This window comes from Amblyraja radiata, chromosome 3, assembly GCF_010909765.2.
Source record: "Amblyraja radiata isolate CabotCenter1 chromosome 3, sAmbRad1.1.pri, whole genome shotgun sequence".
Classification (NCBI taxonomy): Eukaryota; Metazoa; Chordata; class Chondrichthyes; order Rajiformes; family Rajidae; genus Amblyraja; species Amblyraja radiata.
This window is the reverse complement of record NC_045958.1, coordinates 19,552,974-19,697,152: the sequence shown is the minus strand read 5'-3', so window position 1 is coordinate 19,697,152 and position 144,179 is coordinate 19,552,974. Positions and strand designations below refer to the sequence as shown.

Genomic DNA, 144,179 nt, shown 5'->3' with positions numbered 1-144,179 from the left:
TATAAAGTGTTGTTCTATCAGTTCAACGTAATCCCACCAACAATTACTTCTTCCCGTCCCCACCCCTTTCTACTTTTCTTGTGGAGAGAGACCACTCCCTCTACAACTCTTTGGTTTGTTTAACTGTTCCAACCAAAACCTGCTTTTTCCGATCAGAGCCTCATTTAACCCAGTTCTCTGAAGGGCCTGTCCCACTTGGCGATTTTTTTCGCCGACTGCAGGCGTCATTGGCTGACGTATCAGGGTCGCCGAAAGATTTTGAACATTTCAAAATCTAGCGGCGACAAAAAGTTGCGACACTCGAGGAACACTGCGCGTCATGACGCCATCACCCTGTGTCACCGGTGCAACGTTTTCGGTGACCTGAAATGTCAGTCAATGATGCCGACAGTCGCCGAAAAAAATCGGCAAGTGGGACAGGCCCTTAATCCTACCAGCCTAGACCTTATATTTATCAGGAACATTTTAGGCCTAAACTCTTCCTATCTCACATTTAAAAACCTTCCACATGACTAACAGGCTCTCCCAATTAACAGTTGCAAGTTTAGGCTAATGTTATCTATATTAGTCTTGCCCCAATTTAGGGTTTTAACCTGTGGACCATTCCTTTAATTTTCTATAACTACTTTAAAACTAGTAGAATTATGGTCACTGGCTCCAAAGTGCTCCCCCACTGACACTTCGGCCATTTGTCTAACATCCTTATCCAAGAGTAGGTTGAATGCTGCCCTCTCTCTAGTAGAGCAATCTTCATTCCCTTGTCTCAAAGTTACTATGAGCTTATGCATGATTTTAATGGGAATATGTGTGACCATGAGTGATTTGTGGATTGTTTGTTAAGTACAACAGCAATACAGGAGTTGCCATCAGTCATGGAAAAGAGATTGTGGTGTCAAAAGTGGGCTGTCGAACGTTTATTAGTGCATGTACTTTATCAAAAATGTAAAACATAGATTTATATTTCTTTATTCGTGTATGTAAAGCCAATTGTTGCCCATATTTTCTTTATTTCTTGCTGAATTCTCCTTTTATAAGAAAAAATCTCCAAGTACCTCGATTGATCCATTTATCCAAACAGCTGGTAGATCCCATCATAAACAGTTGCTCCAGTAATTATTTCAAAATATCTCAGGTAAGAGGTTTATATTTCCCACAACCAAATTCCACTTCTACACAAGGGATGAGGAACATATTTCTGTTTCCCATTTCTCAATGAAATTGAGATGATACATATAAATGCACTTTCTATAACTCCTGAACTGATTTTTGAATTTAATTGAAGATTTTTGTTACCTTTCTTCAACATTGCCATCGTGTATTTCAACTGGAGGTATTCTCCAAGGACAGCTAATTTTGCCTCCAGGAAGACGTTTGAAGTCAAATTGGCAGCAAATTTTAGGATCAGGCCCGCAAGTATGAGGAACATCATAACTATAAAATGGCATCATATGGCAAAGGATGTCAGTGCTGTCACTCGAATCTGAAATTACAATGAACAGGAAATGTGAAAAGACACAAAGTTAATATATTAATTTAATGATTTAAAGGAATAATATTTCATCAATTGAGAGTAAACATATTTATGATTGATAAAACATAGAAAGAGAGGAGAAGCCTGTTAAGAGTTTGGGGTTTATAAGCAGGGCAGTTTACCGTGACACATTTCAAGACCCACTGGATTACAGTCGGTTTGCACAGTACATCTTAACTGTGCCAGCATGAAGGTACAATGCAAATTAAGTAGAATGTGGATGTTGGCCAGAAAACAGGTTTCATGCAGCAGAGCAGAATTGATTATGAGTTGAGGATTCATTAAAAAATAAAAAACTACAAACATCCACATTGTGTATGTGGCACTGCTATGGTGCAAAATTGGATAAAGCAGGTGTGGTACCTCAAAATTTGACATCTATAAGGTGCTGTATTCATTTATAATAAAATTTCATTATAATCAGAAATAAATCCTCCTTTAGTCAGTCACTACTGCAGATCGCTTTGATGTCCAAAGATAAGCTCCAGGTTATTTTCTTATTACCAATTACTTTTTTTTAAATGACACCATTCCCTTCTTCATACTCTGCAACAACATGCGGGTAGATTCTTTTCTTCAGAGTTGTCTATCTCTGTTCTCCCTGTTGCTGAAAGAATAAGCATCATACTTGCCATACTTTATTTTCAAAGACAAGGATGCAGTAATAAATAACTATTGTGCAACTTTGACAGCAACACACCAAAGCTGAACTGTGCAATTGCTTTTGACATATATTGCATCAAGGGACAATAAAATATATATTGATCTCATCTGGTTCTGAACAATGAGTTCTTGCACCAAAATAATTGGTGCTTAAATGTACACCGATAATGACAACTATTGCAGTGGTACTAAAAACAATGAAACAATACAATTGTGCACTAAGCATTACACAATCAATTAGAATGCTTTTAGATGAATTATACCAATTTCACCTACCCCAGTTCTGACGCCAGTAGAATTCCAGGCTCTTTTGAGCTGCAAAATATTTCTTGACAGAATAGTGAACCCTCTGAATTAGCATGTGGGAAATACCAGTCTGTTTTAACAGATATGCCATAGTAGACGTGTGGCCAAATGGATCAATTGCCCATCCTGACCTTGGTTTTACTCCTGTTGAAATGAACAAAAACACATTATATAAAATATTACCCTGGTAGCATTAGAGGGAAAAAGGTTTACAATTTTATATGAAAGCGTATATAAAATAAAAATCAACATTATCAGAAACAAGTTCTACAGAAAGCTCCTTCTTTCGAGCACAAATGCACAGAACAACTAAATGGGGTTGTATTTCTGAATATGAGATCCAAATCTCTCCGCATCTCTTGCATGTGCAGCACAGGAAAGAGTGGTGAGAAAAAGGATATAGATTTGGATTGTTATCTAAAATTGGAGAATTCAACATTTGGTTGGGTTGTTACCCAAGTGGAATGTGAGGTGCTCTTCTTGGTTCTGCAATGGTGGGTGGCTAAGAAGGGCAGCAAGGACAAGCATGAGAATTACAGGCTGTCATAAAAGGGATTCTTAGGGAAGGATCGCTCAGCATGTGGATAGGCACAAACTGATTAGGGATAGTTACCATGGCTTTGTGCATGGGAAATTGCGTCTCACAAATCTGATAAGAGTTTTTTTGGAAGAGGTCAACAAGAGGATTGATGAAGGTTGGGCAGGAATTTGGGACACGCCAAAAATCCCAACTTGAACATGATGAACAAGATAAACCAAAGGGCTTACTTCTGTGCTATATAACTTTGTGACTCTATTCGAAATACAAGTTAATAAATATTTTGTCAGGAAACTTCCACTGTTAGGTCTCAAGATGTGAAAAGATCAAAGGACAAGTGTTTTATCTCCAGTGATTGCACCGTGGTGTAAAAATGGAAGTGGTAGATTGCGATGGAAGAAGGAAATCATGATGGGGTGATCCTTTCAAAATGCTTGAAGGGGAGAACATAGTGGTAAAGACAACCCAGAACAGAAGAGACAGTAAAGCCTGGGACAGAACCGACATGATCCTATTGTTTAGTAAATGGCGGGACAGGATCGTGGGGTCGAGTGACCTATACCTGCTCCTATTTTCTTCTGTTCCTCTGTTCACACCTTTTAAATTAGCAACACATAACATAGACAAATGAGTAAAATCATACTCAAACTGTCCATGTAAATGAATTCGACTAGAGTGCTGATCCCGAGGAAATCTCTTATATCATCCTTTGCCCTATCCAAACATCCCACTATCTTCTCTGCAACTAACATTTTTTCATCGTTTTCCAGTTCTGCTGAAGAGTCTTTGACCTGAAGCTTTAATAACAAAGCACAGGTGTAGCAGCGCCTGCTGGTGCATGCAGGTATCGAACCCGGCGTTCGGAAGCCGCGGTCACGTGACTCGGGAGGGGCTGCTGGTTTTTCGCATGGTTTTGCTTTCGCGCAGCAGTTGAGTGCTGACCACCGTTGTGGCCAGATGTGTTGTAAGAACCTGTGAGCTAAGAAGCTATTTTGAGAATAAAATAAGTTACAAAACTTAGTTGTCGTTCTTGTAACCGCCAAACAGGTTTCTTAAAAACTTAATAATGAAGTGGTATTGCAAGATGGAAGATTCAATTCTGAATTTGAAGGGATATAAACCAAACAACAGTAAAAGGAAGCTTAAGAAGTCAAAGTAGCCAGGCAGATGAAACAAGAAATAATCTCATGCTGTCTGCTTGGCAAACAGTATTATGGATGGTTATTTTTGGTTAAATTTCTGTTGTATAAGTAAACATTTCCATATATTGAAGTAAAACGCCTGAGATGTAATATTAATACAATAAGAAAACTGATGGCAATTACATAATTATTTCCTTCAACCGATCTATTTACTGATGTTGGACAAAAATGCTGGAGAAACTCAGCGGGTGAGGCAGCATCTATGGAGCGAAGGAATAGGCGACGTTTCGGGTCGAGGCGCTTCTTCAGACTGATTTACTGATGTTGTTATTTACTGATGTTGTTAACCTTATTTAATCCAAAAGCACAAATACTGTTACCCTGGCTATTGAATTGAATTGGGATTCGCCAAGAATAGCTTTTGGAAAGGAATTGTTCAAAAGCAGAAGTTCCCTATCTATTAGAACATTGCAAAGAACATTTAAAATACATTAGAATGCATACAGAACGTTTGCCTTAATGGGAATTATAATACAAGTACTGTACAAGGAAACCCTACTAGGCTATAAAACACTAGTGAGGCCTCAGCTAGACTACTGGGTACACAGTTCAACAATGGATCAGCCATGTCTCAATGTTGAGAGGCTGTAAGGGCTGGTGTTGAGCGAGCAGTAATGTAGCTGCCCAGCACTTGGATGTCAAAAATTGCTGTGCATCAGCAGTGGCTGCTCCATCTGTTAATAGATCGCTGGATTTTATGGTCCTGTAGGATATAATGGAAGCTGCTGCCTCCCCCTGATTTGTGGCTGTTACTATAGAGATGTTTCGAAGTTGGGGACAACCATGTAGCCAAACAAAGAGAGAACACAGCAACTTCCATCACATCCAACAATTTGTGTGAACAACCTGAAAAGAGCCTTTATGTACAAGGACAGTCACTAAGAGATGGAAAGGAAGAGCAATCCAAGTAGCTCCATTGTTGACTGGGGTGTTTAGCCGCTTACTGTGCTACAAGGTTTGATGATGGTAGCAGTTTTAAAAAGTAATGGGGCAGAATCGAAGGAGAGTGAACAGTTTAAACATTAGCTAACATTGGACCTAAGAAGAGAATGCTTTGCGGACAAAATGAGGCTCCAAGAGGATTTAAAGGATGATTGGTTAAGAAACTAGAGAAACACATATTAAGGGTGTGAGGGTGGCCAAAACATTGGGAAGATGTTTCCAAATATATAAATAACATCTTAACTCTTCTATTCTGAATTAAGTTACACTTGAGTTATTTTAATAAAAAATTTAATTGTAAAATAAAACACAAATTAACTTTACATAAGAATTAAGATAATTATATTATTTATGGTTTCATTGATGTTGAACATCATATAGAGCCAACAAATAAAACAACAGGATTAATAGATAATTTGTTCAAAACAAATAATCAAACTCTACGCCAGATTAATACTGTATTAAGGAGTGGTAAAAGAGGTTTGTAATTTGAACGAGAGGATGCAAAAATAATGTTTAAACGATTCCCACCTAGGTTCCTTTCAAGCCACTGATGTCCTTCAATCAGCTGGTCAATCATTGCATAGTAATGTGTACTGGCCTCGTCAGTCATGACCCAGCCTCCTGTTGTTATTTCAAACTGACCCTGTTCATATAGTCTAGAAAAGAAAATAAGCACCACATTAAAAAATGTCATGTCAAGATAGCAAAATGTTAAGTTTCAATGATTCTTCAATAGTCATGATTTAAAAAACAACTGGGTGAAGGATTAAGAAATCTATTGTTTTTGACAATGTGAAAAGAAAACAAAATCTAAAAGCAACAAAATAGTAAGGTTAAACGAGAACTTACCAGTTTGAAGTTTGATCTGTATTTTATGAGGAGTTACGATGAGGGATTACGTGAAGAACCCGCTCAGCACGCATGCGCGGCATACTTCAAAGCAGCGGTGTGGAATCACAGATAGACACAGTTATTGAAGTAAACATAGTAAAGACAAGGAGACATCAGTTTATGAATTTGACCCATATTATTGAGGGTGGGAGCGGAGGGCACGTAATCCCTCATCGTAACTCCTCATAAAATACAGATCAAACTTCAAACTGGTAAGTTCTCGTTTAATCTTACTATTTTACTTCGGAGTCACGTGAGTGATTCCGTGAAGATTTCAAAGCTCTGTGATTTCAAACCGTGTAACAGTTATTACTACATCACTGCCGAAGTCTTTGAGGGAGGAAGTGTGTTATCGTAATCAACCAATGAATCTGTTTGTAGAAAAACACAATGGTATTTTTTAACAATAACAACAAAGAAATTAAATTGCTCCCCTGGGCTTAAATTAAATATTTGCAGTCTGTAAAATATTTCCTGCAACTAAAACAGGTTTTGCCAACGGCTTATTATAAAATTTTCTGAACGGTCTTTCCCCCCACCATCCTGCTGTAGCCAGGATGTGGTCTATAGGCAATTCCATTCTTTTAGCCGTCGACGTGGATGCTGCCCTGGTGGAATGAAATTTGTACATGTTAGTTTTTATCCCAGCAGCTTTTAGCACCTGCTTGAGCCATCTCGAAATGGTTTGGCTCGTCACCCGACCATAAGGTTTTTTATGACTGACCCACAAGGCTTTTCATCTCCCTCGAATATTTTGGTTGTGTCTATGTAGGATAGTAGGGTCATGGCACATAACCGTGTTTCTGGCTGGTAAGCCCGGAATTCCACGACTGGATTAGGTGTTCCTGGTCTGCTCTGTTTGATCATTCCCTGGATAACGACAGAGATCTGGTCTGGAGCTGTGAGCATGGTGTCCAGTCGCAATAGGTGTAGTCACTGGACCCTCTGTGCAGATACAAGTGCCATCAATATGAGTGTTTTGAGCATAGATTGTTCCAGGTTGAGGGATCTGGCTGGTGGCCATCCCCTGAGGTATGTCAGGACCACACTGACATCCCATGTATGGGTGTACCTTGGTCTAGGGGGTTAGAGTTGTAAATACCCTTGATTAGTTTGACCACCAGCGAGTGGGACCCCTTGGCCTGTTGTCCTGGAGCTGGTTTTAAATAGACAGGCAGGGCACTTCTAGCTGTGTTGATGGCTCTGTAGCTGAGCCCTTCATCATGGTGAAGGTTCGCCAGGAATTCCAGTACGTTGGTAACTGTAGCGGTTGAGTAGGTGATCCCTGTATTCAAGCAGTACTTCTCCCATTTTTTGATGCTGGACAAGTGCTGTTTTTTAGTGGATGTTCGGAGGGATGCTGACATGGTGTCGACGGTTTGTTCTGATAATCCCAGTCCCAGATGTGGTTTGTGCAGAATCTGCAACCCAGGAATTTGATTTTTTCATGACACGGGTGGCTTGTGCCCGACACTGGGTGTTAATAACTCTGGGTCACTGGGGAATACCATCGGAGTTTCAACAACCATGTCATGGAGTATTGGGAACCATGGCTGCGTAGGCCAGTCGGGTACTATCAAAATACCTGAAGCAGAGTCCATTTGTATTGTGCGTAGTCCCCGACTGATGAGGCAGAAGGGAGGAAATGCATAGAAGAAGAATTTCCCCAATCCAGCGTGAACGCATCTACCGCTGCTGCCTCAGGTCTGGTTCCCAAGCGACATACATAGGTACCTGGTGATTTAGCCTGGATGCAAATAAATCGATATCTGGCGTGCCATATTGCTTGATAACTTTTGTGAAACTTTTTTTGTTTTTTTTGTTTTTTGGGGGTTTTAACATCCATTCGATGTTGTCATTAACCATATAACCATATAACAATTACAGCACGGAAACAGGCCATCTCGACCCTTCTAGTCCGTGCCGAACACGTATTCTCCCCTAGTCCCATATACCTGCGCTCAGACCATAACCCTCCATAACCGTCTGGGGTCCTTGCGCCCTTATGGCATCAACATTGAATTCCCCCAATTTGGCTAGCCTGTGCTGTCCCCTCCCCCTCCTTCACCCTCTAGCTGTCTCCTCCCACCCTCCCATCCGCCCGCCCTCGGGCTCCTCCTCCTCCCTTTTTCCTTCTTTCTTTCCCCACCCCCCATCAGTCTGAAGAAGGGTTTCGGCCCGAAACGTCGCCTATTTCCTTCGCTCCATAGATGCTGCTGCACCCGCTGAGTTCCTCCAGCAATTTTGTGTACCCTCCATTCCTTTCCCGTCCATATAACTATCCAATTTATTTTTAAATTATAAAAACGAACCTGCCTCCACCACCTTCACTGGAAGCTCATTCCACACAGCCACCACTCTCTGAGTAAAGAAGTTCCCCCTCATGTTACCCCTAAACTTCTGTCCCTTAATTCTCAAGTCATGTCCCCTTGTTTGAAGCTTCCCTACTCTCAGTGGGAAAAGCTTATCCACGTCAACTCTGTCTATCCCTCTCATCATTTTAAAGACCTCTATCAAGTCCCCCCTTAACCTTCTGCACTCCGAAGAATAAAGCCCTAACTTGTTCAACCATTTACGTGGCCTGGTGTCTGCCACTGCATTTAGCTTACCTGGCAGGTAAGTTGTTGATAGCCAAATATGTCTTTCGACACACCATTGCCAAATTGTGACCAACTTGTCGCATGATACCGATTTTATGCCGTCCATATGGTTAATGTAGGCCACCACCGTAGTATTTATCTATTTGTAACCGTACATGCAAGTGATGCATATTTGTGCATATGCTTTAAACCATAAAAGTCACCCATCTCTAGATAATTAATGCCCAGTGTAAGTGGTAATGATGACTCCGGGTTAGTCCATCTATTACCTGTGCTAGATATAGAGTTAGTTGCTCCCCAGCCTTGAGCACTGGCATATGTTTGGATAACTAACATAGGGTTGTGATGACAATAGGGCTGTAAACTATGCCAAATGTTTTTTCCCACCACTGTAGTTCTGATATTGCTTCAGTGGGTAACTTCATGACACGATCATAATGACCTGTATGTTGTTTTTGGTGCAAAGGTCCGAATTATGTAGCTGGAAAATGCTGCTACCATTTTTCCAATTACTCTGTTACTTGTTGAGTAGTTGGTAGTTTGTTGACCATTAAATTGTTGCATGATTGTGCCAATTCAACTATTTTGTCTCTTGGCAATGTTACAGTCACGTAGACTGAATTAATTGTGAAGCCCAAGTAGTCCATGATTGTGGATGCTTAAACTTAGATTTATCTGGATGTAAGACAATCCCAGGGTTTTGAACAACTGTTTTGTAGCTGACACAGCTAACATAGTCAATTCCATGGTCTTGCCTACCAGACGACATCGCTTTAAACTGCTATAGCTGCCCCATCCAGGTAAATTTCAGGTATCTGCGATGATCCTTGTAAATGGTACTAAATAGTAAACATCTTTAAGATCAATGGTTGCCATGAAGTATCCTTTGGAATGTAGTTGTTTGGCAGTAACAACTGTTTCCATTTTGAAATGTATATACTTAACAAACATATTTAGTGAAGTTAAGTCAATGATGATGCGACATCCACCATCTTGTTTGGGTTTAGTGAATATATTGCAAGGGTTCAGGTTTTCCCATGATACCCTTTGTAATTAGTCTCACCAGTTCAGCTTGTCCCCCTCGTTTCTTTAACGGAGAGGGGAAAATGCCCTCTGGGGTGAATGTTGACCTGGTGGCAATTTTTCTAGCATGAATTGTATTTGTATCCACTAATGCCATTGAGTATATACTGATCACTCGTAATAGACTCCCGTGTGTTAGTATTACTCTATATGCTGGTAGGAACCAGACCCACCTACCTCCACGGTTATGGGTATTCTTCTGTTTCCTGCCGGTCCAAAGAGTGTTGCTCGTCGTCTGACGTGGCGGTGACGTTGGGGGGTGGCACATTTTCCATGGGGTCCGCTCTGGGCCCTGGTCTAAAGAAGACTTTCGGTGATAGAATGCGGACCCCGAGCTTTCATCAGTCCCATATGTAGACGTCGACTGATGGACGCGATTGGGTGCTGCTGCTTATTGTTTTTGGTTTTGCTCGTCCCGGGGCCTGCCCTCATGAGACCGAAAGCTTGTTAAGGCCTCTCTATATCCTTCATATGCTTTGTGAGATTTTTGCCAGAGAGCAGTGGGTCTGGCTCAGTGGCTGGGGTTTTGCACAACCCCGCAAATTTAGGATTTTATGGCAGGTCTTATGATTTGTTTACGAAGGTTGTGGTCATCTCCATATTGGTCCACGGAACGAGCAGACGATGTGATGGCGGACGTCAGGAGCCTGAGGACCGCTGCAGTTTTAGCTCCTGGTTCCGAATGTTTGCCCCAACGTGCCCCCACTTTTGGCTGTTTACAGCCGGCACTTTAAGGGACTCACAGTTCTCTGGAGCTGTATACCTCATTGACCACCTCTCCTGTAGGGCCTTGAACGGCCTCCTGCACGTGGGGTTGCCACGTAGCGGTCCACCACACTTAGCAGCTCTTCCTGTTCCTGCACCCCTTGCATACTCCCGAGATCTTCAGCCATCGTCCCCTCTTCTTGACCAGCCCAGTCCTGGTCACCAAATCTACCCTCGGGTAAGGAGGAAGCAATGGACAGTGCAGAAGGCACTGTGGAGGGAGTGCCTGAACTCCCCCCTGCGAGAGCGCCCCTCACGAAGCGTGTCTCGCTGGAGCTCCTGCTCCAGGAGCCTTCCAGCGGCTCAGGCGGCTGTCTCTCCCCCGGGCGGGTGGAGAGACGTCCCCGGAGTCCAAGGGGGGGCCGCATGCGTCTGGACTGGCACCGGCGCAGCACCCTGTCTGTGGACCGCAGCGCGTGCGGTCCTGGTGGCGTCTCTCCCCCTTCCGTGAACGGAACGTTCCTTGCCTGGAGTCCAACGGGGGCCGCTTGCGTCTGCTGCTTTGCTCCACCTGGAGCAACAAACAGACGCGAGTCGCTGGTTAAACTGAAGGTAAGTACTTCCCTAAAGCTTCCTCTTTCAGGCTTGTAGCGGGAGCGCCTGACTCCCGCCTGCCGCTGTTGGCTGCTGAAACGTAATGCCGCGCATGCGTGCTGAGCGGGTTCTTCATGGAATCACTCACGTGACTCCGAAGTAAAATCTAAAACCGGCATACTGCTGATGCTGGAAATTAGTAATAAAACAGAAAATGCTCAAAGTACACGGCCAGTTAGGTTGAAAATTAGGAAATAGTTAACTTCCTTGCTAAGTTTTTATCAGAATGGTGACCTGCTTACTGTGCTACAAGGTTTGATGATGATAGCATTTTCTAGTATTTTCAGTTGTCTTTTGAAAAATAGGTAGAGAATGTAATTTCACCTTTAAGCAGACAAAGGAAATATATTAACTACTTGTAAGTAAAATCGTGTAATGGGTTATAATGTAAAGAACATAGATGTTTTTAGAGCTTGAAACATTAAAATTACAGGAACTTATAAATACAGGACTAAGTGAACTTCTAAAAGCGTTAACTATATCTACTAGGTTTAAAAAGGAACTGAAGATGGTGGAAAATCGAAGGTAGACAAAAATACTGGAGAAACTCAGCGGGGTGAGGCAGCATCTATGGAGCAAAGGAAATAGGCAACGTTTCGGGTCAACCTGAAACGTTGCCTATTTCCTACGCTCCATAGATGCTGCCTCACCCCGCTGAGTTTCTCCAGCAACCATATCTACTAACTGGAATTCCAAACTTTTGTGGTCGTACATAAAATAAACTGAGTGCAACCCATTCATTTTAATCATTTATGGACAAGTGAAGTAAAATAGAGGTAAATCGGGTTGAAATAAATAAAGTTGCATACACCAAAATCTGTAAATCATGTTACCATGTCTGATGATGGCTGCAAAATGAACTGCTTGCAAATATTTAATTTAGTTTTCCTATTAGTGCAAGTCAGGATTTCTTTCACTATTCAAGACATAATTAATACAGTATAAGTTGCCATCCGAATTGACTTCACACTTAAACTTTTTAACAATGATTTGTGTTCCCACATAAATTATTTTAATATTAATTTTTAAATGGAAACTAAATGTGAACTAATGCTAAAATATCATTGCAAGGCAGATTAATTGAATTTTCAAAAGTGTCTGTATGATCAAAATATTCTAGAACTGCTCCCAATAAATGGGATTATTGTGTTCAGTTGTGCAAAGGCACACATTTCCCTGGTCCAGCAAATGAATTGACGCTGTGTAACATCTCACAAATACTTGCATCTAATTTGCGAATGTGTCTTTTTGAAACAGCCCTAAAAGCCTTTGCACTGCACGATGAAGAATGTAGCAGTGAAGAAAGGGGAAGAAATGCACTTTAAAGATCCACAGCAATGGATTTAGAGAATCTGGTAGAAAAATGTCTGCGGAAGAGATCTGCAATATGATCTCGTACGGCCTCACTAATATTTTGTATAACTGTAAAATGACATCTCATAATAAATACCTGAGCCGAAGAAGGCAAACATGCCATACACATTCTTCACCACCCTGTATTCCCGTGTTACCACCCTATTTTCCTGCATATTATTGCACCATCGAGTCCATCTGAACTTTTTATTGCCTCGGGAAAGCAGCCAACATAAGTCCTTCCGCAACCTGGTCATTCCCTCGTCTGGCCTCTCCCATCAGACAGAAGCTACAAAAGCTTGTATGGACATACCATCACATTCAAGAATAGGTTCTTCCCGCTGTAATCAGATTACAGAACATTCCTCCCATAAACTACGATGTAGACATGATCTTCCAACATTATGACTACAACATTAGCACTTTTTCAGTCACTTTATTGCTAGAATACTGTAACACTATTTTGCACTCTAGTATTCTCTTTAACTACCTGATGTACTTGTGTATGGCTTGATTGTACCCATGTATAGTGTTATTTGATTTTACTGGATAATGTGCAAACAAAGCTTTTCATAGTATCTTGTTACAGATGACAATAATAAACTAATGCTGCGTTTAAATTTTACCATGGTAGCTGTGGAATTCAATTTCAGTAAACATGAAATTATTTAATAAAACCAATCATTGGTAATAGCGACCACAAATCTGCCATCTTGTTACAAGAAGCCATTTAGTTCACTGTTACAGCCTTCCGAGAGGAATTTCACCATCCCTATCCTAACTCCAGACTCGCCAACGTGGTTTACTTTTAAATACCCTCTTTCATCCTCCAAAATGGATCAATGAGCAGCTCAATATTGGGCAATTAGGAATGAGAAATAAATGCTGGCCTTGTCAGCAATGCCTACTGTGAAACATTGATTTCCTGGGTGTCAGTGTCAACCAGATCAGATCTGTCTCTTAACCACCCATGGCCACTGCAGCCCACCAGGAACCTAGTATTCTGCAAAAAAACTGCACATAATTCATGCACCTTTTGCATGGGGTAAAATGGGCATAAAGCATGTTGAAATATTCGCTTGCCTGAATAAATATATTTCCATTAAGATGCTCAACAATAACCAGGGCAATAAAGCATATAAATAAGATACTGATAGATGATGACTACGATCAGAACCAAGTAATTTAATAATAAAATATATAAATATTAAAGAAATTAACATATTGCTTAAAGTAGAATTAAGATTATGAAAATAGATCAACCTGTAGGCCAGAATAATTTTCATGCAATGTCCATATTGACATGACAAATACTGTGTTAGCTTGAGCTCATGTTTGATAATTGGTTGTCCGATGGAAACTAAAATAAACTGGTGGAGTGGTGCAAATTATAAAATGGTGAAATGTTTTGATATCGGTAAACGGGGAAAACTCTTAACATTTTACATTTACTTTAACCACATTATAGAATTCAATGTAATTTTTTTTAGCTGCAAACCTTTTCACAGCATCTTTCTTCTGTCCGTCAATGTTATTCCACCATTTTGAGAAGTACGAAATCTCCGACCAAATAAATTTCCTACGAACATCTCCTTGTAGCTTAATTACCATGTTGTTCAGAATATGCTGAGTCTGATCTCTATAATAATCATCAAATGTTTTCAGCCAACCTAAAAATAATATTTAACAGTATAAATAAAAATGTTAAATTCTAATCAACATTGTAACAGTTTACACATCTACTCTTATATTTAAGTTTATGAATTTTACAAATGGATTCACATTAGTGACTAATTTGTGCCTTATTGCACATGAAACATAATTTCTTGTGTTCTATCAAAATCAAATTATTTTATTTAAGTATAATCTCATTTTACTGCACATCTAGGTTTCCACAATGGATATTTACATCTGCAAAGCTCGAACAGGGTGATAATTTTAACTCCATCCTCCAGGATAGATGGAGAGATTAAAAATGCAATATTTGGAAATTGATGAACCCTTGCTTAGCAACTGCCTCCAAAACATTCCTAACGATGTAACTGCTTCCAGTTTTAAAGGTGAGGTGGAATGATTGCAAATGTACTCCAAAGAGGCAGATCACTATTTTAAAGGCATTAATGTTTGATCCTGTTTGACTCAAAATGTAACTACTTCACATCCAATATCCACTGTAGGAATATCTCAGGGCTTGGAAGCCGAAACTGACTTTGGACAAAACAGTTAAATAAAACTGGTTGAGGGCAAAGATAAATTTCCCTTCAGCCCTTTCCCACCATTCATGGTTGGACACAATCTCCACAAACTCGCCTGAGGCAGTAATTTACATACATTTTTCTACTGACGATACATTTGTAACTGCTTGAAACAAATACAGCAAACATAGAAAAATAGGTACAGGAGTAGGCCATTTGACCCTTCGAGCCAGTGCCGCCATTCAATATAATCATGGCTGATCATCTAAAATCGGTACCCCATCCCTACTTTTTCCCCATATCCCTTGATTCCCTTAGCCCTGAGAGCTAAATCTAACTTGAAAACATCCAATGAATTGGCCTCCACTGCCTTCTGTGGCAGAGAATTCCACAGATTTACAACTCTCTGGAAGAAAACGTTTTTTCTCATCTCAATCCTAAATGGCCTACCCCTTATTCTTAAACTGTGACTCCTGCTACTGGACTCCCCCAACATTGGGAACATTTTTCCTGCAGCTAGCCTGTCTAATTCTTTAAGAATTTTATATGTTTCTATAAATTCCCTTCTTATCCTTCTAAATTCCAGTGAATACAAGCCCAGTTGACCCATTCTTTCATCATACGTCAGTGCCGCCATCCTGGAAATTAATCAGCTGCACACCCTAAATAGCAATAATGTCCTTCCTCAAATTAGGAGAACAAAATTGCACACAATGCTCCGGGTGCAGTCTCATCAGGGCCCTGTACAACTGCAGTAGGACCTCCTTGCTCCTAAACTCAAATCCTCTCACAATCAAGGCCATCATGCCATTAGCTTTCTTCACTGCCTGCATGCTTACTTTCAGTGACTGATGTATAAACACACCCCAGTTGCACCTCCCCTTTTCCTAATCTGACACCATTCAGATAATAATCTGCCTTCCTATTCTTGCCACCCAAGTGGATAAACTCACATTTATCCCCATTATACTGCATTTGTGTGCTTAAGCAAAGCAAGAATTTCATTGTCCTACACAGGGACACATGACAATAAACTAACTTGAACTTGAACTTGAACTTGTTCATCTGCTATTCATGAATAGGTCATTGTCATGCAATCGGCAAACATTTCTAACAATTTGCATAAAGGACTATGCATGGCCTACATAAGATTGTTTTGTTTTATGGAAATAAACTCAAACATTGAATTTTATTTCAGGTGGTAAGCAAAACAAGTATGTAAAGACATTTTTATTTATTGCCATTTATATCCAAGAGCAACAGTTGTGGGGGATAGCAGGAACACCTTCATTAAAGATTTGCCATTTCAAGTGATGGTGAATACCATCTTTCATTTGATTTACTTTTGCTGTATTTTATTATACTGTTTAACCTTAAAATATAGAATTGCAGTGTAAAACACTGATTTAAAAGGCTCTGTAGATGACATAGTTCTATTTTTATTAAGGCACATGCATAGAATACTCATCTTATATACAATATTTTGTTGAACAATTCAGTGCAATTGGCATAATCATGTAACTAGTAATCCCTTTATGATTTGGTTGCTGGATGGCTGAGAGTATACTGAACTTGAATTTCCACAGAACCTTCAGAGCCTCAATGACCAAGCTCTTTCAGGCACTTTACAATTATTTAGTGGGGTGGAAGATTGCAACCTTCACATGGTCCACCCTGTTTCGACGAAAACAATCAACCCGGCGTGCACAATCAAATAAGATCAAATAGAATAAGTTGGCTTTTAATTTTAGGCTGTGCACGCCATAAGCAAGAAGAAGACAATTATTTAGTAAGGGATATTTAAAGCACATTTGTTGCCATTATGGGGGAAACAAAGAAGTCAATGTGTGTAATACGTGCCTACAATCATCTGGTGCCCATCCCCGTAAATAGCAATCTTCTTTCTTTGTGGCTATATGATCTCATGCATAACAATTCTTCTTTTTCCAACGTACTTACAAAATATTTGTTTTCTCAAATATATCTCAAAAGTTTTACTCTTTTGTTATTATGCTCTTAATCTCATATTTTACTATGGCAAATGTCTTTACTTTGAAAATCTGCTTGAAATTGTTCCATGCCTAAAATTTGGCCAGACATTTACTCATAGCTTCTGAATCAATTGATGTTTCTCTTTCAAATTTGACAATCCCTTGTAAACAGAAAAGAATCCCCAATGAACAGGACTAGCTGCATTAGCACATGGGTAAAAAAGCAAAGGCATCAAGTAAATCAATATGTTTGTGCAAATTTCTCAGAAACCTTTTTCATTTGCTGTTTTCATTATTATTGCTTCTAGAAGGTAACTTAATTCAGCCACGTGAGATAACTTTTTTTTCAGTTCATATAACTTTTTTAAATAAATCAAAGGTTTGTATTATTGTGTCATTTAGATTTGTCTTGAACAATAATTGAATAGATTAATAGATCCACTCAAAACATAACGGAATTATATCATTCAAATAAAAGTACACTCCCTGTGAATACCAACATCTACTAATTCACAATATATTTTTGGTGATGAGTCAGAAACACAAGGATGTTTGCTTTGATATTGATGAGGAAGAGAATTAATGTCACAGGTGGATGATATTCTGTCAGAATTGGTCAGTTCTGAAACAAACTGAAGACTGATTTTCTGAAATTACTGTATCCAATACTTAGCCCAAATAGCTTAATATGCCCATTCAGAAGATGAGATGCTATTGTTAGGACCTACGTTGGGCATCACTGAAGTATAAGAGGTGAAAGACAAAGAACAAAGGGTGGAGAATTAAAATGACTGAAAGCTCAAAGTCACCCTTGAAGACTGAAGAATGTTTTACAAAATGTTCATCCAAACTATCTTTAATTTCTCCACTGCAGAGGAGACCAGATTGTGAGCACTGTTTAGTTCCTCCTCATAGAAAAAATATGCTATCCCAGGAATGAATCTGGTGCACCCTTGTAGGACTCCCAATAAATCAATACAAGCAAATCATTGCTTTTCGTGGAAGGAGTGTTTAGATGCATGGATGTTGGGAAGCAGGAACGGAAATCGCTGTCAAAACATGGGGGGGGACACAATTTCCTGGCGGCCGCGAGCGCATGTGCGCACTCACGCGAGGCTTCGGCCGTGGGCCCTGTCTAGTATCTTTCTTGTGGACGGTAACATCGGGAGCTGACCTGGTTGGTGACCAACTCCGAACTCCAGCAACAGCAGGTTCGTCTGCCCGAATCGTGGGACTTGAATCGGCCCGTTCACAGGGCCTTCCAACCACCGGCGGGAACTTCAACATCGGGAGCCTCGATCGCCTCGACGCAGCAATTTGACCGCAGGGCGATGGAAAATCCTGGCTGCATCGGGCCGGGCGGTGAAAAGCCCCGCGAACGGGCCAATTCAAGCTCCGCTCTATGATCTTTGCTCCACGGACTTCTCCCTGCTCCAATCACCGCACTCTATCCTCAGTCCCACCCCCCTACTTCCGACTCTGACCAACACCTCCCTCCTCCAATCATTGCGCTGAATCTTCATGCCCCCCCCCCCTTCCAACTGCCTGCTGACCGACGTCTTTCTCACCCAATCGGTGCAATTGATCATCAGTCCCACCCCCGCGGAAAGCAGAAATTTCACCGAGTTTTAAAATCCGGATTACAAAAAATGGGGGGGGGGGGGGGGGGGGAATTTCCCCCCCCTCTCAAAACAGGGGGGGGTGAACATGTCCCTGCTGTCCCTCCCGGGATTTCCGCCCTGTTGGGAAGAGAAGGGATACAAGTTGCATCCCTGTTGCACGGGATACAAACACAAAAATGGGAGTGAGCATTAGTCAGAATGGAAGAGCAAAAGACCCATGGAGTAAATAGAAAGCTGACAGAAGAAGGAAGTGAAAGATTTGTCTGATAAATACGTCATGTTGCAGGTAGCAGAAATTATGGAGAATGATCTGTTAGACATGGTAGGGTGGAAGGTGAGGTAAAGGAAACTATATTCTTAGTGTGCAGAGGGATCTGAATTTCCTTCTACATAGACATAGAAACATAGAAACTAGGTGCAGGAGTAGGCCATTCGGCCCTTCGAGCCTGCACCGCCATTCAATATGATCATGGCTGATCATCCAACTCAGTATCCCGTACCTGCCTTCTCTCCATACCCTCTGATCCCCTTAGCCACAAGGGCCACATCTAACTCCCTCTTAAATATAGCCAATGAAGTGGCCTCGACTACCCTCTGTGGCAGAGAGTTCCAGAGATTCACCACTCTCTGTGTGAATTTGTTAAAAAATTAACATGCAAGTGCAACAACGAATTAGAAAGGCAAACAATGTGCTGATCATTATTTCAAGGAGATTTGAGTACTCGAGTAAAGATATTTTTTTCAAAATATAAGAACCCCGGCAGGACTGCATCTTAATATTATGCAGAGGTCTGGGTTTCTTACCTAAAACATGGGTATTATAGTGAGTGCATCACGAGTTCAGCAGATTGATTTCTGGGATAGTATGTTTGTTCTATGAGAAGAAAAATAAACAGGCTCGGTTTGCCTTGAAGTTAGAATAAATGAAAAACATTTAGCAAGTTAACCTCTTCACATTCTTGCATTTCTGTGTATTGGAATTGTTGTACCAGGCCATGATACGACCAGTCAGGATACTTTCTACAGTGCATCTGCAGATGTTTGTAACATGCCGAACATCGTTAAACTTCATAAAAAAGAGGCCTTCGTCGTGCATACATTTACGTGCTGGGCCCAGGACAGGTCATCCAAGATATTAACAGGAATTTATAGGTGTTAACTCTCTCCACTACTGACCCATCAATGAAAGTTGGCATATGGTTTCCCGACTTCCTCTTTTTGTCCTTCGTTTTGTTGACATTGAGCGAAAGTTGTTGTCATGACAGCACTCAACCATGTGTTCCATCTCATTCCTGTATTCATCACCACTCGTGATTTAGGCAACAATAGTGGGCAAATTTGAAGATGGCATTGAAGATAAAGCAAGGGGCTAAGTTTGCAACCCTGAAGTGCATCTGTGTTGATAAGCCAGTGAGATGAGAGTGGTTACACTTGATATCAAGGCAGTCACCAAGTATGTCATCAAGGTGCTTCAATAAATCTGAACCCTCGGGGCATCAAGAGGAAGACACTTGAGTGATTGGAGTCATACAAGAGACGATGGTGGCATTTGTTGGAGGTCAATCATACAAGCCACTGTACATGACTGCAGTAGCTCCTCTGGACAATTCCATTGGCCTAACCATCTCAGCTGTGTCATTAATTACCTTTTTGTATATCATAAGATTAGACATGGTGATTTCGCAGATGATTTCAGAATGTTCAATGCCATTCATATCTGTTTAGAAAAAGAAGCATTTCATGCTGGCATAACACATAAATGTGACAGCCACCATTACCAACAAAAGAGGGTCTAACCTTGATATCCATTGGGATTATCATCATCTAGTCCTCCACCATCAACACATTGGGGATCGTTATTACCTAGAAATTCTTCTGAATCCAGTCACATAAATCTGTTGCCAGAAGACCAGGACAAAGGCAGTGTATCATTCAGCGAGTGACTACTTGTCTGACCCCATCTATAAGTGATCACTTTATAGATGCTTAAATACATTCTGCTTGCTTGTGATATGTGACTCGCCTCCAAACACTCCAATACCATGTTCAAGACACCTCATAAATTTGATAAAATACCCTTCACTTGCCTGTGCAATTCCAACAACACTCAAGAAACTTAATACGATCCAGAACAATGCACTCCACTCGACTGGTGCCAACTATACTAAAGGTGTTATGATGTTTCATTTAGTGTTAATCAAATTGAAAGTTTAACATTTATTCAAAGACCTGGAACTTTACCATATTACATGGCATATTCTGAAAATCTACTGGAAATCATTAGTTTAATAACTTACTGAAGAATTCCAATAAGCTTCTAAAAATAGGTAATTTTGTTCTAAAATAATTCTAATTGATGGATACCCTACCTCTGTCCTGGACCTCTGTCCTGATTGATGATATTCATGTTTTTTAAATATTAAGTTAGATTAGAAAAAAGTATTGTCCTGTAAGAAATCATAAAAATTGTCAAAAGCTTTAATAGCAAAAGCATTATTACACTACTCCCCAGATGTCTGTAGCAATAGCATAATAACCTGCATATATTAAGCTAGCCTTCACCACTAAATCTTTTCTTTTGAGAATCTAACACAATTTAAAAATTAAATGACTGATAATTAACTCGGTGAAATGCATATTCTAGAATTGTACTGCATGTCCCTTGAAATACCCATTCCTCACCAGGATCATTGTGCGAATGGGGCACAACAAATATCTGCAATGGGTCATTATCCCACTCATGTTCATTGTATGTGATGTCAAAACCCTGTTTCCAATCTCCACCATCTGGGTTGTCAAAAGGTAGAAGTTTATAGATATCCAACATCTATAAGAGATAAGAAATAATTAGAAGCTGATTAGCAAAGGCATTTCACTGTACATCCCTGCTGAAGATGTCGTTTCAGGATTCTGTATGACAAAATGACATTTCATTTTAGAAAGCAGATCTTGTACAAACTAAAGTCTACATATTATTTCACAATAACTACAGCTGATAAAAACAATGAAGAAATTTGCATCTTCAAAATATATACACGCATTCAGTAAATTGCTATGTAGGGATCAAAGTAGCTTTCTTCTGCTGCATATAGAAAAATGCAGAAACCATGAAAACCATAAAACCATAACCATAAAAACCATAAACAGGGTAAATTTTATTCTAATAAATTAAAGGATCTGCAGATGCTAGAAATTTGAAACAAAAGTAGAAAATGCTGGAAACAATCAGTGGATCACACAAAGTCAGTAGAATGAGAAACAGAGAATATTTCAGGTCAGAGACCCTTCAGAACTGAGCAAGTTTTTCATAAATTCATAGATGCTACCTAATGTGCGGTTCCAGATATTCTGATTTAAAATATCGTCTTTTTAGCACAAATGTTTTAATAAGAACCAATATGTTATTTTTCCAACAAAACACTGGATTATAAAAAAAGAGAATATATAATAAAATGAAAAATATGTATGTTCAAGATATTCAGCTTGACTTTTAATCAGAAATTTACCAACAACTTTGAGACAATGGGGAAACATGCTATATTTTCCTATTTAGTTTCAAAATATGGTTATCTTTGCAAGGCAAACAATTATTGCTCTTCCTGTATACCCATGAGCATAATTTTTGAACCATTGTTGTCCTTCAGGTAAAGGTAATTCTACACAGTTGTTGGACAGGTGATTTCAATACCACGACAATGAAGGATTGGCGATATATTTCTAAGTCAATAAGGTGTGGATTTTGGAGGGGAACTGGCAGGTAGTGTATTCACATTTATTGGCTGCCCTTTCCTTCTTTAAGGTAGAGGTTTTGGATTTGTGAGACTGCATAAGCTTATTGGTTTAATGTTGTATGAACTACACCACCAGGGAAGTGAAGAGTGCTACTTAATGCCCTGAACTTAGCCAAAAGGTTTTGCGTGTCAAGAGATGAGTCATTTGCCACAGGATAGCCATTCTTATCATCACAGTGTTTATCTCACTGGTTTAGGTGGGGTTTTGTCATCGATGACCGGTTGATAGAAACATAGAGACATAGAAAATAGGTGCAGGAGTAGGCCATTCGGCCCTTCGAGCCTGCACCGCCATTCAATATGATCATGGCTGATCATCGAACTCAGTATCCCATCCCTGCCTTCTCTCCATACCCCCTGATCCCTTTAGCCACAAGGGCCACATCTAACTCCCTCTTAAATATAGCCAATGAACTGGCCTCAACTACCTTCTGTGGCAGAGAATTCCACAGATTCACCACTCTCTATGTAAAAAATGATTTTTTCATCTCGGTCCTGAAAGACTTCCCTCTTATCCTTAAACTGTGACCCCTAGTTCTGGACTTCCCCAACATCGGGAATAATCTTCCTGCATCTAGCCTGTCCAACCCCTTAAGAATTTTGTGATCCCCCCTCAATCTTCTAAATTCTAGCGAGTACAAGCCGAGTGATAGTGAACAAACAATGCTTGGAGGTAGACATTGCTGGAGAAACTCAGCGGGTGAGGCAGCATCTATAGAGCAAACGAATGGGTGACGTTTCAGGTCGAGACTGATGTAGGGGTGGGCGGGAAGAAGAAAGGAAGAGGCAGAGCCAGTAGGCTGTGGGAGAGCTGGGAAGGGGAGGGGAAGGAGGGAGAAAGCAAGGACTTCCTGAAATTGGAGAAGTCAATGTTCATACCGCTGGGGTGTAAACTACCCAAGCGAAATATGAGGTGCTGCTCCTCAAGCGCAGGCTTGGCGATCGCTTCGCCCAACACCTCCGCTCAGTTTGCATTAACCAACATCAGTCTGAAGAAGGGTCTCGTCCTGAAACGTCACCTATTCCTTCATTACATAGATGCTGCCTCACCCGATGAGTTTCTCCAGCATTTTTGTCTACCTTCGATTTTTCCAGCATCTGCTGTACTTTCTTAAACAATGCTTGGAGATCAAAGTAAGTGCATCAATTCTCACTAAATGGTAATGGTCAGTTTAGTAGCATGAATGGTACTTGCCATTTATTGGCACATGCCTGAAAGTTGTCTAGACTTCATTTTCTAAATAGTTGCAAATAGAATTGAACATTGCACAATTAGTGAATATCCACACAAATTTACACATTCTCCCAATGACCATGTGGATTCTTCTGGGTTCTCTGAGATATATGGGCTGGTAGGTCAATTGCCCAATCAGCCTAGTGGGGAAGGAGAAATGCAGGAATGTGGGGCGAATAAAATGGGAATGTGGGGAGAATAAAATAGGATTGCAATAGATGGGTGCTCAGTGGTTGGCAAAATATAAATTTCGGCAAATCAAGTGCCAACGTTTATTCATCCTTCTTGAAAAGACCATGGTTCTTAAATTTACAAGGACCCCAATGACAGCTTTTGTAATACTATGAAGTTCCTTTGTCAAAACAGCACGGTATTAGCTGCAGACACATTTTAGACACCTGAAGCTTTCCTTAGGTTATACTATTGAACCAGCACATGATATTTCCTCCACTTCAAAGGGAAGATATATTTCCCCGACTTCAAACGTTTTCAAGCCATTTCTGTAAAATAATTTATGAAGCATAACATGCCATTACTAATGGCATTATATTATGATCTCAAATTCTGCTGGATTTTATGTTTTGCAATGCCCACACATTTTTCCTAGAAAGGCTTTCCTTGAAAGACAAACATTAAAATGATGAAATTCCAGTATCAATAAAATCCTTGAATGTTATTCCTTTATCTAATCAGCTTGCTGGGTTCACATTAGACATAATTATTTTGCTGTTAGTTAAGGCAGACACTTATTTGGCTCGGAAGCACTTGAAATATTTAATTTCTTGTTCCACAATCCACTTACTTGTATTTTTGACGCTTCTGTGTAAACCTTTGAAGCAAACTGACAATCTTCTGGTTCAATGGAAATAATTAAAGGTGCTCCAAAGAATTCAGAGCCTAATCTTTGACTTGAGTTTGAGCCTTCAATGCCTTGACCATCTTTCACAGATTTACTCAAACTAATAACCGAGTCCCTGATATTTGAAATTATCTCGTTGTTTTCAGCTAATAGATGTTCCAGGTGATCAATTTTTTCATGCAAAATTGAAAGTTGCCCCTGCAACAAATAAAATGAAAAGACAGTCATCCAGTAAATCCTTCATATTGTAACGGTAGAAAGTATCACTTTATACAATTGAGATAAAAACCAAGTCATAGAGCCTTGCAGTGTGAAAGGAAGCCTGCGGCCCCCTTTGCCCATACCAACCTAGATGCCCAATCCAAGCTAGTCCCATTTGCCATGCCTGGCCCATATCACTCCAATCATTTCCTATCCATGTACCAGTCCAAATGACTGGTGAAACTTGTTGTCATACCTGTCTCAACTACATTCTCTGGCAGCTTCAATATACCCTCCGTCCTCTGAGTGAAAAAAATACCCCTCATGTTTCTTTTAAAATGTTACCTTCTCACTTTAAATCTATACCCTTTGGTTCTTAAAATCATAGAAAAACAGGTGCAGGAGTAGGCCCTTCGGCCCTTCAATGCCAGCACTGCCATTCAATATGATCATGGCTGATCATCTAAAATCAGTACCCCGTTCCTGCTTTTTCCCCATATCCATTGATTCCTTTATCCTTAAGAGCTAAATCTAACTCTCTCTTGAAAACATCCTGTAAATTCACCTCCACTGCCCTCTGTGGCAGAGAATTCTGCAGATTCACAACTCTCTGGATGAAGAGGTTTTCCTCAGTCCTAAATGGCCTACCCCTTATTTTTAAACTGTGACCCCTAATTGATTCCCCTACCCTGGGAAAGATACTGTGCATACACCCTATCTATTCCCCTTCGGATTGTATACACCTCTATGAGATCACCCCTCAACCTCCTGCACTCCAAGGATTAAAGTTCTAGCCTGCCCAACCTTTTCCTATAGCTCAAGCCCTCGAGTCCTGGCAGCATCCTCATAAATCTTCTCTGCACTCTTTCCAACTTAGTAGCATCCTTCCTATAACAGGGTGATAGGACAGGTTTTGTGGGCAACTTTGCGGATGATACGAAGATAGGTGATGGTTTGCAAGTTGAGTCAGTAGTAAGGGAGACAAATGCAATATTAACATTCATTTCTAGAGGAATAGAATATAAAAGGAAGCATGTAATGTTGAGGCTTTAAGACACTGGTGAGGACACTTGGAATATTGTGAGCAATTTTGGGACCCATATCTGAGGAAAGATGTGCTGGTGTTGGGGAGGGTCCAGAGGAGGTTTATGAAAATGATTTAGGGGATGATTGGGTTAATGAATGGGGAGCATTTAATGACTCAGGGCCTGGGCTCGCTCGAGTTCAGCAGGATGATGTGGCATTTCATTGAAACCTACCGAATAATGAAAGGCCCAGATAGAGTGCATGTGAATGTTTCCAGTAGTGGAGAATCTACGACTAGAGGCCACAATCTTAGAATAATAGGACGTATCTTTAGAATGGAGATGAAGAGGAATTTCTTTAGCAAGAGGGTGATAGAAACATAGAAAATAGGTGCAGGAGTAGGCCATGCGGCCCTTCGAGCCTGCACCGCCATTCAATATGATCATGGCTGATCATCCAACTCAGTATCCTGAACCTGTTTTCTCTCCATACCCCCTGATCCCTTTAGCCACAAGGGCCAATATAGCCAATGAACTGGCCTCAACTACATTATGTGGCAGAGAATTCCAGAGATTCACCACTCTCTGTGTAAAATATGTTTTTCTCATCTCAGTCCTAAAAGATTTCACCTTTATCCATAAACTGTGACCCCCTTGTTCTGGACTTCCCCAACATCGGGAACAATCTTCCTGCATCTAGCCTGTCCAACCCCTTAAGAATTTTGTAAGTTTCTATAAGATCCCCCCTCAATCTTCTAAATTCTAGCGAGTACAAGCCGAGTCTATCCACTCTTTCTTCATATGAAAGTCCTGACATCCCAGGAATCAGTCTGGTGAACCTTCTCAGTATTCCCTCTATGGCAAGAATGTCCTTCCGCAGATTAGGAGACCAAAACTGTACGCAATACTCCAGGTGTGGTCTCACCAAGACCCTGTACAACTGCAGTAGAACCTCCCTGCTCCTATACTCAAATCCTTTCGCTATGAATGCTAACATACCATTTGCTTTCTTCACTGCCTGCTGCACCTGCATTCCTACTTTCAATGACTGGTGTACCATGACACCCAGGTCTCGTTGATGAATCTGTGGAATTCATTGCCACAGACACGGTGGATGCCAAATCATCAGGTATATTTAAGGAGGAGATTTATAGGTTCTTCTTAGTAAGGATGATAAAACATTATGGTGAGAAGGCAGGTGATTAGAATGTATTGGCAAAATAGATCAGCCAAGATGGAATAGTAGAGCAGATTCGACCTGTCTCCTACTTTGACATGTCCCTCTGTGACCTCCTGCAAGGCCCAATTTAATTATCAGGAACAACAATTTTACCGTCTCTGGAAATACTGAAACTTATGGATTCAATATTGAATTCAACAACTTCTGATAGCTTGCTTTATTTGTTTGTATAAGAACTGTCCAGTTCCGTAATATTGGTTCGGAATATAGGAGGAGGATTGATAATCTGATTAAATTATGCCAGAACAATAACCTTGCTCTCATCATCAGCAAGACCAAAAAACGGATTGACTTTAGAAGAGGGAAGCTGAAGATCTATAAACATGTCTTCATCGACAGGTCAATGGTGGAGAGTCAATAACTCTTAAGTTCTTATGCATGCACATCTCTGAAGTTCTGTCCTGGGCCCAGGACATTGATGCAATCTTAAAGAAAGCCCTTCAATTCCTCTACTTCCTTAGAGATTCGGTATATTGACAAATACTATCTTGAACTACTATAGGTGTACGGTAGATAACATATTGGTTGGTTGGCTATTAATTTATTGATTTTAATTTTGTTTATAATGTTATCTATGAGTATTGCGATTACAGGCTTGTTATGCTGCTGCAGATACAAATTTAATTGTTCCATTGCTGGTACATATGACATTCTTGACTCCCTTCACAAATGCTTCCTGACCTGCTGAGTTCCATCAGGGGTTTGTTTTTGTCTTTAAACTAAGTTTACAAGTCCCACAAAGCAAGTGCTCGTTTCATTCATAAAGAAGAGCATTTAGGCATTTTTGATTTTCATCCCAGCAAAATAAAAATATTATGTAGACTGGGAAAAATGTCCTTTTCCCTTTCTTAAAATCGTTGGAGTTGGAAACGTACAAAAATGATTAACATTAAGAGCCGTGGCCACATAGTTCATGAAAGTCGTTTGAATTTCTATTCCTGAGCAATGCCATGCGAGATCAGATTGAATCAATTGATAGTGTGAATATATGCCGCGACCTGTCGCAGTCTTTAGATCATAGTGAAAAACCGCGACAATTCAACAACGCTTACCTTGGGAAAAGTCGTTTCTTTCCTGACATTCTTTGGCTGATCGAACTGGACATGGTCGAGCATTAAGTACAAGGAAAAGATCACCACGCAGAATATGGCACTTCCAAATATAGTGAATTGCCTGCTGAGTTTCATTTTTACCAAGAGTGTTTAAAACACTGTTAAAAACATAAACGCACTGGTGATATTTGCATATTGTTTTAAATGTTCCGAAAAGTGTACAAAGTTCCTTCGAAAAGCGTCTTGAAATGCAACATTAAACTAAATGGCAAACACGAAAATTAGACGTTTTCCTGTCACATGCATCTAGTGGCAGAACTGTGCGGAAATCCCAAATCGTTTACCAAACACGTCTTCCTATTAAAAAGTCACGAGATAAAACTGTTGCCAAAATCTTCTTGTCGTAGGTCAGTGGTATCAGTTTGAATATATATTCCAGTGAAATACAATTTATTTGAAAAGAAGTCCAAGCAATGTAGTTGAACAACTTGCGTTATTTTATAAATGCTTTTCTACCAGATGAGGAACAACCCGTACTTCGCAACGCGTTGTCGAGGTAGACAGTGTAAACACGGGTTGATCAAAGGTTATTACTGTTTAACATATTTCTTGTTTACTCAGCCTTGCGTAACTCTTCAAATGTAAGCTTAATTTCACCACACTGATATTCAAAATTGCCAAACCATAAACCAGTTTTATAAAGTCTTCCGTAAAGTACGAATCTGTTGTTTCAATCTTGTCATTCCGAAAGTATCGTCTTGATATCGCCAACACGCTCCACATTTGTTTCTATGCTCTTTTAGCCAATCTCTCAAGAGTTCGTTGCATTTCCTGGTTGTTTGGGTAAATTAACATGAACGCGTAGAACTGTGTTGAACGGGTGACTTCTCTCTCACAGTTCTATGTTACACTCTACAAGAGAGAATGATCTTTCACCCAAGTAATCTTCTTCCTGATCAACCGAAGGCCCCTTTCAACCCTCAGCAGGACACAATTTCTTGCCAAAAGATGCATTAAGCGTTCGCACACTTGTACGCTATTTAAAGATACAGTATACGTCGGGTGCATGACAGTGTATGTGTAGCTTTATTTGATCATTGTTTGGTCCCCTTGCAGATTGGCATGTATATCATTTCGACACAAAACCTCCACGCCTTCAGCCGATTCTAAGGCACGGAGACGTCAAACGCTGCAGCTTCCGCCATTCGGAACCCAGGGTTTCATTCCCTTCACTCCATCTCATCTGCAGTGCAGGCTGGAGCTCACCGCCGAGCCTCGCTGCTCCTCAGACCTGGATTGCAATTTCTTTGGGGAGGAGGGGGGTTCGGATAACGTCAATTAGATCTTCGAGTACATCTTTCAATGCGTACGTGCTGCAAATATGCTCCGCAAAACGCTCCAATCACCCCCAGCCACGACCTGTTTGGAAAGCAAAACATCCGCATCGGCCGGAGCCGTTGGCGAGAGCGACACCGCGCGCTAACGTCATCGTGCGCTGTTGACGTGGCCTCCAGCGGAGCGGTGCGCGCGGCGGGCGGGAAGGCGGGAAGGCGGGAAGGCGGGCAACCGCCCGACGTTCTTGGCTCGTGTCGGGATGAACTGCAGTTGCTGAAGACCAAAGATTATAGAGACCAAAGACACAAAACCCTGGAGTCACTCTCTCAGCGGGACAGGCGGCATCTCTGGGGAGAAGGAATGGGTGACGTCCCGGGTTGAGTCCCTTCTTCAGACTTGAGAGTCAGAGATAAGGAAGTGTGAAAACGAGACATCAAACTCAAAGGGGAAATGTGCATCAGGGAAAATGTTGAATAGATCACTAGGAGAGAAAGTGACGGCGAGGCATACAGATATGACATTTAATCTAGGAGAACATTCACACTGGTCGGAGAAGCTACATACCTAGAACATGTTAAAACGGTTTAAGGTTCGTTAACACATGTGAGAATACATTACATGCAAGTATCGGAGAAGTATTTCAAGTTCAAGTGAGTTTATTGTCATGTGTCCCTGATAGGACAATGAAATTCTTGCTTTGCTTCAGCACACAGAACATAGTAGGCATTTACTACAAAACAGATCAGTGTGTCCATATACCATTGTATAAATATATACACACATGAATATATAGACTGATAAAGTGCAAATAACGGTTATTAATGATCAGAGTTTTGTCCGAGCCAGGTTTAATAGCCTGATGGCTGTGGGGAAGTAGCTATTCCTGAACCTGTTGTTGCAGTCTTCAGGCTCCTGTACCTTCTACCTGAAGGTAGCAGGGAGATGAGTGTGTGGCCAGGATGGTGTGGGTCTTTGATGATACTGCCAGCCTTTTTAAGGCAGCGACTGATAAATCCCCTCGATGGAAGGAAGGTCAGAGCCGATGACGAGTATTTTAGCCATTTGTGTCATATGGCGCTGTTATCTATTGAGAACAGTTCAATCTGCTTGTCATTTTTAGACCTATTTTTCTACACGTCAAGTTTTGGATGAACTGCAATTCAGTGCAGCTGAATTTTACGATAAAGTAATTGCCCTCATGTATCACAAACATTTTAGATTTGTCATCAGGTCCATTGCCCTCCCCATATATTATCCCTGGATATTCACGACATTAAATGAAAATAGAAAGTGCTGGAAATACCCGACAGGTCAAGCAACAAAATAGATATTGTTGCAGCTATTTGAAATTCACTCCCCACAGATACGACCAGAGTTACTGAACTTTCCAGCATTTCTTGGTTACATTTAAGATTTCCAGCATTTGCTTTTCAATTTATTTTGCAACCATGTTTCCTTATGAAGACCAGAAATAATTTTACAACCTTATGTATCGTTGGCTTTAGTTTCTTTCCCTGGTTCCCAGTTCCCTAACTCTGACTTTTGGCCCTCCTATCACTATAGTTTGTTCCAACCTCAAGATCTCTCTGTCCTAAACAACCTTTCCTCACTCTTATACGCTTTTCTCCCTTTTCCATCCAACAATTATCTGTCTTGCCGGTAGAGCTTTCTGAAATATTCCCCTTTCCTATCTCTCCATTGTCTTGTCTACCTTATCTTTGTAATTTAATCCAGTCATAGACTGTAGAAACAGGCCCTTCAGCCCAACTTGCCCTTTCCAACCCATATGCCCATCTACACTAGTTCCACCTGCCTACATTTGGCCCATATCCTTCTAAACCAATCCTATACATGTACCTGTCCAAATGTTTTTTTTAAACATTGTGATAGTACCCGTCTCCATTACCTCTGGCAGTTCATTCCCTACACCTACCATCCATTTTGTTTCCAAAATCTTACCCCCCCCTCACCATACACCTATGTCCTTTGGTTCTTGATTCCCCTATGTGGGTAAAAGACTGTGCATTTATCCTACCTAATCCCATCATGATTTTATACACCTCTATAAGATCACACCGCAGTCTTCTGTGCTCCAAGGAATAAAGTCTTAGCCTGTTCAACCTCTCCCTATAACTTAGGCCTTTTGAGTCCTGGGCATCCTTGAAAATCGTCTCTGCACCCTTTCCAACTTAACAACATATTTCCTATAACAGGGTGACCAAAACTGAACACAGTACTCTAATCTTTCAAGTATGTTTAAGAAGGAACTGCAGATGCTGGAAAATCTAATCCTTCAAGTTTGCAGTCATTTTTTAAATTGGTATTGGTTTATTATTGTCAACCCTACCGAGATACAGTGAAAAGCTTTGTTTGTGTGTTATCCAATTAAATCGTACTATATACGAGTACAATTAAGCCATACCCAAGTACAACAGGCAGTGCAAAAATAAAACTACCAGGGTTCAGAATACCGTGTGATAGCATTATATTAGAGTTACAGAGAAAAGGATCAAGGTCTGCAATGAGGTAAATTGGAAGATCAGGATTATACCCTACCTTCCAGGAGGACCATTCCGTAGTTTGATAACAGTGAGGAAGAATCTAACTGGGGTTACATGTTTTCAAGCTTTTGTATCTTCTGCCCAATGGGAGACGGGAGAAAGGGGAATGACCAGGATGAGAAAGTTCCTTGATTACGTTAACTGCTTTCTTGAGGGAGCGTAAAGTATATATGGAGTCGATGATGTGGAGGCTGGTCTGTGTGATGACTGAGCGACATACACAACTCTGCAATTTGAGGTCTTGGGCAGAGCTGTCGCTAAACCAAGCTATGATACACCCTGATAGGATGCTTTCTACAGTGCATCTGTAGAGGTTGTAAGAGTTGGTGGAGACACGCTGAATTTCCTTTCTGAGTTTTCTGAGGAAGTAGAGATGTTGGTGTGTTTTCTTGGCCATAACTTCAATGTGATTGGTCCACGACACATTGATAATATATATACCTCTATATATGCCTCGAAGTTGAAGTTCTTGACCATCTCCACTTTGATGCCATTGATACTGATTTGGGTGTGTACTCTCCTCTCTTCCTGAAATCAACAACTAGCTCCTTCATTTTTGCTGATGTTGCGGTTGTCTTGACAACCATATTACCAACCTATTTATCTTCCTGTACGCCACTTCATCATTTTTTGTGAATTTCCCTGTGAATCTTCTTGGGATGTTCTATAATATGAATTGACAACAACACTTCCTCCTTGATGCCCACCAACACAGGAGCACCTCAAGCTTGTGTGCTTGCTACCATGCTCTGCTCTTTCTATATCCATGACTGTGTAGCCAGATATAGCTTCAATACTATCTTTATATTTGTCGACAATGCCACCATATTTGAATGAATATCAGTAATGATGAGTCAGTGTTGTGGAGGGATATTAATAATCTGATTGAATGGTGCCAGGACAACAACCTTGCTCTTAACGTTAGGAAGACCAAGGAACTCATTGTAGATCCATGAATCTGTATTCTCAATCGGATGGTGCTGGAGAGGGTCAATAGCTTCAATTTCATGGACGTGCATATCTCTGAAGATCTGAGCAAGACCTAGCACATGGATGCAATCACACAGAAAGCTCATCAACACATTTACTTGCTCAGAAAATTTAAGATATTCAGTATGCCACTGAAGTCTGCAGAAGACACCACGATTACTGGGGTTGTGGACTTTGAGGAAGGCTCTCAAAGTACACAGCAAGATATAGATCAGTTAATACCCAGTCTGAAGAAAGTTCTCGACCTGAAACGTCGCCCATTTCCTTCGCTCCAAAGATGCTGCCTCACCCGCTGAGTTTCTCCAGCATTTTTGTCTTCCTTTGATTTTCCAGCATCTGCAGTTCCTTCTAAAACAAAAGAGCTGGTCATTGACTTCAAGAAACTGGGTAGTTCACAAGCCCCTATCTGTATCAATGGTGCTGAAGTGAAGATAGTTTTGCCTCAGGTCCATCGGTGTAAACATCACTAAAATTCTGTCCTGGTCTTACCATATTGACAATATGGTTCAGAAAGCACGCCACTGCATCAAGTTCCACAGAAGACCAAATAAACTCAGCATCTCTCCATTGAGTCTTATCAATTTCTATGATCGGAGGAGGAGCCATCTTGGGGAACGGCTGCTAACCAGCAGCCGTCCGTTTAATTCTTTTTTTTTTCAGTTTTTAGTTAGTTTTGTTCGTCGTTTTTTCGGAGAAATGGACTTCTTATTGTGGGGGGAAGGAGGTAACCTTACTTCTAGGTCCCTACCTGGCCGGTGAGGCAGCTTTTTCTCTGGGCTGCCCGTCGACCCGTCCTCGTGGCCTACCAGCGGGCTTGGAGTGCTGTTTCCTGGTGGGGACCGCCCAGCACCTCGGCTTCGGTGGCGGCACAGCGCTGGAGCGCCATCGCGGAGCGGAGCGGGCGATGCCTTGCCTGGATCGACGCGCTGGAGCTCCGGTGAGCTGGACCGCCGAACGCAACACCTCCGGGTTGCGGGTCTGCGGAGCGGAGCGGGCGGCGCCGACATTAACATCGGGAGCCTGGGAGCTCCAACTCGGTGGGTCCTTGTCGGCTTCGGAAGCCGACAATCCCCTGCTAGGAAGCGGCCGTTCCAGGTGGCCCAGCCGCTGTGAGGACTCTCCCGACGCCGGGGCAAGTCCACCCGGCTAGAACGGCCAGGAACATCGGGCCTCCGTTGAGGCAACAGCGGTGGCCTTAATAGGCCTGACTTTTGGGAGAACGGGTTGGGGACTGGACTTTTGTGCCTTCCCCCACAGTGGTAACCACTGTGGAGAGATGATTTTTCTGTGTGTAAGGTACTTTGTTAGTCTGTGTCCAAGATGGCTGTCGGAAGAGAGAGTGGACGCTGGCGCGCTTTAGCTGCCGCTGCTCTCCCTTCACATTGTGTTTTTTTTGATTTTGTGTCTTTGGAGCGATTTCTATCTTTAATTTGTGTATTGATGATGTCCTTATTATTTATTTTTCTCCGACTATATGTTTTTTTTCTCTTCTGTTTAATCTTTGTAAGGTGACCGTGAGATTTTAAAGGCGCCCGAAAATAAAATTTATTATTATTATTATTATTGATGCATCCTATGCGGATGCATCACAGCTTGATATGGCAACTGTTATGCCCAAGGGTGCAATAACTTAAATAGAATTGAACGCAGTCTAGTCCATTACGCAATCCCTGCCCCCCAGATCAACTCCATTCACATTACGTTGGGAAAGAAGCATAAATGACTACTTACACCCCAGTCCTAAATGAATATGAGTAAAATACATTTGTTAAAAGCTTAGTTATTTAATTAATAAAAGATTATTTATAGCCATTGACTAAGTACCATCGGCATCATATTTCTAGCATTCTCTGTTCTACCCTGTCACGCCAGGCAGAAGATACAAAAACCTGAAGGCACAAAGGGGAGGTCATTTAAGACTGAGGTGAGAAAAAACTTTTTCTCCCAAAGAGTTGTGAATTTATGGAATTCCCTGCCACAGAGGGCAGTGGAGGCCAAATCACTGGATGGATTTAAGAGAGAGTTAGATAGAGCTCTAGGGGCTACTGGAGTCAAGGGATATGGGGAGAAGGCAGGCACGGGTTATTGATAGGGGACGATCAGCCATGATCACAATGAATGGCGGTGCTGGCTCGAAGGGCCGAATGGCCTCCTCCTGCACCTATTTTCTATGTTTCTAAAGCATCAGATTCAAGAACAGCTTCTATCCCACTGTATTTGTACTTGAATGGATCTCTCATTTTCTGAGGAGGATTTCCCGATCTACCTGGATGCATTCCTTGCAAATTTTAATTGTATTTTCTCTGTAACTCAAGCACTATATTCTGCATTCTGTTTCTATTTCTCTCGTGCACTACCTTGATGTACTTATGTTTTGTATGATTTGCCGAGATGGCACACAAACAAAGCTTGTCACTATATCTCGGTACAAGAGACAATAATAAACCAATAACCAAAATAATAAGGCAGTCCCATTGATTTACCAAAGATTAGCAAATGAACATACTCTGGTGAGAACTTACCCATTTCCATAATAATAATAATAATAAATTTTATTTAATGGGCGCCTTTCAGACATCTCAAGGACACCTTACATAGTAATCGGAATAACATATAATCGGAATATAACAAGTAGTAAAGACATCACAGAGACACAAATTAAAAACAGAATTCAATCCAAAAACAGAAAATCAAAAACACAGTGTGAAGAGAGAGCAGCGGCAGCCAAAGCGCGCCAGTGTCCACTCTCTCTTCACGGCAGCCATCTTGGACACAGACCTACAGGACTACAATTAGACAAAAAAATCATCCCCCCCCAATCATTTCCATGACGCAAGGCCTTAATATCTAGGGATTCTCATCGGCATTCACCTCTCGCTTCAGATTAAACATAATCATAAAAGAATACCGCTCATTTAAAAAAAAATTTAACTTGCAAAAAGTTGAGAAAAAGGGTGCTTTCCCAATGTCTGCTTTTTTAAAATAACCTTTTGCTTTTGTTTTTCTTCCAAGTTGCAGAAAATCTAGATATTCTAGTTTTGCAGTAACAACCATACATTGTCTATATTATATACGAGTTAGTTAAAGATTCATTTCAGAATTAGCATTGATGGTATAAAGAATTAATCATTACATTCAACCGTATGCACAAGTCTGAGCAACGTGAATCCCTGGAGAGTTTGTGAGAAAAGACAGCAATCCCTATTTTTTTGGCTGTACATGGTGACACCAGAAGCCGGAGCTAAAACGGATATGATTATATCAATTACAGCTGAAGATGCCAAAAGTTTTAATAATTGGCATTTATTTTATTCACATGGACTGTATTGCATAACTATTTTTTCAAAAGCAGCATTTAGCCCAAGAAATAACCATGATGTAATGTGGAGATTTGAATTGCTTTTGGTTAAACCATTAGTTTGGTGACTCTGAAGGTAAAGGGATATTGCAGTTTGAGTGAATTTCTCCTGTTGACTCCTTGCTGGTACTGTCAATAATTAGTGATTTTCCTTGAAATGCCTTCAGTAATTATTTAAGCAAAAGATCAACTGATATTAAGTAAATACTGAAAATGCTGGAAATACTGAGCTAATAGTATTTAGTCGATGGTTATAAATACATTTCTATGTACACATTCATTTATTTTTGTTGACTGAATAATAAAGTTTTTAGTTCTTAAACAGTCTTTGTTTCAATACTGTTTAAAAAAAAATGGCATACTTGGTTTTTATACTTGACTTTATCCTAGGTTAGTTTGTTGACTTTTACCAGATGGCCTTTTTTGTGATATAAAACAATTTATGTAGCATTGCTAGAATTTCATTGAAAGATTGTGACAGGGAAGCATCGTTTCTGGTTTGTTGTGAAGGGGAAACGAGAGCAGAACTACGGGACACGGGAGACACGTGTGAGGGATCCATCTATGACATCAGTGGGGGAAACCACATTTACTAAAGAAAGACGACATCTTGGTTTTCCTAGAAAGGAAAGCCTTATCTTGGGAGCAGATGTGGCAGAGACGGAGAAATTGCGAGTAGTGGATAGCGTTTATGCAAGAGTCAGGGTGAGGGGAGGTATAGTCTAGATAACTACAGTGCATTCAGAAAGTATTCAGACCCCTTCACTTTTTACACATTTTGTCACGTTACAGCCTTACTCTAAAATGGATTAAATTCTACTCAACAGCCAAAAATCTGTAGCCTCCCTTTGATCTCGTATTTTGTTGGTTCACATGCTTGATCAATGGCGTTTTATCATTAATGTTTTATTATTATTATTAATGCTTAGTGTTTTCTGAGTCATTCGTAACTGTCACTGTATGTCATGTTGTTACTTGTGGACGGAGCACCAAGGCAAATTCCTTGTATGTGAATACTTGGCCAATAAACTAACTTACTTCATTTATTTTATCATCAATCTACACACAATACCCCATAATAAAAAAAAGCAAAAACAGGTGATTAGAAATTTTTGCAAAGTAATTAAAAAGAAATAACTGAAATATCACATTTACATAAGTATTCAGACCCTTTGCTCAGTACTTTGTTGAGGCACCTTTGGCAGCGATTACAGCCTCAAGTCTTCTTGGATATGACACTACAAGCTTGGCACACCTGTATTTGGGTAATTTCTCCCATTCTTCACTACAGATCCTCTCAAGCTCTGTCAGGTTGGATGGGGAGCATCGATGCGCAGCTCTTTTCAGGTCCCTCCAGAGATGTCCGATCGGGTTCAAGTCCAGGCTCTGACTGGGCCACTCAAGGACATTCACAGACTTCTCATGAAACCACTCCTGTGTTGTCTTGGCTGTGTGCTTAGGGTCGTTGTCCTGTTGGACCCTGGTTTGAGGTCCAGAACGCTCTGGAGCAGGTTTTCATCAAGGATTTCTCTGCACTTTGCTCCGTTCATCTTTCCCTCGAACCTGACTAGTCTCCCAGTTCCTGCCGCTGAAAAACATTCCCACAGCATTATGCTGCCACCAACATGCTTCACCATAGGTGTGGTATTGGCTAGGCCTGGTTTCCTCCAGACGTGATGCTTGGCATTCAGGCCAAAGAGTTCAATCTTGGTTTCATCAGACCAGAGAATTTTGTTTCTCATGCATTTTGGCAAACTACAAGTGGGCTGTCAAGTGCCCTTTAATGAGGAGTAATAGAAACATAGAAAATAGGTGCAGGAGTAGGCCATTCGGCACTTCGAGCCTGCTCCGCCATGCAATATGATCATGGCTGATCATTCAACTCAGTATCCTGTACCTGCCTTCTCTCCATACCCCCTGATACCTTTAGCCACAAGGGCCACATCTAACTCCCTCTTAAATATAGCCAATGAACTGGCTTCAACTACCTTCTGTGGCAGAGAATTCCAGACATTCACCACTCTGTGTGAAAAATGTTTTTCTCATCTCGGTCCTAAAAGATTTTCTCCTTATCCTTAAACTGTGACCCCTAATTCGGGACTTTCCCAACATCGGGAACAATCTTCCTGCATCTAGCCTGTCCAACCCCTTAAGAATTTTGTAAGTTTCTATAAGATCCCCCCTCAATCTTCTACATTCTAGCGAGTACAAGCCGAGTCTATCCAGTCTTTCTTCATATGAAAGTCCTAACATCCCAGGAATCATTCTGGTGAACCTTCCCTGTACTTCTATGACAAGAATGTCTTTCCTCAGATTAGGAGACCAAAACTGTACGCAATACTCCAGGTGTGGTCTCACCAAGACCCTGTACAACTGCAGTAGAACCTCCCTGCTCCTATACTCAAATCCTATTGCTATGAATGCTAACATACCATTCGTTTTCTTCACTGCCTGCTGCACCTGCATGCCTACTTTCAATGACTGGTGTACCATGACACCCAGGTCTCGTTGCATCTCCCCTTTTCCTAATCGGCCACCATTCAGATAATAGTCTACTTTGTTGTTTTTGCCAACAAAGTGGATAACCTCACATTTATCCACATTATACTGCATCTGCCATGCATTTGCTCACTCACCCAGCCTATCCAAGTCACCTTGCAGCCTCCTAGCATCCTCCTCATAGCTAACACTGCCCCCCAGCTTCGTGTCATCCGCAAACTTAGAGATGTTGCATTCAATTCCCTTGTCCAAATCATTAATATATATATATTATAAATAGCTGGGGTCCCAGCACTGAGCCTTGCGGTACCCCATTAGTCACTGCCTGCCATTCTGAAAAGGACCCGTTTACTCCTACTCTTTGCTTCCTGTCTGCCAGCCAGTTCTCTATCCACATCAATACTGAACCCCCAATACCGTGTGCTTTATGTTTGTATACTAATCTCATATGTGGGACCTTGTCGAAAGCCTTCTGAAAGTCCAGATATAACACATCCACTGGTTCTCCCTTATCCACTCTACTAGTTACATCCTCGAAAAATTCTATAAGATTCGTCAGACATGATTTACCTTTCATAAATCCATGCTGACTTTATCCAATGATTTCACCACTTTCCAAATGTGCTGCTATCCCATCTTTAATAACTGACTCTAGCAGTTTCCCCACTACCAATGTTAGACTAACTGGTCTGTCATTCCCTGTTTTCTCTCTCCCTCCCTTTTTAAAAAGTGGGGTTACATTAGCTACCCTCCAATCCTCAGGAACTACTCCAGAATCTAAAGAGTTTTGAAAAATTATCACTAATGCATCCACTATTTCTGGGGCTACTTCCTTAAGTATTCTGGGATGCAGCCTATCTGACCCTGGGGATTTATCGGCCTTTAATCCATTCAATTTACCTAACACCACTTCCCGGCTAACCTGGATTTCACTCAGTTCCTCCATCTCATTTCACCCCCGGTCCCCTGCTATTTCCGGCAGATTATTTATGTCTTCCTTAGTGAAAACAGAACCAAAGTAGTTATTCAATTGGTCTGCCATGTCCTTGTTCCCCATGATCAATTCACCTGTTTCTGACTGCAAGGGACCTACATTTGTTTTAACTAATATTTTTCTCTTCACATATCTATAAAAACTTTTGCAGTCAGTTTTTATGTTCCCTGACAGTTTTCTTTCATAATCTATTTTCCCTTTCCTAATTAAGCCCTTTGTCCTCCTCTGCTGGACTGAATTTCTCCCAGTCCTCTGGTAGGCTGCTTTTTATGGCTAATTTGTATGCTTCATCTTTTGTTTTGATACTATCCCTGATTTCCCTTGTTATCCACGGATGCACTGCCTTCCCTGATTTATTCTTTTGCCAAACTGGGATGAACAGAGTAGCTTCCATCTGGCCACTCTACCATAAAGGCCTGATTGGTGGAGTTCTGCAAATATAGTTGTCCTTCTGGAAGGTTCTCCCATCTCCACAGAGGAACTCTGGAGCTCTGTCAGTGACCATCGAGTTCTTGGTCACCTCCCTGTCCAATTCCCTTCTCCCCCGATTGCTCAGTTTGGCTGGGCGGCCAGCTCTATGAAGAGTCCTGGTGGTTCCAAAGTTCTTCCATTTAAGAATGACAGAGGCCACTGTGCTCTTCGGGACCTGCAATGCTGCAGAAGTTGTTTTATACCGTTTCCCAGATCTGTGTCTCGACACAAACCTGTCTCGGAAGTCTATGGACAATTCCTTCGACTTCATAGCTTGGTTTTTTCTCTGACATGCACTGCCAATAGACAATAGGTGCAGGAGTAGGCCATTCCGCCCTTCGAGCCATTTAATGTGATCATGGCTGATCATCCCCAATCTGTACCCCATTCCTGCCTTCTCCCCATATCCCCTGACTCCGCTATCTTTAAGAACCCTATCTAGCTCTCTCTTGAAAGGATCCAGAGAACCGGCCTCCACCGCCCTCTGAGGCAGAGAATTCCACACTCACAACTCTCTGTAAGAAAAAGTGTTTCCTCGTCTCTTCTAAATGGCTTACCCCTTATTCGTAAACTGTGGCCCTTGGTTCTGGACTCCCCCAACAACAGGAACATGTTTCCTGTCTCTAGCGTGTCCAAACCCTTAATAATCTTATATGTTTCACTAAGATTCCCTCTCATCCTTCTAAACTCCAGAGTATACAAGCCCAGCCACTCCATTCTATCAGCATATGACAGTCTCGCCATCCCGGGAATTAACCTTGTAAACCTACGCTGCACTCCCTCAATAGCAAGAATGTCCTTCCTCAAATTAGAGGACCAAAACTGCACACAATACTCCAGGTGTGGTCTCATTAGGGCCCTATACAACTGCAGAAGGACCTCTTTGCACCTATAGTCAACTCCTCTTGTTATAAAGGCCAACGTGCCATTCGCTTTCTTTACTGCCTGCTGTACCTGCATGTTTACTTTCATTGACTGATGAACAAGGACCCACAGATCCCGTTGTACTTCCCCTTTTCCCAACTTGACACCATTTAGATAGTAATCTGCCTTCCTGTTTTTGCTACCAAAGTGGATAACCTCACATTTGTCCACATTAAACTGCATCTGTTGTGCATCTGCCCACTCACCCAACCTGTCCAAGTTACCCTGCATTCTCATAGCATCAACTGTGGGACCTTGTATAGCAATGTTACAACATTTTGAGATTTTAAAAATCAAGACAAAATAGAGAGAGTACAGAGGAGATTTACTAGAATGTTGCCTGGATTTCAGCAACTAAGTTACAGAGAAAGGTTGAACAAGTTAGGGCTTTATTCTTTGGAGCGCAGAAGGTTAAGGGGGGACTTGATAGAGGTTTTTAAAATGATGAGAGGGATAGACAGAGTTGACGTGGAAAAGCTTTTCCCACTGAGAGTAGGGAAGATTCAAACAAGGGGACATGACTTGAGAATTAAGGGACTGAAGTTTAGGGGTAACATGAGGGGGAACTTCTTTACTCAGAGAGTGGTAGCTGTGTGGAATGAGCTTCCAGTGAAGGTGGTGGAGGCAGGTTCGTTTTTATAATTTAAAAATAAATTGGATAGTTATATGGATGGGAAAGGAATGGAGGGTTATGGTCTGAGCGCAGGTATATGGGACTAGGGGAGATTATGTGTTCGGCACGGACTAGAAGGGTCGAGATGGCCTGTTTCCGTGCTGTAATTGTTATATGGTTATATGGTTATGGTTAAGTCTGCAATTTATCCCATCAGACAAAGCATAAAAAGAAGTTTAATTTGACACCTAATTCACTTTCATATCTTCAGTATTAAAAACGTTATGGCCATTTTCATACTCGGAAATTAGCATCTTGTTCTCTATTGCTTTTCCATTGATTTAACACAAAAGCTGTGATGAAGGACAGTCTAAAGCCCATAACTTTCTTAAAAATTAAGAGAACTGAAATAAATTTTCAGTTATTATAGATTGAAGCATTCTGAAACAAATATGAAACAATCTTACTTGGATGACCTGAAATTAAAGCATATGATTAGTTAGTTACCCAATTATAGCTAATTCAATTCAATTACTAGATTTATTTATTTATTTATTTTATTATTTATTTCGAACAGAATAAACGAATAAAAAGCAAGTGTGAAACAGCATACAAAAAACAAAACAAGAATATTTATAAAGTGTCATAAACAATATCTATAAATAAATGAAATCGTATGTGTCCGAAAAGGAGCAGGAAGAAGCCAAAGCTTATTAATTCCCACCCCTTATTCAACTGCTTGTAATTATCTTATACAAATTTAGCAGCTATATGTACACCAGCAGCTATATTTACACCAAATTATTTCCATTTATACACTAACCAAATAAACATCTATCCATTTCTTAAGAAAAGATTAACATTTTTAAATAGCCTAAGTGTCCAAATAACATTCACACAAGAATTCACAATATAACATGATTTTTTAATCTTATTGTCATGGATTTATAGGCCAAATGGAAAGAATTTAGTGTTTAATTCCCATAAATTAATGGCCATTTTAATCATCTTGCGAGTGGGTTTTTGAGGAACGCGATCGTTTGGAACATTGCAGTGAATTTAAACCCCATATCGGCAGGAAAAATACTTCCGGTTCGTATGGGTCCTAAATCACCGTTTCGCAACGTAAAATGTGGATTAAAGGCATCCTAAGAAGCACGTTTATATGTAAAATAAACGGCTTTCCTTTACCTGTCCTGTACGTGAAATCCGTCCCCGTTGTTGGCGTTGACGGCTTTAGAAGCTGATTTTTAAATTACTCCAGCGCTGAAATGGTCGTGCGATTTTTTAAAAAAAATTCACAGAACGGCCGTCCGAACAATTCTTCAGCAAAAGCTTGCACTCCGAGAAAATATATCCAGGACAGGTTGAAGAAAAAACGCATTTTAACCCCTCCCCCTCTCCCTCTCAAAGGCGCCAAAGTCGCGCACACGGCCAGTGGCAGAACTGCAGCATCGCTGAAGGTAAGTTTTGTAACATACCTACCTTGTATAGACAGGTATGTGCCTTTCTAAATCATGTCCAATCAATTTAATTTACCACTGGTGGACTCCAATCAAGTTGTATAAACATCTCAAGGATAATTAATGGAAACAGGATGAACCCAAGCTCAATTATGAGTGTTATAGGAAAGGGTGTGAATACTTATGTAAATGTGATATTTCAGTTATTTATTTTTAATTACTTTGCAAAAATTTCTAAACATCTGTTTTTGCATCTTCATTCTGGGGTATTGTGTGTAGATTAATGATTAAAAAATAATAATTTAATCCATTTTAAAATGAGGCTGTAACGTAACAAAATGTGGAAAAAGTGAAGGGGTCTGAATACTTTCTGAATGCACTGTATGGGAGTCGGTGGGTTTGTAGTTGACGTCAGTCAATAGTTCGTCCCCTATCATACAGACAGAGAGATCAAGAGAAGGAAGAGAGGTGCCAGAGATAGTCCAAGTGAATTTGAGGGCAGGGTGGACGTTAATGGCAAAGTTAATGAAATCAACAATTTCTGCATGGGTGCAGGAAGGAGTCCTGATGCAGTCATCAATGTAGCAGAGAAAGAGTTGAGGGATGGTGCCAGTGTGTGTTTTGGAACAAGGACTGGTTGATGTAACCAACAATAAGGCAAGTATAGTTGGGGCCCATGTGAGCGCTTATGGCTACAACTTTAACGATGAAAGTGAGAGGAGTCAAAAGAGAAGTTGTTGAAGATGAGGACAAGTTCCGCCAGGTGGAGGAGAGTGTTAATAGGGGGAAATTGATTGGGTCTCTGTTCAAGAAAGAACCGGAGGGCTTTGAGACCTTCCTGATGGGGGTTGGAGGTGTAAAGGAACTGGACTACCATGGTAAAGATGAAGTAATGGGGGCCTAGCAATTGGAAATTATTGAAGCGTTGAAGGGCGTGTGAGGTGTCTCAGATATAGGTCAGAAGGGACTGGACAAGAGGGAATAGGATGGAATCTAGTTATTTGGAGTTGAGCTCTATGGGGCAGGAGCAGGTAGAAACAATGGGTCTGCCAGGGCAATACTATTTGTGGATTTTGGAAAGGAGATAGATGCGGTGAGTGTGACATTAGGGAACGGTAAGGTTGAAGGATTGAAAGATTACCAGAGGTGATGAGAAACAGTCTGGGAGATGATGGCCTGGTTTTCATCTGTGGGGAGTCATGGTCAAGAGGTAGGTATGATGAAGTGTCTGGGATTTGGAAACTGGCCTCGGCATGGTGGAGGTTAGCCATTTTAGTGCATTTTAAAATGAACTGTTATACAGATTATTGTGAAAGTTTAAAACTTTAAATGCCATGGTCTAATTTTTGAAGATGGAAAATCATATGGTAAGCAGTTGTACGGTAGCAGGATTTTCTAATTAACTACTATATATTTGAAAAACCATTGGACAGTGACATGGCGAGGAAAGGTTTAGATGATAAGATGGATATGGGCTAAACATGGGCAGGTAGGACCAATGTCGATGGGGCATCTTGTGCGGCACTAGTATTGGCATGTTGGGCCGAAACCCATAAGTACCAATTTTATTCAGTTAGGCTTAAGATTAACATTAACGTGGGGTGGGAGATTGCAACCTTCAAGTGGTCCACCCTGTTTCTACTAATGCAATCAACCCAACATGCACAAGATAGGATAGGGGGCGCTGCTCTGGCTTGTCAGCAGCGCGTCAGTTTCTTTCAACTTTTTCTTATTTTTTAGTGTGTTTTAGAGTATGTATTTTGTGTTTCTCGGTGTGTTTTGTGCGGGGGGTAGTGTGGGGGGGTGAGGGGGAAACCGCTTTGGTCGCCTCCTCCATGGAGAGGCGACTTTTTCCAGGTCGCCTCCCCCGTGGCCTAACATCAAGGATCGGCGCGGCCTTTCCCGGAGACGTGCCCGGGGCTTCAGCGGCGGGCGCAGCGTGGACTCTCGGCGTGGAGTGGGCGAGCCCTCGCTGGGGCTCGCTGGAGGGAAGCGCTCCGTTTCGCTGGCCCGGGGCAGCCGGCAGCCTGAAGCAGCGGTCTGCACAGCTCCAGCTGGCGCGGCGTCTACAGCCCGGGATCCCTCGTGGGGGACCCGGGGGAAGAAGTAGCCATCACTGCCGGCCCGCGGCCAACTTTTACCGCGGGGCCAGCATGGACTTACCATCACCCCTGGAGGGGAGCTTCGACCGCCGGCCCTGCAGTCTACGGTGCTTCTGGCTGCGGCGGGGACTTTAAATCTTGACCGCCGGCCTGCGGCCTATAACAACTTAAAGCCGCGGTCTCCGGTGAGGAAGAGCCGATCCTGGACTGACTCTGGACTCGGGTCTGGTCCACGGGGGGGAAGTGGAGGAGGACTGGCCAAATTTTTGTGCCTTCCACCACAGTGATGAATGCTGTGGTGGATGTTTGTGTTGCATTTTGTGTGTTCTTTATTATTGTATCGCTGCTGACAACCCAAGGGGCGGGGCGCTACTCTGTGAGCGACTCGCGGCGCGTCTAACAATACAGATCCATAACTAAAAAGGGTAAAAAGGAAAAAAAAAATATATATATATATATATATATACATAGCAATGTTACAAAATTATGAGATTTTAAAAATCAAGTCTGTAATTTATCCCATCAGATAGCATAAAAAGAAGTTTAATTTGACACCTAATTCACTTTCATATCTTCAGTATTAAAATAGTTATGGCCATTTTCATACTCGGAAATTAGCATCTTGTTCCCTATTGCTATTTCATTGTCAACACAAAAGCTGTGATCGAGAATAGTCAAAAGCCCATAACTTTCTTTAAAATTAAGAGAACTGAAATAAATTTTCAGTTATTATAGATTGACGCATTCTAAAACAAATATGAAACAATCTTACTTAGATGACTTGAAATTAAAGCATATAATTAGTTAGTTACCTAATTGTAGCTAATTACAAAATTCAATTATAGATCTAAACATCTATCCATTTCTTAAGAATAGATTAACATTTTTAAATAGCCTAAGTGTCCAAATAATATTCACACAAGAATTCACAATATAACATAATTTTTAAATCTCATTGTCATGGGTTTATAGGCCAAATGGAAGGAATTTAATGTTTAATACCTGTAAATTAATGGCCATTTAAATCAACTTGCGAGTGGGTTTTTCTGGAACGCGACCATTTGGAACGTTGCGACTGCGGTGATTTTAGTCCCCCATATCGGCAGCAAATACACTGCCAGTTCGTTCGGGGGGGAAAATCACCATTTCGCTACTTAAAATGTGAATTAAATGCATCTTAAGAAACACTTTTATACATAAAAATAAACTACTTTCTTTTACCTGTCCACTACGTAAAATTCGGCCCCATTGTCGGCGTTGACGGCTTCAGAAGCTGATTTTAAAATCACTCCAGCGATTAACTTGTCAAGCAAATTTTTTTTAAAAGCACACAGAACGCCCATCGGAACGATTCTTCGGCAAAATCTTGCACTCCAACAAAATATAATACAGGACAAGGTAGGGAAAAAAAAGGCGTTTTAACCCCGCACCCCCCCTCAAACGCGCCAAAATCGCGCACACGGCCAGTGGCAGAATTGCAGTGCCGCTGAAGGTAAGTATTGTAACATACCTAATATACAACCCTCTTCATGAAGAATTTTCTTATCTCAAAGCCCAAAGCTTATCTCATAGTTAGCCAATTGATATCAAATTAGCTGACACAAGCCATTTGTTGTTATTGAATTCTCAACAACAATATTTTGCCCTTTGGACGTTATTTGTAAGGTCCAACTTTCAGATATCCTGCTAGTTTTTATTTACTGTTTGAATCAGGTAATCAATGCTGACGGCTCCATTTAGTGTCTGAGCAAGATATTCTAAAAAGGTGGAATTCGACCTGTGCCTTCAAACAATGTGGAACAAAAGTATACCAAGGAGGGATTGAATTGAAGTGTATAAAATTAGGAGTGGGTGAACAGAAAAGGATCACTTCCCTTAGAAAATATAACAAGACAAAAGACACAAGAAAATATAACAAGACAAAAGGATTATAGGGATTTTTAAGAAATAAAATAAGATCTGCGGTTTCCTCCCACACTCCAAAGACGTACAGGTATGTAGGTTAATTGGCTTGGTAAATGTAAAAAATTGTCCCTAGTGGGTGTTGGATAGTGTTAATGTGCGGGGATCGCTGGTCAGTGCAGACCAGGTGGGCCGAAGGGCCTGTTTCCGCACTGAATCTCTAAACTAAACTAAGGGAGAGATAGATCAACCATGATTGAATGGTGGAGTAAACTTGATGGGCCGAATGGCCTAATTTTTCTCCTATCACATGATCATATGATCTTATGACCCTCGGGACAATTTACAATATTACCGAAGCCTATTAACCTACAAATGTGTACGTCTTTGGAGTGTGGGTGGAAATCGAAGTACCCGGAGAAAACGGGAGCGTGTGACGTCATTTGAAGATGGACACAAAGCTGGAGTAACTCAGCGGGACCGGCAGCATCTCTGGAGAGAAGCAATGGGTGACGTTTCGTGTCAGTGACTCTTCTTCAGTCTGAAAAGAAGGGTCTTGACCCGAAATGTCACCCATTGCTTCTCTCCAGAGATGCAGCTGGTCCCGCTGAGTTACTCCAGCATTTTGTGTCTACCTTTAATTTTGTTGACCCCGCTCTGGGAGTAGAAGTGGGGGCGGATCCGGACCACAACGGCCGTGAGCCCCAGGCTGAGTTCGGCAATCGTTTGCCTGCTTCTGCTGCTGTTGAAGGTGAGACGTTGCGTCGCGCCAGGGTTTGGGCCTGTTCCACTTTGGACGTCAGTTCCGCGACAGGCCGTTGTCGTGCGAAGATTTCGTTCACTGCAAGAATTTCGGAGCCCCACGCGATGTTCGGGACCGGCCCCGCACAACTCCATACCCCTCCGCGTTCTAAGTGGGACCGGCCCCGCGCGGCCATACGGTGCCCGCACGCTTCAAGCGACCACGAGGTCGCGTAATTTGCGAGCCAAGGGCGTGTAAGTGGGACAGGCCCTTAAGACTGCAGATGAGGAGTTGGGACATAGGATTTGCCCAAATCACCTTTTGTTTAATGCCAACGAGAACAGTGCTAAATAATATCTTCTTATGCTGCAAATTTCTCTGTTCCATAACAGAATATTTCTGATTCCCAATTGGCCACAATTTTTTAACATATGTACATCCTGTTTACAAATATGAGTAATCCAGTTTTTGCATATTAAGTAATATCAGTCGCTTATTACCACAATAAATATTAAAAATCCAATTTTCTCATTATATATGTATGTGTGTGTGTATGTATATTATACTAGACTAAGTGTCTAAAGAAGGGTTTTAACATATGTAAAATTAAAGGTAGACACAAAATGCTGGAGTAACTCAGCGGGACCAGCTGCATCTCTGGAGAGAAGCAATGGGTGACATTTCGGGTCAAGACCCTTCTTTTCAGACTGAAGAAGAGTCACGACACGAAACGTCACCCATTGCTTCTCTCCAGAGATGCTGTCGGTCCCGCTGAGTTACTCCAGCTTTGTGTCCATCTTCAAATGACGTCACACGCTCCCGTTTTCTCCGGGTACTTCGATTTCCACCCACACTCCAAAGACGTACACATTTGTAGGTTAATAGGCTTCGGTAATATTGTAAATTGTCCCGAGGGTCATAAGATCATATGATCATATGATAGGAGAAAAATTATCATGTTCACACGGGAGGGCTGGCCCCCCGACGCAATATTCCACCTCTCCACCAATTCCAATATTGGTGGCCAGTGGGGGGGCTTTCTGGAGCTCTGGTATGGGTTCTTGGGGTGACAGCTCAGTCCCTGAAGCCTGATGTGCTGGCAGCTCACTCACGGCTGGTGGGCTGGCAGTTGACTCATGGCTATTCCTTGAAATTCCATTTCAAGCAGGGTGCAAGGCCACCAAATTCAAATCCATTTTCCTACCATTTCAAGCAGGGTGCAAGGCCACCAAATTCAAGTGCAGTTTCTTACCACTTCGAGCAGGGTGCAAGGCCACCAAATTCAAGTGCAGTTTCCTACCACTTCAAGCAGGGTGCAAGGCCACCGAATTCAAGTGCAGTTTCCTACCACTTCAAGCAGGGTGCAAGGCCACCGAATTCAAGTGCAGTTTCCAACCACTTCAAGCAGGGTGCAAGGCCACTGAATTAATGTGCAGTTTCATACCACTTCAAGCTGGATCCAAGGCCACCAAATTCAGTGCAGTTTCATACCACTTTCAGCAGGGTGCAAGGCCACCAAATTCAGTGCAGTTTCATTCCACTTCAAGCAGGGTGCAAGGCCACCAAATTCAAGTGCAGTTTCATACCATTTGAAGCAGGGTGCAAGGCCACCACATTCAAATGCAGTTTCATACAATTTCAAGCAGGGTGAAACCACCATAAAACCCACACAAAACACCAAACTCACAGTTCAGTAGACATTCAGTGTGTTCAGTTGATTCACAGCTCAGACAGTCGTGACCTCCCTCCCCCATCATGCAGAGATTGAGCCACACCCACACATCCGGGTTTGATAACCCCTCCCCCTCCCACAGGAAAAGGTGTTGATGGGAAGAATCCTCTGCACCTGCTGAGCGGAGGGGGACTGAGTAAGATAGCCAAAAATCACAGCCGTAAGTGGTAGCGTTTTATCTAAAATCAATATACAATGCAAACAGGAAGTTACCCAAAGCACCCAAACCACCATTTGCAGTAGTGCCTTTTAACTTCAAGCCAAAGCACCCAAACCACCATTTGCAGTAGTGCCTTTTAACTTCAAGCCAAAGCACCCAAACAACCATTTGCAGTAGTGCCTTTTAACTTCAACCCAAACAACCATTTGCAGGCAGTGCCTTTTTACTTCAACCCAAACAACCATTTGCAGGCAATGCCTTTTTACTTCAAACCAACCATATTTTTATTTTCAAACCATATTAAGGGGACTCACAGTTGAGTAGACATGTGTTCAGTGTTATTCAGAGCTCAGAGAAACGTGACCCTCTGCCTTCCTCCATCTTGCAGAGACTGAGTGAGGCACACCACTTCCGGGTCTTATAGTCCCTCCCCCCTCCCACCAGCAGGGGCAGCAGAGAGAATGGCAAATTAAAAAAAAATATTTTAAATTTAATATTTAAAAAAAAAAAAAAAAAAAAAAAAATTAAGACTTCCGGTGGCGCTATGGAGGCTTGAGTCCAGCGCCAACTAGCTCCGTGCCGAAGAATCTAAAAACGGGAGAAAATCGGGTCTTACCTGCAGCGATCGCGATCTGAACGGCTGCCTGCGTGACGTCATCAGGCGCGCGACTTTATGGTATGTCGCTACAACGTACCCCCCCCCGTGTGACACCAAAAAAAATCCATTAAAGGGAAACCGCAGATGGAAGAGGAAGGCCCTACAGAGGCCTCGGCCTCAGTTACAACGACGGCCCAGGAAGACCCTCCGAAGAAAATGAAACAGAAAAAGTCTGAAATGGAGGATCTTAAAACCTTTCTGGCTGCCGAAATGAAAACCTTTGGAGAGAATTTTAAAGAGGTACTTGACGCTTTTAAGGTAGATTTTAAAGCAGAAATGCATTCTACCGTTCAACAAATGCTGGAAATCTGGAAGAGGACGAGGGAGGAAGAGGTCAAGGATCAGATGGAAGTGCTGGAAGCCAGGCTCGTTTCGGTGGAAACGAAGGTTAAAACGGAGGTGGACCCCATTCATCACGAACTTGATCAACATAGAACAGCGATAACCGAACTTGAGAAATGGGCGACGACAAGTGCGGAAACTGTAAGTCGACTCCTTACTGAAAATCAACGCCTCTCCGATATGGTGATCAAATTAAGTGATAAATGTACCGATTTGGAGGGGCGTCAAAGACGTAAGAATCTAAGAATTGTAGGGGTGAAAGAAGGAAGTGAGAGGGAAATGGGCACTCGGGATTTTGTGGCAGACCTATTACAAAAAGCCTTAAAATTGGATCACAAACCTTCACTCGGTCGAGCTCATAGAGCGCAGCGACGTCGTACACAAGAGGATGCCCATCCAAGACAAATTATCGTAAAAGTGCAACTGGATCATGAATTTGACGATATAATGAAGAAAATTGTTCGAGGCGGACAGCTCCTCTTTGAAGGTGTGAGATTCAGTATTTACCGAGATTATCCGGCAGAAGTCTTCAAGAAAAGAGCGCTGTTCACTGAGACAAAAAGAATATTGAAGAATGTACCTGATTTGAGATACAGCTTGCTTTATCCCGCAAGACTAAGAGTCTCCTACAAGTCCAAGGAGCACTTTTTTACAGACCACGAAAAAGCACTGGAATATGCCAAAGAAGTCGGCAACATGACCATAGACTGAAGAATTTACATTACTCCTTAGGAGTCAAGGACTAACAGGACCGCCAGATCTAAAAGGACCTTTAAAGTTCTTTCAAGAGCTTTAAGGACATTCGGAAACCGAAATCGACGGAGGACATTGGATAAAACCGTGATCTTTTTTTTTTTTTTTTTTTTTTTTTTTAATATTTTTTTTTTTTTTTGTTTACTAATCATTATTATTATCCGTATATTCATATCTAACTATATATGTAACAACTAATACTTATTAAATATCCATATTTCCACTAAAATTATTAACATTAACATTTCTCATAAAAAGTTAATACTGTATATGATTGATAACAATGATTAATAATTAATAGTCTTCGATTAACGTAGAAATGAATTACATACTTATATTATATAGGAAGATATGCAAGAGGTAAATTAGCCTACGTCATAATAAAGTTTGACGGTTTTTCTCTTTATTTTTCAATTTAAAATTAAATTTATAGATTTAGCGAAAAAATTAATATGATATGTAGAGAATTATAACGTTGTGAATTTTTGCTGTTCTTGAACTTTTCTGCAGGGTTACGTGCTTATGTATGTATACATATGGGTATATATATATATATATATATATATATATATATATATATATATATATATATATTGTGTGTGTGTATGTATGGGTATGTAAATAAGTTTGTTACTCCCAAAGAAGTAATTTGAATGTTAGAAATTATCTTTTTTTTTCTTCAGGCACGGAGCTGGGAATTTTTTTTTCTTACAAAGGCAACGGAAGTCTTTAGAATTCTAGCCACGCTAGTGTGGCTATCACTAACTACACTAATTGTAGATGTAGTTCTTTTTCTTTCACCCTACACTAATCAACTCTATCACTTTTTTCACCTTAAATATTTTTATAACTTAATGTTTGAATGGAAAAATAAGACTAATACAAGGAGATGTGTTCGGAAGAGCGACGTATATGATTTTAAATTCATCTATTTGAGGTTCGGGAGCAGGGTCAGGTTCTATGTGTTGTACCTTCTGCTCGGTTATAGACCACCTTAGAAACAATATGGAAGATGTTAACATGACAAGAGGGGGTCAGGGAATAACATTTTGTAGTTGGAATGTCAAGGGAATCAATGAACCAATTAAGAGAGGTAAAGTTTTGGCACATCTAAATTTAATCAAAACAGATATAATATTTCTTCAAGAAACACACCTTAAAAAGGAATCTCAACATAGACTTAAAGCTAAGTGGATCGCTGAATCATATCATTCCTCCTTTTCCCACAAGTCCAGAGGAGTTGCAATATTAATTCGTAAAGGAATACCTTTTACGAACTCTTCAACAATAGTGGATATTGATGGTAGATATATTATATTAGTTGGAGAGTTAAATGGAGAAAAAGTGATTCTTCTTAATGTTTATGGGCCTAATTTTGATAACCCCACGTTTTTTAATAAAACATTTAATAAAATTCCTGAATTTACACAATATAAATTAATAATTGGAGGAGACTTCAATTGTACATTAGATTCATACTTAGATAGATCATCAAGGCAAAAAAAAGTAAAATCTCAATCAAGTGTATTTTTAAATTCATTTATTAATACCACTAATATTAAGGATGTCTGGAGAATAGAAAACCCAACTGGACGGGAATATTCATTTTACTCACCAGTACACAAAACATACTCAAGAATAGATTATTTTTTAGTTGACTCTACGTTTATCCCATTTATTTATAATTCAAAATACCATAACATTATAATCTCAGATCACGCACCTGTAACATTCATGATTAAATTAAATGGAATGTCCGAGAAACAAGCATATTGGAGATTTAACCCACAAATTTTGAACGAAAGATCATGCCAGGAATATATTATTAAACAGATTCAAATATTTTTTGAGGTAAATGACAACCCTGACACACCTACTTCTCTTATGTGGGAAACGTTCAAACCGTATGTTCGAGGTACATTAATTTCTGCTCAAGCATTTTATAATAAAGAGAACAGGATTAAGCAACAAACATTGGAAAGTGAAATCAAGCAACTAGATATAGAAAATGCGAGAATGCCATCTACGTTAAAACATAATAAAATTGCTGTATTGAAATATAAATTGAATAAAATGTATTCAGAACAAGTAATAAAACTTTATCAAAAAACCAAACAATTACATTTTGAATTTGGAGACAAACCACAAAAACTATTAGCACGCCAGTTACGAAAAATGGAAGGGGAAAAAATAATTCATAAAATTAGAACAGAGACAGGAAAATTATTAAAAATGCCCAAGGACATAAATGATAGATTTCTCCAATACTATCATAACCTTTATTCAACTATAACCGTAGCACAATCAGAAGGAATAGCAGATTTTTTAATAAAATGTAATTTAAAAGGTTTAGATTCAAACGATAGAGAATTATTAGAAAGGGAGATTACGATAAAGGATATTGAGGAGTCTATTGGCTCTTTAAAAAATGGTAAAGCAGTAGGACCAGATGGTTTAGGCTCCGAATTTTACAAAAAAATTTATGATTTGCTTTGCCCACGTTTACAAAGACTGTATGAGTATATCTATACTCAACAGAAACTTCCAGACACTTTAAATGAATCTATAATAACACTTATTCCTAAAGCTGATAAAGATCCGGAAGACTCGGGATCATACAGAGCAATTGCACTTTTAAATACAGATCAGAAAATATTAACTAAAATACTAGCGCATAGATTAAGTACAGTGATGAATAAATTAATACACCCTGACCAAACAGGCTTTATTCAGAAACGGTACTCATATTATAATCTAAGAAGATTATTCAATATTATATATTCCAAGAGAATTATTAATGAAGATCTAGCAATAATCTCACTTGACGCTGAAAAAGCATTTGATCAGGTCGAATGGTCTTATTTATTTTCGGTGATGGAAAAGATGCAGCTAGGGGAGAAATTCTGTACATGGATAAAACTGTTATATACAAATCCCACGGCTAGAATATTTACAAACCAAAGGTTGTCATCTAAATTTAGCCTATCTAGAGGTTGTAGACAAGGATGCCCGTTATCTCCATTATTATTTGCGCTTGCTATTGAGCCACTGGCAGAAAGAGTTAGGGGGCATCCGGAAATACATGGGTATAACACAAAGGACACAGTGAATAAAATTTCTCTATACGCAGATGATGTATTAATTTACATTACAAAACCAGAAATTAGTATTCCAAACTTATTAAAGCTAATAACCCAATTTGGTTCACTTTCAGGATACAGAATAAATTGGAATAAAAGTGAAATTATGCCAATAAGGGAACATAACAAACAGATAATACAACAATTTCCATTTAAAATAGTAAATGAAAAATTTAAATATCTAGGTATTTATGTAACTAAGATATATACATCATTATTTAAAGCAAATTTCCCCCCATTACTGAACAAACTACATAAGAATATTCAATACTGGAAAACACTTCCTATCTCAATGGTTGGCAAAACTAATGCCATAAAAATGATATTTTTACTGCAAATATTATACCTTTTTCAGACAATCCCGATATATCTGGCAAAAAACTTTTTTTTAAAATTGGACTCTATTGTTAATGATTTTATCTGGGATTATAAGAATCATAGGATAAACAAAAGACACTTGTGTAAATCAAAAATAAATGGAGGCTTGGTTTTACCCAATTTTTTGTTTTATTTCTGGGCAGTTAATATTAAAAATATGAATTTCTGGTTGGAAGAAATAGATCATCAACCAGACTGGTTAAAAATGGAAAAGGAAGATTGTTCACCTTTTGATATCGGTTCGATATTATTTGCTACGTCTAAATTAAACAAAAAAATTTATAGGGAAAACCCTATAATATTTAGTGCTATACGAATTTGGAAACAATTAAAAAAGACATTAAAATTAGATAATTTATCACTTTTTCTTCCAATTGTGAATAATCCTTTGTTTAAGCCTTCATGGTTGGACGGGGGTTTTACACAATGGAAGAATTATGGAATTAAAAATATGGGACAACTTTACAAGGAAGGCACTTTTCTGACATTTCAGGAGTTGCAACAGACTTATGGACTTCGAGGAAATGATTATTTCAGATATCTTCAACTTAGAGATTATGTAAAATCGAACTCTCAAAATTTTCGAATTAGAAATTCAGAAATTCTTGATGAATGTTGGAACAAACATCCTAATACAGAAAAATTAATATCTTATATATATAATATCTTATTAGACAGTGACATTCCTTCGACGGACTTACACAGACAAACATGGGAAAAAGAATTAAATCAAGTAATAACGAAAGATACTTGGGAAGAAAGTTTGCAACACATACATCAGTGTTCACTAAACGCCAGACATTCTCTAATACAATTTAAAGTAATACATAGGTTACATTATTCAAAAACAAAACTACATAAAAATTTTCAACATATCTCACCTATATGTGATAAATGTCAACATTTAGAAGCTACATTATCTCATATGTTTGCAAACTGTATAAAAATTAAAAAATTCTGGGTAAATATTTTCAGTATAATATCTAAAGTAACCAACACACAATTGGACCCAGATCCAAAATTAATAATACTCGGAATATTAGAATTAAATCAAACATTTAGAACAACACAAAGAAACTTTATTGATTATAGTTTAATAACAGGAAAAAAATTAATTCTAAAATTTTGGAAAGGCCCTACGGCCCCCACAATCAAAATGTGGATTATAGAAATGACGGAGACCTTAAACGTGGAAAGAATCAGATTTTCCCTGTTGGACAAACAGGAATTATTCGTTGGAACATGGTCTCCTTTTATTGATTACTTAAAGGGTCAGAATAGTTCAGCACAGGAACCTGACTAGCACTCGGGCTAAAGAATGGATGAAATGCTATACTCTGAAATGTACGAATATATCTCGAATGAAGTTTTTTATTTGAATAAATTTTTCCATTCGTCTTTAACTATCTTTTTCCTTTTTTTTTTTTTTTTTTTTTTTTTTTTTAGTTTTTCTTCTCTTTCTTTTCTTTCTTTACTTCATCTATCTCTTTAGTTCTATCTAGTTTAAAAAAAAAAAAAGGTAGAAAAAGGCAAAAGGTATTGGAGACAATGTAATAATAATTGACAATATTATCAATTTAAAAATGTAAGACTGTAATGATGTAATAGGTTATGTACCTACCTCCAATAAAAAATATTTTCAAATAAATAAATAAATTAAAAAAAAAAAAAAAAAAAAAAAAAATATTAATATCTCTCTGATTCTTCATCAATGGGAAAAATCCTCCGGACCCGGAAGATGGAGGGGGGCTCTGAGCAAGGTGGCGGCGTTTTCTCAGAAATCACAGCACTGCGAGCCAAAAGCGGTCAAGATCAGACTTTTAGTAATATAGATACTGGACCAAGTGGGACCTGCCTCAACTACTTCCTCTGGCAGCTCGTTCCATACACCCACCACTCTTTGTATAAAAATGATATGCAAGGAATGGAGAGGTATGGATTACATGCAAGGAGACAAGAGTTAGTCTTGGCGTCATGTTCAGCACAGACATTGTGGGCTGAAGGACCCGTTCTTTTGCTGTATTTTTTTATGTTTTATTTTCCAAAAGCCCTGGCACTCAGAGAGTTAATATTGGTGAAATTAATATTACATCTAAATTGTTGCTTTTGTGTCTTTCCATAATCAGCCTACATATCTATTTCTTGCTGGCTATTGGGAGGCCTATAGTTGAGTTCCATCAGAGTGTTGTACCTTTCTTATTCTGAAAGAGCTAATAGTCAAATCCAATATAATTTACAAAATTATATGGAACACAATTTGGAGGACAGGTTGGCTTTTTAATAAAGACATTAAGATGGAAACTTGCGTAATAACATGTGCTTCTTTCAAGGCCATAAAGAAGCCAAGATTGAAAAAATAGCTGACGCTCCACAGATAAGCAATAACCAGTTCACAATGTGTTCCTAGCTTGCGAATTCTGCACATTGGTCCCCACAGAAACAAAGATTTTTTTAAACAGAACGCTCTGTCAGACAAGGGAGGGAAATGTAAAGTTAATACAGAGGGATGCCTCTAGTGCGCAATGCGATTTTTTTTGGAAATGAGGGTGCTGTGCCACTCTGGCTCAATCCTCTCAGACAAATTTGTGTACCTGATGTATGTTTTGACCGTTCTTTTGTACTAGTTTTCTTTCAATGTTCGAAGAGAAGTATTTTTTCTCACCCAAAGCTCTCTCAAAGTATTCTAGGATGTTCTTTCAAGCTGTCACTCATCCAAGTTATGTCCCTAATCAGACTAGATAGATCTTCCTGTTCTTTTGAGTTGTTTCTCATCCAAGTTCTGTCCTTTATCAGACTAGAGAGCACTATCTGTTTTTTTTCAAGCTGCCTAGATACTTGCAGCTCTATTCTCCTTTGTTCAGGATTTTGCTCTGTCTGTTTAATTTCTCCCAAAGCCTGTCGGGATACTTGACATCCAGTCCCAGGCTATATTTCTATATATTCCCCTTTTGATGAAATGGTCCGTGTCAGATGAAATAGGATGTCATTGAATGAGCTTGCAACCTATGAAAATTAATTGTTTATTCTTTGTTTTATCCTCTTGGTTTATTTTTTTCCTATTTTTTACCTTTTGAATCGAGTTCAAATAGAGACCTGAATTCCACGATGGCCACGTGGCATTCGGGTAGATGTGTTAGATGAGATTGGAGATGCCTTTATCTCAGAACAAAATCTGTTAGGTAGTTAAAGAGTGATCTCACATCCCCCACCACCCATAGAATTCTGGATTAGTGGAGGGAATGAATAGGACACTAAAGAGTGTGGAAGTTAGTTTTGACCTACAGGCCCTCAGCAATTAATTAATTACATACACACAGCAATTAACCCGAACCCTATCAGTCTTGCATTCACAGGTATTGAAAACGCAGAAGCTGCTGCCAGTTGAACACAGCCACAGTCCATACTACTTGGGAGACTACGTACTGATAAAGTACTGGGATTGGACAAAATTGGGACTGTGTTAGAGGGGACTGTACCAGGTGCTACTATGACATCAACCACCGTGAAGATTGAAGATCACTGCAGTTGGAGACATCTGATACGATTGACTGTAAATGGAGGAGAACCAAGAAAGGACAATGGGGCTATTAACCCTCCTTTTTATCCTGAGGTTGGCCCAGATGGCTGGACTTGGGGAACCCCCTGCACCAAGATATCCTGAATAAGGCTGACAACTGTCCTTACATTTATAACACTGACCAAGATGGATCCATTACCACAGGTTCTTGAAGTAATCAGAAAAAGGTGGCAGCTTATCCTGGAGCTACAGACAGAACTGAAACAGATGGAAAATGTGCTCACCAATGCCCAGTCTGAAAATGACCATCTCGCTTCCATCACACAGCTGCTGAAGGAGAGTAATCAGGTTGTGAAGTTGCAAAGCCTTGATTTTGGAGTGCAACTCAGTTACACAACTGGATTGAGGTAAATCCCAGCCGGGATCAAAGTGAGGAGCTGAGTTGGGATGGATGAGACAGACAGTCGGCATTGATGAAGGAAGAAGAATGCTACTTTCACACGCTGATGGACAACTTAGGAGAAAGAACGTCTTTACAGATCAGGAAGAAGTGCAAAGCCTTTGGTGACAACTTCGGAAAGACGAGCCACATTTGATCAACAATTTTTAAGCATTTTGAGCTCTATCGTAGGACCACGGGTCTAGACAGAGAGAAGCTGAACATTTTGAGACAGATGGACCTCTTGAAAGAGATTATGCATAACCCTATCCAGGAAGACAATTACTCAGATTTGGATACATTACGGCACTATCATTCTGCTCTAATGCTTGCGACCATTATGTGTCTATTGAGGACTGTGAATGTTGTCAGTGTGATGACAATCAGAACATTGATGAGAATGGCAATGATGGTGTTCATGATGAGAAGGATAATTGTAGTTTTGTTCCCAACCCTGACCAGATCGATGCCGATAGTGACGGCAGAGGAGACACTTGCAAGGACGACTTTGACAACACCATCCCAGATATCTATGACATGTGCCCTGAGCACAGCGCCATCAGCAAGACTGACCTGAGGAAGTTCCAAAGGGGACAATGCAGATCGATCGTAACTGGGGAGTTGCTGCAGACCGCCAACTCTGACCCTGGCCTTGCTGTCGGATTCGAAGAGTTCAACACCATCAACTTCAGTGGCACCTTCTACGTCAACATAGACCGCAACCTACGGTGGCTTTGTCTTTGGCTTCCAGTCCAGCAGCCGCTTCTACGTGGTGATGTGGAAGCAGGTCACCCAAACCTACTGGGAGGAGAAGCTGTCCAAAGCCCATGGATACGCTGGAGTCTCACTCAAGGTGGTGAACCCCACCACGGGCCGAGAGGGGGGGGGGGAGCACCTGTGCAAAGCACTCCAAAAAGACTTGCAACAGCCCCGGACAGGTGCGAACTTTATGGCACAACCCCAAGAATATTGACTGAAAGGATTACACTGCCTACCGGTGGCACCTGATCCATCGATGCTAAACAAGCTTCATCAGGATGGTTGTCAATGAAGAGAGTGAGAACTGGTTGCCATACCTTTGGTTTGATGGACTTTGGGGTACTGTGATACATTATGGCACTATCATTCTGCTCTAATGCTTGCGACCATTATGTGTCTATTGAGGACTGTGAATGTTATCATGCATGATAAAAAGGAGAGAATCAAAGAGCTAATAGTCAAATCTAATATAGTTTACAAAATTATATGGAACACAATATGGAGGACAGGTTGTCTTTTTAATAAAGACATTAAGATGGAAACCTGTGTAATAACATGTTGTGGCGGAACCTGGTGGCAAGCCACGGGCACAACGAACCTCGGCTCTGGAGGGCGGCATCTCGGTGTGGAAGGTGCTAGTCATGGGGTTTGTACCTGAGTTGGTATTTAAGGCAGGGCAACGCCCATGACCTTTGAGGAGTAGGGAGCTGTATCGGAGAGAATAAACACGTCTCATTCACGCAACTTATGTCTGCTTAGTTTTTGGCTGGACTCCTGCGAGTCCCCGCTACAACGTGCTTCTTTCAAGACCATAAAGAAGCCAAGATTGAAAAAATAGCTGACAGATAGATAGATAGATAGATAGATAAATACTTTATTAATCCCCTTATTCAGGGGAAATTCTGATGTCCATGCAGCACACCAATAAAAATACAACACAGCACTCAAAGAAATTCAACACCAAAACATCCCCCCACAGTGATTCCCACTGTGGGGGAAGGCACAAAGTCCAGTCCCCATCCTCTTGTCCACCCATAGTCTTGTCCACCCATAGACACTCCAGAGATAAGCAATAACTTGTTATTGGATGAACTTGATTTGGACCCAGCTTTTCCAATATTCTGAAAGGCTATAGAATCTTTCACTCATGCCATATTCAGACTTGGTAGGCGTGTTTTACATAAGAAAAATGTATAATTGCACTAACTTTCCTTTGTTCTGTGAGTGGAGCCCAAGAAGCACTGAGCAACGTCTATGTTCTTTGTAGATCTTGCCACTCCCGTCTGACGAATCGATTAAAGATTTACTTGGTTTACCTTTAACAATTTTGTTGCTATCTGCTTTTTAGAGATGAACTTTGACAATTCCTGAGCTGTCCCATATTGTCCCAATGAAAGCTACATTTGTTAACAATTTTCTATTAATATACCCTTCTCTTCTGCATTGATTTTGTGACTAATCAACTAATTTCATAAACGAATAACTAAAAAGTAGAAAATCAAAGTATAAAATCAACATGTTCAAAATCTGGAAAGGTGCAAAGTGCTGGAGTAACAGCAATCAGTCAGCATCTCTACAGAACTTGAATCACTGGTTCGATGGTGCATTATTGTCACATGTACCTAGGTACAGTGAAATTATTTTTTTGTCTTGTACCCTTCAAGTTCAGAATTGTTAAAAATTTTATAGTCTAAACTTGGCCGTAAAGGCCCACTGTCCTGGCAGTGGCACTGGTTTGGAATTGCAGGGCCTGGCTGAACAATGTTGTTGATGCCTTCCACTGCTACTCCACCACTCTGTGCTGCTGCAGGCCTTGTGCTTGGCTATTGGAGTGGCTACTGATTTAATTGAGCCCCTGGCTGCTGCAGAGCCTCCAGCAGTCCTCTCCACTGACATCTTGATCCAGACACACCGCCACTCACCTCACATGGATCCTTCTTCAAACTGATTGGAAGGATCCCAACCAGAAACATCGCCTATCCATGTTCTCCACTGATGCTGCATGACCCGCTGAGTTCCTCCAACACTTTGTATCTTTTTTGTATATCATCATCTGCAGTTCCTTATTTTTGTATTACTATTTTGAAAATCTAATTTTAAACATTTTAAGATGTGCCATCCCGATGCATACTATCACAAAAAAAGCACTAACTGTATAAAACAAAACTTACCCCTCAGATTTTCTTTAAAACTCCTATTTCGCATTTAGAATTATTCCTCTTATTCCAGATACACCTACCATTGAATAGGATTTTGACTATCTTGCTGTAATTATGCATCCATACTCTTGTATCTTGCCTCTAACAGATGAAATAGTTTCAATGATAGCTTTCAAAAGGAAATTGGATAATAACTTTGATCTCCCAATTTTCATTGTAGGAAAATGCAAAGGAGTGAGTGGGGTAAACATAATTGTTTAGTAAGCACAGGCACATATTTTATCCGCCAAAATACTTTTGTTGGGCTGTATGATTCTCTGGAAATGCAAATTTTATGACATGCCCGCCCAGGTTCTGCTGTTTTCCATTTAGTTTTTCCACTCCCTTTTCATTGTCATTTTTTATCTCGCCTATATCTGAACTTTTTCTGATGTATTTCCCCATTCTGATTCTGTTTTTCTCTCCTTTCCCATTACCTTTTCATTTCAATCCTCATTCTCGCTTCAATTTTATGTCCACACATGCTTGTTCCAAATGCCTCTGTATCTTTCTATTCTTTTCCGTTTATCATATCTTACCCGTGACCTTTTCCTGCATGTCATTGTCTCACTTTCACCTTTTCGCTACTTCTTTTTGTTTATCTCTTCTTATCATTTTCCATGGTTGCATCCTCTCATATTTGTCTGCGTTGATTTCTCTTCTTAACCTCTTTCCCTACCATGCCCCACTTCTCGTTTATTCTTGGTATAGGGAGGTTGCATGGCAGTCGAGGTCAGACACGATCCGTGACCTGTACTGTTGCCATGCAATGCCTTCTGGATTACACACGGTGAATGTCAGTTAAGCACTTACTATGGCTGCCAGTACAGACAGACTTCTTCTGTCCCAGCATCCGGACTCCACGCTGACTGGTTCCGCACTCGCGGACCCCGGGCCGTCTATCCCTGCGACCGGGGGTGGGGATGGGTGGGGGGTGAGGAGATCGGGGTGACGGTGCAGCGCGGTCAGTGACTCTGGGTGGGCGGAGGGACCAGACTATCTCCAACTCTGCTGCAGCTGACGGGGACATTGCCGGGGGGGTGGGGGGTGGTCGGGAGGAGTCTTGGGGAGTGGTCAGGGGTGGGGGGGTCTGGGGGGTTGAAGGGTGGTCGGGGGGGTCGGTTGTGGGGGGTGGTCGGGGGGGGGGGGGGGGGGCAGGGTGCTGGTGCAGCGCGGTCAGTGACTGGGTGGGCGGAGGGACCAGACTGTCCCCAACTCAGCTGACGGGGACGTTGCCGGGTTTTCGTCCCCTTGTGTCCACTGCCCGGAGCCACGGCCTCGCTCCACTCTGCCCTGTGTGGACGCTGCCGACCCACAGCACATGATAATGCGGCCGCACAGGGGGAGGGTGGGCGGAGGGCGGCCGAGGCCGGACAGCGCTTACCCCGGGGTGAGAGTGGGGGCTGTCCCGAGGGATGCGCTCCTTCAGCCGCTTACACCTTGGTGCTCGGGTTCAGAGCAAAGATACTAGAGCATTTGGTTCAGAGTGCTCAGTCACCCTCCATAATTATTTACTGCGCAAAAAATGACCATTTCGGCGGTTTTTAACAGGTAAGAAAGTACGCGTTTTGTGTGTTAAGTGTATGCCGGAAGCTGCCATGTCCTCCAAAAGGATTGAGCTGCTCCGTGCACCAAGTCCCTTGACCCGATGACCTAACAAACCCCTATTCTTCAATCTTTTCCTCCCTGCATCTTTGTTTCCTCAATCTCTCATTTCCCTTCTCCTAACCTCCTCCCATTTTTGCAAACCTACTTTTCTTTTCGTGTGTGAATACTTTCTCCTGAAATCTATATTTACCTTTCCCTGGGTAGACACAAAGTGCCGGAGTAACTCAGCAGGGAAGGCAGCAACTCCGGAGAAAAATAATGGGCGACGTTTCGGGTCGGAACCCTTCTTCAGACCTGTTCCCTATATTAGTTATCCCCCTGCCCCAATAATGTTACCAGTTTGTGCAGGAAGGAACTGCAGATGCTGGTTTAAACCGAAGATAGACACAAAAAGCTGGATTAACTCAGAGGGACAGACAGCATCTCTGGAGAGAAAGAATGGGTGACGTTTCGGGTCGAGACCCTTCTTCAAGAGTTCAAGTTCAAGTGAGTTTATTGTCATGTGTCCCTGATAGAACAATGACATTCTTGCTTTGCTTCAGCACAACAGAACATAGTAGGCATTGACTACAAAACAGATCAGTGTGTCCATATACCATTATATATATCTGAAGAAGGGTTTCGGCCCGAAACGTTGCCTATTTCCTTCGCTCCATAGATGCTGCTGCACCCACTTAGTTTCTCCAGCTTTTTTGTGTACCTACCATTATATAAATATATACACACACATAGAAACATAGAAAATAGGTGCAGGAGTAGGTGGCCTGCACCGCCATTCAATATGATCATGGCTGATCATCCAACTCAGTATCCCGTACCTGCCTTCTCTCCATACCCCCTGATCCCCTTAGCCACAAGGGCCACATCTAACTCCCTCTTAAATATAGCCAATGAACTGGCCTCAACTACCTTCTGTGGAAGAGAATTCCAGAGATTCACCACTCTCTGTGTGAATTTTTTTTTCTCTCATCTCGGTCCTAAAAGGCTTCCCCCTTATCCTTAATGAATAAATAAACTGATAAAGTGCAAATAACAGACTAGCTTATTGCTCTGGCCATGTGTGTCCCATTCACCGCCACCTTCCTTTTGCATCCAAACTATTTCACTCCACCAGCCAATTCATCTCATCATCATCATCACCATCATCCTCTGCAGCTTCTTCACTTTCTCTGGGTCGGTTGCAGTGCAAGCACTGATTGGCTGGCGGCTCCTCAGTGACGTGTTTATTTATTGCGGGTCTGGCGCAGTGGGTTGTTTTTGCCGCTGAGGGAGTGACGCTGCCGGGAGCTGCGTGAAGAGGGGACAGGACAGGGGGAGTAACTGGCTGTCCGCTGTAACTACCGCTGAATGCCTGCTCCACGATCGCCAAATCAGCCGCAACAACTACACAATGAGCCACAGGCCTGGGATTCGAGAGATCTGACTTATCCACAGTCTCCTCTCAGCCTCTGGATCCCTGTCGGTGTCCGGGCCTAGAGAATGTGTCGCACAATTTAAAGCCCTGGCCGCGGAAACATATCGACTTCTATTTCTGTACGTATTTTACATGAACACGAGTAGCTTGCGACCAGCGACGAGTTGTGTTGTTATGAAGATTTGTGCAATGCTGGGATAGTTATTGAATGTGATCATGGTCGCCGAGCCTCAATCACGATTTCTATCAAAATGAGTTTTCCATGACCCGGATAGGCTGATGGGGATGTTACCGAAAATGCAAATGGTAATTGACGGGCTTTTTGGAACTTTTCTGTTGACATTCATTTTCATTTTGGTTACTCTGGTTAGGGGCGTGTTAAGGGGTATCTTGGAATTGTACAAAGGTCAAACAAGGCCGCCATGGTGACCTGTTGCCAAAGTTAATGTGCAAATGTATTGTGGTAAATTCGTGTTCATTGCCTCGGTCCTTGAAAACAACAGTCAGGTGGTAACTTGCCTGCAATGTCTGGTTTTGTTTTGATTTCGCAGGAAGAGAAACATGGGACACTATTTTGGCTATTGCATTTTGAAGCACATCTATTTGTGCGTGACCTCAATGTATTTAATTCGGATTTAATATAAGAAAAGTATTTAAGAGGTTAATTAAGGTTTGAAAGTAAGCTATGCCTCCTTGGGGAGATAATTTGGTGTGTGCAGGTTGACTGTCCTGTCGATCGACTTAATGGAGAATAAGTTTCAATAATTTAAACGGTTTAGGGATGTTTTGTTGTGATAGGATGCTACATTTATGCCTACTGCCAAATTTGCTTCATTGTACACCTGTTCCTTTCCAAGGGCAGTATTGCAGTTAGTTTTCTGTACTGCTCCAGTCAGGCTATGTGGTTTTAATGGGATAGATTTAAGATAAATACCATATAGCCTTTGTAGGATACTGCACTCGAGGCACAACATGACTGCAATAGCTCCTTCAATTATAACATGTAGTGCTTGTACCTAATATGATTGTCTTTTTGTGAGAAAGAGAAAGAAGGAGAAAGAGTTCCATCTAGATAAAAAATCAAAAGAAACAACAGATGCTAGAAATCTAAAATAGAAAATACTGGATAAACTCAGCCAGTCAGGCTGCATCTATGGGAAGTGAAACAGAATGGTTTCTCTTCTCACAAATGTGATTTGGCCTGCCAAGTGTCTCCAGCATTTTCTGATAATTTGGATCTTCATTTAAATTGCATAAGGTTAATGTTTTTATGAATGTTTTTTGCTTTGAACCCAAGAACATTAGAAGGAGGCTGCCCCACCATTCAATTAGATTTTTTACCTTAACTCTATTTTCCTGCACGAACCTCACCTAAATCCTTTTAATAGCAAAACAAATCTCTCTTTCATGCATACAGCGACTGAGCCTCCATAGTCATCTTGGATGGAGAATTCAAAGATGCACTACCCCAGTGGTTCTCAACCTTTTTTCAGTGATGTACCCCCTGTGAAATATTTTTTCAGCCAAGTACCCCCTAACCAGCGCATGTAGGCCTATATTTTAAAATCTCACGTACCCCCTGGAGTGCCTTCACGTACCCCCAGGGGTACGCGTACCCCCATTTGAGAACCACTGCACTACCCTATTGGTGAAAATATATATTTTCATCTTCGTCCTGAATGGCTGACCTTTTATTTGAGACTGTAATCCCTCATTGTAGATACTCCAGCCAGGAGAAACACAGCCGCTAATATTTTTGCCTTGACACAGCTTTTGCATATTGTGAAGTAGGGAATGTCCATTTATTTTGTTTATTGGTGCTTTTCACAGAAAAATAAACTTAATCTCCAAGTTGTACAGATAGGAAATAAAGGAAATAATTTGTACTTCTTTTGCCTAGCTGTGATGATTCAAATTCGAAAACATCTTTTACTATGTGCCAGTGTTAAGTTGAAATTAATTGATCATTTTATGTATTAATATATTGTTGTCATGTTGAGTTCATGTGCTTGTAAAGCAGCAACAAGTAGTAATTTAATTGTTCTGTTTATTGTTGTGCATATGACAATTAAACACTCTGGACACTCTTGAAATAAGTAATCCAACAAAGGTTAGAATTATGTCAGTGTCAAGAAGATTGGCGTTTAGTTGATGTAATACAGGTAATTAAACATTTCCAGTCCTGACATGTCTTCTTCATTTTGGAAGAAGAGTATTAAAAAAATCTTGAACATTTGGAAATAAATAGCATTAAGGCCAATTTGATTCATTGCTATTTTGTCTCTTGTATTTCATGTCCAGCTAAAATTCTTGGTATGCAAAGTGGTGTTATTATTTCACTATCATGAAGTGATTATTCTACGATATTGCTGTATGTGTACTCTAATTATCGGAAACAGAGGAAACAATTATCTTTATCATTTATAGACAATGTGTAAAATAAATAATCTCTTTGCTGAATGATTAAATTGTTAAACTGAAACCACCTGTTGCCATTTGATTGCAAAATGTGTTTCTGATCCTTCTCTGTTGCACGGATTAAACATTTTCACAAGGTGGTGCGTAAGATGTGAAAAGTGTTGGCAATGTAGAATTAACATTAAATTATATAGAATGTGGAGTAATTATGAATGGTTCAATAAACATGTTAGAACAATTTGAGGTTTTAGGTAGCATTTGATGGTCATTGACAAAAATATAAATTGCTTTTAAATACCAAGATATTTTGCTATATTTGGATTATTACGTATAATCTGTTGGTATTAATGTATTTAATACACTAAGATGATATGAATTACGGTTAAAAGTGAATTTGTTAATGTTAATACAATTTTGAGTCAGAATTGTGACTCGTCATTATAACTTCAAATTAGTGTGAACTTCAACTTCCCATGGTGTTCCTCACGTTATTTAAACCAAATGTGTGGGAAGAAACTGCAAATGCCGGTTTACACCGAAGCTAGACACTAAATGTTGGAGTAACTCAGCGGGACAAGCAGTATATGTGGAAAGAAGAGACCTAAAACGTCACCCATTCCGTCTATCCAGAGATGCTGCCTGTCCCGCTGAGTTACTCCAGCAATTTTGAGTCCATTGTCAATTAAACCACTTGGGCTTAAGATCCACTTGGGCTCAAGATCTGCACTCTTGTACAGTGGTAGCTTACCAATACTTGCCGATGATGCAAAAACTAATTTTTGTATACAATTCAGTTCAAGTATCACTATACATAACCACTGAGATGCATCTTAAATAAGCATCTCAGATTCAGTATGTGTATAGCAGCAGTACACTGAGACAGTATACAGAGTTGCCAGATTTGGGGCCATTTCAACTACCTTGTAAGTGCAGGGTTCTTGATCTGACCATGAAGGTCTGATGTCCTGGTGGCGTTGCAGGGTCGGCCTGGCCAAGCGTATCCGTGGTGTTCTCCATCTCTGCTCCACCGCTGTAGGCCCCGTTCATTCCACATGCTCAGCATCTTGGAGCGGCACCTGGTCCAGCTGAGCCCCAGCCAGCTGCCGGGCTTCCAGTGGCTCACTCCACCATTGAGGCAGTGCACTGCCTCCCGCAACCGGTCTGCTTACTGGACTTCCAGGTGTGTTCTGGATCTGCGGTGCGGGCAATGTTCAGAGGGTGGTGTGTGCCTAGAATGTGCTGGTGTGTTTGGTGGGTGGGGCAGATAAGATAACGACATTTAAGTGACTTTTAGATCGGAATTATTGATGTGCAGGGAATGGAGGGTTATAAATTATGTGCAGGCAGATAAGAATTGGTCATGGCATCGTGTTTGGCTCAGATCGTGGACCGCTGGTGCTTTTGTTGTGCTTTACAGTTCTATGTTCTAATATCACTTTGTGCAAGGCAGTTTTAAAATTATCAAATTAGATGTGACAACTATTGCGAGACATCAAAGCAATTATAAATTGTTTGTTTTTGTTTCTTTATTTTTAAAATATTTGATTATACGCCACTCAGATCAGTTAATGTTAAGGCCTCTGATTCTTTCTTATTCTTTGCAGTAAAAATCATTTATGTTTAACAATATTTAATTTCGAGCTTGTTGATGTTTGCCAAAATGGACATCAACCAGTTAGAAATCATGCTAAATTTGCATTTTTTAAAATCATTTATTCAAAATGTATTTCAGCATATTCTTTTTGCTCTGTGAACATTCACTTAAAAATCCTGGTTGTCTTCTTCGTGGGCAGTCTCTTGGTGGCTGATGAGTTACAGATTGTGCTGTAGGTGGAGAAAGAGTTGGTCAACGGTGCAGGTGGGTGGGTAGGATAGACTAGTGTGCTCATTCTGCTATTTTCACTGGACTTCCAACAAAAAGACACTAGGTTTCCTGTGCCAATCTGGTGCACCTCATCCATTTAGATCAGTGACAGGCTTGGATCCCCATGCCTTTGAGGATATTTCATTTTTTTAATCAAGGCTTTACAAACATCCTTGAATTGTTTACTTCTGTCTTCCTGGTTGACCCCATATCAGGGAGTCGGAGTCGCATACCTCTTGCAGGAATTTGGTGTCAGGCATGTGAATAATGTCTGCCTAATGGCTGACTGGCTGGAGCCTTGATTTGCAGGATAGTAGCCTGGGGGAGGATTCTAAAGGGATGAGCTGGAAACATCAGCAGGTCAGTCAGCATTTGTGGAAAGAAACAATTAACGTTTCTGACAAATGAAACCATTCTAACAAAGATTCTCGAAGCTGAAACGATATCTGTTTTTAATTTAGATTTGCATCACCTGCATTCTTTTTTTGGTGTCTCCTTTAGATGATGCTACAACTGGTTTGTGTATCTTCGCACTGGATTTGGAGGAATTTGCAGAGATGATACTGGCTGTGAATTGAGGTACTATTCATAGCTGGTTCATGATTTTCAGAAAGGATTGATCCGATTATGGTACAGCAAGCTGTTTGTGCTTAAAAAGCTGCTCCCCTGAAAGTGTGTACCACCAGACTTGGGAACAACATCTGGTATCAGGCGTCTCAATGGTCCTTCCCTTTGATGTGGTACTTCTGATTCTACTCTACCCTATTCCAAATACTGGACTTTATCAATGGAGCTGATGTGCTATTCTGCTGTGAAATATATTCTGCATTTTCCACTTTGCACTATCTTTAGTACTTGAGTTTGACTTGATTGTATTTTTGTATAGTATTGTCTGATCTTATTGGATAGCATGATCGTATTGGATAGCATGCAAAACAAAGCTTTTCACTGCACTTCTGTACAGGTGACAATAATTCACCTGAACCCCATTGCAGTATAAACTTCATTGCTTGATGGATGATAGATACTGCAACAACTTAAAAAAAAAAAAAAAGCGCTGCAATCAGCATCAACCACCAAATGTGGTTTTTTTTAATATTAGAACTGTGATGCTGGGGAGAAAGCCTAAGGGTTGAGCCTTTGACCCTGTTGATTGAAAGGGGCTATGAAGAACTCTTAAATTTGGCTGCGTTCAGAAATTCCTGACATCTTATTTCTGCTCTATGATAGGTATGCAAGCCATTACTCTGAACACATCCATTACAGATCCAATTCCATTGTAGACTCTGGTCATGCATTGTTGTATAATTTCTTCATCGTTTTTCTAATAGCAGCTTTATACATTCCACTAAATATCCTCACAAGTGTGAATTTGCTTAACCTACACAAGCTCCAGTGGAGAACCAACCTTCGTCATCCGTGGCATACTTGTGATGCCTATTCAGAGTCTTGGTTAACTTGTTAATTGAAGTGCACACGGGAATAGATTGTACATTAATTATTCTTAAAAAATAAATGCCCTTCACCCCAGTGTCCCTACCATATGGCACTGCTCTCTGAAACTAAGGACCATGCCGAGGCCCAGGAAAATCCGAATGTTTTTCCCTATCCTTGAAAATTATTTTCTGAAAATGAGTTTCCAAGGGACTTGCCTTTCAGCGAGTGAAGATGTCAGCGATGAAATGTACAAGGGCATAGTGAGGGCAGAAGTTTAAGGTGACATGGGAAGGACTGAAGGACAACTTTTCCCACACAGGATGTTGGTTATATGGGATGAGTTGCGACAGGTATGCTGACAACATTTAAAAGATTTGGACAGCTACATATATAGGAAAGGTTCAGAGGGATGAGTCTAGCTTCATTGGCGCATCATGGTCGGCATAGAAAGGCCTATTTCTGTGCTTACGACTGCAGTATCTAAAAGTACATACCGTAAAATTGCCATACGCATCAGCCTTGGGTTCCCTTGAATCTTCTGTAAATAATATTGGCAATCACAAACGTAGGTTTCATTTTTATACATTGTGCATCACTTTTTAGAGACTACTTTCAGAATCAACATATCTTCTTGGTTGGTTTCTTGGTCCTCCAAAATATTCCAAATGGAATTTAAACTGGAGGTGGTATTATCCAGTAGCAAGTACAGCGAGTTTGCAGAATTGTCCTATGTCAGTTGTGGCCTTCCTTAATTAAGCCATATTTAATATTTTTTTGTGAAGATCTTTAACTTTGTTCTGCATATATTTTGAGTCCTTGTTATTTTCATTCCATCTTCTGACTATTATTAGAAGTACTGAATTTTGTACCTATATCCAGTTGCCTGGAAGAGATAAAGTGTTTTTAATATAGTGTTGACTTATTGATCAATTTATGGATCTTGTCCCATGAACTTTGTTGTTCTTTGAGAGGCATTAAGTGGCTGCAAACCAAAGCTGGTCAGAAACTTGAATGTTGAAAATGGAAGTCAGCTGAGGAATTCATTGGCATTATTTGTTGGTGGTAAAATGGTGTGTGACTCCCTGGTACTGTTTTTTAAAAAAAAAAAGAAAAAAAAAGTGAACATTAATCACACAGCACGGAAACAGGCCCTTTATCACCTGTATTTAATAATGACTCTTATATCTCAGCTAATTATCTGTCTAGCTTCCTAGAGTGTCCTCTGATTTATCTTATCAGGCCGCGCGCACCCCCATCCCTTATCAGGCCTAGGAGATTTGTCTACCTTCATATGCGTCAGCATCTCCTCGACTGTAATAGCATCATACTTTCAGGAAACATGGAGAACCTAAAGTTGTGCTCAGATGTTCAGTGTCGTATTACATTATACAAACTTCTGCTAATGTCTACACGGAATCCACTTGTTCCTGCCGACAGAAGCCATGTTTCCAGCTTTGGTGAGAGCCACTTGTGAGATGCTGATGGAATTTATCACTCACGTACATAGTCCTATATTCAAGAAGGTCACAAAGGCCCTCCAGTTGCTATGTGCAGGCAATATTGGCCAAAAGCTGACTGGCAGCCTTCAGCAAGATTCTCTGCATTGCTGGCTGGTGTTGCAAAATGATATAAGATTTGACAAGGTGAGCCCTGGCAATTTAAGACTTTATAGTTCTTGCCTTTACCTCCAAACATATCCTGATGTCTGCTTTCAAGTCACCCACTCTTACTCATGCTCACTTACGTGTATTATGCTACTCCTTCCATTCTCCTCTTTTTCCATATCCCTGCTACTTTCTCTATATCTCCATCTTCCTGTTCCACCTGCTGCACATGTGCTCCTCTTGATCTGCATCTCATCCTTTGCCCCTCTCTCACTTCCTTTTGCTTATCTTCACCGCTCTTCCTCGTCTTCATTTTATACCACCCTTTTATTCTCCCTGTCTCTCCCATTCAACCTATCTCTCCTATTCACGCAATCTGAACTCCATTTTCCAGTTTGCTTCTGGACTTGATGTTAACTGTACACTTTAACAAGCATTCAGTCAGCTACCACTCCATGCAATCATCTGAGATGGCCACCATGTCATTTCTATTCACCTTGAAAATATTCTCTGTTGCAGGCAAAGGTTGCCAAAGAAACACATGACTACCTCATCAGATCAAAGGAATAAACCTTGAGAACAGATCAGTTCCTCTGGAGGAGTGAATGCGGGGTCAGGTGATTTCTGCCGGCATCAGACGTGGACTGGGAAGGCAGGGTATGATTTAATTGCACCTTATTGCAGTCCTGCTCAATACTACAGCTGTTTTGACCTGAAAGAGTGCTCCTGTAATTGAGATGGCCTGTTTTCAAGCAAACTCAAAGAAAAGTGATTTAATTATTGGCTTTAAATAAGAGGAAACATTCACCATGATGCGTCACTCAGTTGCACTTTAATTTTGATTCCCTACATTATTTGCATAGGCAGATACTGTGATTGAATTAAAGTAAATGTATTCCATCGTCCACATTAATGCTTCCTTTCCAGTCCAGTAGTTTATGTTTCTGCATCAGCACGTTTCTTTATATACATGTAATCCAATATAAATATTCTCATGACACACAACCATTTCTGTACATCTAATCAGACATCATTCCCATGCAAATAACGTAGGGAATCAATAATTAAAGACGTTTGTGAAATGCCTTGCAGTACTCTGAGCGCAAGACTCATTTTTGGTTGTACTTTGGATATCTTATTGAAAACTACCTTGTCTTGTGCAAGAATATGGCAACCAATCATGGATCTTCAGCGTTCAGTGTAAGCTAATTTCTCAGACATTAACTAATGGTCCCTTCTAAAGTATATATTTTTTTTAAATCAGAGCTTGCAGGAAAATTCAAGCCACAGTAGATATGTTCTCATTTGCAGTTATCAATCAAGCTTGGTGCTGAGATTTAATATTTCCTGGTGAACACTGCAGCAAGGGAATCTTATGTACTTCTTTTCTTTTCAGGGTTTCTTGGCTGGGACAAGAAAGGAAGCCCTGCAGTGTAACCTGCTGTGGAAGAGCATTCCACTGCACCCACTGCTGCAGAGCACCGGTCCAGATACTGGCACAGCAAGGAAATGGATTGAAGGAAATTGTTTTGTGGGCTGTAATCAGGCAGGAAGGGAATCGGACTTACTGCTTCAGGTTCACAGAGGTCAAGCCCAGTCAGTATTGCTGAGTCGAGGGTTGCATGAGATCCATGATGAGGCATTTAGGAGGAAAGCTCTTTGGTAGGCATTCTAAAATGTTTGGAGCAGTGTCTGTTCTGTCAGTTTGGTTCTATGAGATGAATAGGAACATGGAGGAATCCGTGTCAATGTTCCCTCTGAAGCTGTGGAGAGCTAGGAGAACCTTACTTGCACTGTGAAAGTGGTTTCCTCTTCTGTGCCAGACAATGCCAAGGAAATGCCCTGGCTGAGAGCAGGTTCTATTAGGGAACTGTCTCGGTCCTTTTGAGTTCTGCTAACCATGTGCAGACAGATTCCTGGTACTGAAGCTTGCTTCTTTGCAGGTGTTAGTGCTGCTATCATGGAGAACAGCCTGGTTCCATTGATCAGCCTTGGGTGTGTTCTGGATACTTAAAATACTATCAACAAGTAATCTGGTACCATAAAGTGTTGTTTAGCAGTGCAGAAACTAGTGGAAAAAAACCTGCCCTTTCAGATTACAAAATCCCTTCTGCATCCTCCAGTTGTCAAGTACTGCTCTTGCCAAGGCACTGAAACTCAAAGATCTCAGATGCTATCTCTTAGTCTGAAGCTGGCCCATCAAGGGCATAAACTCTTCATAGCTATTTTGAGAGAACAATTGCATCTAAACCAAGAATAAAGCCAACCATCAGACACTGAGGAAGCAACATTGTAGGGATTCCAAGCTTAACTGGAAAAACCAGTGCAATCAAAACACAGCTGGCGGTGAGTAGATTTTACTGGTTAGTTTCCTTTATCACAAATATTTTGTTCAATTTAAACCTGTTGGTCCATTTGTGCAACGCATGCTGATTGATTCCATTGCATTCAGCTAATTAGATTCTGTTCATGTTTTTCATAAGTGAACTGCACTACCAAACTGAAGATGACTCAATTTTTAGTCTGCCATGTGCTGCAAAAAAATGAAGTTGCATTCTTGGATGATGCACCTCCATTTAAAGTAGAGGACAAATAAGCCTAATTGTATATGTGAATCTGTGATGCCACGTCACAAGAACAAATGGGGTTATCCAGTCTACTCTGGAGTGTGATAACAGCGAATTACTGTGTTGGCCAGCAGTTGTTAGGATTCCCTATCAGCCTGATATTTTCTTTTAACAATAACAGTAAACTAATGCAAAGGGTGTAAAGGCGTACCGTTGAGACATATTGCAGAGCTTGTGCAGTGACTCCATGACAACCTGATCCTCGAGGCAGATCCAGTAGTCAATGATATGAGATGTTTTTGAAAATGAGGATGATCTCAATTTTATGATTTCACTATAGAATGCCAAACCACAACGTTTCCGACCATTCAATGTCTTGCAATTTGAGGAATGACTTTACATTCAAAACTCATTGGGAAAGAATTCGGAAGATTAGAGATCGTCCTTTGTTTGAAACACATCATTGCATGTCATTTATTTTATAGGGTCTGATTCTGCCAATTGAAGTGAGATTCTGGGTTTGGAATTGTACAGATATCACTGTGGTTACAAATGAGACCATGAGGTTTGGAGAAATTATGAATTTTTGTAGCCCAATTATTTTCACATTGAGACATAGCTCACCCCCAGCTCTCCAGCCAACAGGTTTCTTCATTCATCACATTAGTGAAGAGAAAGCAGGGATTCTGCAGAAGGACGGACAGGTTGTGAGAATAGGCAGAGGTGGCAGATGGAATATAGTGTAACAAAGTGTGGAGTCATGCATTTTGATAGTAGGAATAAAGGTGTAGACTATTTTCTAAATAGGGTGAGAATACAGAAATTGGAGGTGCAAAAGGACTTGGGAGTGTTGGTGCAAGATTCCCAAAAAGTTAATCTGCAAGTCAAATCGATAGTAAAGAAAGCAAACTCAGTGTTAGCATTTATTTCAAGATGGCTTGTGTACAAAAACAGGGATGTAATGTTGAGGCTCTATAAAGTGCTGGTAAAGGCGTTGCCAACCCCTACTGTGCAGTGTCTACCATTCAGTGGTGGCCAGTGCTCTGTTTTTTGCTGTGGCCTGTTGGGGAGATGGCGCCCGCATAGCGGACATAAACAGACTGGACAAGCTAATCAGGAAGGCCGGCTCAGTGGTCGGGGCTGAGCAACGAACGGTCCAGCAGGTGGCAGAGGCCAGAACTCTGAACAAACTGGGTTCAATAATGACCAACCCCACTCACCCACTCCATGCCCTGAAGGTGATCAAGAGCAGCATCTTCAGTCAGAGGCTGATTGCACCAATGTGCAAAACTGAGAGACATAGGAAGTCCTGTTTACCAGCTGCTATAAGGTTATATAATGCACATAAATAACTGCACTTTTTTTAAATTAATTGTATTTTAACTAGTATTTTAACTAGTATTTTAACTTGTATTTTAACTTGTATTTTAACTTGTTAAGTATGGAAGCCATTTGCGGAAATGTGTGGTGTTATGTCTGTCTTGAAGCTGTCGTGGCACTGTAATTTCCTGTAAAGGATTATTAAAGGTATAATCAATCAATCAGAATACTGTGAGGAATTTTGGGCACCATATCTGATGAAGGATGTGCTGGCTCTGGAGAGGGTCCAGAGGAGGTTTACAAGAATGATCCCAGGAATGAGTAGGTTAATTTATGATGAGCGTTTGTCAGCACTGAGTCTGTACTCGCTGGAGTTTAGAAGAATGAGGGGGGACCTCATTGAAACATTTAGAAGAGTAAAAGGCTTGGGTAGAGTGGATGTGGAGAGGATGTTTCCATTAGTGAGAGAGTCTAGAACTCGAGGTCATAGCCTCAGTATTCAAGGATGTTCATTTTGGAAGGCAATGAGGAGACATTTCTTAAGTCAGAGGGTCGGTGGGGGCGCTGCAAGCCGGCGCCCTGTCAGCAGCATGTCTTTTTTTCCAATTTTTTTAATTTTTTAGTGTGTTTTAAAGTATGCTTTTTGTGTTTCTTTGTGTGTCTTGTGTGGGGGGTGATGTGGGGGGGGTGAGGGGTAAACCGCTTCGGTCGCCTCCTTCATGGAGAGGCGACTTTTTCCAGGTCGCCTCCCCCGTGGCCTAACAACGAGGATCGGGCGGCCTTTCCCGGAGACGCGCCTGGGGCTTCAGAAGCGGGTGCAGCGTGGACTCTTGGCGTGGAGCGGGCGAGCCCTCGCTGGGGCTCGCCGGAGGGGAACGCTCTGTTTCGCTGGCCCGCGGCAGCCGGCAGCTTGAAGACGCAGTCTGCAGAGTTCCAGCTGGAGTGGCGTCTGCAGCCCGGGATCCCTCATGAGGGACCCGGGAGAAGAAGGAGCTTCCACCGCCGGCCCGCGGCCAACTTCTACTGCGGACCCGGCGTGGACTTGCCATCACCCCTAGAGGGGAGCTTCGACCACCGGCCCTGCGGTCTGCGGTGCTTCTGGCTGCGGCGGGGACTTTAAATCTTCGACCGCCGGCCTGCGGCCTACACCAACCTAAAGCTGCAGTCTCCGGTGGGGAAGAGCCGATCCTGGACTGACTCTGGACTCTGGTCCCGACCACGGGGGGAAATGGAGGAGGACTGGCCAAATTTTGTGCCTTCCACCACAGTGATGAATGCTGTGATGGATGTTTGTGTTCAATTTTTATTGTTTATTGTGTGTTCTTTATCATTGTACCGCTGCTGACAAATTCATTTCACTTGCACTTTATGTGCAATGTGACGAATAAAACTGATTGTATTGATTGTATTGTATTGGTGAATCTGTGGAATTCTTTGCCATAGAAGGCTGTAGTGGACCGTCAGTGGATGTTTTTAAGGCAGAGATAGATAGATTCTAGATTAGTGCAGGTGTCAGTGGTTACGTGGAGTAGGCAAGAGAATGGGTTTAGGAGAATAAATCAGCCATGATTGAATGGCATGAGACTTGATGGGCCGAATGGCCTAATTCTACTATTCCTTATGACATTGAACGAACCGGCAGCAGCAGGGAAAGGGGAGGACAGAGGAGTCTGCCTCATGGTAAACTTTCATGCTGCTCAGAAGCAGTTTTAACCAACTCCTCCTCTCTGCATTTGGAACATCTAGCAGTTAAATGCCATTCCTTCTAACTCCCGAAGGAACTCGCCTCCATCATGAACGTAGACGACATCCTGCCCATAGTAGATGGTTATCTAGCATTTGAGGAGTAGTATGCTGTGATCAACAAACAAGACGGTGTACGCTGATGTCTTTCCCAGCGTCACTATTGACTTCAACAAGGCCAGCTGGAAGAAGTCACTTCTTAACTACTATTAGTGAGTGCCCTGCATCCCCAGAGAATCACAGCTTCGACCACTGGTATTCTACCATCAAAGATACGTGTTGCTCCATCCGTTGCTCTCACTTTGGAAAACCAGACCACCTGACTGTGTTACTTCTTCCTGTATAGGACATGACTGCAAAGTGCAGTTCCAACAATGAGACTGCACGGAATCGATCAGGGGAGGCAGAGAAACAACTCACCAATTGAACATCCCTGGGTACTGATGGAGTTTGCATGTTCAGCCTGTTACTGTGCGTGTTTCCTCCCCGTTTCAGAAAGATGTACAGGTTTGTAGGTTAAATGGCCTATGTAAAATTATCCCTAATATGTAGGGAGTGGAGTGTAAAATGGGGTAACAGCAAACTAGTCTGCACGGTTGTTTGATGGTTGGCATGGACTTGCTGGGCCAATGGAATATTTCAATGATGTATCTCTAAACTATATCTAAATTGCTTGGAGTCAGTATACTCGGATACTGCAACAGACCTGAACAAATAACCCACGATTGGTACAGACTTCATAAGGAAATATGTGGAGGAGTACATCTTCAGTCTCTTGTTACTAAGGTCTTGGGTTCCCACCCGTTTCAAAATACATCGATAATACCGGTGCCTGAGAAGAATAAGGCAACATGCCTCAATAACTACCAACGAGTGGCACTAATGTCTGTGGTGGTGAAGCGCATTGCGAAGTTGGTTGTGGTGCATATCAACTCCTACCTTAGGAAGAACTTGGACCGACTACAATTTGCCTACTGCCGCAATAGATCAATAGGGGATGCAATCACACTGTATCTCCACTCTGCACTGGAGCACTTGAACAATAAGAACACTCAAGTCAGGCTGTTGCTCATTGGCTCCAGCTCAGCATTAAACACCATCATCCTCTCCAAACTTGTTATCTGGGTCCCGCATCCCTATGCAACTGGATCCTTAACTTCCTCCTCAACAGACTACAATCTGCGCGAATTAGCAACACTTCCTCAATAACCAACCGTACAGGAGCACTTCAGGGCTGTGTGCTCAGTCCCTGGCCCTACTGACTTTATACCCATGACCAAAGATCATGGGTAGATGCTAATGGAATGTTGGCCTTCATGCCAAGAGGATTTCAGTAAAGGAGTAAAGAGGTTCTTCTGCAGTTGTATAGGACTCTGGTGAGACCACATCTGGAGGATTGTGTACAGTTTTGGTCTCCTAATTTGAGGATGGACATCCTTGTGATTGAGGCAGTGCAGCGTAGGTTTCCCGCGATTGATCCCTGGGATGGCGGGACTGTCATATGAGGATAGATTGAAAAGACTAGGCTTGTATTCACTGGCGTTTAGAAGGATGAGGGGGTGGATCTTATTGAAACATATAAAATTATAATAAGACTGGACAAGCTAGATGCAGGAAAAATGTTCCCAATGTTGGGCGAGTCCAGAACCAGGGGTCTTAGAATAAAAAGGGGAGGTCATTTAAGACTGAGGTGAGATAAAACTTTTTCACCCAGAGAGTTGTGAATTTATGGAATTCCCTGCCACAGAGGGCAGTGGAGGCCAAGTCACTGGATGGATTTAAGATAGAGTTAGATAGAGCTCTAAGGGCTAGTAGAATCAAGGGATATGGGAAGAAGGCAGGCACGGGTTATTGATTGAGGACGATCAACCATGATCACAATGAATGGCGGTGCTGGCTCAAAGGGCCGAATGGCCTCCTCCTGCACCTATTTTCTATGTTTCTATCATAGAGCGGAGCAAGATGGTCCACTCCTGCCAAATCCAATGGACTGACGTGTAGTAAGCACCAGAGCATAACTTCCACCATTTCAGTAAACCCGACCCGATCTCAATTATGCCTCTCGCAGTGCAATGAGCGTTGCGGGGGAACAGTTTGTGTGTTTTTAAATGTTTTAAATGTTTTTTTTAATTTTCTTTTTAACTGCAGTAACCCCTCATCAATTTCCCCCATCATTGTCAGCACTGCCTTGATTGCTATTTGTTGAAGTGTGTGTGTGTGTGTGTGTGTAAACTAGCGTGGTTTAAATCAGTGGATCAGGCAGCATCTCTGGGGAAAAGGAATAGGTGATATTTCAGGTCGACTTTTTCGATAGCTGCCATGACCAGTTTGATGTCATCCGTCGCCTTGCTCCTGGTCTCGGCCCGCACCGATCTGCCGAACATGCTGTAGGTGTCTGTGTGTCTCTGTCGAAGCGCCGGCACCATGAGCGAGCAAACGCGTGGACAGACGGACGAAAGCAACAATCATAGTGCGGAAAAGGTGACATTTCCGATCGAGACCCTTCTTCAGACTGACAGTCAAGGGAAAGGGAAACGGGAGATATAGGCATATCTTCCATTCATTTGTCCTTAGTACCGTCTATATCTCTTGTTCCTCTTTCCCCTGACTCAGTCTGAAGAAAGGTCTCAACCCCAAATATCACGCTCTATGATCTTTGCTTTCGTCCGTCTGTCCGCACGTTCGCTCGCTCTTGTTGCGGCGCTTCTCCCCTCGGACTCCTCCAAACAAATACACACACAGCATGTCCGGCAGATCGGTGCGGGCCGAGACCAGGAGTAGGGTGAAGGATGACATCAAACGGGTCATGGCAGCTATCGAAACAGTACGGAAATGGTAAGGGGGAAATTTTAAAATAAACGCCCGAAGGAAATAGATGTTTTTTTTTTTTAAACGGGGGGGGGGGGCGGCGATCGCTCCGTGTCCGTGTCGGAGGGAAGGGGGGGGGAGGATGGTTTGAGTTCCTCTTTCCTCTGATTCAGTCTGAAGGCGGGTCTTGACCCGAAATGTCACCTATTCCTTTTGTCCAGAAATGCCGCCGACCCGCTGCATTTTGTGTCAGTCCTTTAATCTCTCAGCTTGATGTAGCAGAATCTCCCTGAATTAGCTTGACGCCATGACGGAAGCCGGTTACGGAAATGGCACTGAAGATTACCCATCACCTACTACGGCTTTTTCGTGGAGTGAACCATCTTGCTCCACTCTATAATCTTTGCCCATGACTGTATAGACAGACACAGTTCTAATGCCATGTTTAAATTCGCCAACAACACAACTGTTGTTGAATGAATTACAGGTAATGATGAGTTAGAGCATAGGAGGGAGATTGATAATCTGATCGAATGGTGGCAGAACAACACATTTGCTCTTAACGTTAACAAAACCAAGGAGTTGATTGTTGACTTTGGAAGGAGAAAACCAAGAAATCACAAATCTATCTTCCTCAATGGGTTGCTGGTGGAGAGAGCAAACACCTTCTAGTTCCAGGGCATGCATATCTTGGGTCCAACACATTGATGCAATCATAAAGAAAGTCCATCAACACCTCTACCTCCTTAGAAGATTGAGGAGGTTTGGTATGCCAATAGATACTCAAACCTCTGCATGTGTACGGTAGAGAGCATATTGACTGGTTGCATCACAGCCTGGTTTGGCAACTCAAATAGCCAGGAATGAAGATTACAAAAGGTGGTAGTGAGCACCCAGTCCGTCACAAAATTTCCCCACCTTCAAAGGGATCTATAGGAGGCATTACCTTAAAATGGGAGCGAGCAACATTAAAGAGCCACACAACCCTGGCTGCAGTTTCATTTCACTCCGACCATCGGGAAGTGGGCCTAGGAGCCTGAGAACTGTGACCTCCAGTTTCAAGAACAGCTTTTTCCCCAACAACCATCAGGCTCTTTTGCACTACTAAACTTACTTGTACTTACTGAACTTTGAAGTTTGACCTATCTTGGTTGCACTGAGAGAGTATTTTTAATCTAATATTGGGGTGTTTATTGATTTTTTTAAAATGTTATCTATATGTATTGTGTTTACATGACTTTTATGCTGCTGCAAGTAGGAATTTAGTTGTTCTGTTGTTGATGCATATGATAATTAAACACTCTTGAAATGCAGCATAGGAATAAGTGAGTTTGGTATTCCGACTGCGCATGCCCAGGTCATGGTTCACTCGCGATAAACATTCTTGGCGGCTGTGCTGCTGCGTGGGTGCACACCTGCGTTTTGTCCGTGGTCGGGATCGGTCCCGGGTCCAGGGTCTCCGGCGCATAAGGGGCTGTTGAGTTGCTGCTGGGCTGTCCCTGTCCGGGGTGGCCGTGGGCTGGCGGGGTGCAGGCCCGTTACAGTGGCGGCCCAGGGTTGCAGCCGGCGCGGAGGGTAGGCGCTGGCTCCGGCTCGGCTCTGCCTGTCCAGCCGGGTTGACCGGCGGCCCTGGACTGGCAGGGGACCGGCCCGTTGCGGTGGCGGCTCGGGCTTGCAGCAAGCGCGATGAAGAAGCACTGCTCCGGGCCGGTGTCCCGTCAGTCCAGTGCTGTTGGTTAACCCGGCGGTAACCCTCGGACAGGGATGGGGCGCTCGGTGGGGGGGTGGTCCAGTGGCGGTTCACTGGCGCCGGAGGCCCGGGTTCGATCCTGGCAATGGATGGGGCGCGGGTCTGTGTGCATGTGGTGGCACGGTTGCCTGTGGTGATTATGGCGAGTGACCTTTGACAAATTCTCACGATCACCCATTGAATCTATATTTACACTAATCCTACTTTAATCCCATTTTTTAAATTTTCCGCACATTCTCATCACATAAGATTCTATTACTCACCTATACATTTGGAGGCAACTTAATAGTGGCCAATTAAACTAACCAAGCCATGTCTTTGGATGTCAATGGAAATCAGAACACACAGAGGATACCCACACAGTCACAGGGATAATGTGCAAACTTTACTCAGACAGCCGCTAAGGTCAGGATTGAACCCAAATATCTGGTCCTTTGCGGCAGTACTTTGAGCTAGATGTGCTTCTGTGTTGCCCTATTTAATAAAAAAATGTTATGTGCTATTCTGACCTCACTGCATATCCTTAAAATATTCTAGTGTTCTGACTGTTATTGCCATTAGCGTATTTGAGTGTTCACAAGTGGACTGTTTGAACACTTGTAAGGTTTGTAATTGTGAAGAAGTGCTTGTTATAATGGTAATTGAACCTGATGAGATGAATCCAAGAAGGACCAGGTGTTTGTTGTAAAAATTAGAGGCAGTCAATTGATAATGCTGAATAACAAATTTGTTCATGTTTTCACTATGATGAGAATTTCGTAAATGATCATTGAAAAGTCTTGGTGAGAATGAAAGCAGAATGAATAGTTGCAGAACGGCTGCATTCTCATGGGACACTGAATGATTTGGTACACCTACTGGAGATCTTTATCAAAATAGTGTAAAGGCTTAAATGCTCCTGCAAATGCATGTACTTTGATAATGAGTGAGAATGGATATTATGGACAGGACTATATTCCTGACATTGTTTTCCTAGGAAATTGTTGTGTAATTGCAGAACTTATTTATTTTGGCAAGTCACAGCTGTCACATATCCCACAAAATTCATCCTTTGGGGAAAATACCTGTCCCCAACACTACAGTCACACCCGTAGCATTATCAAGAGGTTAATAAAGAGCATTCAAAAGCGCACGCCAGCCAAGGTGATCTGCTCTCGTCATATCCAGAAAGGCGATTTATTGTTGGAAGCCTGGCACGAGACTCCTGACGCTGACAGTGTGGACGAGGTGACTCTTTGTCATCATCCTCTTGCTTAAGCACCTTGCGGTTGATGTGATATGGTTTTTATCTTGCTGATCCTGCTGTCTTCGCTGTGGTCCTCACTTTTCACGCAGTGATTGAACATGTTTAATGGCCAAATTATACTGTGTACAACAGATCACCCTGAGAAGCAAACTGAAATAAAAATTGAAGCAGCCATGAGCCATTTGCTTGGTCCACCATTCAATAAGATTACAAAAAATACTTTTTTGCACTTGCCTGAAATTGCGCTATTTCCTGAGAGAAGGATAACTATCTCGAATATATGAAGCAACTATGGTCTCTGAGGAGCACTTCCTCTTTATGTACCTTGTGACTTGTTTGTGTAAAATCCTAGAAAGGTAGAGATGTGAATCGGATATGATGAGGTCAGTCTTAAAATTGCTGTAGTTAGCTATCTTATTGTTCAGTTATTAACACCTGGCATCAAAAATGCTTGCTGACAGCAGCTCTGATTTCTACTATTCCAGCTTTGATGTGCAATTTCTCTTAATCTGTTAATCTGTCTCAGTTGATCTATCTCTCTTGACCTCCACCTCTTGCATGTTGCTGTTAGTGATTTAAAAAAACAGAGGCAGTGCATTAGGTAACGATTAAGGGAGAGAGGTAAGTGAAATGAGCGAATTACAGAGGGGTTGATGAGGTATTTCAAAACAAGTTGGGGTTAAAATATTATTTACCATTCAATGTATACTTCCAGAATTAATAATAATACATATTATTTATGAGCGCCTTTCAAGAGTCTCAAGGACAGAAGAGTCTCAAGGACATTGACTAGTTAATGCAGTATTTTAAAACTACATGAAATATCAGATGAAGTGTATGTTCGAATATTTCAGTTGAAATTTATATTTGTTATGCATTTTTCTGCAATAAGAAACTTGTATTAGCATGTTGTCTAATTTTATTTAAAGTCTAAACATTTAATAATCTAAATATTACTTACATTATAGCCCAGTCCATCATGCAAACCAATCTTCCTCCTCCCCCCCCCCCCCCCCCCCCCCATCAACTCCATCTACACTATCTCTGGAAAGCATCCAATATAATCAAGGGCTACTTGAACCACTTTCTCCTCCCCTTTGCCATCAGGCAGAATGCACAAACGCTTGAAAGAATGCTTTTCAAGATTCAAGAAAAGCTACTTTCTTGCTGTTTTCAGACACTTGAATGGACCTGTCATTTGCTCAGAGGTAGACACGAAATGCTGGAGTAACTCAGCGGGTGCGTCAGCATCTCTGGAGAAAAGGAATGGGTGATGTTTTGAGTCGAGACCCTTCTTCAGACTGATGTCAGGGTAGGGTGTGGGACAAAGATACAATGTAGGCAGAGACAATAAGACTGGGAGAACTGGGAAGGGGAGGGAGAGTGAAAGCAAGGGCTATCTGAAGTTAGAGAAGTCAATGTTCATACCGCTGGGGTGTAAACTACCCAAGCGAAATATGAGGTGCTGTTCCTCTAATTTGCGCTGGGCCTCACTCCGACAATGGAGGAGGTCCAGGTCAGATTGAGAATGGGAGGGGGAGTTGAAGTGCTGAGCCATCGGGAGATCAGGTAGATTAAGACGGACTGAGTGGAGGTGTTCAGCAAAACGAGTGAGCTTGGTCTCACTCACCCACACCTGCAACAGCCCCCACCTGTCATTTGCTCAGGATGTATTCCTGATCTTGCATTATATAACCATATAACAATTACAGCACGGAAACAGGCCATCTCGACCCTTCTAGTCCGTGCCGAACACGTATTCTCCCCTAGTCCCATAAACCTGCGCTCCGACCATAACCCTCCATTCCTTTCCCGTCCATATAACTATCCAATTTATTTTTAAATGATAAAAACGAACCTGCCTCCACTACCTTCACTGGAAGCTCATTCCACACAGCCACCACTCTCTGAGTAAAGAAGTTCCCCCTCATGTTACCCCTAAACTTCTGTCCCTTAATTCTCAAGTCATGTCCCCTTGTTTGAAACTTCCCTACTCTCAGTGGGAAAAGCTTATCCACATCAACTCTGTCTATCCCTCTCATCATTTTAAAGACCTCTATCAAGTCTCCCCTTAACCTTCTGCGCTCCAAAGAATAAAGCCCTAACTTGTTCAACCTTTCTCTGTAACTTAGTTGCTGAAACCCAGGCAACATTCTAGTAAATCTCCTCTGTACTCTCTCTATTTTGTTGACATCCTTCCTATAATTAGGCGACCAAAATTGTACCCCATACTCCAGAATTGGCCTCACCAATGCCTTGTACAATTTTAACATTACATCCCAACTTCTATACTCAATGCTCTGATTTATAAAGGCCAGCACACCAAAAGCTTTCTTCACCACCCTATCTACATGAGATTCCACTTTCAGGGAACTGTGCACAGTTATTCCCAGATCCCTCTGTTCACCTGCATTCTTCAATTCCCTACCATTTACCATGTATGTCCTATTTTCATTTGTCCTGCCAAGATGTAGCACCTCACACTTATCAGCATTAAACTCCATCTGCCATCTTTCAGTCCACTCTTCCAACTGGCATAAATCTCTCTAGACTTTGAAAAACTACTTCATTATCCACAACCCCACCTATCTTAGTATCATCTGCATACTTACTAATCCAATTTACCACACCATCATCCAGATCATTGATGTACATGACAAACAACAGTGGACCCAACACAGATCCCTGTGGCACCCCACTAGTCACTGGCCTCCAACCTGACAAACAACCATCCACCATTACTCTCTGGCATCTCCCATTCAGCCACTGTTGAATCCATCTTGCGACTCCACCATTAATACCCAACCATTGAACCTTCTTAACCAACCTTCCATGAGGAACCTTGTCAAAGGCCTCCTTACCTTGTTGCGGCACTTGAAGATATTTTTATCTGCACTTTCTCAGCAGTTGATTTCACCGCTCTGTTTATTTTCGTTTTGCACCTCCTGCTGTACTCATGAATGGCATGATTGCACTCGTGTATGATATGTGCCTGCTTAGCACGCAAATCAAAGGTTTTCACCATATTTTGGTACGTGTGACAGTAAACTAACACCAGTTATCTGGTTTTACCACCTCTACTCATTCCAGATAGCCATCATCCTTTGTGTAGGGGAAAAAATTGTCCCTCAGATCTCCTTTCAATATCCCCTCTCACTTTAAACCTGTGCCCTCCAGTTCTAAACTCCCCTGCCCAGGGTATGTCCTATCTACGCCATTCATAATTTAATAAACCCCTTGGGTCACCCGACAGTCTCCTATGTTAGGTGAGAATAAATACAGACTATCCAATCTTTCCTTTTTACTACAGCTCTCTATTTCGGGCAACATTCTGCTTAAACAATATAGAAGTTACTTGGCAGTGAGCCCTTCAAGTCTTGCACAGGTTTCGGAATCCTTTTTTATGCCACTATATTTTCCTCTGAATTAAACTCCAGTTGTCCAAACTTTGGTTTATTCCTGGTTCCCCCAATCTTAGGAAGCCATGTGATGGAGGGAGTATGACCAAGGTTTACGAAATTGCTGCCTGACCTGCTGAGTTACTCCAACAATTTGTGTCTTCTGTAAGACCAGCATCCACAGTTTCTTGTTTAATCACCAAATTGATTCTTGGAATGTTGTTTTCTCGATGCTAGGAATAATTAAGCAGACCTTGTTGGTACTCTTGAGTTGGGGAGTATGAAACATAGATAGAAACATAGAAAATAGGTGCAGGAGGAGGCCATTCGCCCTTCGAGCCAGCACTGCCATTCATTATGATCATGGCTGATTGTCCCCAATCAATAACCCGTGCCTGCGTTCTCCCCATATCCCTTGATTCCACTAGCCCCAAGAACTCTAACTCTCTCTTAAATCCATCCAGTGATTTGGCCTCCACTGCCCTCCTTTCAACATCCCCTCTCACTTTAAACCTGTGCCCTCCAGTTCTAAACTTTGGCCTCCACTCCCCCCTCATCCTTCTAAACTCCAGTGAATACAAGCCTAGTCTTTTCAATCTTTCCTTATATGACAGTCCCGCCATCCCAGGGATAAATCCCGTGAACCTACGCTGCACTGCCTCAATCACAAGGATGTCCTTCCTCAAATTAGGAGACCAAAACTGTACATACTACTCCAGATGTGGTCTTACCAGAGCCCTATACAACTGCAGAAGAACCTCTTTACTCCTATACTGAAATCCGCTTGTTATGAAGGCCAACATTCCATTAGCTTTCTTCACTGCCTGCTGTACCTGCACGCCATCTTTCAGTGACTGGTGTACAAGGACACCCAGGTCTCGCTGCACCTACTCCTTACCTAACCTAACCTCATTGAGATAATAATCTGCCCCCTTGTTTTTGCCACCAAAGTGGATAACCTCACATTTATCTATATTATACTGCATCTGCCCACTCACTCAACCTGTCCAGGTCACCCTGCAACCTCCTAACATCCTCTTCACAGTTCACCCTGCCACCCAGCTTTGTGTCATCCGCAAACTTGCTAGTGTTGCTCCTAATTCTTTCTTCCAAATCATTAATATGATATGTAAACAGTTGTGGGCCCAACACCGAGCCTTGCAGCACTCCACTCGCCACTGCCAGCCATTCTGAAAAGGACCCGTTCACTCCTACTCTGCAATAAATGAGAGATAATTTAATGGAAACATATTTACTGGGGCTGAAGTAAAATCTAGTAGAATGTTATCTTATTGAACGATAGAACAGACACAGGGAAGTGAACGGCCTACTGCTTCCGTATCTTATGTTAACACCAGGGAACCAAGCTGAGGAAAATAATTTGTTGACTTTATAATTTGTAAAAAGTGGTAATTGAGTATGTACTCATACTTCAGATGGAAGGAATCAAAAGGACCTGATGCAAGAAAATTACATGTGGTGACTTGAGGCACTGAACGAAGCCTAGCTCTGTGCAACCATTTTAAGAACTGTCAATTTAGTCATATCCTTGACTTTCCCAAAAGTCCTCCAATTTTTATATGCATTTTGAAAGCTGCTTAATTTAAATCTTTACATGTAAAAATAATTAAGATTTAAGGGGTTAGAACACACAAGTGCAGCTTGGTTAACAGTACAGTGCATGACATCATATTGTGAGGAACCAAATTATCTATTCCTGCCATTGCCTCAGTTTTAGTCCTATCTTTTCAGGAGGTGCATTTGGATTCTCATCATTGCTTGTCAATATCCCAAACAAAAGTTCTCACTTGGGTCCTTTTGCTACTTTGCTTTAAAGCCCCTCCCCATGAAATGTATCTTTCTCTGATGAGAATGACCTCTCTACCCAATTTCTCAAGATAGCTGAATTATTTTGTCCTGACATAATTCTGATAAGTCTGCCCTGCACCTTCTGCAAGCTGAGTACCTCCTTTCTAAAGTTAACTTCTTAGAATTTGATGCAATTTCCATCTGAGGTCCAGCCATTGAATTCTAAATATACTGAAAAACAATTTGATCTGCGTACATCACAGATTTATGTATATCTAACTCAAGCTTTCTTTTCCTTCAACTTTTTTTGTGCTATACCATCACCTCTTCTGCAAAATTAAACTCTAGTTGCAGATATGATGCCTTTTTTTGTATTGCAAATGTCACCTGTGTTATTTAACACGGGCTTATTGCATGTAAAAATAATTAAGATTTAAGGGGTTAGAACACACAAGTGCAGCTTGGTTAACAGTACAGTGCACGGGCAAATGTGAAGTTACTTGAATCTGTCAACAACATTAAATACATGAACATTTTAGTTAGAATTGGCATAGATTTATGATGTTTGTTCGTGCCTGATTCATCCAGATTGCTTTTATAGTGTTTGTGGAGGCCATCAGAATGACATTGGATAATATTTGTTGAAATGGACGTTCAGGTGTCTATCTAATTGGGTAATTCAGTCAGCCAGTCTGCAACCCAGATGGGAAGTTGAAAATTATCACCATGGCTCTGTATTTTACATTTTAAGTGACTAATAGCACATTAAGAGATCAAATGACATAACCTATTGTTTAAATAGAAATCACTTTCTTTGTTTGAGACGATAAAGTGAAGCCCTAGTGTTATACTCCGGACGGCAGAATACATAACAACTTTGAATATAGAAGGTTGCCTGGATCATGAGAGAGATATTTATTACCCAACATTCCCTGCTTATATACAACAACTCATTAACATATACATGAATATGCATGAATACATTACACTGCTCTCCTTTTTTTAAGTATTAAAACTAAGTACTCGGTTACAATTTTGTTGTGATACTTGATTTAAACCAGTATTTATTAAATCTTAAATGATAAACATAATATATTTATTTTACATATCTACACATTTTTGTTTTACTTATACAGTGCGTTACTTAACTTATGAACCTAATCTGACTACTGGTTTACGGATCCTGCCTGATCATCTAACAGTAACAGGTGTAACAGGTTTTGGTGTTGACTCAGCTGTTGGCTTGTTTGGCTCTGTTTTAGTACCCTGACTTTGACCAGAGGAATCTGCTTCTTTGTCTGTACTAACTGAACTTTGTGTTTCAATCACGGTGGTCTCTTCCAACTCACTTTCAGATAAAAACTCAGGGATTTGGACTTCATGCTCAGTTTTTGGTTTATCTTTGGCTGGAATCATTTGATCAACACGCACACTTTTGATCCTATCTCCAACTTCAACTAAGTATCTTTCTGTTCCACACACTTCCACTATTTTCCCAACATCCCATTTGTCTCAACTGGACTTGTTGGGAGGACTGAGAACACAAACCTGCTCACCTGGCTTGAAGTACCTCTCCTTTTGTGGGAGTCAAAATGGCGTTTTTGACAACTGTTTTTGTTCAACTCTCAAGGCCAAATTGGGTTGAACTAGACTTGGGAGTATTCTTAGCCTTCTCTTCATCAACAGTTCTGCAGGTGAGTAACCTGTTGTGTGGTTCTGTACTTCAGCAAGAAACTAGCCAAACAATGTTTCATGCTGAGCTTTGAACTACCCTGCAAAACCTGTTTCTTGAGAGCATCTTAGACAACTCTAACAGACCTTTCCGCCATCCCGTTGGAGGCTGGATGGTATGGGGGAACAAGTGTGTGTTTTACACCATTCCGCTGCATGAACTCTTTGAACCGTTCTGAACAAAACTGAGGCCCGTTATCAGAAAAAAGTTCTTCTGGTAAACCATAGCATGCAAAAATGGATCTCAACTCGTATATGGTATTCTCAGTAATAGTGCTTGACCCCATATGCTCAACCTCAATCCATTTGGAATGACTATCTACTAGTACCAGAAAGTGATCATTACCCTTTTTGCAAAAATCTACATGAAATCTTTGAAAAGGTCTACTTGGCCATGACCAAGGTTGCAGTGGTGTTTATGGTGGTTTACTCTGGCAACTTTGGCAGACACTACATTTGCTCACCAGTGACTCAATGTCACTGTCAATACCAGGCCAATACACAAAACTTCTGGTAATTGACTTCATGCTTACTATGCAAGGATGTCCGGCATGAAGTTTATTCATAATTTTGTAACTCAAACAAGAACGGAACTCACTATCAAAACATGGAGGGGACACAATTTTTTGGCGGCAGCGCTCACACACACACACACACACACACACACACGTGCGCGGCTTCGGAGGCTCAATCCAGCGCTAAATGCAGCTCAACTGCCTGTCTCACCGGGTTAACTAACAGCCCTGTCTGGACTGACGGGATACCAGCGCAGCTTCTCCGTGCTGCCATATTTCCCGCAAGCCCAGGCAGGTTAACCTGGCGGGGATGTCGCCCACCTCTCAAAACATGGGGGGGACGTGTCCCCTCTGGCCCCCCCGGGTTTTCCGCCCATGTACTCAAAGACTCTGGTACAACCACTCTGTAACCCCACAATGCATCCCTGCTCACATGATAATTCATGACGTCGATTATGGAAAGGCTTCAGCTCTGAGTTCAATCCACTATTGATTTCAGTCTAACCATTCAATGTCCGTTCATAGACCCACTTCAGCACAGTGTCTTTCTCTGTTTCTGCTGCAATTTCAGTTGCAGTCACTGGAAAGTCTTCATCTACAACTTGCAGTGTGTAAATTGAGTTCTCACGTCAGAGTTCTCATGGGGCAACCGGGACAACGCATCTGCAACTGCGTTGCACTTGGAGCTTCTGTACTCCACCTTGTAATCATACTGGGACAGCAAAATTGCCCAGCACTGCATCCTTGATGCCGCCATGGAAGGTATAGCGGACTTGGGACCAAGTATCGCTAGTAGTGGCTTGTGATCAATATCTAGGGTGCATGGTCTGCTGAGAAGAGACTGATACCGAACACGATGCTGAATGCTTCCTTTTCCATCTGTGCATAGTTACGTTCACTCGGTGATAGGGGTGCGGGATGCAAAAGCAATAGGCTTTTCCTGTCCGTCATTCATTACGTGGGAGATCACTGCACCTACACCATAACTTGAAGCATCACAAGCAAGTTTCATCTTGCGAGTCATATCATAGTGAACAAGGAGTTTGTCACTTGTCAAGTTTTGCTTGCAGATGTCATATGCACGTTGCTGTTCCTTTCCCCACATCCATTTCACATCTTTTTGTAGCAGATGTAGTGGCTTTAGCATAGTTGCTAAATCTGGATGGAATCATGCATTGAACTGCACCATCCCAAGGAATGATCGTAGCTCTGACACATTGTCTGGTTTTGGAGCATTCACTGTTGCTTCAACTTTCGCCTTCACAGGGCGAAGTCAGTTGGCGTCTTCTTTGGGTCCAATGTGGATCACCTCTGACTGCGCAAATGTACATTTACTTTGTCGCAGTTTGACATTGTGGCAGTTCAGTCGTGTAAGAACTTGCTCAAGGATTTCCAGATGTTCTACCATGCCCTCTGTGAATATCAGTAGGTCATCCTGGTTGCACACACAGTGCCAAATGCATTGTAACATTTTGTCCATGACAGACTGGAAATATTTCGAGGAGGATTTCACACCATAGGGCAGCTTTGTATATGAATACAAGCCCTTGTGTGTGTTGATACTCAAGTATCGCTGACTTTCCTTGTCGACATTAAGTTGGGCGTAAGCGTGAGACAAATTCCAGTTTAGTGAAGACTCTGCAAGGTTGGTAACGGATATTGTTCGTCATCAACGGCTTGGTTGATTGTGACTTTGTAGTCACCACATAGTCAAACAGTTTTGTTGGCCTTGGGTACAGCCACAATTGGCGTTGCCCAGTTACTCTGGTCTGTCGTCACGAGTACTCCATTCCGCTCTGACTTGTCGAGTTCTTCCTCAACTTGGTGCTTTAGTGCATATGGTACAGGTCTTGGTCGATAATACACAGGTCTCACATCTTGCTTAAGTCGAATGTGTGCAGAGCACCCTGTTATTCCCGTGTAACTGTCAGCAAAAATGTTTGCATGTTTGCTTATGACATTTTCAAGACATGATTTGGACAAATCAATGCTGAAAATGTTCTTCTAGTCTAATTCTATTCTACTCAGCCAATCCTTTCCAAGGAGGGTTGGTTTATTTCTGTAGCTGACCACTATGATGGGCAGTTTTACTGACTGACCATTATGCTGAACTTTACAGTTCATTTGTCCACATGTCTCCAAAACTTTGCCCTAGGTTCTCAGCTTGACCTTACTCTCAAACAATGGTATCTGTAGGAACTTTGCTTCGTACAGGTCTTAGCTCATGACTGAACAATCTGCTGCCGTGTCAATACACATATCAATTAACTGTTCATTAATCAACAGTTTGGTTTGAAAGCCCTGGGCTTGGCTGGTTGTAGGCTTATTGATGTTGGTTGCATGAATGGTGTCCAACCCAAGTTCATTTCCATCTGGGTTGTGAACTCTCTGGTGTTGTCGCTTGATTCCTGCAGATTGTTGGTTTCCTGTTTGAAGCTTGGCCCTACATGCTGAGGCGATATGGCCTTTCTTCTGGCAGTTATAGCACTTGGCCATTTTGAACTGACAAAATTAGGATGAATGATCACCGTTGCAATGATAGCAACTTGCTGAACTCGGCTCCCCGCCGTACTTTGGTTTTGCTTTAGCGCCTATTGGTTTGGCCATAGGCACTGCCTTGTGACTGTAAACGGCCACTGCAGTCCATGAGCATTCTTTGATGCCATCTCTATTGTGGTAGCAATCTTGCATGCTTTCTCGAATGTAAGATCTGGAGTGTTCATGAGTTTGGACTGAATTCGTTCATCCACTAGACCACAAACAAATCTGTCGCGTAGTGCGGGTCTGAGAAAGTTTCCAAAGTTACATTGCAAACTTAAGTTTTTCAAGACAACAATGTACTCATTGATTGTCTCATTCTGCTTCTGGTTTCTAGTGCCAAATTCATAGCTTTCTGCAATTTCCAGAGGCTTTGGGTTGAAATGCTCCTCAACTTCTTCATAATGTCATTGAATGGCACATCTTTTGCCTTTATGGGCGCAAGGAGATTCACGAATGTGCCGTACACTTCAGGACCTATCTCCGTGAGCAAAATCGCTTTCATGCGTTCGCAAACGACCTTATTTGTTTCAGTTACTATTTCTCCTTCACCACTGACTGCCAGTGTGCAGAGTGGGGGTCACAGCAGTAGTGGGGCTGGGGCAGTGCCAGGCTAGGGGAAGGCTAAGGCATCTTCCACTGAGGGGAAAATGCCTAACCCTAAGCCAAACCCGCCCCCCCCTTCCAGAACTACCCACGGCTGGAGCTGCTTTGGGACCGGCTGCAGGCTCCGTACGAGTGGCCACTCAGCCCGTCCACCTTGGCCAGCATGCCCTTCTAGATCATCATGGTGATGGTGGGAGCACCCCCCAGCTCCGTCAGTCCACCCGCTCGTTCGCTGCAACACCGGCCATCCGACAGCCCGACTGACCCCTCGCAGCACTCACCGGCGACCCAACAGCTCGACCAATCCTTCGCAGCACTCACCTGAAGCCCGACAACCCGACTGACCCATTGCAGCACTCACCGGAGCCCGACAGCCCAACTGATCCTTCGCAGCATCCACCGGCGGCCCGACAACCCGACCGACCCTTCACAGCATTCATCGGCCTACTGACAGCCTGACTGACCGACTTCTGACTGACCCTAATCCTCACCCTAGCTCTACATTTTATTTATCATTTTTATTTCACATCATAACTTTATAAAGATGAATCAATTGTAAAACAAAATTATCAGCAAGGTTAGCATTACCTTTATTCCTTTGAAACCATGCTATTGTTTTGATGCAATTGGGAGGCAGCCATGATCCCAGAGTGCTCGCTGCCTAGCTACCATGAAACAAAGTGCATGATTGGTCAATTGGCGTCCGACACAATGTCAAACGTGCATTGATTGGACAATTACTACTTGGAAAATTGGAGGTTTTTATCATATTTTAAAAATATGTGCAGGTTTGTTCTTGACGAGTTTCAGGTATGATTTCTATAATAATTTTATACAATATGTTAAAAATTCAGGTAGTTACGTGATTTGGTCACAAACTTAAATGAAAAAGCACCTCGGCCCACATTGTGATTCCCCCCCGTAACCCAAAACTATATCAACCTGTGCATCAATATTCATGTGTATCCATAAACACAAATTGAAATAAAATAGATGTTTATTTATTTACTTTTATTCCACATAAATTCAGTGAGAGCATATTTTACTGTATCTCAAAATTTTGGCTTGTTATTTGTGAATTCTGTAAGGATCAACTCAATTGCCTGAAAGGCCGTGACGTGGATGTTGCCTTTACTTTTCTTATTTCTGTAATATAAAATACGCCCATTGTGTGTCTTCCTTTATTAATCTGCAGGACATCTGAGCAAGACATTGTTGTTTTGTTAGTATGGAAATAGACTGAAATGTTATATAATTTTGAATGAGGAGTATGGACTAATTGTTTTATTTTTGTTTGTAGTGATGGGTCAAGAATCTGGAAAAGCAGCCTGGCCGAGACCAGCAGGAGGTTATCAGACTGTCACTGGAAGAAGATATGGGAGAAGGCATGCTTATGTTAGCTTTCGACCCTCTATTGCCAAGCCATGGAAACATTTAAAAGAAAGTGAACAGCAATGGGAAGGAATGGAGCTAAACACTGTTTCAAAAGATAATGGTTTATGTGTGTTGCTGTGTTTCAAATATAATACTGCTGTCTATGAAGGTTTAAGTAGATTTCAGCTTTCAACAGTTTGTGAAAGAATAAGGCACTTAAATGTTTAGATGCATAGCCATTAGATTTAAAGCTTAATTCTATCTGCCACATCTTATAATGATGCATGTATACAAAGCAACATTTCTGAGTCATTGATACAAATAGAATTATTTATTTTGAAAGAAAAATTATTTGCCTTATTTGGTATTGCCTTTTGCAAGCATGTCAAATCAGTGACTTTTAGAAGTAGCCTTATGATTTTCACCATTTACGTTATAGAGTGTTAATTTCTACGTTCATTTAGAATATTAATTTGCTCAAATTAGATAGAAAAGTCATCAAAATAGATTTTCTGCCATTTAGTGTTTAAGAAGGAACTGCAGATGCTGGAAAATCGAAGGTACACAAAAATGCTGGAGAAACTCAGCGGGTGCAGCAGCATCTATGGAGCGAAGGAAATAGGCAAAGTTTCGGGCCAAAACCCTTCTTCAGACTGATGGGGGGTGGCGGGGAGAAGAAAGGAAAAAGGAGGAGGAGGAGCCAGAGGGCTGAAGGATGGGAGGAGACAGCCCGAGGGCTGAGGAAGGGGAGGAGACAGCAAGGGCTAACAAAATTGGGAGAATTCAATGTTCATGCCCGCAGGATGCAGACTCCCCAAGCGGAATATGAGGTGCTGTTCCTCCAATTTCCGAACACCTCCGCTCGGTCCAGAGTCCCCCTAGTCCTCACCTTTCACCCCACCAGCCGTCACATACAACAAGTAATCCTCCGTCAGTTTCGCCACCTCCAACGTGACCCCACCACTCGCCACATCTTCCCATCTCCCCCTATGTCTGCCTTCCGCAAAGACCACTCCCTCCATAACTCCCTTGTCAATTCTTCCCTTCCCTCCCGTACCACCCCCTCCCCGGGTACTTTCCATTGCAACCGCAAGAGATGCAACACTTGCCCCTTTACCACCCCTCTCGTCTCCATTCAAGGACCCAAGCAGCCGTTCCAGGTGCGACAGAGGTTCACCTGCATCTTCTCCAACCTCATCTATTGCATCCGCTGCTCTAGATGTCAGCTGATCTACATCGGCTCAGCACTTCAACTCCCCCTCCCATTCCCCATCCGACCTCTCTGTCCTGGGTCTCCTCCATGGCCAGAGCGAGCAGCACCGGAAATTGGAGGATCAGCACCTCATATTCCACTTGGGGAGTCTGCATCCTGCGGGCATGAACATTGAATTCTCCCAATTTTGTTAGCCCTTGCTGTCTCCTCCCCTTCCTCAGCCCTCGAGCTGTCTCCTCCCAGCCCTCGGGCTCCTCCTCCTCCTTTTTTCCTTTCTTCTCCCCGCCACCCCCCCCATCAGTCTGAAGAAGGGTTTCGGCCCGAAACGTTGCCTATTTCCTTTGCTCCATAGATGCTGCTGCACCCGCTGAGTTTCTCCTGCATTTTTGTGTACCTTCTGCCATTTAGTGTTTGATTCATATCGCTGATTCATTTTTTCATGAGATTGATAAGCAATTGTTTAGGAGACACAGTTTTGACAAATGTGATTTTTCTATTCCCGGAAGAAAATAATTGAAGCTAAATTTATTTTAAAGTAACAAGGCACTGATTTTTTTTGCATATTTGTTCCCTTTCCTTTCCAACTCTCACTCTACCTTGCGAAAGAGAAATTTCATAGATAGTAACTACCTTGCAACAAAGGTAGCATCCAATTTTCTTGTGATTGTAGAGAAATGAATAAACACTGTTTTTGTCTAATTCTTTTCTCCATAAAGATGTCAGGATATTTTAAAGGAGTTTTAATATTCAGTGAAGTTTCCGTGAATTTAACAAATTCTCCAAAAGACTAAATTTTTTTTAAAAGAGCCAATGCACTCCTCCAAAGCAACATCTTAACCTTCATGGGCATTGCCTCAATGCAAGTGATGGATATTGTACTTTACAGGTTTATGCTGCCTTAATAGGTCTTCGACGATTTTGAGGGAGATCTGCTACTGCTTCCTGCGCTTTGGGAATTATGATATACCCTTTAATTGCTTCAGTAATGTCTTGATTTTTTTCATAGGAGCAATTGATTTATACAACTTTGGATTAATTTGGCTCCTGTGGTATAAGCAAAATATATTTAATATGCAAGCCATCTCATTTGTGTCTTAATTTGCTGGGCAAATTGGGTATAAAGCGCCCTGATATTTTTCAGGCAGGAGGGGTGATGTGACAAGGCCTATGATTAATGGGTACACTGCAATTGTCAAAGTGTAGGAATGGGATAAGAAACATAATTATCAACTTCATGAAAACATAAGAAAATAAATGTAAGAGTAGACCTCATGACTCCTCAAGTCTGTCCCATCATTTAAATTGATCAAGTCAGATATGCCTCTGGCATTATTCCCTCTTCTGTACCAATTCCCTGTTACCCTCAATTCCCTGCTGTTAGAAAAAAAATCTGTATTTTCTCTAAAATACCCCCAATGTTCTAACCTCCACAACACTCTTGGATATAGAGTTCCAGAGATCCACCACTCTGCAAGAAGAAATACCTATGCGTCTTATTTAGAGATGGGAGCTCCCTAATTTTGTAACCATGTACTTTTGTTTGAGTTTCTCTAGTCATTTCTATCTTGTCTCCTAAGGATCATGTATGTCTGAATAAAATTAGCCACATACTTTTAAACGGCAAAGAATGTTGATCTAATTTATTTGACTGATCATGAGAGGCAACACTCGCATCTTAGGATTTCCCTCTGTGGTTTTTATTTGAATTCTATACACTACCAGATCCTAACTTCACTTGCTTGAGTTAAAAGAAAACTAATGGGGAAAGAAAAGGCTGGCAATTTGAGGTGAGAATTAATGCCCAATGTTCTAATGAAGGAAATCTGACTGCAACTTTTAAAGTACAATATTCTCATCGAAATATGGAAATGAAGAAATTTCACCTAGGTGCAATGTGTTGCAGCCACAATGGCAGTAATCCAAATTCGGTGATTTTGCCAAAGTTTGAGCTATTTTCACTGTTTAAAGAAATAATATAAATGTACTCAGTTGATAATGTTTTACTTAAGCTTTAATTATTAACTCTCCAGCCCTTACAAAAAACAATTATTCAAGCGCATTATTACTTCAGAATTATTTCAGATTTCCCTGCTATTTAAAATATTGTTTTTAATTAAAATGTTTGTGTGATTATTTTAGCTTCTAATGTAATCTTGTGCATGGCCCAATCTTCATTTTGGTCTTTGAAACATTTGTCAGGTGTTTGGAAAAACTAGTGGTTTTGCAACCAAGCTTGATTTCTGCTCGGCTGACGATGACATAACTATTGTTAAAATCTAAAGTTTCCTTGCAGCTAACTTCTGATGTCACAAAAATAAAATCATTAGCTAGTGTTCAGCAATGAATGCTATCAATTCACCATTTTAGCAAAATTCAAGTTAATTTTTGTTTGGTGGTGGAGAGAGCAAACATTTATTAAATATTCTAATTTGTTTATCTCCGGTTCTGATATTCATTAACTAATTATTTAGTACTTATACTTATACCATGTATTGAATACTTTCAGAATAGAGGTTTGGAGTGTAATTAAGGTCTGATATAATTATAATTGCAATTGATTTTATTAGCCAAGTATGAAAAAGAAACAAGTATGTAAATCATACGAGAAATTTTATTTGCCATGCAGTCATACCAAAAAAGCAACAAAACATGCAACCACATAAAAAAAAGTACATAAACATCCACTGTTTACAGTTAAAAATCCATAGTGGCTGCATTTTGAGAGTGTTACATAGTGTTATGGATATTAAATGTGAAATCCACGGATGCCTGGAAACCTTATTCCTTGCATTCTGAACCATGAGGTTATCAATATTTAGGACTTGCCCTGGTGCCCTTGAGCAGATAACATTTAAGTTCTCACTTTTTTGTAAGTGTCCATAAATTATGTTTATTGCTTTACATTTTAGATGATGTAGGAGTAGTTACCAGTTCCCTTGACTGTGCTAATTAACAGTTGTTACGTCACCCCACATCATCCCAGTGGGTTAATTTGTGAAAATAATCTCTTCTGTTGACCTTTCTTGCTAATCCATCACTTAATTTTATCCGGATCCTTCCTGCTTTTTAAAGCTAAGAGTTCATTTGGACGTTGGTATCAGTGCTGCAGATGAGTCCACCATCATTGGTGAATTTAGAAGAATGAGGAAGTTGGCTTAAAAAAAAGCTTATCACATAAATGTATAAAGCATAATTCTATGGATAAGATCTATAGGACTTTGGTTAGACTTATTTTAGTGTGTGCTATTCTGGTTGCCTCATTACAGGAGAGATGTAGAAGCTTTGGAGAGGATGTAGAAGCTTTGGAGAGGGTGCAGAGGAGGTTTACAAGAATGCAATTAGAGGCTTTCAGCTACAGGGAGAGGTTGGATAGACTGATTATTTTCACTGGAGCATCGGAGATTGAGGGGAGACTTGATAGAAGTGTATAACACTATGAGAGGCATCGATAGGGTAGATTGTCAGTACCTTTTCTCCAGGGTGGAAATGTCCAACACCAGAGGCCATAACTATACGGTAAGAGGGGGGAAGTTTAATGGAGATGTGTGGAACAAGTTTTTTTTACACAGAACGATTGGGGCCAGGAATGCATTGCCAAGGGTGGCGGTGGAGGCAAATATTTAAGATGCATTTAGATAGGCACATAAAAGTACACGGAATATAGGCATATGGATCATGTGCAGGCAGATAAAATTAGTTCTGCTAGGCATCATGTTCGGCACAAACATTGTGGGCCGAAGGGCCCCCTTCCTGTGTTGTACTGTTTTATATTCTATAATTCTTCGAAAGATTTATAACAACATTCAGTAATATTAAACTTTTTTAATCATATAATTCAGATTTAATAGTTATGAGAAATATAGTTGAGTATTTGAAATAATTAGTCACTTGAGTACTCTAAAATGTAACATTTTATCAAAGCCAAGTGAAAGTTCATTACCATGTACAACATTAAACATGGATTTCTGGTTGCTTAGCAATCTTCAATGGGTTGGGAGTCGAATGGTTTTGAATGTGGGAGTAATTGGTAAAAGTGGTGCAATTTGTAAACCTGCACGGTCTACAGGAATGTTGTATGTAGAAGGTTGGCCGTATAACTTTTGGATCAAGTATTCAAACTTTAACGTGTAAGCATCCAGCTTACAAGAGCCCTTGTTTCTATGATCCCTTTAACCTTGCCAGGTTCATTGGAAATTTAGTTATACTATTATTAGTACTTATTTATACGACTACTTACAAACGAAAGCAAAGATGAATTAAAATTGTGTTGAGATAGAAATAGGAGTAATATCCAGCCGTACATCGGCCAGAAGAACTGCAAACTGACACCAACGAAGTTGTGAGGATTCTTGATTTTTCAAGTTTTACTATCAATTGCATTCAGCTGAGGACCTATTGGTGCTCTTTGTGATACCATATTAGTAACAAAATGCACTCTGAAAATGTGTTTATTCATAGGCTTTCCTGCTCCATTCAAGATGAAATATTATCCTATCACCCCTTATTTTATATTTTTGCCATTTGTAAGGCATCTAAGCAAATCTTTTGAAATTCCAAATATGCACAATTTTGTTCTTCCAAATCTATCTTGTTTGTTAGCATTTTCAAGTCTCTGAAACCATGTGAATACTTGACCATTCATAGTAATTTTCTCTGTGCCTTCTTTCCATGTCAAGTACGTAGTATATAAATGAAGTACTCCCAGGCATAATCAGATAAAGTCATCTCTGCTATGTCCCGAAATGTATTATAGCCTCAAATTCTATTTTTTTAAAGCCTGATTTCACCATGAGTGGCGAAACTCTCAGCATTCAAAAGAAAATGCTTGGAAATAGTCAACACCCTAAACTAGTTTAGTTTATTTTTAGTTTTCTCTTTTTTTTCTTTTTTTTTAATCTTTTTCTTTTTATATGTACGTTCTCTTTTAAACACTTAACTATATTTACATAGAGACCGGGAGGTCTATACTCGATGTGTATTTTGACACTGGACTCATATTTAGGTTATACTTGTTATTATTGTAATCCTGATCCCTATGTATCAATATCATTGTTATGTTTATCATTATTTTTGTTGTTGTTTTGTTTTTGTTTTTGAAAAAATACGAATAAAAAGATTTTAAAAGAAAGGAAATAGTCAACACAAGTAACAACATTTGGGTCAAGAGATATCTGAACAGCAGTGTATGACACTTTTTATTTAATTCAGTTCCCGTGTATCCATGCTATTTTAACTGAAAGGCAAACTATATTGTATTTGGTCCATGGCTGCTCGGAACTGATTTGAATCTATCAAAACTAATTTTGGGATGATCCTAGACAAATAGGGTAGATGACCAGTAACATTTTTGTACACACCACATTGGACCATTGGTACAGAAATGGGCATTGCTCGGAATGGCAACTTGCAGGCCACACAAAAACATACATGATGACACACAGTGGAAAGAGGCGTGCTGGTGTACCATCTATTGGACTTTCGGTCTGAATTATACCCCCAGAACTATTATCTTTGTGGTGTGGCATCTACCATGTAAAATTTAAGTTAATCCTAAACCTGAAAATTCAGTGTTCCGTTCCAGAGATATAGGGCAAAGATTATTTAATATTTGTACAGTATTGCATTTTAACTGATAAAAATGTTCTCTGATTATTTTAGCATTCATTTAAAACAAATCAAGTTGCCTCAGCATGTAATGGAGATTGTATTTTTTGAGGTCTATTTCAAAGTACATGAGATTAAAGTTTTTTTTCCTCCCTTCTTCATAGCTGCCAGTGGAATCTTATCAACAAATGAGTTGCTTTCACAATGCACTGGATATGACCAAACTATGGATGCCAAAAGAGATGTGGATTTTGAGCCTCAAAAGGAGAATAGATTTTTGTCATCACCTCTGAATCAAAGACTTTTTCAATGCGAGTCCAATGAATTTGTTTTACCTAGTGCTAAAGAACCATTAGGCAATTATTTAGATATCCAAAATACAGAAACCCCCAAGTGGTCGATTCCTAGTAATTTTTTTGAGACTACCTCCAGAAGTCAGGCTGGTATTGGTCTTGTAAAGATGGATTCATATGAACCAGAAAGCAGTGAAGGAGAGGATGAGGATTCAGCTACGCATTTGTCCTTACAAAAAGAAGGAAAACTTCAGAAAAGATTGGACACAATGCTTTCAGAGTTAGAAAAAGGTGTTGATTATCTTAATGGGCTACAGTCCTACCTCTCAGCTGTAATCCATGATGGTAGCAACCAGCAGATTGAGCCGCCATGTTCTGTGGCAATGGATACTTTGTCCAATGTGGACAATGCCGTTAAAGCACATCAAAGTGAATTGAAAGAGCATCAGAACACTTCACCAACATCAGAAAATGTGCAAGAAATTAATGGCTATGTCAGGATGGAGGAAATTAAAGAGAGAAGAGAAAGGAATCGTGATAAGAGCTCATTGAGTGTTCAAACTGAAGGAAATATATTCTGTTGCATGACAGATCAACCAAGCTCCTCGGAAATGGTAGTAAGACCAAAAGTTAGAAAGGAGAGAACTGACACTCATTCCAAAAGGGATCTGCACTCGCCTGATGAGCTTTACGGCCATTGTGTGAAGGAAATGACGGGTAACATTGAATGTTGTGGATCAAATTTTGCCTTGTGGAATTGCATGGATAAAATGCATAACGATTCAAAAATTGATTCTGAATCTAATGTCAAAGGAACTACTGGCATTCATAAGGAACAGGCTACCAACCAACAAGAAAATCCTGGTAATACCATAGCAGAAAACTTCTGGGATGAATTTGAAAATGGTTGCAATATTGGGGAAGAGAGGTAAAAAAACATTTGATTCAATGCTTTGCTGAAGGAATGTTAGCTGATTTATAGACAATAGGTGCAGGAGTAGGCCATTCGGCCCTTCTAGCCAGCACCGCCATTCAATGTGATCATGGCTGATCATCCCCAATCAGTACCCCGTTCCTGCCTTTTCCCCCATATCCCCTGACTGCTATTTTTAAGAGCTCTATCTAGTTCTCTCTTGAAAGCATCCAGAGAACCTGCCTCCACTACCCTCTGAGGCAGAGAATTCCACAGACTCACCACTCTCTGTGAGAAAAAGTGTTTCCTCGTCTCCGTTCTAAATGGCTTACTCCTTATTCTTAAACTGTGGCCCCTGGTTCTGGACTCCCCCAACATCGGGAACATGTTTCCTGCCTCTACCGTGTCCAAACCCTTAACAATCTTATACGTTTCAATGAGATGCCCTCTCATCTTTCTAAACTCCAGAGTGTACAAGCCCAGCTGCTCCATTCTCTCAGCATATGACAGTCCCGCCATCCCGGGAATTAACCTTGTAAACCTACGCTGCACCTCCTCAATAGCAAGAATGTCCTTCCTCAAATTTATAACTGCATTTGATCATTAATACATTTGCTGGGATACATTCCAGTATCTTCCAGATGGTGATGCCTAATCTTCGTACTATTGTTTATCGAATGGATTTAGAATTGTGATTTTGTTATTTGAAAATACAAAAAAAAAGTTACTTGTTTTAAAAACAGAGTGAAAGATACAAGCTTTTGTTAACAAAATTAAAAATGAGCAATATATATTTGGCACGTAATTCAAGGCATTAATTTACTACTTTGTCTCTGTCCCCTCCCTGCATATGCACCCGAAAGAAGCAGCTCTTTAAGCAGTGGTGAGGAGTGGTCAGCAATATGGACCTCTGATTTTGTCTTAGAAAAAATGCACTCTAGTGATGAAAGCTGGGAAACCTTATCAGGAGTTGAAGAACAGCCAACTGAACCAAACAGCATTAGTAGCAGCTTGGATGAAGAAGCCTTGAAGCACTGCTTTACTGTAGGGTATGTAAAACAGTTATATTTTCTGCTATTCAATTCTACCTTTTCAGAAATGTAAGTTAATACTTACTAGACTAAGTGGGACCCGTTGGGTCCCTGACACACAGGTGGCTTGGTCCCCCAACGCAATATTCCACCACTCACCCATAGCCCCCAGCTGCACATGCGCAGCTCATTTCCCCTCATCCCTAGCACTCTCTCCCCCTCCTCTTCACCCTCCCTCTTCTTTCCCCTCTCCTCCTCCCCTCGCCTCTCTCTCCCTCTCCTTTCCCTTACCCCCAGTCACTCCCTCCATAACTCCTCTCCCTTCTCTACCCCCCTCCTATCCCCCACCTCCCCATTCCTCACCTCCCCCTATCCCCCCCCCCCCACTATCCCTCATCATCTCCCCCACTAACCCTCCTCATCTCCCTCACTATTCCTCCTCACCTCTCCACTGCTCTCCTCTCCCTCTATTCCCCCTTCTCCCCTACTCTCCCTCCTCACCTCCTCCCTATTTTCCCTCTCCTCCTGGCATTCCCCAATCCCTCCCTCACCTCTCCTTTCCCCTACCCTCAGTCACTCCCTCCCTCCTCCCCCCTCCTCACTCTCTATCCCCTCTCCTCCCCCACTCTCCCTCCCCAGGATCTTGAGGTTGCCGTTCCTCTCCCTTCTTGCGTGCCCAGCCACCGGCACAGATCCTCGGCTCGGTCCGGAAGTACCAGCAGCTACGGCGTGTGGGCGGGGGGGAGGTGGTGGGGGAGAGCTTGGAGAAAAGATGGGGGAAAGAGCTATTGGGGAGAGGGGGGGTATCGCGAGGGAGGGGGGCAGGAGCCAACGTGGGGGACCAGATGGGAAGAGGCTGGATCTGCGGGGCGTTGTGATGGCGGTGCATTTGGGACTCACAGTGGGTGCTGGACGCTCTCCTCCACTGGGATCAGATTCTCCGCTTTCCGTTTGGCAACATCTCCCGCGCTGGTCCACTTCCAGTCCCTCTGGTTGGAGACCTCCGCCGGCCATCCTCGGCTCCAGTAAAGACGCGATGGCGCAGGAAGGGGCGGACCGTGCCCCGGTGTGACTGGAAAAGAGGCCAATCTGCACGGCACTGACTGGCAGGAGAGGAGCAGGCATGATATTCTTCCGATTTAATTCGGAATTCAGATTTTTGTTTTGCCGTCCAATCAGCCGCTGTCGCTAAGGGTGTCCCGTCCAATCACATAATGCTCTCCGTACTGGTCACTTGGGATGGGAATGGGTACTGGTGATGAGATGGAGGTGACGGAAATGTCGAATAATGTGGGGACCATTAGGGTGAAAGATGAAAACTAGTGTGGAAAAAAAACTCGAGTGTTTAATTGTCCTAGGTACCAAGAATAGAATTAAGAAATTTCTTGCTGCAGCTTAACTTGTCCGTAAATGCAATAACATAGCGATGGTGTACAACAATCAAAAGTAACATGAGTTAATAACCATAATACTAGGTAACCATAATAATAATTATAATTATATATTTTATTGTTATTGCACATCAGCGCAACGAGATTTAGTATGCAGCTTCCAACCGATGTAAAAGAAAAGTAAAATAAATAAATAAGCTGTGTGACGTGACCATCCGAGGGAGACAGTCCAGGGGGGATGGGGGGCACTCAGCAGGGCCGGTTCAGAGCCGCTATAGCTCTGGGAATAAAGCTGTTTCTGAGTCTGGAGGTTCGAGCGTAGAAGGTCTTGTAATGTCTGCCGGAGGGAAGTAGTTCGAACAGTCCGTTACAAGGGTGTGAGGAGTCTTTATGGATGCTGACGGCCTTCCTGAGGCACCGTGTGGTAGATGCCCTCCAAGGCTGGTAGCTGTGCCCCAATAATCCTCTGTGCAAAATCCGAAGTCTGTAGTGCAACCAAAGACAAAGAACGTAAGTTCAGAGTTGTTCAGAACCCTGTGGCACACCACTGGTCACAGGCCTCCAATCTGAATAGCAACCCTCCACTACCACCCTCTGATTCCTACTATCACTCCAATTTTGACATCCAATTTGTCACCATACCCTGAATGCCATGTGATCTTGCCTTCCATATTAGACAACTGTGCGGGACTTTATAAAAGGAGTTGCTCACGTCCATGTAGACAACCTCTACTACCTTCCCTCGTCAATCCTCATTGTCGCCTCTTCAAAAAGTCCCAAAGCAAATTGATGAGTGATGGTTTCCCCTGCACTAAGCCATGCTTACTATCCTTATTCAGTCCTAGAAGTCCTTTCCCTCAGAATCTGTACCTATAACATTCCCAAAGCTGATGTCGGGCTTACCAGGGTATAGTTCCCCGACTTAACCATGCAGTCGCAAAATAAAAGCACAACATTAGACATCCTCCAGTCTTCTGGTACCTCACTTGTGACAAACGATGATGCAGATATCTTTGCCAGGGCCCCAGTAATTCATCCCCCAACTTCCTAAAGTTTCAAGATATATTTGATCAAGTTCTGGAAATGTATCCACCTTAACATGCTAAAAGACCACTCGCACCTCCTGTTTGGCAATGCAGATATATTCCAAGACATCGCCATTAATTTATCTTAAATCCTTAGTTTCCATGATCTTCTCCAAGTTAAATGCAGATGTGAAGTATTAATTTAAGATAGCTTCATATTTGTGTGACTACATTGATCTATCATGCTGATGAATTTGGAGAATTTTGTATTAACAGTGTACTGAGGCTGTACTGGTTTATGTTCTAAAGGCACTAAGGAAATTCCTGTTAATATTAGGCTGAAGGGCCTGTTCCTGTGCGACACTGTTCTATCTTTTTTAAGTCTCCTCTTTCTGTTCATGTTCTTAAACTTTATTTTATTTCAGCAGAGAACCAACCTCTTTGGAGGAAGGAGAGATTCCCTGGGTGGCATTTAATGAAGAAAGCGATAGCACTAGTAGCAGCAGCAGCAGCACTGATGAGACTGAAGGGCTCGGTCAACTTGGGCATTCAGGACTTTTAATTCTGAATGATAGTAACAATTTTGAAGATGATTCCAGCGTAAGTGAAGACTTGGATATGGAATGGAGGTTGGTGATTTTTTAAAAATATTTTTATTGCTATCTTATGCAGCTGGTTTGTGTATGTGAAGATTTTCTCAGGTTCACATATAATCTGACATCACATCGTTAAGCTCCTTGAGTGTACAGCATGGAAACAGGCCATTCAGCCCACCCTGAATATGCTGACCAAGTTGGCATATTGGGCTAGTCCCATTAGGTTGCATGCCACCCATCGCCCTCTAAACCTTTCCTATCCTGTGGCTACAGAAGTAGCTTACCACCACCGAGTGTGACTGAGGAGTGAATGAATAATGCGATGTAAAGCGCCTTGAGTATTAGAAAGGCGCTATATAAATCCCATCCATTATTATTATTATTATCCATATATCTTGGAAAGATAGCCAGAGAGAAGTTAAGTAGTATGGTAAAACTGATGGGCTGAAGTGTGTTTATTTCAATGCAATGAGTGCATATAGCAAATGAACAGAGCCTGGATCAGTGCCTTGACGTTGTGGTCATTAACAAGACTTGGTTGTGAGAGGAACACAACTGGCAGGCCAATGTTTCAGAGTTTTGATATTACAAATGTGTTTGAGAGGGAGATAAAGGAGGTGGAGGAGTTACTCTTCTAATTGAGGAGAATGTCATGGTGGCACTCATAGGACACACTGGAGGATTTATCCGCTGTGGGAATGTGGGTAGAGCTCAAAGATAAGAAGGGCGCAATCAATCAATGAGGATTGTACTACAGACTCCCCTGTAGCCAGTGGGAGATAGTGAAACAGATATGTAAAGACATTACAGAAAGATGAAAAAATAAGAGGGTCGTCATGGGCTACTTTAACTTCCACAATATTGACCAGGACTTGCATGGGGTAAAGTCTTAGATGGGGAAGAATTTGTTAGGTGTATCCTAATAGGAGAGTATCTTTGAACCACCTAATAGGAAGTTATCAGAGAGACTGCGAGTACTAGAAGCTGGACCTAAACACTTACTGCTCGGTGTTCAGGCAGAATTTGTGGAGTTAAAGGAACAGTCAACCTTTTATGTCGGGGCCCTCCATCATTCCTGAGAATGCAGAGGGGAGATAGCAGTATAAAGAGGTGAGATGGATGTGTGAGACAGTTGCTGGCAGGCGATAGTTGGAACCAGATGATGAAATGATGGGCAGATGGGACCAGGTGGGGGAGGTGAATGCAACTGGGTGATGTGGTGGTGGAGGGGAAGAGACAAGATTGGAGGAGGTTTTATTTGACTCTTTGTCTGGCCTGGTTAGAGTTGTTTGGGTCCCTGGAAGATGGAGGGGAGGGGGGGGGAGGGGGGGGGGGGGGGGGCTACAAGGACAAGTGTTCCACCTCTTAGGGTTGTAGGAGAAAGAGTCAGTGATGGGGTGGTTGGGTAAGGAGAAGCGAAGTTGGGAGTCACGGATAGAGTGGTACTTGCAGAAATGGGTGGGGTGAGGATGGGAAGATGTGACTGATGGGGACTGAATTATAGGGAAATGTTGGGCAGCCTAGGACTTTTTTCCATAGAACGTAGGAGACTGAAGGGTGGTCTTGGTGAAGTGTGTAAAATCATGAGAGGAATCATGAGACTGCATGGATGAACTACAACAATTGTTCATCCCAGTTTGGCAAAATAATAAATCAGGGAAGGTAGTGCATCCGTGGATAACAAGGGAAATCAGGGATAGTATCAAAACAAAAGATGAAGCGTACAAATTAGCCAGAAAAAGCAGCCTACCAGAGGACTGGGAGAAATTCAGTCCAGCAGAGAAGGACAAAGGGCTTAATTAGGAAAGGGAAAATAGATTATGAAAGAAAACTGGCAGGGAACATAAAAACTGACCGCAAAAGTTTTTATAGATATGTGAAGAGAAAAAGATTAGTTAAAACAAATGTAGGTCCCTTGCAGTCAGAAACAGGTGAATTGATCATGGGGAACAAGGACATGGCAGACCAATTGAATAACTACTTTGGTTCTGTTTTCACTAAGGAAGACATAAATAATCTGCCGGAAATAGCAGGGGACCACGGGTCAAATGAGATGGAGGAACTGAGTGAAATCCAGGTTAGCCGGGAAGTGATGTTAGGTAAATTGAACGGATTAAAGACCGATAAATCCCCAGGGCCAGATAGGCTGCATCCCAGAGTACTTAAGGAAGTAGCCCCAGAAATAGTGGATGCATTAGTGATAATTTTTTCAGAACTCCTTGGATTCTGGAGTAGTTCCTGAGGATTGGAGGGTAGCTAATGTAACCCCACTTTTTAAAAAGGGAGGGAGAGAGAAAACGGGGAATTACAGACCAGTTAGTCTAACATCGGTAGTGGGGAAACTGCTAGAATCAGTTATTAAAGATGGGATAGCAGCAGATTTGGAAAGTGGTGAAATCATTGGACAAAGTCAGCATGGATTTACGATTTACGAAAGGTAAATTATGTCTGACGAATCTTATAGAATTTGTCGAGGATGTAACTAGTAGGTCCCACATAAGAGATTAGTATACAAACTTAAAGCACGCGGTATTGGAGGTTCAGTATTGATGTGGATAGAGAACTGGCTGACAAACAGGAAGCAAAGTGTAGGAGTAAACGGGTCCTTTTCAGAATGGCAGGCAGTGACTAGTGGGGTACCGCAAGGCTCAGTGCTGGGACCCCAGCTATTTACAATGTATATTAATGATTTGGACGAGGGAATTTAATGCAACATCTCCAAGTTTGCGGATGACACTAATCTGGGGGGCAGTGTTAGCTGTGAGGAGGATGCTAGGAGGCTGCAAAGTGACTTGGATAGGCTGGGTGAGTGGGCAAATGCATGGCAGATGCAGTATAATGTGGATAAATGTGAGGTTATCCACTGGTGGCAAAAACAGGAAAGTAGACTATTATCTAAATGGTGGCCGATTAGGAAAAGGGGAGATGCAACGAGACCTGGGTGTCATGGTACACCAGTCATTGAAAGTAGGCATGCAGGCGCAGCAGGCAGTGAAGAAAGCAAATGGTATGTTAGCATTCATAGCAAAAGGATTTGAGTATAGGAGCAGGGAGGTTCTACTGCAGTTGTACAGGGTCTTGGTGATACCACACCTGGAGTATTGCGTACAGTTTTGGTCTCCTAATCTGAGGAAAGACATTCTTGCCATAGAGGGAGTACAGAGAAGGTTCACCAGACTGATTCCTGAGATGTCAGGACTTTCAAAGACTGGATAGACTCGGCTTGTACTCGCTAGAATTTAGAAGATTGAGGGGGGATCTTACAGAAACTTACTAAATTCTTCAGGGGTTGGACCGGCTAGATACAGGAAGATTGTTCCCGATGTTGGGGAAGTCCAAAACAAGGGGTCACAGTTTAAGGATAAGGGGGAAATCTTTTAGGACCGAGATGAGGAAAACATTTTTCATACAGAGTGGTGAATCTCTGGAATTCTCTGCCACAGAAGGTAGTTGAGGCCAGTTCATTGGCTATATTTAAGAGGGAGTTAGATGTGGCCCTTGTGGCTAAAGGGATCAGAGGGTATGGAGAGAAGGCAGGTACGGGATACTGAGTTGGATGATCAGCCCTGATCATATTGAATGGCGGTGCAGGCTCGAAGGGCCGAATGGCCTACTCCTGCACCTATTTTCTATGAATAGATAGGGTGAATGCACAGACTTTTTCCAAGGATAGGGAAATAAACAATCAAGATCAGAGGGGATAGGTTTAAAGTGAGAGGAGTAAGATAGGAACCTGAGGGGCAATTAATATTTTGACACACGGTGTAAAACCAAAGAAAGCTAGATCAGATGATGGTGCATTTCTTTGATTTCTTATAGATTTTGACAGTGAGATAGATGGGCTATTGAGGCTTCATGGAAACCTTATTTGCTATGCAATATAATGATTGTAAAATCAGGTTTAATTTTGATTGGTTCTTTGCTTTAATGCATAGTTTCATATTGTTTGCCTAATAATTCCATTGCCATTTAAGCTACTTGATATTCTTGAAGGTAGACTAAAAAGCTGGAGAAACTCAGCGGGTGAGGCAGCATCTATGGAGTGAAGGAATAGGCGACGTTTCGGGTCGAGACTCTTCTTCAGACGGGGGTTGGGGGGGGTGGGTGGGAAAAAGAAAGGAACAGGTGGAGACAGTGGGCTGTGGGAGAGCTGGGAAGGGGAGGGGAAGCAGGGAGAAAGCAAGGACTACCTGAAATTGGAGAAGTCAATGTTCATACTGCTGGGGTGTAAACTACCCAAGCGAAATATGAGGTGCTGTTCCTCCAATTTGAGCTGGGCCTCACTCTGGCAATGGAGGAAGCCCAGGACAGAAAGGTCGGATTCGAAATGGGAGGGGGAGTTGAAGTGCTGAGCCACCGGAAGATCAGGTTGGTTATTGCGAACTGAGTGGAGGTGTTGGGCGAAGCGATCACCAAGCCTGTGGTTGGTCTCACCGATGTAGAGACGCCTGGATCAGCGGATGCAGTAGATGAGGTTGGAGGAGGTGCAGGTGAACCTCTGCCTCATTGGGAAAGACTGCTTGGGTCCTTGGATGGAGTTGAGGGGGGAGGTAAAGCGACAAGTGTAGCATTTCCTGCGGTTGCAAGGGAAAGTACCAGGGGAGGGGGTGGTTTGGTTAGGAAGGGACCATTTGACCAGATAAGTTCATTTTGACTCTTTGGCCTTTGAACATTTTTATTGATTTCTCATTTCTTCCTTTGTACTATTTTTTGATCAGTTGGAAATGGATTGCATTCAAACTTTGCTATTCGGGAGCTATGTCAACTGCTAAACCACATTGTAATATTGTTTTTGATATGGCCAAATACCAACTGAGCAGTTTGTTAAGTACAAAAGAAAGAAATTGGAAGGGTGCATGTGTGAAGAACAAATAACCAATGTAGTCCTGTCAGGCCAAAATTAATTGTGTCCTGTATGATTGCTTGACATAACCCAGATTTGCAATTAGCTCATGAGGCCACCATTTTATGGTCCCCTGGAAAAATGGTGAGAGTTAACTACCTATCTGTGAATTACCCAAATTCTGTTTGTGCATATTCCACTTGAAGCTGTCCAGGTGCTACACAAAAACAGGAAATGAGTACTGGTGCAAATTCGTACATCTCATCTCCAGGTGCTAGAATTTGATACTAATCGAAGTCGGTGCCACTTTTCTGTGATATTCTTCTGTGATAGCCGCCATAATGACACTTTTACCTGCATATTCAAGAACAAGAATTTCAGAACATGATGTTCCCTTGTCTAGTTCACCAAATAAATTGTCTTATCACAACCCTGAAGATATATATTTAATTTTCCTGTCTGCAATGGATGATGCTTCTGAACTGCGATACAAATTGACACATTCCAGAATTTACATCACTACAGTTTGGATGGGTGCACTAATGTTTTTCTTGCTTTCTGCAGTTTCCAATTCCTGCAGACCAGAAATCGACTGTTAGCTTCCAGAAAACCAGAATGACCCGATTTTGAATGTGTATTGCAAAACAAAATACTGATGTATATTCTGTTTTATAGAAACACTTTTAAATGAAGCAATTTGTTTCTTTCTGACAACTGCTTGTGATTCGCAAAATATTTGATTATTTTAAAAAAACATTTCCTTTTGCTGGAAAAGGTTTTTTTTAATTTCTAGAGCAGGAAAAATTATTGACCTTACTCTTAATTTTTGAAGTATGAAGGCCCCAAACTTAATAATATTCTTTTTAAATGTTGGCTAAATGATTTCGTGTTGCTTATTTCAGATTGCTGGATGAACTTGGTGAAGGGCTTGCAGCTCAAGCGATATCATCCGTTGATCCACAGCTCCTTACATTCATGGCTCTAGAAGAGCGATTGGCTCAAGCAATGGAGGTGGTGAACCTTTAATTCTTTTTATGAATCCCATAAATGTCTAAATTAATACACTTTTTATATTAGACAATAGATAATAGGTGCAGGACTAGGCCATTCGGCCCATCGAGCCAGCACTGCCATTCAATGTGATCATGGCTGATCATCCCCAATCAGTACCCCGTTCCTACCTTCTCCCCATATCCCCTGACTCCGCTATTTTTAAGAGCCCTATCTAGCTCTCTCTTGAAAGCATCCGGAGAACCTGCCTCCACCGCCCTCTGAGGCAGAGAATTCCACAGACTCGCCACTCTCTGTGAGAAAAAGTGTTTCCTCATCTCTGTTCTAAATGGCTTGCTCCTTATTCTTAAACTGTGGCCCCTGGTCCGGGACTCTCCCAACATCGGGAACATGTTTCCTGCCTCTAGCGTGTCCAAACCCTTAGCAATCTTATATGTTTCAATGAGATGCCCTCTCATCCTTCTAAACTCCACAATGTACAAGCCCAGCTGCTCCATTCTCTCAGCATATTCTATCATTATATATTTTATTCTGCCTTTGTATTATGAGTCCTGGAAATAACCTTATCATTGTCACATTTACATTCAAAATGTTTTTCTCAATAATGGTGATGCGTGCTAATGGAGCAATATAAAGTTACATTTAAGCAGAATAAATGTTTAATGTGGTCCTTGCCCTTTTAATTCGGAGTATTGAACAAATCCAGTTTCACCAAATTAACAAGGCATTTCTAAAATAATGGAATTGTATTGATGTCATCTTTCATGTCTTTGTGGTAACATCCTTATGATATTTGAGTTTATGATTAGACTTGGATTTGGGAAGAGTACTCATCGGCACCTACATCTAATCTCTGTATATGTTGTGCTTGTTTTAACAATCCTTGCAACAACGATATTTAAACATTAATCAATATCAGGACCACTTAAAAATGGGTTTAAGTATGTATGTATGATTTGAAGGATGGATGAAATAAATTGTGACAATTGTGTCTCAAAATTAAGACATTCAGTGAAATATATGTAAAGTAACCGGCTTAAAATGTGTTTATTTGAAGGCTGCTTTGGCACATCTGGAGTCTCTGGCCATAGACGGGGAACAGGCTCCACCTCCAGCTCCCAAGGAAACAATTGAATGCTTACCACAAGTTCCAATCACTGAAGACCATAATGGTAGGTCATATATGTATGTTTGTTTAATTATTGAATGCTTTAACCACATTCTGATATACTCTTGAGTCATTGAAAACATTCAGTGAGAATTTTCTTGATGCTTTTGCTCCATTTTGGAATTATAACTGATCATTGCAGCATAAAGTTTTTAATAAGAGGCTGCAAATGTCTACCTTGAGCAAAATTGATCACAAGAGCAAAAAAAAAAATCCCAAATCATGTCCCTTCATGGAGACTGAATTAGTTGAACCTGAAAGGTGGTGTAGCAATAGGCTTTTGTTTGTTAGAGTATAACTTGCAAGGAAACAAAGAGTTGGTATGGGACTGTTACAAGCAGCTGGGTTCAAGAGTATCTCTGGAGGTGTTTCGGGAACTAAGGAACATACTGAAGAATAAAATATAGAGGGCAAAAATGGGTAGGAGGTAGTGCTGGCAGGAAAAAATGGAGAGAATAGAGTCCCTCGGGGGGGGGGGGGGGGACTTAAAAAAATCTCTTTCCTGCACGGGAGACCCGACCTTTTTCAAGTCGGGTCTCCGTTGTCGTTGGGGAACGACCTGGGGGCTCCAGTCGCGGTGTCCGCGGAACTGCGGACTCACCATCGTGGGGCTGGCTGGACTCGGAGCGTGGGGAGCGTGGGGAGCGGTGGTGGCTCGCTGCTCACTCCGGAGCTCGGAGGCTCCAGCTGCAGACCAGTGGACTGGGACATTGGGATCTCGCGGGTCCGGGTGGAGACAGCTTTTCGGAGCTCCCGCAACGCAACTTCTCCAACCCTTGTCGCGGGGTTGGAACGACCCGGAGCGGGGTCGTACATCGCCCGGCGCGGCCTTAAATGGCCGTAGGACTTTCCATCGCCCGCCTGGGGTTTCAACATCGGGAGAGAAATGGTGCAGGGGAGAGAAACTGTGATGGATGTTTGTGTAAATTGAATTGTTTGTATGTCTTGTAGGAATTGTCTTTGTTTGTATGGCTGTTTTGTTTGAGCCTCATTGAGGTTCAAATGACATGTAATAAATATTGTATATTGTATTATTGTCATGTGTACTGTGGTACAATGAAAAGATTTTTTGTTGCAAGCTATCCATTCAGTGGAAAGACTATACAGGTGCACAACCTTTTATCCGAAGATCCAAATAACGAAAACCTCCGAATAGCGGCCATTTTTTCGGTCCTTGAAGAAAGGTCCTTGAAAACGTTCACCGAGGGCGGCCCGCAGAGGTGACAGCGGAACCTCCGGTCGGTCCTTGAAGAAAGGGGAACTAAATCCCCATTCATAAAAGAGAAGGTGAGGGTATATTGCGCGGGAGGTTTAATAATTGACAATATGCTGCTGCCTGCCCGCTGAGTTAAAAAGTTCCCACGGTAGACTCACGATCAAAGCCCCCGGCGGGCGCTAGCACGTCCGCGGCAATTTACAGCCGCGCCGGGCGTTGTAAGGCCCCCCTCCAGGTCATTCTCAACCCCGTAATTCGGGCGGGAGAAGTCGCCGCTGCCGGTGCCCCGCAAAGCAGTCTCCCACCGGGGACCCGCGAGCTCCCGGTTTCACCATCCACCGGAGTCGGGTCGCAGCAGCTCGCCCCCGCAGCTCTCCACGCTCCGAAGCTGGCTAGCTCCACGGAGGTAGGTCAGTAGGTCCACAGGCTCCACAGCTCCCACCACCGACCCCCAGACCCACTGCAAGCACGGAGATCCCAGAGACCCACAGCCAGCAGCAACTCCAGCCCAGCCCCGCTCCAACTCCAGAGGAACACGTAGGGGCAGAAGCTGATGGTGTGCAAGGTACGTCTTGTTCTTGGGGTGGCGGATGAGGGGGCGCAGCTCGGGCTGTGGGCAAACTGCCACTTGTCGCCGTAGCGGCCCATCGGGGAGCGGATTCCTCTGCAGTTGGAGGGGGAGGGGGGTATTGTGCTGTTTGATCGCCCCCTGCTATCCCAGGGACAGGGAGACACAGCGGCTTTTTAGACTGGTGGGCAATCACTTCCAAAGTTCTGCCCACACAGTCAGTACACCTCTCCTACACTGCATTTCATACAAACATTTATTCTGCAAGAAAAAACGACATTGAAGACTCAAACTCGCGATCGAGTAACTGCCAGGATCAAGGCGCAAACTCGCGACCTTGCGGATATGAGCCGAGCACTCTACCACTGAGCCAGCCATTAAAATCTACGCTAAAAAATTTCCATTCCGAAGACCGACTAATTCTGAATTACGAAAAGTGTCTGGTCCCAAGGCTTTCGGATAAAAGGTTGTGCACCTGTACTTGATTAAAATCAAGCATTGACAGATGCATTGACAGTACCGATACAGGATAAAGGGGATAACGTTTAGTACAAGGTAAAGTCTGATTAAAGATAGTCCAAGGGTCTCCAATGAGGTAGATTGCGAATCAGGACTGCTCTCTAGTTGGTGATAGGATGGTTCAGTTGCCTGATAACAGCTGGGACGAAACTGCCATGAAATTGGAGGTATTATCCACTTTATCCTGTTTCGGTACTATCTGTCAATGCTTGATTGTAATCATGTATAGTCTTTCCACTGACTGGATAGCTTGCAACAAAAAAGTTTTTCACTGTACATCATGTACCACTTGCCTGATGGAAGAGGGGAAAAGGGGAAGTCACTGGGGTGAGACTCATCCTTGATTATGATTGGGGCTTGGCGAGGCAGCGTGAAGTGTGGAAGGGATACTTGGGTGGGTGGTTGGTTTATGTGATGGTCTGGGCTGCATCCACAATTCTCTGCTATTTCTTGCGGCCTTCCCAAACCTGCTGCAATGCATCCTGATAAAAAGCTTTCTAAAGCATATCTGTAGAAGTTGGTGAGAGTTGTTGGGGACATGCTGAAGTTCTTGTCTTATACGGAAGTAGAGGTGTTGGTGTGCTTTCTTATCCCATTGCTTCCATATGGCTGATTCAGGACAGATTGCTGGTGATATTACAGTTGTATAGTTACAGTTGTACAAGAGGTGGGTGATGCTACATTTCAAGTATTATGTTCAGTTTTGATCACAATGCTATAGAAACGATGTTGTTAGCTGGAAAGAGTGCTGGAAAGAGTATCAGGATATTGCCAGGACTCAAGGGCCTGAGCTATAGGGAAAGGTTGGGCAGGCTATGACTTTATTCCTTAGATCGCTGGAGGCTGACGGGTGATCTTATCGAGGTGTTTAAAAATCATGAGGGGAATAGATAGGGTAAATGCACAGAATCCTTTACCCGGAGTAGGGGAATCAAGAACCAGAGGAAGATAGTTTAAGGTGAGAGGGGAAAGATTTAATAGGAACCTGAAGGGCAACCTTTTCACACAGAGGACAACGGGTTTATGCACGAATTGCCACAGGAGGTAATTGAGGCAGATACTATTAACAATGTTTTAAATACATTTGGACAGGAGGATAGGAGAGGGTTAGTGGGATATGGGCCAAATGTGAGCAGATGGGACTGGTGTAGATGGGGCATCTCGGTCAGCGTGGACAAGTTTGGCCGAAGGGCATGCATCGGCCGTATGACTCTATAACTGCTTTTCTATTGTGAGGACCTGGCCTAGGAACTGTTCGATTTATTATCCTCTCATTATTGAAGCACATTAGAAAATAAGGTTGATATTTTAACTTGTTATGTGTGAGTAATAATGGGAAGGGGCACCTTTCGAGTCATCTCGTTGTCCTTCATTATTGGTGTAAATATTATGCGGCTAAACGCCACTAAACGTTATTCTCTTATCAACTTTCTATATACTGTAAATGAATCGATTGTAATCATGTATTATCTTTCTGCTGACTGGTTAACACTCAACAAAAACTTTTCACTGTACCTTCAGTACACGTGACAATAAACAAAACTAAACTTTAATGCTTTGACCACTTTTGCATGTTTTGGTTGCAACGGCAGTATCTGAAAGAAGTGTGTTTTGCATTATACTTAAGATACTGCAGTATGCCTATTCTTGTACATTGGTGGCTGCAGGGAATGGAAATGCTGTTGAATTGCCATTGGATGAATCTAATATTATTTACAGATAACTAGTAGCAAATCCAAAAGCAATAAAAGGTCACAAGGACCTACAGATCCTGATTCGGTTAATTTTTACTGAAAATGTATGACAATTTATTACTTGCCTTGCCCCTTTCTAAAATGGGTCTGTCTTGAAGCTGTCGTGGCACTGTAATTTCCTGTAAAGGATTATTAAAGGTATAATCAATCAATTGTATAATTGAGTTATAAATGCCAAATTGCAGTTGTGTGCACAAATCGCCTGTATTTGTATCTTGTGAAAATGAATTTCAGAATATTCTTGTTAACACATTTGTCCTATGTTAGTTACTTCATGTAGAGCCTTTCTTCAGTTCTGCTGTCTTGGATCTGTGTTCTCATGTATGGATGTTTTACTTTTGACCTCTAGGCCTGGAGCAAACCTGTGCTATCTGTTGCAGTGAATATGTGAAAGAAGATTTGGTAACAGAATTACCGTGTCACCATCTGTTTCATAAACCATGTGTGACACTCTGGTTACAGAAGGTATGTTTCTCCAACCTTTCAGAAAGCTTTAATATAGAACATAGAGCGTTAAACGCTGGAACGGGTTCTTGGCACAGTGGGCAATGTTTGTGTCAACCATAATGCAAATTTAAACTGATCTCATCTGCCAGCACATGGTCCATATTATTCCATCCCCTGCCTGTTCATGTACCTGTCTAAATATCTCATAGGTTGCTGTCATAACTGCCTTCACAACATTCTCTGGCAGGCCGCTGGAGGCACCTACTGCTCTCAGTGTGAACAAAAACTTGTCTTGCAAATCTTCTTTAGACTTTCCCACTCTCACCTTAAATCTGCTCTCTAATCCAGTCAACGTCCAGATGAACCTCTTGCATCCTCTCCAAAGCATCCATGTCTGTTCTCTAATACCACAACCAGAAATGTGCACCTTATTCCAAATGTGGCCCATCTTTTTATACAACTGCAACATGACTTCCCAACATTTGTACGTTTCATTAACATGCTTTTTTTTTGTTAAATCTTGACTTTTCATTTGTGCATGATTGTGCCTCAGGGGGTATCTATGGAGGGGAATGAATTGAACATTAACAGATGTTAAGAATGCTGAAGACCTGAAATTGGTACTGTCTAACCTGTTGATGTTCCAGCATTTTCTGTTGATGTACCAAAAAGCTAACAAAGTAGTTTTATTTTCACAAGAAAATAGGGTAATTAGTGGTATAGTGAGACTGACATCAAAGTTCAAACATGCATGAACGAAGGGGTACATGACTCTAACGAGGGAGAATTGACTGAAAGTTTATTTGAGAAGGAACCTTCCGGTATAATCATGGGACAGACTGTTTTTTATGAATAATTATTTTAAAATCTTCAAAATAATAATTAATTTTTTTTAAATCATTTTTGGTGCAGATATCACGTTGAATATTTATAATATAGATCATTCTGGTTCATTATAATTATAGTTCATAAGTTGTCTGGAATTGCTACTTTTGATTTCTTTTACCTTTCAAGAAAACTTGACCTATTTTTCTACCTTTGCCTACAATCGTATACATCCCAACACTTTTGGAAAATCCACAAACATTTTTAATAATCTCATTGATGGAAAATATCTTAGTTTTGAAAATCTGTGGATTTGTGTTCAAAGTCCAAAAATGAAATTTGCTTGCTTGCCGGATACATGGCCAGCAAACAAATCATCATTGGTAAAGTGTTTTTCTCCATTCAGTTTGCTAGATTGTTTAAGTTTACAATACATGCAAAATAAAATCTGCTGCAGAAATTTCGGAATTCTTAACCCCACTGCTCTTCAAATGACAGAATTTTACATTTTGAAAGACTTGCCTTTTTTTACTACTTACTTAAATGTTCCTTAATCAATAATCCGTACAAGAAACTGCGTAGATAGAGGAGTAGAGTATATGGAATTGCATTGGCTTTACTGTCATTCCTTTTTTCAGTCTGGGACATGCCCTGTTTGTCGTCACAATCTCACATCAACACTTCCGGAATCTGCTACTGCTGCTGCTACTACATTTTTGTCAGAACCAGGAACCCCTCCTTCGCGTGATAGTCCAACAATCCGATGAAGCCAGATTCTTCCCAGTGAATGTAAAGGAAACTGCACTATTTTAATAGGAGCAGAAAGTATGAAACATATCTTTGTGATTTTGTTTGTAGGCTTATTTTGTTAAAGGCTGACAAAACTGTCATACTACTGGTGAGGTGTTTAATTCTGCATTATAATTATATGTAAAAACTTCACTTAATGGTTGTACTTTTGTGACAGAAAAGTAGACCTTTTGTAAATATTTGATGGGGTAGATTTATGATGTGATTGCTTTGTTTCTTTGTTTAAATGAAATTCTAAATAAGCATTTTATTTTGAAAAAAATCATGAATTGTGATGCTAATAATCATTTGCAGAGAGCTTTTGGGCGCAAATGTATGAAGGTTTCGTTTTAAATTTAATTCTAAAGTTTTTTGTGTTTAATGCACTGACTTTACATTGGGTGATGGAGCATAAGGAAGTTGTCTTAGTTCCATGAGATAAAGTTGTTTATTTTCTTACAATGTGACCAGCACAGTGATTATAAATGATGATGTCATCTGATATCACAACAGCATTGAGTTTTGTTTCCTTCAATAAAGTGCATCATTATAACTGTAAGCACTGCCATACTCTTCAAATTGAATGTTATTGCAAATTTGAAATTCAGGAAAGAAATAATCACATCATTTAAAGTTAGAACATAATGAATTTTTGGACGGTTATTTGCAACATTTAATATTTGATAGAATTTTATATTAAGAGTCTTTTGAAATAATTCCCTTCCACATGTTGCATGCAAGACCACTACAATAATAACGTTTGATACCCAGCTTGAATATAGCATAGTTTAATTATAGTTACATTTCTGATCAGAGTTGCATGCAGGGAAGTTCTCTTGATAACTTAGAAATAAAATAATTAATTTATTAACTTTTCATTGTTTTTTCAAAAGTTGCGCTGTACAATGTTAGAATTTAATTATCCCCAAAATAACAATAAAGTAGTTATAAAGCTTTCTTATGGAAAATCAAGTATTTAAAAATCACAAATAAATTTTTGGTGTTCGTTTTAGGTTTTTGAGAATGTTTTCTGTTATAAATGGGTTAAAATGCTTTGAAAACGGTTTATCAGTTCTTAACATGAATCTAATTATATTACTGTTACTGTGTTTACTAAAAACGCAGCTAGTGCCAGGAAGATTTGTATGATAGTGGAAATTGTGTCGATATTTTGGGCAATATGTGTCATTTCTTTATGTCAGAAGAGTTACAGTCCAATGAAAATGCTTTATATTAAAATAACAGTGTCATTCAAAACACTGAGTTTTTGATTTATAGGAAAACGCTTTCAATGTTTTTTTCTCATATTGTTGGGATTTGGGTGTTGAAAGGAAAGAGCAACATTTATTTTTGCGTTGCTTTGAATTAAACACCTAAGAGCACCTTCATGTAGCTCAGTGTTTGAGTTCTGAATTGGGTAAGGAGAGCAGGTTTTCTCTCGCATGTGATGTCTGAATCATTTGCACTTGTATAGCAGTCCAAAACTGTCATAACTGCTTATTATTGATTTGGATGACAATTCAGGTGACACCAAAATCGGTTACATAACGGACAGTGAAGAGGATTGCAACAGGAAAGTTGACAAAGGAATGGCAGATGGAACTTAACTCGGACAAGTGTAAAGTGATGCACTCTGGGAGGTTAAACTGGGAAAGGACATAAATGGTGAATGATAGGATCTAAGGACTGTTGTTCAACAGAAAGACTTCAGGGTACAAATACATAGTTCCTCAAAAGTGGTGGCACAGGCAACAGAAGGAATGGAATGTTTGCCTTAATTAGTTGAGAATTTGAGTGTAGGTAGTTGGGACTGTTGTTTAATTTGTCGATTAGGCCACAGATGGAGTATTCTATGTGGTTCTGTTCATTACAAGGAAGCAAACGAGATTAAGCTAGAGATGGTGTAATAAAGATTCACAAGAATGGATTGGAGGGCTTTAGCTTTAAAGGGAAGCTGGGACATTTTTCTGGAGTGAAGAAAGCTGAGGCTTGATCTTAGCAATTTATAAAATTGTAGGAGGAATAAATTGAGTAAATAAACATATTTCCTGTGTTAAAGCATGTCAAACTAGAAGCTGTAGGTTTAAGATGAGAAGGAGGAGATTTACAGGTGATCAGAGGTACATTTTTCAAAAATTAGTTGGTGTCTGCAATGCACTTGCAGAGGATGTGGCAGAGGCAAGAACAGTAACTACATTTAACAAGCTTCTAGACAGGGACCTGAATGAGGAAGGCGTATGGATATGGAATTAATGCAGGCAAGTGGAATTAATATAGTTAGGCATGATGATCAGCATAGATGTGGAGGCTTCCGGAAGTGGCGGTGCTGTGAAACGGCTGCGGCTCGCCTGCAGTCTGTCTGTTTTTACTTTTTTTGTGTTCCTTTTTTTTTTGTCTTGTTCAGTTAAACTTTTGGTTATTAGGTTGTGTTATGTGTGGGGGGGGGTGGAACAGGGCTTTCTGTCTCTCCCTTCGGGGGAATGCGACTTTCTTGTCGTATCCCCCTTCTCTTCCCCCGTCTGAGCTAAGGCCTAATGGCGGAGCTGGCGGCCTCCAACCTGTGACTGACCTCGAGGCTCCGGAGGTAGAGCCAGCCAGGACTTACCAACGCGAGGCTGGCCGTCTTCGAGCTGCGGTGGCGTTCGGGCGGCGACACGACTCGGTGCTCCGGTGAGGGCGGACGGCGCGGGGCTGAGACACTCCCGTGTGGGCGGCCCGGCTCCCGGCTGGAATGCACTCCCGTGTGGGCGGCCCGGCTCCCGGCTGGAGGACGCTCCCGTGTGGGCGGCCCGGCTGGAAGGCGCTCCCGTGTGGGCGGCCCGGCTCCCGTGTGGGCGGCCCGGCTCCTGGCTGGAGGGCGCTCCCGTGTGGGCGGCCAGGCTCCCGGCTGGAAGGCGCTCCCGTGTGGGCGGCCTGGCTCCTGGCTGGAGGGCGCTCCCGTGTGGGCGGCCCGGTGCGGGGCTGAGACGCTCCCGTGTGGGCGGCCCGGGGCGGAAACGGTGCTCCGGTGGCTGAGGCGGGGTTCTGGCGGCGGCGACCTGAATCCGGGGTTCGGCCGCGGGCCAGTGGACGACATCATCGGGAGCTCGCAGGTCACAGGCTGGTGCCTGTTTTCCAGAGCTCCCGTGGCAACAGCTGCGTCCGCTGGACTGGAGGGCGGCAGCTTCGACCACCCCCGGGCCGCGGAGCTTGAACCGCGGGACTGACTTACCATCGCCCGGTGGGGTATCGCCTCAGCGCAGAGGGAGAAGAGGAGGGAAGAGACAGTAACCCTAAGACTTTTGCCTCCATCACAGTGAGGAGTTGCTTGGTGAACTCACTGTGGTGGATGTTAATTTGTGTTTATTGTGTTATTTATTATTACATGTATGGCTGCAGGCAACGACATTTCGTTCAGACCGAAAGGTCTGAATGACAAAGGATTCAATTCAATTCAATTCAATTCAGTTCAATTGAAGAGCCCGTTTCTATGCTAAACAACTTTATGAACTTGAACTCAATTAATCCAACACACTTGGGATTTTTGTGAAGCTAGACTGGTATATTTAAAACATAGAAACAGGAAAAATAGGTGCAGGATTAGGCCATTCAGCCCATCGAGCCAGCACCGCCATTCAATATGATCATGGCTGATCATCAAAAATCAGTCCCATTCCTGCTTTTTCCCCATATCCCTTGATTCGTTCAGCCCCGAGCTAAATCTAACTCCCTTGAAAACATCCAGTGAATTGGCCTCTACTGCCTTCTGTGGCAGAAAATTCCACAGATTCACAACTCTCTGGGTGCAGAAGTTTTTTCTCATCTGAGTCCTAAATGGCCTACCCCTTATTCTTAAACTGTGAGCCCTGGTTCTGGACTCTGCCAACATTGGGACCATTTTTCCTGCATCTAGCCTGTCCGATCCTTTAAGAATTTTATAAGTTTCTACTATAAAATCCCCTCTTGTACTTATAAGCCCAGTCGACCCATTCTTTCATCATATGTCAGACCTTCCCCAAATTAGGAGACCAAAACAGCACACAATACTCCAGGTGCAGTCTCACCAGGGCCCTGTGCAACTGCAGTAGGACCTCCTTGCTCCTAAACTCAAATCCTCTCACAATGTAGACCAACATGCCATTAGCTTTCTTCACTGCCTGATTGGATGAAATTGGATTCAACTTTATTGTCATTGTGCAGAGTACAAGTACAGAGACAACAAAATGCAGTTCGCATCTAACCAGGTGCAAAAACAGAGCATGTTGTGGAATAATATCTAAGAAAGTGCAGTAGAGCAGCATAGGCAGTAAGAGTAGGATATATACATTAGTCTGTAGATAAGGGTACACTATAGGTGGGGAAATATATGTACAGTGGGACATTGTAGTATGGATACACTGGGTGGGATATATGCAGTGTAGACAGACGTATTAGTGCAGTAAGCATTAAGTGCGTTGTGGATGTATATATACAGCATAAACAGGTAATAATAATAATAATAATACATTTTATTTATGGGTGCCTTTCAAAAGTCTCAAGGACACCTTACAAAAATTTAGCAGGTAGAGGAAAAACATGTAAGGGGAATGAAATAAATAGTAGAGACATGACTAGTACACAAAGTAAAGACAGAATTCAATTCAAAACACAATATGAGGCAATTAATGCACAGATGAAAAGGGAGGGGGACATGGGGCTAAGGATAGGCAGAGGTGAAGAGATGGGTCTTGAGGCGGGACTGGAAGATGGTGAGGGATACGGAATTGCGGATCAGTTGGGGGAGGGAGTTCCAGAGCCTGGGAGCTGCCCTGGAGAAGGCTGTCTCCAAAACTGCGGAGGTTGGACTTGTGGATGGAGAGGAGACCGGCTAATGTGGATCTGAGGGACCGTGAGGGTTGGTAGGGGGAGAGGAGGTCAGTGAGATATGGGGGGGCCAGATGGTGGAGGGCTTTGTAGGTGAGGGCCAGGATTTTGTAGGTGATCCGGTGGGAGATGGGAAGCCAGTGAAGTTGTTTGATGACTGGAGTGATGTGATGCCAGGATTTGGTGTGGGTGATGAGTCGGGCGGCTGCGTTCTGGACCAGTTGGAGTCGGTTGATGTAGGTGGAGCTGATGCCAAGGAGAAGTGAGTTGCAATAGTCCAGTCGGGAGGAGATGAAGGCATGGATGAGTCTTTCAGCAGCGGGAGGTGTGAGAGAGGGTCTGAGTTTGGCGATGTTGCGGAGATGAAAGAAGGAGGTTTTAATGACATGGCGGATGTGAGGCTCAAGGGAGAGGGTGGAATCAAAGATCACGCCAAGGTTGCAGGCCTGGGGAGGGGAGAGTGGGGTTATTGATTTTGCTGAGTGTGGCTTTGGAGCCTATGAGGAGGAATTCTGTCTTATCGCTGTTGAGTTTGAGGAAGTTATGTTGCATCCAGGTTTTTATAGCTGACAAACAGGAGTTGATATGGGAGAGGGGGGGGTTGTGGGGGGATTTGGTGCCGAGGTAGAATCTGGGTGTCATCGGCGTAACAGTGGAAGTCCAGGTTGAAGTGGCGGAGTATCTGACCAAGGGGGAGGATGTAGATGATGAAGAGGAGGGGGCCGAGTACGGAGCCTTGGGGAACGCCTTGAGTGACTGTGCTAGCAGAGGTGTGGTTGTGGAGAGAGATGAAGTGGGATCTGTTGGAAAGGTAGAATATATATATACAGTAGCAGTAGTGTAGAGCAGTATAAACAGTAGAATATATGTGTGTGTGTATATATAGCAGCAGTAGTGCAATGTTTGGGGGGGGGAGGGGGGAAGATCAGTCACTGGGGGAAGGAGTGTGCAGAGCGTCCGGGGAAGGAGGGAGGGAGGGGGGGGGGGGGGGGGGGAGGAAGATGGTGGTGGCTGGCAATCACCAAGGTGCAGAGTTAAGTAGGGTAACAGCCGCAGGGAAGAAGCTGTTCCTGAACCTGCTGGTCCGGGAACGGAGAGACCTGATGGGAGGAGGGTAAACAGTCCATGGTTGGGGTGAGAGCAGTCCTTGGCGATGCTGCGCGCCCTTCGCAGACATCACTTGCTTTGGACAGGCTCAATGGAGGGGAGTGAGGAACCGGTGATGCATCGGGCAGTTTTCACCACCCTCTGCAGTGCTTTCCGGTCGGAGACAGAGCAGTTGCCATACCATACTGTGAAACAGTTAGTAAGGATGCTCTCGATGGTGCAGCGGTAGAAGTTCACCAGAATCTGAGGAGACAGATGGACCTTCTTTAGTCTCCTCAGGAAGAAGAGACACTGGTGACCCATCTTGATCAGAGTTGAGGTATTGTGGGTCCAAGAGAGGTCATCAGAGATGTTGACCCTCAGAAACCAGGAGCTGGAAACACGTTCCACCTCCGTCCCGTTGATGTGGACGGGGGTGTGCGTGCCACCTTTAGTCTTTCTGTAGTCCACAATGAGCTCCTTGGTCTTCTTGGAGTTAAGGGCCAGGTTGTTGTCAGCGTACCATGCTGCTAGGCCGACTCATCGTTGTCGCTGATGAGGCCAATCACCGTTGTATCATCTGCATACTTGATGATGGTGTTAGTACCATGTACAGGTGTGCAGTTGTCGGTGAAGAGGGAGTAGAGGAGGGGGCTCAGCACACAGCCGTGTGGAACGCCGGTGTTCAGGGTGAGGGTTGAGGAGGTGTGGTTGTCTGACCTAACAGCCTGGGGTCTGTTGGTTAGAAAGTTCAATATCCAGTTACAGAGGGAGGGGTCGATGCCCAGGTCGTTGAGTTTGGTGATCAGTTTGGAGGGGATGATGGTGTTGAATGCTGAAGTCGATGAACAGCATTCTCATATAGGTGTCTCTGTTGTCGAGGTGGGAGAGAGCGGAGTGAAGAGTTGTGGAGATGGCATCCTCCGTAGTCCTGTTCTGGTGGAGGTCCAGTGTGGGAGGTAGGCAGCTTTTGAGGTGAGTGAGGACCAGCCTCTCAAAGCACTTAGTGATGATGGGGGTAAGCGCAACTGGGCGGAAATTGTTGAAGCTTGCCGCTTCAAGTTTTGGCACCAGCACGATGGAGGTGGTTTTGAGGCACATGGGGACAGCTGCTTGGACAAATGGTACACAAAATTGCTGGGGGAACTCAGCGGGTGCAGCAGCATCTATGGAGCGAAGGAAATAGGCGACGTTTCGGGCCGAAACCCTTCTTCAGACTGATAGGGGGTGGGGAAAGAAAGAAGGACAAAGGGAGGAGGAGGAGGAGCCCGAGGGCGGGCGGATGGGCGGAGACAGCTAGAGGGTGAAGGAAGGGGAGGGGAGGGGGGGAGGGGACAGCACGGGCTAGCCAAATTGGGAGAATTCAATGTTGATGCCAAGGGGACGCAAGGACCCCAGACGGAATATGAGGTGCTGTTCCTCCAATTTCCGCTGGTGCTCACTCTGGCAATGGAGGAGACCCAGGACAGAGAGGTCGGATTGGGAATGGGAGGGGGAGTTGAAGTGCTGAGCCACCGGGAGATCAGGTAGGTTATTGCGGACTGAGCGGAGGTGTTCGGCGAAACGGTCGCCCAACCTACGCTTGGTCTCACCGATGTAAATCAGCTGACATCTAGAGCAGCGGATGCAGTAGATGAGGTTGGAGGAGATACAGGTGAACCTTTGTCGCACCTGGAACGACTGCTTGGGACCTTGAATGGAGTCGAGGGGGGAGGTGAAGGGACAGGTGTTGCATTTCTTGCGGTTGCAACGGAAAGTGCCCGGGGAGGGGGTGGTGCGGGAGGGAAGTGAAGAATTGACGAGGGAGTTGCGGAGGGAGCGGTCTTTGCGGAAGGCAGACATGGGGGGAGATGGGAAGATGTGGCGAGTGGTGGGGTCACGTTGGAGGTGGCGGAAATGGCGGAGGATTATGTGTTGTATTTGCCGGCTGGTGGGGTGAAAGGTGAGGACCAGAGGGACTCTGCCCTTGTTGCGTGTGCGGGGATGGGGAGAGAGAGCAGCGTTACGGGGTATGGATGAGACCCTGGTGTGAGCCTCATCTATGGTGGCGGAGGGGAATCCCCGTTCCCTGAAGAACGAGGACATTTCCGATGCCCTGGTATGAAATGTCTCATCCTGGGAACAGATGCGGCGTAGGCGGAGGAATTGGGAGTAGGGGATGGAGTCTTTACAGGGGGCAGGGTGGGAAGACGTGTAGTCCAGATAGCCATGTGAGTCAGTGGGTTTATAATGTATGTCGGTCAGGAGTCTGTCCCCTGCGATGGAGATGGTGAGGTCAAGGAATGGTAGGGAAGTGTCTGAAATCGTCCAGGTGTATTGGAGTGCCGGATGGAAGTTGGTGGTGAAGTGGATGAAGTCAGTCAGTTGTGTGTGGGTGCAGGAGGTGGCACCAAAGCAGTCGTCAATGTAGCGGAGGTAGAGGTCGGGGATGGGGCCCTGGTACGCATTGAACAAGGATTGTTCAACGTACCCGACAAAGAGGCAGGCGTAGCTGGGGCCCATGCGTGTGCCCATAGCTACGCCTTGTGTTTGGAGGAAATGGGAGGAGTCAAATGTAAAGTTATTGAGGGTGAGGACCAACTCCGCTAAGCGGAGGAGAGTGTCAGTGGCTGGGTATAGGTTGCTCCTCTGGTCGAGGAAGAACCGGAGGGCTCTGAGGCCATCCTGGTGGGGGATGGAGGTGTAGAGTGACCGGACATCCATGGTGAAGATGAGGGGGTGAGGGCCCAGAGAGTGGGACTCCATCCCCTACTCCCAATTCCTCCGCCTACGCCGCATCTGTTCCCAGGATGAGACATTTCATACCAGGGCATCGGAAATGTCCTCGTTCTTCAGGGAACGGGGATTCCCCTCCGCCACCATAGATGAGGCTCACACCAGGGTCTCATCCATACCCCGTAACGCTGCTCTCTCTCCCCATCCCCGCACACGCAACAAGGGCAGAGTCCCTCTGGTCCTCACCTTTCACCCCACCAGCCGGCAAATACAACACATAATCCTCCGCCATTTCCGCCACCTCCAACGTGACCCCACCACTCGCCACATCTTCCCATCTCCCCCCATGTCTGCCTTCCGCAAAGACCGCTCCCTCCGCAACTCCCTCGTCAATTCTTCACTTCCCTCCCGCACCACCCCCTCCCCGGGCACTTTCCGTTGCAACCGCAAGAAATGCAACACCTGTCCCTTCACCTCCCCCCTCGACTCCATTCAAGGTCCCAAGCAGTCGTTCCAGGTGCGACAAAGGTTCACCTGTATCTCCTCCAACCTCATCTACTGCATCCGCTGCTCTAGATGTCAGCTGATTTACATCGGTGAGACCAAGCGTAGGTTGGGCGACCGTTTCGCCGAACACCTCCGCTCAGTCCGCAATAACCTACCTGATCTCCCGGTGGCTCAGCACTTCAACTCCCCCTCCCATTCCCAATCCGACCTCTCTGTCCTGGGTCTCCTCCATTGCCAGAGTGAGCACCAGCGGAAATTGGAGGAACAGCACCTCATATTCCGTCTGGGGTCCTTGCGTCCCCTTGGCATCAACATTGAATTCTCCCAATTTGGCTAGCCCGTGCTGTCCCCTCCCCCCCCCCCCTCCCCTTCCTTCACCCTCTAGCTGTCTCCGCCCATCCGCCCGCCCTCGGGCTCCTCCTCCTCCTCCCTTTGTCCTTCTTTCTTTCCCCACCCCCTATCAGTCTGAAGAAGGGTTTCGGCCCGAAACGTCGCCTATTTCCTTCGCTCCATAGATGCTGCTGCACCCGCTGAGTTCCCCCAGCAATTTTGTGTACCTTCGATATTCCAGCATCTGCAGTTCCCTTTTGAATGCTTGGACAAATGACAGGTTGAAGATGTCCGTCCAGACGTCTGTCATCTGCGCATGAGGACGCGCCCGGGGATGCCTGCATGCTTATTTTCAGTGACTGAAGTACAAGCCAGGTCTCGTTGCACCTCCACTTTTCCTAATCTGACACCATTCAGATAATAATCTGCCTTCCAGTTCTTGCCACCAAATTGGTTAACCTCACATTTATCCACATTATACTGCATCCGCCATGCATCTGCCCACTCACCTAACCGATCCAAGTCGCCCTGCAACCTCATAGCATCCTCATCACAGCTCACACTGCCACCGCAACTTGGAGATGTCACGTTTAATTCCCTCGTCTAAATCATTAATATATATTGTAAATAACCGGGGTCCCAGCACCAAGCCTTGTGCACCCCACTAGTCACTGCCTGCCATTCTGAAAAGGACCCATTAATTCCTACTCTTTGCTTCCAGTCTGCCAACCAGTTCTCTATCCATGTCAATAACCTACCACCAATACCATGTGCGCTAATTTTGCACACTAATCTCTTGTGTGGGTCCTTGTCAAAGGCTTTTTTGAAAGTCCAGATACACCACATCCACTGGCTCTCCCTTATCCATTCGACTTGTTACATCCTCAAAAAATTCCAGAAGATTAGTCAAGCATGGTTTCCCCTTCATAAATCCAATCTGACATTGACCGCTCGTGTCACTGCTTGCCAAATGCGCTGCTATAACATCTTTAACAATCGATTCAAGCATCTTCCCCTTTCCTGATGTAAGACTAAAGGGCCTGTCCCACTTAGGAGACCTCTGGTGACCTTGAGCGACAAAAACAAATCCAGGTCGCGGTGACCTACGACCTTCCACAACTATGTGTGCGACCTATTACGACTGTTGAAGACCTCCCTCGACTATGAAGAAGACCTCCTTCGACGATGTTGACTGGCTTCGACCGTGTACGTTTTACTCGAGGATGGTCTGGCAAATCATTCTGAACCATGCAAGCAAGGAAGGAACTAGTTTGGAGGATGTTAGTAAAAATACAACTACTGCTGTTTGCAGTAGCCCTTTTGCTTCAGCAGCCTTTTAAGAATGGCAGAAGGGGAAGAGCAAGGGTGATGAGGAAGCACAAGAAGAGGCCTCAATGGGTGAATGGAGATGATGTGATGGACTGTCCCGGTACACCAGATGACTGAAAGAGAGTGGTGCTGGGCTTTGACAAAAGATGGAACTTTAAGCACACATGTGGGGCAGTGGATGGCAAGCATGCCATTCCTGTCCCTGTCCCTGTGCCCCTCATTTTTCTTATCGTACAGGATGGCATTCTGCTGGAACCATTCCTCAAGGTCCCCCTCCTGCTGCCTGGTGAAGGTGTAGGGCATAACCTTCCTCCAGCCCTCCCTCACCACCAATGGGGCATCTGCCTCTGATGCTGTGTCAGACACAGGAGAAAGGGCTGCTTTGCTGCCTTCAAATGAGGCAGTGAAGGATGGGGTGGTGGTGGGGACATATTCTACCACCCTGGTCTCCTCCTTCAGGGGTCTCTCATGCAGGGCTACCTCCTCCTGCACTATCACCTCCTGCCACTCCTCCTCCTGGGTGAGCAACACCTGCCTGGCAGGTTTTTTTGAGGGTTCCCATCCCTTGCGCTGCTGCCTTTTTGGTGCCATCTGTAAAACACCAGTCTCCTCTCCAAAAAACTCTCCAGCTATGAATGAACATGCCTTGGAGTGAAAGAGGTGACGTTCTTCTGTTTAAATTACCTTTTTTTTCTACTGACCTTTTTTTCACCCCGGAGGTATTACCTTCGACTACCTACTACGACTGGCTTAGAAACATAGAAACATAGAAATTAGGTGCAGGAGTAGGCCATTCGGCCCTTCGAGCCTGCACCGCCATTCAATATGATCATGGCTGATCATCCAACTCAGTATCCCGTACCTGCCTTCTCTCCATACCCTCTGATCCCCTTAGCCACAAGGGCCACATCTAACTCCCTCTTAAATATAGCCAATGAACTGGCCTCGACTACCCTCTGTGGCAGGGAGTTCCAGAGATTCACCACTCTCTGTGTGAAAAAAGTTCTTCTCATCTCGGTTTTAAAGGATTTCCCCCTTATCCTTACGCTGTGACCCCTTGTCCTGGACTTCCCCAACATCGGGAGCAATCTTCCTGCATCTACCCTGTCCAACCCCTTAAGAATTTTGTAAGTTTCTATAAGATCCCCTCTCAATCTCCTAAATTCTAGAGAGTATAAACCAAGTCTATCCAGTCTTTCTTCATAAGACAGCCCTGACATCCCAGGAATCAGCCTGGTGAACCTTCTCTGCACTCCCTCTATGGCAATAATGTCCTTCCTCAGATTTGGAGACCAAAACTGTACGCAATACTCCAGGTGTGGTCTCACCAAGACCCTGTACAACTGCAGTAGAACCTCCCTGCTCCTATACTCAAATCCTTTTGCTATGAAAGCTAACATACCATTCGCTTTCTTCACTGCCTGCTGCACCTGCATGCCCACTTTCAATGACTGGTGTACCATGACACCCAGGTCTCGCTGCATCTCCCCTTTTCCTAGTCGGCCACCATTTAGGGGTCTGGCTTCGACTAGACCTATGACTAAAGAAATATCTATTTTTCCCAGGGCGACCTATTGTTAGTCGCGGTCAGTTTTTAACATCTTGAAAAATACGGCGCGAGCTAGCTGAAGCCTCGACTACGCGGAGACCACTCTCGACCATGAAGGAGAGTGACGAAGATCTCCTACAACCTCGTGGCGACCTCGCCGCGACTATGGGTCGCGGGCAAACTCGCCAGAGGTCGTGGTGGAATATGTTAGCTTGCAGTCACAAAAATACAATTTTAGCTGTTAAAAAAACTCTTTCTACTCAACAGGTTAGTATGTTTGGAAGGAGAAACATAGTTAGTGTTAAAGATAAATGTCCTTTCACCCTGAATTCTGGGCAGGCAGTTAGTTGTGGGGAACTCAGAGCAAAACAGGGTTCCCCAACGCCCCAGACCTGCTGTTATGCTCTCAGTTTTTCCATGTGGAATCAACAGCCGAGGCAGAGGTTATTGCTGTTCCTCAGCTGCATTGGACAAGGTGCTGCTCACCGTGTGGTGAGGGAGGTCTTGCTGGGGTCTTGGACAATAGACAATAGGTGCAGGAGTAGGCCATTCGGCCCTTCGAGCCAGCACTGCCATTCAATGTGATCATGGCTGATCATCCCCAATGTACCCCGTTCCTGCCTTCTCCCCATATCCCCTGACTCCGCTATGTTTAAGAGCCCTATCTAGCTCTCTCTTGAAAGTATCCAGAGAGCCGGCCTCCACCGCCCTCTGAGGCAGAGAATTCCACGGACGATTGGAGATTGGTCTCCACGATTCTGATCCAGCGCCCGGCAGTTATGTCAATGGGGGAAATAAACCCTTATTCGGTTTTAGTGGACAATCAGCAATAACGAATAACCTTTTCTCCCCCCCCCCCTCCCCAGTCTGTTATTACAAGGGTTGAATGTATTTGCAAACATTTACAAATTGTAAAGTCTTGTTTAACAATATTTAATAATTTCCCGAAACCAGGTCTTCCTTGATGCCTAGTGGTTTTGTTGACCTTGATCCCATCCAGATTGGGGTAATGATAGCCAAGACTCAGAGCAGCATAATTTGGAGTCTTCTAATAGTGTGTTGAAACTTTGTAACACGACTAACATAATGTACATTACCACCAATTTACAGCACCATCGTGGGCCGGGTCTTAAATAACGACAAGATGCAGTACAGGAAGGAGATGGAGGGTTTAGATGCTAACATGGTGTCAAGACAACACTCTCAATATCAGCAAGACAAAGCTAGTTTATTGACTTCAGAAAGTGAGATGGAGTACGTGGCCCAATTAGCATCAACCATGTTGAAGTAGAAATGATAAAGAACTTCAAGTTCCTTGCTGTGCATATCACCATTAATTTGTCCTGAACCAACCACGTTAAGGCTACTGCATATGAATGCTCACCAATGTCTTCACTGTCTCAGGAAACTGGGGAAGCTCAGCATATCTCCATGCCGTACCAAATTATATACCATGCAAAGCGTACTATTGGATTGCATTGCAGCATGCTCTTGGAACAGCTCTGCCCAAGACTGCAAGAAACTGCAGAGAGTTGTGGATGTTGCCCAGTCCATCGCATAGACCAGACTCCCCATCATCAACTCCATGTACACTTTGCGATACCTCAGGAAAGCTGTCAGTATAATAGAGGACCTTTTTCTTCCCTCACAATGGCAGACGATATAAAAGCTTGGAAACACATTCCGCCAGATTCAGGAACAACTGTCCGCTGTAATCGGACAACTGACTAGTCCTGCCATAAGCGAGAGCTTAGTCCCGATCTTCTAACATTCCTCACTGTGGACCTTGGACTTTTTCTCTAACTATAATGCTATATGCTATATATTTGACTGGACAGCACCCAAATAAAAGCTTTTCAATGTAACTCAGCACACGGCACAGTAAAATCTTTTTCAAGAAATCATGTAAATTGTGTCAAAAATAGACACAACATGCTGGAGTAATTCAGCGGGTCAGGCATCATCTCTGAAGAAAAAGGATGGGTGACGTTTTGGATCTGGACCATTTAGAGGGATATAATGAAAGGCCCTGACCCAAAATGTCATCTATCCTACATCATCTGCACGGGAGAAACTAAACGACTTTTTTTTCCCACAAATCATTCCGCGGGCTGGTAGTTTGACACCCCTGCTTTAAGCCAATGCCCTCTAGTTCGTGAATCACATATCCCAGGAAAAAGACTATGCATTCACCTTATATATTCCCCTCATGGTTTTTACTCACCTCTAAAACACTGCAGGTTTTGGTTCCATGAATGTCAAATGTACTGCAGTTTGCCATTTTAAATAGTGTGCTTAAGAGTCTAAGACAAATTGTTCGTTCTTTAGGGGAAACCCACCGACAGAAAACTTCTCATTGGTGAGTGTGGAGGAGATCTGAAAGCCTTGGGCGAATTGAATTGTACGTGACTTTATTTATTTGTTTTAAATTGAGCGTGAGAAATTTGTGATCAGCGTGAGAGCGTGAGAATTTCATGAAATGTGTGAGTCTCACGCTCAATGCGTGAGAGTTGGCAGCCCTGCCTTATTCATGAAAGAAAATAAACCTTTTCTCGCAGCTTCTTCAATTCACGCCCGTTTCATGATCTCAACACATTGCATAGAATTTTGAGAAATGTCATTCAATCAGGATTTAAGTGCCTGTCTACCTGAAGGTATGGGCTCATCCTTTTCATAAACCAAAGAATGTCTTGATTGTTTTTGATCATGAAAAAACTTGATTTCATGTACCATTCAGATAGATGTCTTTCATTAAAGATGACAAGCTGAGAGGTGTTGGAAATCAGGGTGCAAACATCTGAAAATCACAATGGGTGAAATCTGCAGTTTCTTAATTGCAAATGTATCACATTTTGATGTGGGAAGAGATCATTTAGCCCCTTCAACCTGTCCTCCATTCAATGATCGTCTTCTTGCGTATGGCGTGCACAGCCTAAAGTTGTAGGACAACTTGTTCTATTTGATTGTGCACGCCGGGTTGGTTGCATTCGTTAAAACAGGGCGGACCACGTGAAGGTTGCAATCTTCCACCCCCATTCAATGATGATATAGTTAATTTGTGACATTTTTCGCAGATCCTTTGGTTAACATGTTTTCTAATCTTAGATTTTAAATTGGCAAATGGCCTACCATTAATTGTTACTTTTGGAAGAATTCTAAGGTATAAAAGTATTTCCCAATTGCATATCTTAAAATTGGGAATTTGGTTAGTTCTGCCAAATACCGAGATTCTTCAGCCAATCTGGTAAATCAGTGTAGCTAACAATCCAAGGACAACATGTCGTTCGAAATGTGTGCCAGAATAGCCCTCTCCCAACTCCCTGCTCTACTGGCTATCCAGACAATTTCTTTCATTGGTCTGGCTGTTTTGATAATTTTAATTAATTTTTAAATGAACCCACAGTCGTTTTTAGACCACCCATTTTTATTATCAGGTCAATTCAGCACGACAGTAAGGTCATAAGTGGTAGGAGTAGAATTAGGCCATTCGGTCCATCAAGTATTTTCCGCCATTCAATCATAGCTGATACATCTCACCCTCCTAACCCCATTCTACTAATCAAAAATCTATCACTGCCTTAAAAATATCCAGCGACTTGGCTTCTACAGCCTTCTGTGGCAAATAATTCCACAGATTCTTCACACTCTGAACTCACACTCCACACACTCAACACTCCGTTCTTTCTCCTTCCTAAAAGAACATCCTTCCTAAAAGAACATCCTTTAATTCTATGACCTCTAGTCCTAGACTCTCCCACTAGTGGAAGATCCTCTCCACATCCATGTTTCCTATTCCAGGGCTGCCAACTCTCACGCATTGAGCGTGAGACTCGCGCGTTTCACGAAATTCTCACGCTCTCGCGCTGATCACCCGATTTCTCACACTCAAAATCTTTTTTTTTAATAAATAAATAAAATCATGAACAATTCAATTCGCCCAAGGCTTCCAGCTCTTCTCCACTTTCACCAATGAGAATAGTTTTCTGTGGCTGGTTTCCCTTAAAGAATGAGCAATTTGATTGTCTTAAGCCCATCGCACACTATTTAAAATGGCAAGGTAGACCAAAATGCTGGACAAACTCAGCGGGCGAGGCAGCATCTATGGAGCGAAGACTTGGCGACGTTTTGGGTCGAGACCCTTCTTCAGACTCAAGCATTCCTCCAGCATTTTTGTCTACCGTTCCATAGATGCTGCCACACCCACTGAGTTTCACCAGCATTTTTGTCTGCCTTCGATTTCTCCAGCATCTGCAGTTCTTTATTAATCATTGGAAAATGGAAATGTAACTCCCTCACCTCCAGCGGCTCTGTGTCCGTCAGCTGCTCTGTCCACACCCCATGGAGTTCTAACCCCGGCCCAGAGCCAGGAGCAGACCAGGTGAGTGGGGCGTCAGTGCCGCCTCCAGAACCGCGGGGCTGAATCTTGGGCTAAGGCTCCGCTCCGATGCCCGACCCCCGGGTCACTGACCCTCACCTCCACCTGACCCCAGCTGGGCATGGAGCACCTGGGCCCCACTCCAAGTGTTGTTGCCGCTTAAATGACACACACAACCTAACACACACTGACACACACACTTACGCACACACAAGGTTTAAAGAGATATGGGCCAAATGTGGATAAATGGGACTAGTTTAGATGGGGCATCTTGATCTGCATGGACAAGTTGGGATGAAGGGCCTGGTTCCATGCTGTAAGACTATGGCACATTGTAGAAAGGGTGCAATTGCCCTGGAGAGGATCCAGGGGCGATTTATGAACATATTGGCAGGGCTGGAATTTTTTTTTCACTTTGAAGAAAGATTTGATAACTGGGATTGTATTCTCTGCAGCAACGGAGGTGAAGAAAATACTTAGTTGAGGTGAATAATATTGTGAGAATAGGACCTGTTTCGCTTAACAAAGAGTGTAAGAAGGAACTGCAGATGGTGGTCTAAACTGAAGATAGACACTAAAAGCTGGAATAACTCAGCAGGACAGGCAGCATCTCGAGAGAAAGAATAGGTGATGTTTTGGGTCGAGACCTTCAGACTGAAGAGGTTGAAAACCAGCCATAAAACACAATGACTGGAGATGTGTGTTATCCAACTAAGGGCAGAAATCAGAATCCTGTGTTCATCTTTATTTACGTGACACCATAATAAATATATTACAGAAAAAATAATTTAATGAGGTGGCACGGTGGCGCAGTGGTAGAGTTGCTGCCTTACAGTACCACAGACCCAGATTTGATCCTGACTACGGGTGCTGTCTGTGCAGAATTTGTACATTCTCCCTATGACCACACGGGTTTTCTCTGGATATTGCGGTTTCTCCCACATCCGAAAGAAGTGCAGGTTTGTAGGATAATTGGCTTCTGTAAATTGTCCCTGGCGTGTAGGATACAACTGGTGTAAGGTAGATTGCTCGTCGGTGTGGACTTGGTGTGCCGAAGGGCCTGTTTTCATATATATGTTTTATATATATATCTTAATTTCATTGAACCATATGCGATTGAATATGAGGCATTAATTTTGTCTTGTTTCTATAGTCAATGGGTAAGGTTGATTAATTTATTTGTGCAGAACAGTGATGGATGTCAAACTCCTCTGGCCTTGTTTCTATGTTTTTTTCCCCTATATATGCATAACAGCATGAATTATAATCTGATTTACATACATAAATATACTAAGGTCATTCATGTGCTGCACCTATTAATCAGAGCCTGGCTCTACTGTGGAATGTAATTAGGAATGTAATTTAGCCCAAACGTATTCATACCTAATCCAATTTAAAGCATAAATGTTGCATTCAAGTGTAAATTAAAAGACTCGCTGCAGTATGCCCAGATTGCACAATTTCAAGCTGAAAAATTCACCCCTCTCCCACACCCACCCTTCCCCTCGGTCACTACGCTCCCTCACAATTTCTCACTCTCAACTCTCACCCAATGTTGGCAGCCCTGCCTATTCTCTATGTTTCAATGAGGTCCCCCTCATTCTTCTAAACTCCAGTGAGTACAGTTCTGGCTCATCATAGGTTAACCTACTCATTCCTGGGATCATTCTTGTAAACCTCCTCTGGATCCTCTCCAGAGCCAGCACATCCTTCCTCAGATATGGTGCCCAAACTTGCTCACAATACTCCAAAAGTGTCCTTACCAGCACTTTATAGAGCCTCAGCATTACATCGTTGTTTTTGTATACAAGCCCTCTTGAAATAAATGCATTGAGTTTGTTTTATTTACTACCGATTTAACTTGCACATTAACTTTGGGGAATCCTGCACCAGCACTCCCAAGTCCCTTTGCACCTTTGATTTCTGGATTCTCTCCCCATTTTGAAAATTGTCTATGCCTTTATTCCTACTGCCAAAATGCTTGACTCCACACTTGCCTATACTTACATAGAAACATAGAAAATAGGTGCAGGAGTAGGCCATTCGGCCCTTCGAGCCTGCACCGCCATTCAATATGATCATGGCTGATCATCCAACTCAGTATCCTGTACCTGCCTTCTCTCCATACCCCCTGATCCCTTTAGCCACAAGGGCCACATCTAACTCCCTTTTAAATATAGCCAATGAACTGGCCTCAACTACCTTCTGCGGGAGAGAATTCCAGAGATTCACCACTCTCTGTGTGAAAAAAGTTTTCCTCATCTCGGTCCTAAAAGATTTCCCCCTTATCCTTAAACTGTGACCCCTTGTTCTGGACTTCCCCAACATCGGGAACAATCTTCCTGCATCTAGCCTGTCCAACCCCTTAAGAATTTTGTAAGTTTCTATAAGATCCCCCCTCAATCTTCTAAATTCTAGCGAGTACAAACCGAGTCTATCCAGTCTTTCTTCACATGAAAGTCCTGACATCCCAGGAATCAGTCTGGTGAACCTTCTCTGTACTCCCTCTATGGCAAGAATGTCTTTCCTCAGATTAGGAGACCAAAACTGTACGCAATACTCCAGGTGTGGTCTCACCAAGACCCTGTACAACTGCAGTAGAACCTCCCTGCTCCTATACTCAAATCCTTTTGCTACTCAAATACTATATTCCATCTGCCAATAAACCCAAAAAAGCGTTAAACAAATGAAATATATACAATAAATAAACTGGGAGAATGGAAAGTATGTGCTACTAAAATTGTATGCGAGTGCAGTAAAATAATTTTATGCTTGGTGAAACTAAATGTCTTAAGCAGTGCTTGGCCCACCTGGCAAATGAATGGAGTCCCTGGCTCGAGTTTACTTGAGTAAAGGTAAGAAATACTGTTTTTTTGTAAACATTTAAATTATTTAAAACATTATCTTAGTGTCATAAATATATTTTAGTTATTGATTTTATGTATTTAAAACAATCTTAATAGTTTTAAACAAGAAGACACAGTACTGGAATAACTCAGTGGGTCAAGCAGCATCTCAGGAAAACGTGGGTAGGTGATGTTTCGGGTCAGGATCCTCCTTCAGACTGATTATTGTATGAGGGGGAGAAATAGTTTTAAATGTCTCTGAACATCTGTGAGGTGCCATAAAGCTTTGAAGAAGATAAGGCTTCATCCTGAACTTGCCTTCTGTTAAAGACTTTCAGGATATTCTGGAGGCCCTCTGGGCTAGTTTGCTCGTGAACATTTCACTTTTGAGGTCGTCAAGTCAAGAGTCAAGAGAGTTTATTGTCGTGTCCCAGATAGGACAATGAAATTCCTGCTTGCTGCAGCACAACAGAATATTGCAGGTGTAAATACAGAACTGATCAGTGTGTCTATATACCATAGACCATATATATACACGCATAAATAAACAGATAAAGTGCAATAGGCTGTTATAATTCAGAGTTGTGTTTAACAGTCTGATGGCTGTGGGGAAGAAGCTGTTCCTGAACCTGGATGTACCAGATTTCAGGCTCCTGTACCTTCTACCTGATGGCAGCGGAGAGATGAGTGTGTGGCCAGGATGGTGTGGGTCCTTGATGATGTTGGCAGCCTTTTTGAGGCAGCGACTGCGATAGATCCCCTCGATGGTAGGGAGGTCAGGGCAGTGTTAACAACTTTTTGCGGCCTTTTCCGCTCCTGGACGCTCAAGTTACCGAACCAAGCCAGGACGCTGATTATATGTTCGCTGAGGCAGTGAGTCAGCTTAGCTCTCCAGATCTGGTCAGGGAAGAATCGGTTGATGACAACACTTTTAATGGTAGACCATCATTCCTCACTCCCACCCACCCTGGATCAGCATCAGTTTGCGTATAGAGCTAATAGGTCAACGGAAGATGCCATCAACACAGCTCTACATTCTGCACTGGCACATCTGGAACGTCCTGGCTCATATGTGCGGATGTTATTTGTAGATTTTAGTTCTGCATTTAATACTATCATCCCCAGCAGAATGGTGGACAAACTGTCTGATCTAGGTGTTAATGCAAACACATGTGGATGGATTAAGGACTTTTTAACAGACCGCCCACAGACTGTCAGGATGGGGTCCAATTACTCCCCAGTCCTGATGCTCAGCACAGGAGCGCCACAAGGATGTGTGCTGAGTCCAATCTTGTATACAATATACACTTACGACTGTATACCAACACACAGTACAAACAGGATCATCAAGTTTGCGGACGACACGACTGTGGTGGGACTGATAAACAATGATGACGAGTCTGCCTACAGGGATGAAGTCCAAATACTGACCGTCTGGTGTACCAAAAACAACCTGGTACTAAACCCATCAAAGACAAAAGAACTTGTCGTTGACTTCAGGAGGAAGAGGAGAGAGGAACCTGCTAGGTTGAACAAGTTAGGGCTTTATTCTTTGGAGCGCAGAAGGTTAAGGGGGGACTTGATAGAGGTTTTTAAAATGATGAGAGGGATAGACAGAGTTGACGTGGAAAAGCTTTTCCCACTGAGAGTAGGGAAGATTCAAACAAGGGGACATGACTTGAGAATTAAGGGACTGAAGTTTAGGGGTAACATGAGGGGGAACTTCTTTACTCAGAGAGTGGTAGCTGTGTGGAATGAGCTTCCAGTGAAGGTGGTGGAGGCAGGTTCGTTTTTATCATTTAAAAATAAATTGGATAGTTATATGGATGGGAAAGGAATGGAGGGTTATGGTCTGAGCGCAGGTATATGGGACTAGGGGAGACTATGTGTTCGGCACGGACTAGAGGGGTCGAGATGGCCTGTTTCCGTGCTGTAATTGTTATATGGTTATATGCTCCCTTATACATCAAAGGAGACATGGTGGAGAGAGTCAACGACTTTAAGTTCCTGGGAATAAACATCTCCCAGGACCTCAAATGGCAAATGAACACCGTCACTCTCTTGAAGAAGTCTCATCAGCGGCTGTATTTCCTGAGGTCTCTACAGAGAGCTAACGTCTCACAGCCGCTGCTGCTGTCCTTCTATCGATGCGCCGTGGAAAGTATCCTCACCTATGGAATCCTGGTGTGGTTTGCCAGCTGTACTGTGGCTGAGAGGAGGGCGCTGCAGGGAATTATAAAAACTGCGCAGCGCATTACAAACGCTAACCTGCCCTCCTTGGATGACATATACAAGGCCCGATGCTTGCGCAGGGCCATAAATATCAAGAAGGACACATCCCACCCTGCCAACCACCTTTTTACTCTGCTACCCTCTGGGAGGCGACTCAGGTCTCTGCAGGCTCGCACTGGTAGACTAAAAATAGTTTCTACCCATGTGCGATAAAAGAGCTTAACTCCAATAGTGAACACTGGGAAGCAAGAAGTAACTTCGAGGAATACCGCTAAATTCTTTTAAACTCTTTTAAAAATGTATTTATTATTTTACTTTTAACTGTACATATGTGTATTGGTTGTTGTGTTGTATTTCCTTTAACAGAGGAGAAGCAAATGGAATTTTGTTGCTCAGTTTTGTGCAATGACAATAAACAGATTCTATTCTATTCTATTCTATCATTCAATCCATTATTCAGGGTCCGCATTTTCCCTTTACTAATTAAAGGTAATGCTGACGATACAATTCAAACATTCCACAAGGGGTCTTAGTGATAGCTTGCTTTAGCTTCTCTCTATCAATGATACAGTTCCTGTTCTAGAACTGGCTCTTTGAAATGGAACTCTAATTCACACTAATTCAGCTGCCTGTTTACCTCGTCACTCACATTAACCCTGTACTCTTCTCCACATGGTTTGGGTAATAACCAGTAGATTATAATTCTTAGATACTGGAACAAGGAACTGCAGATGCTGCCAGAGATGCAGCCTGACCCACCGAGTTACTCCAGCACTTTGTGTCTTAAATTTAAATTTTTTATGTCTTCAGGAGTGGGAAGCTCAAGATAACCTCATTCCTATGTGCTAAAATAGACCATAACAATAAGGTACTTTCTAACCTCCTTTCAAGGCAGTTTGAGATGTTACTCATTCTGCTACCAGAGAGTTAGGCCCCTGTCCCACTTAGGAAACCTGAACGGAAACCTCTGGAGACTTTGCACGGAAACCTTGGGTGGGGCGCAAAGTCTCCAAAGGTTTCCGTTCAGGTTTCCTAAGTGGGACAGGGGCATTAGGACACACCATTGCAGGACACTCTTAATTCTGTTACAAGTGCTGTTCTCTGATCCACAATGATTCTCTACAGCTGTCAGATTACAGTACCCATCTTCCTGGTCTCTTCTAAGTTGTCATAGCCATTATTCTGCCCAACTTTATGACTGTATTTATCCTTATACTCATAGATAGAAAGATATTTGTTGAATAGAACCAGTTTCTATGGATCCTTTCTTCATCTCATTGAGGCTCCTATTACTCTGAGCACAAGAACATTTCAAATGTTCTCAAATTTCCAGCTGATGGTGATCATACACTATTAAATCAGGTCAGATCATTTATTTAATTAATTGCTCTGAAAGTTAATGTCAATTTAAACATTATAATATTTTTTTTTGTAATATTCCCTTTGGTTATGTGGCATATTTGTATGTGACAGAATACCAAGAAACCATAATTTTCAGTGCATTCTAACCTAGGATCTAATTCAGCTTAGCGTGCATGCTGATTTGGCGATCTGCCCTGAAGTGCATTTGTAAATCCATGAAAATCCATTATGATCTTGAGTCTAAATGTTTGAAAATGCTGCCAGAGAAATAGAAATGAGACAAAAAGTGAAAAATGTCCTCTTCAACAGAAAATGCAAATTTTCTATTATTTATGCTAT

The 144,179-nt window shown here is 42.3% G+C and overlaps 2 protein-coding genes across 16 annotated transcripts in view; one reads left to right on the top strand and one right to left on the bottom strand.

Moving 5' to 3' along the window:
- man2a1 (mannosidase alpha class 2A member 1) overlaps nt 1-29,154 on the bottom strand; it is a 107,419-nt gene extending 78,265 nt beyond the window's left edge. Inside the window, exons 1-7 of the mRNA XM_033017411.1 lie at nt 27,682-29,154; nt 24,107-24,361; nt 20,962-21,106; nt 13,970-14,141; nt 5,714-5,841; nt 2,471-2,644; nt 1,294-1,480 (exon numbers count right to left, since the gene is read on the bottom strand). Coding sequence (XP_032873302.1) covers nt 1,294-1,480; nt 2,471-2,644; nt 5,714-5,841; nt 13,970-14,141; nt 20,962-21,106; nt 24,107-24,361; nt 27,682-27,816 — 1,196 coding nt within the window. The 5' untranslated portion in view covers nt 27,817-29,154. The remainder of the gene's footprint in view (nt 1-1,293; nt 1,481-2,470; nt 2,645-5,713; nt 5,842-13,969; nt 14,142-20,961; nt 21,107-24,106; nt 24,362-27,681) is intronic.
- Nucleotides 29,155-64,544: 35,390 nt separating this feature from the next.
- Nucleotides 64,545-121,950, top strand: pja2 (praja ring finger ubiquitin ligase 2). Of its 15 annotated transcripts, none has more exons than XM_033017397.1 (11): nt 64,545-64,852; nt 72,576-72,713; nt 73,453-73,718; nt 95,388-95,630; nt 102,443-103,499; nt 104,351-104,533; nt 107,357-107,560; nt 113,273-113,381; nt 114,439-114,553; nt 118,956-119,071; nt 120,517-121,950. In XM_033017397.1, the coding sequence occupies exons 3-11, from the start codon at nt 73,679-73,681 to the stop codon at nt 120,643-120,645; spliced, it is 2,196 nt and encodes a 731-aa protein (XP_032873288.1). In that variant the 5' UTR covers nt 64,545-64,852; nt 72,576-72,713; nt 73,453-73,678; the 3' UTR covers nt 120,646-121,950. The 15 variants fall into 15 exon arrangements, with proteins under 15 accessions (XP_032873288.1, XP_032873286.1, XP_032873291.1 ...); XM_033017395.1 differs by having other exon boundaries at nt 64,546-64,852; nt 104,348-104,533; XM_033017406.1 differs by having other exon boundaries at nt 64,547-64,852; nt 95,388-95,472; nt 104,348-104,533.
- Nucleotides 121,951-144,179: the final 22,229 nt, after the last annotated feature.

Bases quoted from the DNA above. Each gene is read 5' to 3' on its own strand.
- pja2 (XM_033017395.1), top strand. From the start codon at position 73,679: ATGAGATCCATGATGAGGCATTTAGGAGGAAAGCTCTTTG. The intron at 73,719-95,387 runs GTAGGCATTCTA...TTTTGTTTGTAG, and splicing joins TTTAGGAGGAAAGCTCTTTG to TGATGGGTCAAGAATCTGGA. The intron at 114,554-118,955 runs GTAGGTCATATA...TTTGACCTCTAG, and splicing joins AATCACTGAAGACCATAATG to GCCTGGAGCAAACCTGTGCT.